A 144,179-nucleotide genomic window follows, 5' to 3' on the forward strand; every position below is an offset into this window, starting at 1 on the left:
GCCAGGCATCTGAAAACCCGGGGAAGGGCTCGGTGTGATTGGAGTCGGTTGGGTGGTTTCCAGTTTGGAGACAGTGGGTTTGAGAACGACCAGAGGCTTCTGGGGCGTTTGTGGGGCCTGACGGGACTTCTCTGTCACAACCACCTGGATTTCAGCACATATATTGTAGGTCTCCACCGCGTCGCTGACCTTCTCCCCCTGGATCTGCTTAGGGCCCGCACATATCATCGTGCTCTCTTTATTCCCTTTGAAATTTTTAAGCCAAGAAAAAAGGGGGCAAATGCTCCGACTGCATTCCCACATGTTCCCTGACAAGGTGATGGATATTAAAGAGATCCAAGCATTGACAGTCTCCTGAGAGATGTTGGTGAGCTTGTTGGAATCCAGGTTCAACTTCTGCAAGTTGGGCAGACATTTAAAAGTGCCTGGCTCGATCCCTTGGATATCATTGCCCGATAAATCCAAGTTATGGAGGGAGCTCCAAGTCCACGTCAAGCCTTGGTTGATGGAGCGGATCCGATTCCACTGCAAATAGATAGAGCGAAGGTTGAAGAGCCGGGGAAAATGGGCGAAGTTGATCTTGGAAAACTGGTTGTGCTCCAGATGGAGCTCCTTCAACTTCAGGAGGCCGGCAAAAGCATTCCGGGACAGGCTCCGGAGGCGGTTGTAGCCCAGGTCCAGAAAGTCCAGGTTCCGACAGTCTTGGAAGACCCGGATGGGTACTGTCTTCAGAGAGTTGGACCTCAGGTGCAGGATGATGAGCTTCCGGAGGCCCTTGAATTGCTCCGACTGCAGGGTCTGCAGTTTATTGTAGGACAGGTCCAGGTTCCGGAGGTTGGGAACCGGATGGAATGTCTTGTTGTGCAGGTGGGTGATCTTATTGGAGCTCAGGATCAACTCCTTGAGCCTGCGGATCCCCTGAAAGGCGTCCTCGTCCACGGAGCTGATGTAATTATGGTCCAGATAGAGCCACACGAGCTGATTCAGCCCGGCAAACTGATTGGCTTTCAGTTTCTGGATGCTGTTGAAGCGCAACGACAAGCCCTGAGACCCACCCGAGATGTTCCTGGGGATGTCCGCGAAGGCGTGAGACTCACAGTACACGATCTTCCCATCGCACCTGCAGTTTCTGGGGCAAGGTCTCTGAGCACCCGTGAGCATCACGAGCAGGACTGTGGGTAACAGCACCAGGACCACGCTCATGCCTCTCAGCTGCTTAATTAAATGGAAACCTACAAGAGGGGGAAACAAAATAAAAAACCACAAACAAAACAAGTGGGCTTTTGAGGCGAGGTAACTCCCTTCCGTGGGGGGGAGGGGGAGGGGCTTTACAAAGCTTGGGCAGGTGGGGAATATAAAGGCAGCTTACTGCTTTCCCTTCCCCCCCCCCTTTTTTTTTTTTTTTTTCCTAAGGCATGATTTTCCTTATCACCGCATAGGAGCTCTTAAGGAAGTGTCTCTTTCTTGATGCTCAATTACTTTGGGGATGATTTATGGGTCTCTGGAGCTGGCCACGGGCTCGTCGAGTTCCAGCCGTCCCTATGTTCATCAGCTTGCTACGTCGCAGGGATCTGCTTATCATCTGACACCACAGTTCTAACAAGTAACATATTTGTCAAGTCACTGTATTCAGTGCGGGCCGTGGAGAGAAGTGCGGGGATTTCAGGGGGTGGGGGCGGGGAGGGGTGCTACTTCCTTGGCCCTTTTGGCTTGGGGGAGGGGAAGGGGAGGAGGGATCGTTTAACGGAACTGCGGAGAGAAGAGTTGGTAGGCTGTAAAGTTTCCCCTGCCGTAGACTGCGTGCCCCTCGCCTGACGGGGAGATGACACGGGGACGGCTCCCGGCAGCCACCGGAGCGTGGCGTGAACACTAATAACCCGGAGCACCAATTCCGGCCTCCTAATAAATGCCGACGTAATAAACAGACGAGAGAGAGGGAGAGCTGCGTCTGTGGGTCCCTGGTCCAGGATCCTTGCGCCGAAGCGGAGGAGACTGCAAAGTTTCCTTCGCCAGGGGCTCGGGCCGGAAAGGGCCGCCAGAGTTAGGCTAAGGAAGCCACTCGGTGGCTCTTTCCTATTCAGGGACCGAGGAAGGGAAGGGATCCCCCTACTTTCTCTCCTTCAGGTCCGCGTCCTCCCCGCCCCCTCCCCCCCAGTCAGGTCAGGACGGCTGGGCTCCCCGCAAAGTTGTACTGCTTCTCGCAATCAGCTTTCATCTCCCTGGCGTTGGGATTTAAAAGCGCTTCTCTCCTCCCTCAATAATTTTATTATTTCTCAGGGGAGGGGGCAAAATCAAGACTCCGCTCGCCTGCAGTTTGCTCTTTCGCATATTCCCCATTTTAAAACCAGAGGCAATGGGCACGGAGCCTTCCTCTCAAAATCCTGTCGTCTTCCATCTAAAACTGCTTGCTTTTTTTTTTTTTTTTTTCTCTCTCTAATTTAGCCCCCGATCTTGCGCTGTGCTCTGTCTCTCCTCGCCAGCCCCAGTCTCACTGAAATACGTTCCAGTTATTCCAGACAGGAGAAGGGAGTGGGGGTGCTAGAGAGAAAAGGGGGGGGGAGGCAGTCACACTTGACAAAATAAGGCTGCCAAATGACTGCTTGAAATTTGGAAGCTGGGTTAGGGCTCGGGAACAATGCTAGGGAAATCACCTCTAAAGTAACGATGACCCCCCCCCCCAAACGCACACACACATAGAACAACACAAGCTGCAAAGTGTTAAGTAGCCTCCTGCCAACCAAGGGGACTCAAAGCATGGGTGATACTATCCTGGAATCGGGAGGCAGCCCTGTGATTGTGGAGCCCACAGATCCCAATCTGGCTATGCAGGAGCAGCTAGGGATCATCTGAGGAGGCATCCCTTTTTAAGAGTCTGGTCAACTCCTTTCTGGGCATTTACAGAATCGTTGTCTATTGGGGGGGGGGGAGGTTGCAGGGGGGAAAGGATGGATCTAAAAATATTCTAACAAGTCCAGTGAGTCACCTGGCCAAGTGATGCCCTCCTGCTGGCTGCCACCCCCCATCACCCCCCTACCCTTCTGTCAGCCTTAATGCCCTGCTGAGTCTATCCCCCCCCCCCCAGAGCTAGAGCTCTGATGAGAAGGAAATAACAAAAGTTCACTTACCCATCCTTTGTCATCCAAAAGCAGCTCCCCCTCTCTTTCTTCCTTTCCTTCCTTCCTTCCTCCCTCAGGTCTCTTCTTGCTGGCTTCCTGGTCTTTAATCCACCACAGCCTTCATGCCATGGGTACAGCTGTCACTCACAACCATCATGAGCGGGCATGTGTGCCAGGAACCCACACAAAGTTCCCCAGAGAGGACAAGGGGGAAAAAAAAAGAAATAAAGAAAGAAAAGAAAAAGAAAAAAAGAAGAAGAAGAAGAAATGGGGGTTGGGGAAAGGGGGGAGGGAGGAAGCAGGTGGGGGAGGGAGGGGAGGAGGGAGCAGGCTCTAGGCTCTAAGGGCCATTGTGTAATTGACCAGAGGGCCCCAGGCTGAAATTGACAATCCCTGGGAAAGGGCCCTAGCGCCTTGCAGGGAAGGCAACCAACTTCTCTGAAGAGCTTCCCCCCAGTACCTGGCATTCCTTATGGCGCTGCCTTTGGCCATGCCCGGCTCCTGCCAGGCATCCTCTGGGGCCCCCCCTCACTTCTGGGAGCAAGCAGGCCTCCCTCCCGGGGCTGGAGGGCACAGCACCCCAGCCCGGGGATTTCAGAAGCGAGGCTGGCTCGGTTTCTCCATTGAGCAGGGCAGGTCTAGAGCGCTTTGTAGCTAGGCTGAGAGGCAGCTCTTGTCTAATTCCGAAGGCTTTCCCTGAGACTGATGGTGCTCCGAGCTTGTTGGTGCTAATGCTTTCGTTTGTGATACACTGAGTGCCCTCCACTGGAGAAAACAGATCGCACATTAAAGGCATGAACAAGTGAGCCTGTCAAGGCTCTGCAGCCTTCCCTCTCTTGTTCAGACAGGAAAATTAAAGGCACAGAAACACAACTCTCTCCCCCCCCCTTAATAAATGTTTATGGAAAAGATCCCCTTCCACTGACTGCAAAACTAAGTAAAACACCTGTTCCCTCCATATTTAGCAAGCAGCAGTATTTATTTAAAGGAGGTCCTGACCAGAATCTGTATTCCCTCTGCAAATTACAAATATTTTATTATCCTGATGCAACAGGGGAACTGGTGCATCTTTTAAGCCTCCCTTCCCCCTCAGCCCTTCTCCTGCGTTTGCTTTGATTTTTAAAAGAAACCACTTAGAAATGGGGCTGAGCAAATTGGGCTGAGAATAATGCAAAGCAGCTACTTACAACTGGTAGTTAAAAACAAAGTGGTGAAGTTCATGGTAAACAAGGTATTAAGGAAAAGGAGAGAGAGAGAAAGGACAGGCCTTAGAATCAGCAAAAGGGAAGGCGCAGGTCCCACCTTTCCAGGTTTATTAGATACAAATCTTCCGGAACTCTGTAATCCAGTCAAACTTGGATAAGTGGCATTATGGTACATGATATGTCAATTTCCAACTCCAGGCTTTTGCCCAAGTCATCCTCCTTCCCCCATTAGGAGGCACTTCTCCATTATTTCTTCCACTTGGTATTCCTTATTTCCTTCAAAAAGCAACTCAGCTCTATATGAAACTTTCCCTGATCTTCCCACCTCTGGTTATCTTGAGTCCCAAAGTTACCTTGTATTTATTATAAATCTAAATTGATATTTATATATAAATGATGCATTTAATTATATTTATATGACATATATAATATAATAATATTTAATATATAAATATACTATATAATTATTTTTATATATCACATAAATATATAGCTATTTATTATAATTACATATAATATATACATATACACACATATATTTGCATGAATAATATGTGTATTGATGTATACAGATGTATATATATATATATATATATATATACATATATATATATATATATATATATATATATATATATATATATATGCATTTTATGCATCGAGGGCAGATAGTTGCCACAATAGATAGAGTGCCAAGCCTGGAAGCAGGAAGGCCTGGGTTCAAAACTAGTTTCTAATGCTTAGCAACTGTGTGATTCTGGGCAAGTCAATATACTCTCTTTGCCCCAGTTTTCTCATCTGAAGAATGATCTGGGGATGGAAATGACAAACTACTTCAGGATCTTTGCCAAAAACAAACAAACCACAAAAAAAAAGAACAAATCAGGTCACAAAAGCCAGCCAAATCTAAACAATGACAACAAATTATCAGGGGGAGATAGGATTTACACTAGAAAACTACTTGGTTTTTCTTAAAGTAATGGAACCTACTAAATATCATTTTCCAATCAGAATATATAACAAATATGGCAATCGATCAGGGGAGCCTAGCATACAGTAGGTGCTTAATATATGTCAATTCTGAGACATTCATCTAAGTGGGACAGGAAATCTGCACAAATTGTTTGATGGAAATGGTTCTGCTCTATGTGAAATCAGGAAATGAGAACTGAAATATCTAATATCTTAGTAGAAGTCTCCACTCAAATCCATAAGAAATTGTTTCTGGGGCATATAAGGACCTTTGTCTCAGGGTGCCACTTCTTTCCCCTACCCACCTGGTAAAATAGCTTTTAAATTTATTAAAAGACGAAAATTTGAATTTTTAATTAACATTCTTGGTGCACCAGGGATGCCAAAAATTGATCAAAATAGCTGTGTTCATTCTAGGACACATTGGATATTATACAGAAATGTTCACACTGGGATTCTCACACTTCTAGAGTTCTTATAGTTCTGATATTTAAGTTCACAAAAAGTTCAAACTTTCCATGAACTTGAATGAGGCAAATTATATCTTTATTTTTTGTTAGGCAAAATTTAGCATTTCCTTCAGTTATTTAAAAATATAATTCTGAGAAGGGTTTCATTCATAAGTTTCCTCAGTGAACTAGTGAAAGTCTCTCTCCTTCCCTTATCTCACTCTCCTTTTCTCCCTCTCTCTTCCTCTGTCTCCATCTCTCTCTCTCTATCTCACACACAAGGAGGGGGAAGAAGGGGAGAGAGAGAGAGAGAGAGAGAGAGAGAGAGAGAGAGAGAGAGAGAGAGAGAGAGAGAGAGAGAAAGAGAGAGAAAGAGAGAGAAAGAGAGAGAAGAGAGAGAAGAGAGAGAGAGAGAGAGAGAGAGAGAGAGAGAGAGAAGAGATGAGGAGAGAGAGAGAGAGAGAGAGAGAGAGAGAGAGAGACATAGAGACATAGAGACATAGAAACATAGAAAGGAGAGGGGGGGAGAAAGACAGACAGAGAGAGAGAGAAAGGAGAAGAGAGAGACAGAGGGAGAGAGGGAGAGGGAGGGGAGAGAGGGAGAGGGGAGAGATGGGAGAGACAGATAGAGAGACAGAGACAGAGAGAGAGACAGAGAGAAGGAAAAAGTAAAAGTAAAAGAAAAAGAAAAAGAAAGAGAGAGAGTTAAGAATCACTACTCTGCAAGAAGCCTACTCTTCTTCAAATGTTATGTGGGAACTAGCAAAAAAAAAAAAAAATGCAGGAACCATGATTTACCTTCTTTGCCATATGTGATTTCTAAGATTGAATCCACTTGTCCCTGGATGATTTATGTACTAGTAAAAAAATTTTAGGAGTAGAAATGTTTTGTAGCAACTAGACTATCACAGTTAAGTCTCATTATAAAAAAAAAAAAAAAACAAAAAAAAAACAAAAAAAAAACACAACATTTTTTAAGTCTGTCAGTAAGAGACAACAGCTGAAGATCAATAGGGGAAATGTTATGGTGAGGGATAATGAGAATTAAAAATGACTCTTTAAAATTCTCAGGGCCCCTAGAACTCCGAAGGGAAATGTTGCTATGTTTCAGGAATCCTGATAAATTTTAGGAAAACAATTCCAAGTGAGCAAGATGACCCATGAACTCAGAAGTTGCCTTGAAATAAAGAGTATATATAGTAAATATAGGGCAGTGGTGGCAGTGTTTTGGTGATGGTGATTTGATTACCATAGCTAGAATGGATTGGGAGGAAGGAGTCCTTTGCAGGTGCATGTAGTGAAGATGAAGAATAAGGTTCAAGCTAAATCTGCTGAATGCTCCCTAATGAGAACTTGGAGCACTAGGTCAAAGTTGGAGGCTGGAGTTCAGGTAAGAGGTAAGCACTTAATAAAAATCAAATCAAATAAAATCCTTTACTGAGCACATCTACTATGTCTATGTAATAAGCATTTTACAAATATGATCTCATTTGATCCTTACAATAAGCTTGGGAAGCAGATGATATTATTTTCATTTTATAGTTGAGGAAACTGAGGCAGAGAAAGCTTCAATGACTTGTCTAGGGACCAACAAGTGTTAGAGGCTAGTTTTCCATTTATCTTTCAGACAAAATGCCCATTCCTCTATCCGTTGTTCTACTGCTTAATAAATGATTGTTATTAACTTACTGAGATTATCTTGTGGATGCCCCCCCATCAGAATTGCTGTGTATATAATCTGTGTGTTTTGTACATGTTGATTAGTGCACACATTTTTCTTCTAAGAAAGAGATAGTTCCTTCAGTTTAAGGACAGCATCATTCCTATCTTTGCATCCCCTGTGTCAGGCATATAGTAGGTGCTTAATAAGTGTTTATTGATTGATTGCTTAATCAAATGAAATAATAAAGATGAAAAATAGCAAATCGCATTGTCTCTCAGTGTCTGGACTATCAGTTCCTATATATCCATCAGGGAAGGATTTTCACAATTAAAATCTTTTACATAAATGAAATTATAGATCTATAGATAGAAAAGAACAAGAAAAATAAAAAGATGATAATCACCTTTAAATATGTGAGGAACATTTTTTTAAATTGGTGCTAGGATCATCTCTTTTATAAGGAAAAAAAAAGAACTAAATAAATGGCAGAAGCCATCCTCATCTTTATCAGGGATGTTCACAGAGGCTGCAGACTAACTATTTTGCATGTAGAACTGTATTGACAATTCATGCTCTTACAAGAGGAAAAAATGGGTGAGATTAGTGATTAGCAAGAGAATTCACGTGTAAAGTTTGCAATTCAGTTTATATAACACCTCATTGGAGGTTCCTCATAGTCTCTTCAGGGAGATCCTGGGGTTCTTGTTTTCTCTAAGGACAAGAAAAATGTGTGTGGTTGTGTGATAGGTGGCAGCAAGCTGCAATCTAAAATGGGGGAAAAAATTCTGACGTGTGAGGAAAGGATATCATCAGGAAGGAAGAGAAGTGGTCACTGGGTAAGAGAGAAATATAACTGATGGACAGGTATAGAACTCCATTGGCATCTTCTCTCCACATAGAGGGTGGCAATTAGGTGATCCATCGAATTGAGCACTGCAGAATCAGGAAAGGCCTGAATTCAAATCCAACCTCAGATACTGACTGGCTGTGTGAAGTCGGGGAAGTCATATAAATTTCATTTGCCTCAGTTTCCTCATTTGTAAATAGGAATAATACCAGGAGGCTTTTTATGCTTCTTAGGCTTGCTGTGAGGATAGAATGAATGATTTGTTAAGAGCTCTACAAATCTAAAGCATTACAGAAATATAAGAGTGTGATGATGGTAAAAGGGAAAAAAAGGTTTCCAGCATGTCAATTAATGGCTGGTGATCTAAATCCCTGTAAGAAAGTCTCAAATCAATGAAATCATTGGCCTTGGGTTTGCATGTGTGGATATATCCCTTGGACTTAATCCAGTGCCTGACACATAATAGGTACACAATACATATTGTTTGACTTTTTAATCCCTTGGAATATCAATATTTTATGAAGCAAGAAACAGAGACTTAGAATGGTTAAATGGCTCACCTGTGGTCATAAAACTAGTGACATAGGTAGAATTAGAGTATGGTGTTCTCCTAACTCTAGGTCCAACACCCTATGGCCCTTTTAATTCAGATCAGTCCACTTTGATCCAACTCGACCCAATTACACAAACATTTATTAAACACCCACTGTGTAAGAAAGCAGGTAAGGTATGGACTGAATACAATACCAGGTAACACAGTACCTTAATCACAGCTGGAAATATTTCTAGGCTCTTTCCCTATCTTCCAAATTGAGTAAATAAATTGGTTCTAGGCTGATGAATTTCAACCTCAGTAAGGGTTTGAGCATTCTGTTGTGATTCCTGGGTATTTATACACTAGTAGCTTGGGAAATTCCCTGGAAGAAAAGAGGAAGATGAACTGTTTCAGAGAAGGTAAAAAGCTAGGGCGCATTTGGCAGCTGAACTTAGACTGAACTTCAGAAAACTTCAAATAACTTTCCCCCCCAAGAAAAACTTTTTTGGCCTCCCTTCATTTAATTCATTTCATATTCATCTGTCAAGCCATAGCTTTCCCATAACCCAGAAGCATGAACCAGTAAGATGCTGCAAATGAGAGATTGCTGGGTATGATTCCTAACCTAATTTTACAAATGCAAGAAGTTTAAATGAGATTTAGATAAGCATCTGCTCTTTGTGCAGATTATTGCAAATAAAACGTTTGAAAAAAAACAGTACTTGGTTACGAAGTGCCTATGTAAATATTAATAGCCAAGAAGGCTTTTGTTAAGAATAATAATTAACATACAAGTTGACCTTAAATATCCATACTGACTTGTTATCTACAGCAATGGGAATTTCCTTATCTTTCTCCCAAGATACCCACACACACACACACACACACACACACACACACACACACACACACAGAGACACCTCACACATATATTCACACACACTATCCCTCCTTTCCTCCTGATATCATACACACACTAGTTTCTTATCTGTACTTTTGATGAGGTCTACAATTTGGATACCTAAATGAAAATCGGGTTTAATTGAGGTCTAGTGGCAGGTTCTGGGTATAGGGTGTCAAATGGAGCTCCCCTGTAACCCCTTTGGATTCGGTGCAAGGATATGGAGTTAAATTAGGTCTAGTAGCGGGGCAAGAGTCCCCTGTAAAGGAATTTACAGACCCGAAAACCTAGATAGATAAAAGAGATTTATTATGGGGTTTGGAAGTAAAGTTAACATCCAGTTAATAAAGTTGAAGGTAGAGATAAGAGATCACTGGAAACAGTGTTCCAGTGGGCAGAGCTCCTTGTCATGGCAGCCATAAGGCTGCCATGTTTCGAATCTCTGCAAAGAGAGTTCTCCAGTCTGGCTCTTTTATAATTTGAGGTCTAATATTCTATCATGAAAACTTCTTTGAGCTATTAACAGCCAACAGTATTTTATATCTGAATTATTAACAATCAATAGTATCTTGTGATGAATGACAGTCTTCAAAAGTCTAATACTTTTTCTGTAAAAAGGTATGCAGGGGTTCAGGCACATAATTGCAAGTAGAGGTTGATTGTTTTGGCAGTTATTTTTGTTTACTGTTCTTAGGGGTGTGCTATTAAATGTTTAACAACCAGGCTTTCTAGAAAACAAACAAACAAATATATCCTCACACTTTATCATTTAATTAGCATTATTGTCACTTTCCTAAGTCCTGGCAATGAGCAAAAAATAAATTCCCTGATTTGCAGGGAATTTCTGAGGTGTAAATAGGCACCTTATATATTTAACAAGTCAATTTCCCATATCTGGTTAGAATAAATTAGCATCCACTACCCTGTTACTATACCCCAAAGAGAATTCATTAGGTGGGATTTTCCAAAATCTCAGTGTAATTTTAAGATGTTAAAGTTTAAAGCTGCACTCAGACTTTGGATACCCTGAATTTCCCACAAAAGCATGAATCCCCCTAACTTTCCAATTTTTATCACAAGTATTACTTCTACTCTGTTCTTTCCCCATCATCAGTCCCATAACAATCAGGGACAGAGTCATTTTATTCTTATGGCTAAAATATCTCTCACCTCTATTGCCTTCTCTTCCATCAGGCTCCAATTACCTGCCTTGGGGTCAGAAGATCCTAGATATAGAGATGGAAGCAATTTCTACAGTGAATTAGTCTAGCCAAAGATAATATGTTCTTCAGGAAATGGTATGAGATTTATTCAGAATCTCCTAAGTACCTCACATTGTCGGTCAATAAACATTTATTGAACAGCTACTGTGTACTCAGGCACTGGATTCAAATCCAGGACTTCTTTGTTTTAGATCCAGCAGTCTTTTTCAATACAATAATGCCAGGCTGAGTCATTTCTTTTCCTGAGCAATTGCAATGACTCCTAAATATTTTCCTTGTTTTCAATTTTATCTCTTCCCAACTTCCACACAACTATGAAAATAATCCTTCAAAATCAGAGATCTTCAGGCCATTCAACTGCTGGATGAAATACATTGGCTTCTGACTGTCTCTTGAATCAAATACAAATCCCTTTGTATGAATTGTAAAGTCTTTCACAAGTTAGTTCCTAAAAATCTTGGCTCTGGAGTCAGAGGTCTTCAATCAAATCTGACCATTGGTACTTTTTACCTTAACTTACTTTCAGCAAACCAATTAGCAACCTTGGGACCCACTTTCTGTCCTGTAAAATATCGGGGTTTGGGCTAAACAAATTCTGATTCTTGCTCATTTGACCTTCCCAGATAATTTTAAATTGCATTTCATTCTAGGAGAATAAGATTATTATTCTTCTGCACAGATGTTTGAGCATCTTTTCCCAAGCAATCCCTAAAATCTGAAATCATGTTCATCTTCCCCTCTCAGTAACCTAACTTTCCTTAAAGGCTTAGCTCAAGGATCAGTTCTCTCTCTCTCTCTCTCTCTCTCTCTCTCTCTCTCTCTCTCTCTCTCTCTCTCTCTCTCTCTCTCTCTCTCTCTCTCTCTCTCTCTCTCTCTCTCTCTCTCTCTCTCTCTCTCTCTCTTTCTCTCTCTCTTTCTCTCTCTCTCTCTCTCTCTTTATTAATTATAGTTTTTTTTTTAATTACCAGATATATGCATGGATAATTTTACAGCATTGACAATTGCCAAACCTTTAGTTCCAATTTTTCCCCTCCTCCCCCTATCCCCCCAGATGGCAGATTGACCAATACATGTTAAATATGTTAATCAAGGAGCATCTCTTTCACAGTTTTCCAAAACCTTCCCACCAAGCTTCCAATGAGAGCAGGAAAGCTCAGTAATTCAAAAACCTTATTTCTTTAACTGAATTTTCAGGTCTTTTAAAGTACCACAAATTAAGAGCTGGAAGAATTTTTTTTTGGCAAGAGAGCCCTACTCACTCATTTTACAACTGAGAAAACTGAGTTTGAGATGGTTAACTGTTAGGATTACAAGGTGAGAACTCAGGTTGTCTGGACAGTTCTCTGGCTCAGAACTCACACCTTTGGTTCAGACCTTTAAAGGGTGTTTACACCTTTGGAATTCTGAGGGAGCAAGTTCATTGGTTGAAGTGTTTCTCACAAGGCCCGTTGAGTTCTCACTACAATCTCTGTGAGGATAAAAAAGGGCAGCATTGGGTCTGAAGAGTACTCTAGTCTCGGTTTGACTTGAGACAGCAGTCCCCAAGGACAACTTAGAGATGACCGGACCTTTACAATAAAATGTCATCAATCAAAAAATATGTCTTCAGTGTTTCAATTTTACTAGTAGAGCATTGCAAAGTTTCCTGTAAATTCATAGAACCAATAAAGCAATTGAGATATAAAGGATTGATCATGTTCTAGACATATGATTCTGTGAAGCTTCTAGCAAGTATAAAGGATGTATTATCTCCTCACTTCTCCCTGCCAAACCAGATTCCTTCCCACCTTAAAACACTCCTCATTTTTTTTTCTTCTCCCGTATGTCTTGTATGAATAGTTCTACCTGATAGCAATAACCATTTCACTGTGTATCCCATCATGCATGGATAGAGATCCACAGACACAAGACTATATGTGTGTATATATGTGTATGTAGTATGTATATGGACATTTGTTGATACATGTGTGTTGTGTATATGCATATATATGTGTGTGTGTGTGTGTGTGTGTGTGTTTGTGTATACAAGTATAGTTAACAATTTGATCTGGGACACATACATATTTAGGGCCTGAATCAAGGTTGCATCTGATAAATTCCTGCCTTCAAGAACCTTGCATTTTAATTGTACTCCCTTATAGCTTTATAAATGGGCAGCTAGGTGGCACAGTGGATAGAATGCTGGGTCCAGAGTCAGGGAAGCTCATCTTCCTCAGTTCAAATCAGATTTCCACTACTTATTAGTTATGTGATCCTGAGAAAGTCACTTAATCCTATTTTCCTCAGTTTCCTCCTCTGTAAAATGATCTAGGGAACTAAATGGCAAACCACTTTGATATCTTTGCCAAGAAAACTCCAAATTTGAAGGGAGTGTTGGCATGGGAAATTACACATGCCTGGAAAACAACTACACAACATCTCTGTGTATGTTATAGTCTCCAAGGAAAATAGAAGGTCCCTGAGGATGAAGTCTGTTTAATTTTTGTCCTTGTAACCTTAGTACCTCCCACAGCGTCTGAAAAAATAGTCAACACTTAATTAATGCTTTTTGAATCTAATTAAATGGAACTGATAACATACTTGAGCCTCAGATAGGAGACTATTTCTCAAGGTCATACAAAAAGCATTTCAGGAAATTAGGATTCAAAATGCTTCTTCCAAGTTCTGGAGTTAGGGTTTTTTCTTAGGATTGTAGGATCATAGATATCAAGCTAGAAGACAACCTAAAGTTAATCACATTTATTCCCCCTCATTTAAAGAGATGGTTGCTTGATTGGTAGTTGTCCTTTTGCTGGAAGAGGACCAAAATGCCATCACTATGTTAGAGTCAAGTTATGGGGTATTTGACTGTGGTTGATCAAACCAATATGACCTCGGGATGCTCTGTCACAGCTCAGACACAAAAAGTCCATGTGAACATTTGGGGTAGCTTCTCTAATTTTGTATATCTCATGTTCCTTTGGAGCTAATTCAATTCTGTTTTGCCCATAGAGCACAGCACCTTCTCTGATGAGGGCATGTCATGTGGGCAATCTTGTATTAGTGTTTCCCAGCCATACAATCAATTTGAAGTTTTTTTTGTTGTTGTTTTTCCTGAGGCTGGGGTTAAGTGACTTGCCCAGGGTCACACGGCTGGGAAGTGTTAAGTATCTGAGACCAGATTTGAACTTTGGTCCTCCTGAATTCAAGGCTGGTTGGTGCTCTATCCACTGCGCCACCTAGCTACCCCTAATTTGAAGGTTCTTAAGAGAGATCTTATGAGTGTCCTTGCATCACTTTTTTGATCACCTTGAGAGTGCATTCCCTGTGTAAGTTCTCCATAAATATATGTGTATATATATATATATATATATATATATATATATATATATATATATATATATATATATATATATATATATATATATAGACTTACACACACACACATATATATATAATATATATACATATGCATATATATATATATATATATATATATATATATATATATATATATATTTATTTATTTATTTATTTATATTTATATGTAATTTTTTTTGGCAAAGCATACATTTGGCATTTAAACAATGTGGTCAAAAAAAGGTTAAAGAGAAGAGAAAACAGACTGAGAATGGTTAAGTGCCTTAACTAGAATCACACAGCTATTAAATTTCTGAGGAAGGATTTTTACTCATTTCTCCCTGAACTAAAATTGTAGCATTCTTTCCATTATGTTTTGTATATAAAATAGAATGGAGGATAGAAAATAGGAATACCATATCCTATTCCAGTACATACAGAGATAGGATGGACACAAGGAAATGATGGAACACTTATAACATGGGGAGACTTGTACACTTTTAATTTTGTCTCATCCTAGCGCTCAATTTTCATAGTATAAAAAAGAATTCTATTTTAATAGATGTGGGAAATATATACATTTGCATGTATGTCCATATGTTGTACATGTATGCGTGCATGTTTGTATCATTTATAAATTGAGACTAAAGGTATACTTGACAATTACCTGGTTGCCAACCTATTGATGGCCCCTGTGACTTACCGGATTTCAGATTCAAGGTTTAGAGACTATTGGACACCACTTGAGATCTTGGCCTTTCTTTGCTGACAACCTTTGGTTTCCTTATCCTCTTAAGAATCACTTTGCTTTGCGTTCTATAGTCTGCTATGAACCTCCCCAGCTCAGCACCATTCAACCATCCCTTTCCAATTTTCCACATTTAGTATCATCATCATAACTCTGGAACTTCTGAAACTCTGTGTCTAAGCTTTCTGAAACCCTGCATCTGAAAATCTCCTCAAATCCCATCCTTCCACCATCTGTAAAGTTTTTAAATAAATAAAAAAGTCACTCAATAGACCTGTGCCATTTGTGGATCTGTCATGCTTGCAACAGAGAGCTCCTTCAGTCAGATAATCCTAATTATCCCTTAACATGTATATAATGTCCAAGTCATCTATCTAAAAATTCTATCCCTTCTTTCTATTTTTATACAGCTTCTCACAGGAGACACTTCTTCCAACCAATAGGAGCTTATTTATATTATGTACATGTGGGTGACATTTCATTTTTTTCCTCTCCCCATGCTATAGCTCAGTTATTATAGTCATAGAAAATAATGGGCGAATAACAGAAGTAATGAGGTCTTAATGGCCTAACAAAATACAGAGGTGGATCTTTTCTCTATTATCCTGATGTAGTGTGAAACTATATCTCGGATTGAATTAGAAGGAAGCTTGGCTATTGGCTGGAAAATAATTGATCATGACCCTTAGGGACTTTAGAAAGGTGAATTTGTCTTTACTCAGAGAAGACACAACAGTTGAAGCATTTCACTAGCAGGAGTGTGAGCTCTCACCTTCCAAAAGAAAGGATTAAGGCAGGGAATTTTATCACTCTGCTTTACACTTGATCAATCTCAAGGTTTTGCATTGACATTCCTTGCCCAGTAAGGAGATGATGAACCCAGCAAGAAGCAAATAAAGATACTTTTTAGAGAGACACAGAGGCCTTGAATGTTCATGACAGGAAGCCATTTCAGTAAGTATGAGAGCATGATCCTGGCAACAAAGAAGAAAGCCCCAAAAGGGGATCATTCAAAGAAAGGAACAACAACAACAACAACAACAACAACAAAACGGAAAGGACACTGAATCCCTGTATCACCAGAAGGGCAATTAAGTAGCACATTGGAGAGAGCACCCAGCCTGAAGTCAGGATAACCCCTCTTTCTGAGTTCAAATCTGGCCATAGACACTTACTGTGTGACCCTGAGCAATTCACTTAACTCTGTCTCAGTTTCCTCATTTGTAAAGCGAGCTGGAGAGGGAAATGGCAAATGACTTTAGCAGCTTTGCCAAGAAGAGTACAAATAGAGTCAGTCATAAAGAGTTGGACATGATGAAAATACCTACTATGTGCTAAGCTCTTTCTAAATGTTATGTCTTCATAATTATCCTGGCAGGAAGTACTAATCTCTCCCCTTTGACAGTTGAGGAAAGTGAGACAGAGAGAACTTAAGTGCCTTGTGCAGGGTCACAAAGCTAGATAGTATCTGAGATCAGATTTGAACTCAAGATTTGCTCCCTCTAAGCTTACCATTCTATCTACTTGCTGCCTCTAGACAGTGGCTTGGATTGCCTTTGCCGTGGATGTTCTCAACACATGGTCCTCCTTTTTGTTATATTCTGTGGACATCTTCACTTTATTGACAGGCTCTCTGTTCATTTTTGGGAGATCAGGTGCTAAATTTATTAGTTGGATGCTTTGTTGCTGCTGTAATTTTGCTGTTTTACTAAATAGGTTTTCTTGGAGTCACCAGTTTCTCCTGGCTATTTAACATACACTCATAAGTGAAAACTTCAGAAGTTTAGGGTAAGAGCCTTCAGGATGATCCTATAAACTTAGGGAGCCACTAACCTCTGTGGAAACTAGTTAGCAAGAGCAGTGACTCTATCCTCAAATATCTTTTAAGAAAAACTTTCTCTCTGTGTGTGTTCTCTCTCTCTCTCTCTCTCTCTCTCTCTCTCTCTCTCTCTCTCTCTCTCTCTCTCTCTCTCTCTCTCTCTCTCCACACACACATGCGCACACACACACACACTTTAATTCCTATCTATCTTTGGAACTTTATTTGGCATTAAAATGGCCCTCACTAGACCTGTTTCCTCATTAAATGAACTCACTGCTAAGGAAACTCCCTTTACCAGTGTGACTTGGCATTCTCTGCAATTTATAAGCTTAGAACGAGGCCTGAGGCACGTAGAGGTTAAGTAAAGTGTATAGGGTCACTTAACCTGCATGTCTCAGAAGCAGGTCTTAGACATGGCTCATCCTGCTTCTAAAATCAGTCTTTTGTCCACTCTGCTGATACCTGAATTCCATATTCTGCCAAACTGGATCTCAGCTGCTGCTTCTCAGATATGACAGTCCATCTCTGCCTTCCATGCCTTTGCACAGCACATCCCCCCATGCCTGTGATGCTGTCCTTCCATACCATTACCTATTAGAATTCCTAGAGACTCAGTTTATATGTCACCTCAATTTCCTCCCTCTGTCCATCTAGGGAATCATACTCTTATCTTCAGATGCTCTTAAAAGCATTTTTTTTTCTCTTTTGCACCTCTGAACCCCCCAATATATCTCAAGGCTGACTGGCTAGATTTCTTTCTTAACCAAAACTAATCTGATTCTGATTGGTCACCAATAATTCCTAGGCCAAACCCCATTGGGTCATTGTTTAAGTCCTGGTTAACCCAGATTGAATGCAAATCACAGTCACTTCTGCTTTGGTTAGAAATCCTGAGGGTCCTCCCCTCTCAGACTTATTTATTGATTTAGGTTTTATTTTTGGACTAAGTGAAAGGGGAGATTGTTTTGCCTTCATTGCTACCTAGCCTTAGTCATTGAATGGGTATGGCCTCAGTCAAAACTTGTGGAAGACTTTAGCTTAAAAAGGTCAAGGTCTCCCATTTCATCCAGGCCTATCTTCATATCTGTCCACTGGACCCAGATGGTTCTGGAGAGCAAAGTAAGGCAGGTGACTTTGCCCAGCGCTCCATCACTCAAATCCAATCCCCTCCCTGATGCTATGGTCTTCTTGGAGAACGAAGGACACACAAGAACAATAGCACTTTAATCAATCAATAAACATGAATGAAGTGCACTGGGGACATACAGAGTGCACAGAGGTGACTCCTGCCCTCAAGAAGCTCACTATAATAATGTTGATCCTCCCAGTTCTCATTTTGATTTTTGTCTTTTTTTTTTGTAATATGGATGAGTATTTTCTCTCATAAAATTAATTTTGATTTATGAAAACTAGGAATATTCAAGAATGCCCTTGGTTCCTGAGGACCCTTTGGAGAGGCCTAATATAGAGGCTTTAGTGTCCCCTCCCGCCATGTTAGCAATGTAGCATCATTTGATTGGCTTCTTCATGTTTTGAAGGATAAAAAGACCTTTGGGTTGGGTTGGGCCCCTGCCTTCCATGCTCATGTTAGTCTGATTAGCCACAGCCAGACACACTTTGACTTGATTGGAACAAACTGATGTCATTTTGGTCCTCTCCAAGAACAAAGGACAACAGCTATCTGGTCCTGTTCAGTCATTTCAATTGTGTCTGATTCTTTGTCACCCTTGCTGGGGTTTTCTTGGTAGAAGTGTTGGAGGGTTTTGCTATTCCCTCTCCCACTCATTTTACAGATGTGGAAACTGAGGCAAACATGGTTAAGTGATTTTCTCAAGGTCACTCAACTAGTAAATATCTAAGGCCAGATTTAAACTCGGGAAGATCACTCTAGGGCTGACATTCTATGTACCACACCCTGTTGCTGTCTTTGCTTAGCTACCTGTATACTTAAATACTGTCTGTATTTACTGTGTGACCCTGAGCAATTCACTTAACTCTGTCTCAGTTTCTTGGCAAACCATAGCTAGTAGTTCTCTTTTCCCATCATTCTCAGCTTCCATATCCTGAGGGTAAAGATCCCAGTTCACTTCCAAAGAAGACACAAGAACTGAATCTGAAAGCAGGGAAAGACTCCTTCCTCTGCTCTCTTGCTTTTATTCTGCTCTGAGCAGTGATCTGGGGATGTTTACCTCTGTTCTCTGTTATTTGTGCTTCTCAGTTTTAGGTATTAGAGGAGATCCCATGGGATCAGAAGTTAGAATAGGGGATTTGAGCCTTGGCAATGACCTTGGAGCCAAGCTAGAAGGTAGAATGATGTAGCCAGCTTGCCTGGTATAGAAGTTCTAAGAATTCAAGGTACCTGGTACTTGAATCCTTAGGGATTGGGGATTTGGAATTGAGATTATGCTCCAAGAAAACCAAGTCAAGCTATGAATCCAGACCTCATCTTCCCCAGAAACTGAGGTAAGAGGAAGAGGATTCTGCCTCCCACTGTGTCAAAAGAATAATATTTGTGATTATATCTTCTGAAGTGACTATTTTTGTGTGAAAACACATCGCAGATCTAGATCTCCTGAGGAGCCTCTAGAATACATTTGATTACTTTGACACAGTTATACCAATAGATAATAGAATCTTAGAACCATATATTTAGAACTGGAAAGGATTTCAAAGGAAATTTGATCCAACCCCTCATTTTATACACTAGGAAACTAAAGGCACTAAGCTTAAGTGCTTTACCCAAGACCATACAATTGGTGAACAATCAGAACTGAAATTGGAACCCATTTTTTTAATCTTAAAGAAAGGGTTTTTCCAGGACATACCCCAGGGTGTATTCTCTCTGAATAACTTGATTCTGGAAGGAAAGGACTGTGGTTTCTGTCTTTAAATTCTCCGTACTTTTATAGCCATGTATTAGACATTTAATAAATATTTAAAGTGAATTTATACATTTTTTGGTTATAGACAAACTGGTCTTCAACTTGACATCTTGTATCCTACCTGCTTTGTTGTTAGGCAGAGGCTATTCCCAATTCTGAAATGTGTCTGCTTCTCATTTCTACTCATTGATATCTTTCAGATTCTTCAACACTCAACTCTTCAACCAACTCTACTATGACGTTTTTCATGATCTCTAAAATTAAAATGTTTTCTCTCCCCCAATCTTCTTCCTAAAAAATTTGAAATCAATTTTTAAATTAAGCTAAATATAATTCTAACAGCAAATTTTAAAATTCCCTTTAACGATACCAGAAATAATCCTTAGATTTGTTTTGTAATCTTGTCCCTCTGAATTAATTCAAAGACAGAATTGCCAAGGAAGGCAGAAAAATGAAAATTTACTGAAATTTTGGTAAATTCATTCAATCCCTCTCTACATGGGATTAACACTACTTTAGACAGACAACTAAATAGTGTTTTTAAGCAAGCTAACTTTTGTCTTTGTCCCTGACTACTTTCAGGCTGTGATCTATGTGAAATATTTTCTATTTCTATCAAGATGCTACCAGCCTTCCCGTCACTGAGAAAGTGCTACAATGAATTTTTCCCACCAAGGTTTCTTTGATTGTGACATAATCACTGCATGAGTTGCTCCCTCACTGCAAGGATACAGCTTGCATTGGATCCCCTAAATCCCTTATGGGGCCTGTTCTGACCTCTCACCTGGCTTTTCTTCCAGTCCACTCTGATGTGGCTTCTGTCCTTTTAAGTTCTTTTGACTCTCTTTATCAAAGAAAAGGAAACATACAAAGTCATTCCATAAAAACATGGGTTTTCTTAGCAGGCCAGGAGTTCATTAGAATCTTGGTGTATGAGGAAGAAATTGGGCCAATTCTCTAACTATGGGGCCTATAGTTCTGATACTCAATCTCTAGTAGTCTTGATGTGTATCTTGACACTGGACCCAGAAGGCCCTGAAGGGAAAAATAAGGCAGGTACCCTTGCCCAGCCAACCCTCACTTAAACCCAAATCACTTGTATGTCCTGATATCACCTCCCTGATGTCATGGTCCTCTTCAAAAACAAAGGACAAACAGGGACATAAGGACTAGAGGTTGACCACTTTCTTAGGCAAGTTAAGGTCTGGCTCATCGGCCAATCAAAAAGCTGATTCTCCAACAGAAAGAAATGTAATAGCCTTAAACTATTCGAGCATTCTCTAATGTGAAGAATACTGATTTAAGAATTATGGGAAGTGGGGCAGCTAGGTGGTGCAGTGGATAGAGCACCAGCCCTGAATTCAGGAGGACCCGAGTTCAAATCTGGTCTCAGACACTTAATACTTCCTAGCTGTGTGACCTTGGGCAAGTCACTTAATCCCAGCCTCAGGGGAAAAAAAAATGGGAAGTAACCTTAGCACATGGGGATTACCTTAGATGGAGCACACTTGACATGTTCCTTAAAAAAATTAAGCTTTCATTGGCCAGTCCCATTTATGATATGATCAATCTATCTATTTTTTTATCTGCTGTTTTCTTTGTCATGCAAATATGTATATGTATATATACACACATACATATATTCCTCTTATAATCATCTATAATCCTTGTTTGTAAGATGTTGCCCATGAGTTAATAATCTAAGATTGCCCACAGTAGCCTTCTCTCCCTGTTTGGCAAGTAACTCAGATATTTTATAACTAAATCATTTCTGTTCTCTTTCCATCTTCTTGTTGTGGCAATTAATTTACAGTTGTTTAACTTCCAGATGGAATTATTATAGTGTAAATGTCATTTCTGTCATTTCTGTTGTCCCTTTCTCATTTTTTTTCAATAACTTATTTAAATAATTTAGGGTTAAATGTTCCTAATTGTACATCATTTTTCCTATTTCTATTCTTTCTCATGTATCGTAAATTCTGATCAGAACTCAGATGAATTGATGGTCTGATTGTACAGAGTAACTTCTCAACAAAATGAGAGAATCAGTAGGGGAAAAAAAAAAGCAATCTAAAGAAAATTTGATAAAATCTCTAACTGAACAGTCATTCAAAAGGGTATTCAAGATAAAGAAGTAAAGAGGAAACAAAATGCCAGTAGAAAAAAGGAAATAATTGGCTTTATATAAATAAAGTCACAACATACTCTTCTTTCTCAATGATAGTGGAACCATTGTTTTTAAGACTCAGAGACCTCCATCCCTGAGGTATTTATATCCAAAAATAAATGGGAGTAAAAATAACAGACATACCCAAATACATATGCACACATACATATGTACATATGCTAGGATTACAAGGTGAGAACTCAGGTTGTCTGGACAATTACAAGGTGAGAACTCAGGTTGTCTGGACAATTACAAGGGGAGAACTCAGGTTGACTTGACAGTTCTCTGGCTCAGACCTTTGGTTCAGGCCTTTAAAGCGAGTTTACACCTTAGGAATTCTAACAGGAGCAAGTTCATTGGTGGAAGTATTTCCCCACGCCCCAATGAGTTCTCACATGCCTATTCTTTGGGAGGATAAAAGAAGGGCAGCATTGGGTCTGAGAGAATCCACTCTGGGATAGAGTTGTGACACCAGGCAGGCTGAAAGGAGACCAGTCTGATTTGGGGAAGGACAAGAGCTGGAGGAAATTCAGAGCTCCCAAGAAACCTGTGCACAGAGGAAAAGATTTTACAGATCTCCTCCCAGAGAAGGATTATAATTGAGCAGAGGACCGGACCCTCACAATTCAAGAACATTGCATATGTATGCAAAAACATTTGTACCAACATGTACAAATATATTTGTTCCATATATTTGTATATATATATATATATATATATATATATATATATATATATATATATATATATATATATATATATATATATATATATATATATATATATATGTGCCTATGTATATACATTTAATTTTTACATTAAGATGTTTACCATCCTGTTAGGTTCTTACTAAGTGCTAATGAGATAATGAAATATTAGATTCTTACTAAGTGCTAAGTTGGTACTTAACAATTTTCTAGTTCTGGTCTTTACTAGGAGTTTAACCCCTTCAAACTCTTGGGAAGGAGCCTGCATGCTTAGGAGGAGCAAGTTCATTGGTTGAAGTATTTCTTCCCAGAAGCCCTTGCGTTATCCCTTGCCCATTCTCTGGGAGGATAAAAGAGGGCGGCACTTGAGAGATGGAGAGTCTTCTCTGGACCAGAGTTGGCAGCAACTGTCTGGAGACAACGGCTCTCTACAGGAAGAAGAATCTGTCCGAGATTTGAGTTGACACAGCAGATCTCCTCCCAGAGAGCGATCAGCAGCTTCTAGAGACAACACCACATTACACCATCCATATGTCAAAAACATTTTAAGATTTTTTTTTGGAAGATATAACAACATATATATATATATATATATATATATATATATATATATATATATATATATATATATATATATATATGTTGTTATATCTTATATATATATATATATGTTGTTATATCTTTTATACATACATACATACATACATATATATATATATATATATATATGTTCAATGAGTCTTTAATAACAAATTTGGCATAGGACATAAAATCAGAAAGGTGAATGCTTACTAAAAGTCTTAGCTACTGTGACATTAGGGCAGGTAGATGGCACAATGGATAAAGAGCAACTTCTGAAGTCAGAAAGACCTGAATATAAATCTAGCCTTACAAAGTAACTATGCAATCCTTGGCAACTTCCTTACCCAGGGTAACTCAGCTAGTAATTGTCTCAGGACAAATTTGAACTTGTCTTGGTCCCTCCACTGAGTCACCTCGCTGTCTACATAACAAGCTGCATTGTGATTTTTCTAGTAATGAATCAAAAAACCTAATATTTGGTATTTTTTTAAACTGTGAGGCACAATGTCCACTGTTGTCAACATCTCCCTTCAAATATAAAAGAATGTCTTTGAGGGCAAAGGTTTTTCCATCTTCATCCTTGGAAAGCTTGACACACTGTAGAAAATTTGATTTTGTTTGTACAAAAGCTTTCTTACTACCATTGTGTGGCACTTAGAACAGGAATTACTGTGTTCATGTTAATGATGAAGGAAACACAATTCAGAGATTTATAATGAAGCTAAAGTCCCATAGTGGGTAAGTAGTAGGTCTCAGAATAGAAACTTTGTCTTTTGACTCCATGTTCAGGGGTGTTATTATTCTAATCTATAGAATAGAATAAATACAAAGATCTTTACAGAAACCACTCTGCACAGATTGAGGTGTATTCACTAAAGGAAGATATTTGAATTTAAAGATCATCACAGACCCAACTTTTCAAGTTGAAGGAAATAGTAGGAAATAGGAGTAAATAAATGTCTTTGAGCTGGAAGAGTGAGATGTTCTACTGAGAGAAGTCTGATGAAAACAATGAGCACTGGATAAATGAGGCAGATGTTGGATTATCTTGGATAAACATTTTGCTCCTGTGCCTCCCATCTACACACCTTTTAATCATCATTTAAGTACTTAATGGATTATTTACTAGTATTTATTTATGAGTTTTCCAGTATTTACTAGTATTCTTTTGTTTCTTGAACAGATTTTTGTATTTAAGGTATAAACCTGGGCTTCCTCAGACAAAGGGAGAAAATATCAGAAGTGAGATTGGGGGCTTCTAGTTAGGGTATATATAATCTTGCATTTTGCAGTTTGCACTCCATTACTGAAAATACCTTGTCTGTTGGGAGTTGTCTTTTCTCTTGAGATTGTGATAAAACCCATTTTTGCTTTTTTATCTTAAGTCTCTAATTTTGAGTTAAAGTTATGGTTGTCCCACACAATTTTGGGGGCCTCCAAAATATTCAAGTTAGATTTTAGTGAAATGACACCAGTGAGAAAACTAAGACCTAGTGGACCATTTGGTAGGATGGGTGGAAGCTTCTTCCTGAGCTCTCTGCTGCTTTAAGAGGGGTTGGTGGAATACAATGGAAGAAATTATATCTAAGAGTGGATTGGTAGAAACTATTGATTCTAATAAAGGAACATATTTTACTTTTGGGTTTTATAAAAAATAATGGAGAGGGATTGTAAATTAAATGGCAATTCTGTGCACCTTGGCATCAGCTTTCAACAGGAAAAGCTTGAAAGAATGAATCATAATTCTTAAGAAATGTATTACTAGGGGGCAGCTAGGTGGCACAGTGGATATAGCACCAGCCCTGAATTCAGGAGGACCGTGTTCAAATCTGGTCTCAGACACTTAACACTTCCTAGTTGTGTGACTCTGGGCAAGTCACTTAACCCCAGCCTCAGAAAAAGGAAAAAAAAAAAAAAAGAAGAAGAAATGTATTACTAAATTGCCATTAGTGACTAAATTGCCTTGGACCAAATGGTTTACCTATAGCTTTGTTAAAGAATTGGAACTGTCCACAGAAGTGATCTGGGACTTTCCCCAAATGAGATTGGTTCATTTTATTTGGGAGGAGAAAAGGAAAGATCTTCTTTTGAAACAAAAGATAAGATTTTAAGGAATTATATACTGGCAGTGTCCTTCTCCCTTTTAGCCCATAAGAAGCAAGAATTGCTGGCTCAGACAACACTTTTGGATTTTGCAGTTCTCGGAGAGTGGGTGTTTACTAAATCCTAGAAGAATCAGAGTGGAAAGGACCTTGCCAGATATTACAGATGATCAAGATTGCAGTCTATAGGCTGAGGTTAAAGGACCTGTGGAAAAAACTTCAAGAACGGATTGTTAAGGTCAATTTATAAACTCTAGCATTGACTTTGCAACAGGGCAATTAGGAATGCTTTGGTGAGAGGGAAGATTAACTGAATTCAGAGTAACTTTAACAATATTAGTATTGTACCTGTTATTTATATTTCCAGAAAAGTTTTTAGGGACCCCTCCATTGGAGGAAGTTGAATTAACATTTTTTAGGATGAATAAATTATTAATTCTGATAGGGTTCTTTAATGTGAAATTAGGACAGTGTATTCTATATTCTATGTGAGTTGGTAGCTCCCATTGTTTAAGGAGATTCTGAGAATAGTCCCTTTGCACAGTTTTAATACTTGGACAAGTTTTGCTATAGATTGGATTTTGAGCATCGTAAGAAAAAAGATTTTGTAATGTTGAATTTAAAATCATCTACTTAGATATGAAGATAAGCTGTGAACTTTTGGGGTTGAATCACTTTCTGTTATCAATGGAAGATTATAATCAATACTTATTTAGAATATGGATCCTTAAGAGCTAAATATATCTGAAGGTTTGATTAATGTGACTTGCTATTTGACATCAAATCTCTTGGGACTGTAGCTGATGTTATTTGGAGTTTTGAATTCAGGTATGATTGTCTGATTTCATCAAGCCAGTGATCTACCATCTGAAAGGAACTCCTCAGGGGAATGTGATCCTGAATTGTCACATTTGAAGGTTAGTATCTGGGTAAGAGTTGGGAAGACAACGTTGGTCTCCACTACTGAAGGTGGACCCTTCTGATTCATTTTCCCAGTGGTGTTCCTTTGAATAAGAACCCATCTGATTATTCCTAAGTCTGGTTATAAGATGGAATTATTGTTGCATATAATTATCCTGTCATGTATATACTCTCAGGCTAGGGCCTGAAGGATCAGTTTTTGATTATAATCACATCCCTGCTTTTTCCTCTTATAGCAAATTTCTATAATCAGGGCAACCTAGGAGCACAATTCAAATATGTAAGAACGTGTAGTTTCCTATTTGAAAATGTGGTCCTTATAGACTAAATAAGTAGGTGAGTATTTGTTCTAGTCATCTATCTGTTGCTAGATGTATATGTCTGTCTGTTTCTTTTAACATTTCTGTTGTTGCTTTCTTGATCAGCATCTTTATTTGTGAATATTATTTTATTTGATAAATACCTACTCTAATTACTGGGGACACAAATGGTTGAGGTATAAATGGCCCCAGTTGGGAGTTGATGGCACAAAACCCCAATTTTTATCCTGAATAGGCTCATTAAACTCCAGGCCATGGTCAAAATAATCATTAACCAGATGACAAAAATACTGCATTTCTTAGGAGACCAGGTTACTCAAACTAGAGAAGCAGTACTCCAGCATATTTTGGAATTAGACTATTTGTTGACAGAAGAAGGTAGAGTTTGTGGGAAATTAAATTTTTGCTCTGTGAATATTAATGATAATGGGTACATAGTGAAGGAAATTGCCAAAGACATCAGAAAATTGGTCCATATCCCATTCCAGATCTGCCCTTACTGATGTGATCTGTGATATAGGATCTGCCCGCAAATAATGGCAGGCAACAAAAGTTGGGGCTTGGTGAAGAATTCACAATGGCCATTTTCTTTGGCAACAGGTAGATTTATTTGTAAGAAGAGGTTGCAGACAAAATGAAGAGATACAATAGACACTGGGAATGGTACATATGAAATAGATTTGGGAGAGCATATGAATGACAAGTTCCTCAGTGGAATTACCCAGTAGAAAGTGAGCACCCCATGAATTTGGGGCATGACCTTAGCTGGCAGGCTAAATCCTGAAAAGCACTTAGCACCTTTAAAAAGTTTGTCAAGGGGCAGCTAGGTGGTGTAGTGTTTAGAGCACTAGCACCAGTCAGGAGGACTTGAATCAAATCAAATCTGGTTTCAAACACTTAATATTTCCTAGCTGTGTGAACCTGGGCAAGCCACTTAACTCTAATTGCATCAGCAAAAAAAGAAAAAAGAAAAAAGAAAAAAGAAAAAAAGAAAAAAGAAAAAAAAGTTAGTCAACTGCAAGTAGGAGAAGTGGGGTTGGGAAACCTAATGGAGTTAGGGGAAATACCATGTAGCATGAGGGACAAGAAAAGACACCACAAAACAGATTGCTATGGTGGGATGAATAGCAGTCAAGGGATGTCCCACAAGTAGTCTTATGGGGAAATTTTACACTCAGGGAAATGGCTTGGATTTCCCCATAGCTTGATATAACTTGGGTTTCTGACTGGTGTATCATTAGAAGTTAGATCTAAAGAACCAAACTGATCTCCATTACCAGAGCCTTCTTTCTGCTTGCCTAAGAGATTAATTTTCAGTCAATTCCTCTGTTAACCACACCTAACATTGAAGACCTCATCACTCACCATTTAATATCTCTTGGTGATCTTGGTCTCAGTGCAGCTGGTGGAAATAGGTTCTTTGGTTCCTGCTGATAAGTAGGACTCTAAGTAGAGTCATCCTCTGTTATAATGTCTGAGAAACTGAGGCAAGATAGAGATTTGAGAGTATTTGATATTTTATTTGAAAGGGAGAGATTTACTGAGAACAAATGGATCCATGGTTTGGTCCCAGGGCCCAATGAGACTATTGTCTCCAAATATCCAGCAGTGAATGTCAGATACAAAATTCTTTCATAGGGTAACAAGAATGATGACATAATGGGGGAGGTACCTGAGATGGGAATGACCTAATGGGGGGAGGCACCTAGGATGACATAATGGAGGGAAGTACTGGAGAGGCTCTTGATATTCTAATGATGTCTAACCTTTAACCTATTAAGAGGGAATGATTATTAATAGCCTAAGGTCTAAGATATAAGACCTTCATCTTATCAAACATTAAGAGGGAATGATTAGAGTCTGAGGTCTTGGGGCAGAGTAACTGAGGTAGGACAATTAGGGAAACTGGGTCAGGACATTAAAAGGAAACTATGGCATAACACTGTCTCCTTTCCCTGGGATGATCCAGCTTATTACAAGCGTAGTACAGACATTACTGGTCAGGGTACTGGACCGGGAGGTCCAGGTAGAGTTGGAGTACTAAAAGGACAAAGATAGATCCCAGTAAAGAAAAAAAGCCAAATCAGGTCCAGAGGGATTGAAGAGGGAGACCAAGGTGGTTGAGGAAATGTGATGTGTCAAGAATGGTGTGTGAGAGATCTTCAAAGATTAATAATTAAAGAGGGATAAACTGAGTGAAGCCCTCTCATAAGAATGTAGCCTATTGTGCCCTATTTGTGACTTGAGACTTTGCAATAAAAAGCTGAGCTCTAGCTAAAAGCTGCAGGTTTTTAATTATTTTACATCAACATTGCCCTCTTGTACCTCCGGGCTCTTAATTAGCATTTCTGTACTTAATGGGAAAACAGTTTGTTATTTACTAGTATTCTTTTACTCTAGGATAGATTTCTGCATTTAGGGTTTATACCTCCAGGGAATGAATCAGAAGGTGGGGTGAGGGCTTCTGGTTAGGGTCTAAATAAATAATCTTGTGTTTTGCACTATGTACTTTGCACTCCTTCACTTGTCTGTTGGGATTTGCCTTTTCTCAAAAGAGCATAATGAATTTTTTTTTTTTTTTTTTGGCTTTTTGCCTGGAAACTCTCTGATTTTCATTTGGGTTGGGGTCACAGCTTCCTCACACAATCTTATTTTGTAGATAAGGATAACCTCAGAGAAATTAATGTCTTTCCTAAGTTCCTATGGCTAGTCAGAGTCTACAATGAAAACCATATTTTCTTATTTTCAAATCTACCATTCTGCCCATTACACTTTTTATTGTTATTCAATTATTATTATTATTATTATTATTATTATTATTATTATTGTCATTCAATTGTTCAGTGGTGTCTAACTCTTGCATATCTTGTATGAGATTTTCTCAGTAAAGAGACTGGAGTCTTTGTTTTTTGATTCCATTACACTGAATAATTCTGCCTCATCTAAATCCAATTCACATGCAAGTCAAGATATCCCTCATCCCTAGTGTGATGTCATCAGTCTTTAAAAAATGAAGGATGAACAACAACAACAAGAAATTTATGCTGCTAAGATTCTCTCTGGATAACTCACAGAGATACTCATAGTGAGATTTGTACCAAGAAGTAATGTAGCAAAGAGAGTATTTGGATTTTAATCTCTGTTTTGTATTTGAGACATTAAGAAAATCTACTGATGCTTTGGGTCCTCGATTTATCCCAAGAGAGGGGGCATCAAATCCACATTTACCTACTGGGGCTGTGGGGAGGATTAAGTATATGATGACTAGAATACACACAATGGCCCATAAAAATGCTAACTACTCTTCTCTTATTCTCAGGCAGTTTCTTGCTTACATTGCCAGTCAAAAAGCTATTTTAATAAGTTCTGGCTGTATCTTATTACATCATTCATACCACTCTGGCATATTGTGCTTTTCATTATTGAGAAATTTTAAGTAATCAGAAAAAAAATGAATTAAGTCATAATCCCTATGCTCATATCTCTACTGAAAAGTACGAAACCAGATAAAAATAATGCGAAAATGTGATTGTGTATCATTTTAAATGCACTCATCTTTTGTAATTTTGGAAACAAGGATAAAGGCTATACACTTTAGTTTCAAATCAGGCAGGCAAGGAGATTTTATTAAACACTTACTAAGGCAAGCTATTGTGCTAAATGGTAGGTCTACAAGGAAAGAAAATAAACAATTAACACCTTCTTTCAGAGTTTAAATTCTAATAGGGGAGATGAGATGCGAACAGCTGTATCTAAATCCTGACATGATAAACTGGAGACAATGAATAGAGGGAAGATGCTAAAATAAAAAAATAAATAAATAAATAAAATAAAAAAAAAAAAGATGGAGAATGGTGGCTTTGGGGCTTAGATATGAAGAAAAGAAGTGAGGGAAAGAGACTAACATCAGGAAGAAGACCTTCCATGCATGAAGGACAGTGAAGGACAATGGGTAAGAAGAGGGCCTGGCTTGTTTGAGGCCTAGCAAGGAGGGAGGTCAGGGCTAATAAATCACAGAGTACTCTGCTTAGGTGCCATAGATAGTGGAATCTATCTATCATTCTCTTATTTACTTTTGTAATCTTATTCCCTCTTTCCCACATCACCTTATTCCTCTTGAGGCAAGAATTATGGCTTTTAGTTCTTTTGTTGTTGCCTTAGACAAATATTTAAGCATGTATTAGCTGCTCAATAAATAATTGATGTCTAAATGGAAAGGAAAAACTTTTTCTTGGGCTGATAATACCAATGGGACCACTAGGTGGTGTTGATAGCCACTCACTAAGGATCCCATGCTTCCCTTGGCCATTTAGGCAGGTAAACTGGGGGGAAGTCCTTACTATGTAAATAAAAGCTGCTAATTCTTCTTAGAGAGTTTTGAAAGTGATATTTTATCCCTTATCTTAGAATCTTTTTTCTGTACAGAGTCAAAAAGTTGTTAAAGGTGAAAGGGAATTTGTGGATTTATCCAGTTTAAACTTTGCTCAGAGAACCTTCTTTTTACCACTCCACCTATCATATTACCCCCCTTATTGAAATCCTGCTTCCTTCTTAAGATGTATATTTCAAAGGATTTTAGTCACATGATAGGACCATAATTGACATGCTTTTAGATAAACACTGGCAAACATACCTAATGTATCATATGGTTATTATTATTATTATTATTATTATTATTATTATTATTATTATTATTATTATTATTATGACTGCTTTTACCATAGTTTTTAGAAGAAAATGAACAGAACATAAGCAGCAGATGATCAATAATTTAACTTTTATAAGTAGCTCCAAGCCTTCCATTCTCTTATATCATGGCATGGGTTTGGGGTTTCATGAGTTCTAGAAAGTACACATGGTGAGCATCCTCAGTTCTTTATGGTCCTAAACCCTGAAAGTAGACAAAGCACGATAATAGCATCATTTTCCTAGGAACGTTTGACCTTTTATCAGATACTAATGAATTGATTCAGTCTTCTATAACTGTTATACTTAGGATACAATATAGGAAATGGACTCAGGATAGAATAGATTACTTCCTCCTCTCCCTCTAGTGCTTGGAATCTCAACTTGTTGAGGACTTCCTACCTCTTTCAGCTATAACTATCCTTTAGGAACTAATGTGAGTGGATTTGCTGGTCAATGCAAGTAAAGAAAAGGCTGCCATCATGATTGCAATTATTCCCTTCTATGACCTTGGACTATTTTTGTATCTGGATTCTTTTCCTCAGTTCTAGTTATAATCCCAGTCCAATTCTTGAGGATAGGAGAGATACAGACAATAAAATGGATAATGAATGGCATTTAAAATCTCGGCATTAGTTCACAAACAAAAATAAACCTTTATACAATGAATTAATCATAACATATGAATATTAATTATATACTCATTGTGAAAATTGGGTTGTCCTACTGTACAATGTAAAGAGAAGTATAATGATAAATTGGGTAGCTAGCTGGCATAGTGGGCATAATACTGTGCTTGTAGTCAGAAAACCCAAGTTCAAGTTTGGCATCTGATTATTAGTTTTGTGATAGTGGGCAAGTCAGTCTTTGTCTCTGTTTTCTTATCTATAAAATGAGCCAGAGAAGGAAATGGCAAACCCCTCCAATATCTTTGCCAAGAAAAAGCCAAATGGGGTCATGAGGAGTCAGACACAACTAAAAACAGCTAAACAACAAAGTGATAAATAAGATGCACTCCCAGTATCCAGGTAACTCACACACTAGTATGTAGGAAGTATATGGGCATAAATAGCCATAGAAACAAATTCATTAAGTTTAGAAGAATTTAATTTGAAGGAGGGAAACTGTGGTGGATGGAGTTAGTGGGCAAAGTAATTTATTTAAATGTAAATGGTTCAGTGAGCAAAAAACAAAACAAAACAAAATAAAAAAACAAACAAACAAACAAACAAAAAAAGCAGAAGGTTTGAAGTTATAGGATCTAGTTTCCAATTCCAAAACCATTTAATGACATGACTTTGGAAAAATAAATCACATAATCTTTAGACTTGGTAAAATGAATAAATTAGTTTATCTGCAGTTAAATCTATGCTCAGGTGATCTTTGAAGTCCTTGCAGCTGTATATTCAATAATGATAGTATTTCAAAGTATTTTGTTTTGTTTTGTTTAGTTAAGGGGAGTCCTGATTCTTTCTGCTTATGTAGTTCTGTAGAAGACATTGTTCTCATTGTTATATATACCCATTCAATAAACACTCCTTCAGTGCTTGTGGCATTTAGCCCTTGTGTTTGGATTCATAGAAAATTTTTTTTTCAGAGACAAGAAGATATAATTTTTAATCCTCCTTCTGATATATACTGATAGTGATTCAAGAAAAACAGAATGGGAGATATATACCCGTTCAATAAACACTCCTTCAGTGCTTGTGGCATTTAGTCCTTGTATTTGGATTCATAGAAAACTTTTTTTTTTTCAGAGACAAAAAGATATAATTACTAGTCCTCCTTCTGATATATACCGATAGTGATTCAAGAAAAACATAATGGGAGATTGAACTTTAGATGGCCATTATGAGGAAAAGGGGATACCAAAAGCACAAGTGAGGAAGAACATGACAGACAAATGGGCCAGTTTGCCTGAAACTTTGTGTAAGAGACAACCTTAAGTTAAGTTCAATTCAATTCCTCAGAAACGTTGACTGGATAATGAGAAATAATGAAAAGATCCAGATTTCCACAGAATGTTGTAAGCCTCAAGGTAATTTGAAAGAATATATAACTGACCAATGAGCTTTCAAAAGAAGCTCATTTGATTCTATACTTTTGATAAAGATGTCTAAGCTAGAAACTGGTTGGAAATGGCCAGGTTCAAGGACCTTGTAAAGGCTTCTATTGATTGGGCTTGTTTAATAAGCCTAATACATTCAAGCTTACACTCCTCAAATAGAATTAGAACTTCGTTAATAGAACATAGGATGTATGATGAGGGAGGGGGAACATGTTTGGAGTAGCATGTTTAAGAGATAATATGACTCTAAGGGGAGCTTATCAATCCATTCCTTGGGGAAGGAACTATGATGAACTGCAGCATAAAACTTGTCTAATTCTGTACCTAGTGCTCTCTCTTCCCATCAGAGGGACAGAGCCCGCTTCTGGCTAGAAATGTCCAATTCTTCTGTATATTCTCAATAAAATTTCTTTCTTACACTCTTTGAGGCAATAGGGAGCCATTGAAAGTAATTGAGGAGTGCCATGACCAGATTTGAAGTGGATCTAAATGAGAAATATTGCCATCTAGTTTCCATGAATTTGAAATATCAAAATAGCCATTTAAATTCATTCCCCCCCCCCCCCAGTGCCTTTTACAGTGGGAAGATAGTTGTCACAGACACTGGGCCAGGACTGGAGTCAGGAAGATTCATTTTCCTGAATTTAAATCAGGTTAAATATTAGCTGTGTGACAGTGGACATGTCACTTAATTCTGTTTTCCTCAGCTGTAAATCTGCATAAGGCAATGGCAAATCACTCCATTTATCTTTGCTGAGAAAACTCCAAACAGGGATCCACAAAGGGTCACTTCCAACTGAAAAATGACTGAAACTGTCCTTTAAAATTTTCTGTCTTGACTCAAATAGCACAGTGACCAACAGAGAGTCCCTTGTCAATGAATTAGAGAGGATGGAACTAAATTCTTCCCCCATCAGAACAGAGCCCTCTCTGACTCAATGCTTTGGTTTGAGGCCGCCCACTGTTGCTAAAAATGTTACCGTGCTTAAAACAATTACAGTTAAATATACTGAGAGATAAAGACATTATGTTTAACTCCTTTGCCTGAAACCACCATGAATTACACTGTTAAACATCCTAGTTGATAAAAATGTTGGCCTGCCAATCATATTTCTGGCTTTTGTCACGGCTCCAGCGCTATTCGGAAATCGAAGCCCATTTACTCCAACAAGTCAGGTGTATTCCATGAACTGGGAGGTCTCCCGGTGACCCTGGATCACTCCCATCCAAGCCAACCAGGGAGAAGCCCATTGCAAGGGCACAAAACGAGGGCAATTCAGCAGACTGGCTTCCATTCCGCACAAGAATAAATAACTCAGCACAAGCTGCCTGAACTGCTCATCATTGGAATTCCCTAACCCTCCATGTTTTAATGATTAACTAAGAATTAGGATGTAAATAAGACCATCTCCATATTATCTAGAGACATATTTCATGCTATTATGTTGCCATCATGAAGCAACTCCCATAGTTCTGAATAGGCAGCTCATTTTCTTTACATAGAAATGCATGCTTTTATTTGCAATAAATCTATTGCCCATCTGATTGGGACTCCATCTGAAAGTTTTAATTCCAAGCAGTTAGTGTTTATACCCACTTGGTGCCACAATAGAGAAACATCAGTGAAATTTCCCTGTGTTGATTTTAGTAATAAATTGCACTTTAATCTTGGGCCAGCTCCTTGTGTTGTTTGAATATAAATTACATTATGGCTTCCAGTGACAAAGAGTGATATTCAAATATATGAACAAGAAAATGCTTTAGTGAAACTGTGTTCTTATTGATTAATAGCTGATGTTTCTGTGAGATCAGCCCAGGAATAGGATTTGGGATTTTATTGGCAATAATCCTCTTTCTAGGTGAGAAAACTTCATTTACCCTGGAAATTAGTACCTTTTCTGCAAATTTCAACTTCAAGGAGTTTCCTAAAGAAGAAGAGATCAAATGACCTGTCCAGCAGCATAAATTTGAATGGACTTTGGGTTTTCTTTGATTTGAAATCAGTAATTTATATTCTTGACAAAGGAGGGAGACAGAGATGGGAGACAATGAGCAGGTAGCTGGCACAGCAGACACTGGGCCAGGACTGGAGTCAGGAAGATTCATTTTCCTGAATTGAAATCAGGTTCAACACTAGCTGTGTGACAGTGGACAAGTCACTAGCACTGGACTTGGGGGTTTATTGGCAATAATAATCTTTCTAGGTGAGAAAACTTCATATACCATAGAAGTTGGCATGTTTTCTGCAAATTTCAACTTCAAGGAGTTTCCTAAAGAGATCAAATGACCTGTCCAGCAGCATAAATTTGAATGGACTTTTGGTTTTCTTTGATTTGAAATCAGTAATTTATATTCTTGACAAAGGAGGGAGACAGAGATGGGAGACAATGAGCAGGTAGTTGGCACAGCAGACACTGGGCCAGGACTGGAGTCAGGAAGATTTATTTTCCTGAATTGAAATCAGGTTCAACACTATCTGTGTGACAGTGGACAAGTCACTGGCACTGTACTTGGGGGTTTATTGTCAATAATACTCTTTCTAGGTGAGAAAACTTCATCTACCCTGGAAGTTAGTATCTTTTCTGCAAATTTCAACTTCAAGGAGTTTCCTAAAGAAGAAGAGATCAAATGACCTGTCCAGCAGCATAAATTTGAATGGACTTTGGGTTTTCTTTGATTTGAAATCAGTAATTTATATCCTTGACAAAGGAGGGAGACAGAGATGGGAGACAATGAGCAGGTAGCTGGCACAGCAGACACTGGGCCAGGACTGGAGTCAGGAAGATTTATTTTCCTGAATTGAAATCAGGTTCAACACTAGCTATGTGACAGTGGACAAGTCACTGGCACTGGAATTGGGATTTTATTGGCAATAATAAACTTTCTAGGTGAGAAAACTTCATCTACCCTGGAAGTTAGTATCTTTTCTGCAAATGTCAACTTCAAGCAGTTTCCTAAAGAGTAATAGATCAAATGACCTGTCCAGCAGCATAAATTTGAATGGACTTTTGGTTATCTTTGATTTGAAATCAATAATTTATATTCTTGACAAAGGAGGGAGACAGAGATGGGAGACAATGAGCAGGTAGCTGGCACAGCAGACACTGGGCCAGGACTGGAGTCAGGAAGATTTATTTTCCTGAATTGAAATCAGGTTCAACACTATCTGTGTGACAGTGGACAAGTCACTGGCACTGTACTTGGGGGTTTATTGTCAATAATACTCTTTCTAGGTGAGAAAACTTCATCTACCCTGGAAGTTAGTATCTTTTCTGCAAATTTCAACTTCAAGGAGTTTCCTAAAGAAGAAGAGATCAAATGACCTGTCCAGCAGCATAAATTTGAATGGACTTTGGGTTTTCTTTGATTTGAAATCAGTAATTTATATCCTTGACAAAGGAGGGAGACAGAGATGGGAGACAATGAGCAGGTAGCTGGCACAGCAGACACTGGGCCAGGACTGGAGTCAGGAAGATTTATTTTCCTGAATTGAAATCAGGTTCAACACTAGCTATGTGACAGTGGACAAGTCACTGGCACTGGAATTGGGATTTTATTGGCAATAATAAACTTTCTAGGTGAGAAAACTTCATCTACCCTGGAAGTTAGTATCTTTTCTGCAAATGTCAACTTCAAGCAGTTTCCTAAAGAGTAATAGATCAAATGACCTGTCCAGCAGCATAAATTTGAATGGACTTTTGGTTATCTTTGATTTGAAATCAATAATTTATATTCTTGACAAAGGAGGGAGACAGAGATGGGAGACAATGAGCAGGTAGCTGGCACAGCAGACACTGGGCCAGGACTGGAGTCAGGAAGATTTATTTTCCTGAATTGAAATCAGGTTCAACACTAGCTATGTGACAGTGGACAAGTCACTGGCACTGGACTTGGGGTTTTATTGGCAATAATAATCTTTCTAGGTGAGAAAACTTCATATACCATAGAAGTTGGCATGTTTTCTGCAAATTTCAACTTCAAGGAGTTTCCTAAAGAAGAAGAGATCAAATGACCTGTCCAGCAGCATAAATTTGAATGGACTTTGGGTTTTCTTTGATTTGAAATCAGTAATTTATATTCTTGACAAAGGAGGGAGACAGAGATGGGAGACAATGAGCAGGTAGCTGGCACAGAAGACACTGGGCCAGGACTGGAGTCAGGAAGATTCATTTTCCTGAATTGAAATCAGGTTCAACACTAGCTATGTGACAGTGGACAAGTCACTGGCACTGGACTTGGGGTTTTATTGGCAATAATAATCTTTCTAGGTGAGAAAACTTCATATACCATAGAAGTTGGCATGTTTTCTGCAAATTTCAACTTCAAGGAGTTTCCTAAAGAAGAAGAGATCAAATGACCTGTCCAGCAGCATAAATTTGAATGGACTTTGGGTTTTCTTTGATTTGAAATCAGTAATTTATATTCTTGACAAAGGAGGGAGACAGAGATGGGAGACAATGAGCAGGTAGCTGGCACAGAAGACACTGGGCCAGGACTGGAGTCAGGAAGATTCATTTTCCTGAATTGAAATCAGGTTCAACACTAGCTATGTGACAGTGGACAAGTCACTTCCACTGGACTTGGGGTTTTATTGGCAATAATAAACTTTCTAGGTGAGAAAACTTCATGTACCATAGAAGTTAGTATCTTTTCTGCAAATTTCAACTTCAAGGAGTTTCCTAAAGAATAAAGATCAAATGACCTGTCCAGCAGCATAAATTTGAATGGACTTTGGGTTTTCTTTGATCTGAGATCAGTCATCTATATCCTTGACAAAGGAGGGAGACAGAGATCAGAAGGAGAGAAGGAGGGAGCAACATGGAAAGGGACAGAGACAGAGAAAGAGAGAGATACATAGATATAATTATGTAAATATGGATGTATGACACATACATGCATGTATATACACATATATAAGCATGTATTTATGCACATATATATATATATATATATATCAATGTGTGCATATGCACATATGTATTTATATTAATGTATCTAGCTAGTTATCTCTATCCAGAGTGCTAGTCAGGAAGACATGATTTCAAAGCCAGCTTTGACATTTATTAGCTGTGTGATCCTGGACAAGTTAAGTCATCTGCCTGCCTCAGTTTCCCCAGCTATTAAATAGAAATAATAATTGCATTTACTTCCCAGGATTATGAGGATCCAATGAGATAATTAAAAAAAAATATACTTAGCATAGTTCCTGGAATACAGGAATATAGCAGGTACTTGATAAATGCTTATGTCCTTCCATTCCTTTATGTGTATAAATACACACACACATATATTTATGTATGTATTGTGAGAAAGACAGAGACAGAAAGAAGAAAAGAGGGAGGGAAGGAAGGAGGGAAATGAGGGCCTGAATGGTGGATGTCATTGGCAGAGAAAAAATAAAGAACTGATAAAAATTATTCCCTGGGATAGGCAAGAAGGCTCTGATAATCTTTTCCAAGTTTATTGAACTCCTGTAGTATAAATATTCCCTATAAAACAACTTACAGCCCATGGCTTCAGTTCTGCCTTCCTTTGGGTCACGCTACTACTGGCACTCTGCCTTAAGGTGCTTTCCATTTACTCCTCACCTATGTCACATGGTAGCTCTCCTAATCCCATCATGCTCTTGTGCTCTTGACCCCCGCTTCTCCCCCTTTACCTAACTTTTTTTTTTTTTTTTTTTTTTAGTGTGTTAAGTCCCTTTCCAGATTTAGCCTGCCAGCTAAGGCCATGTTCCAACCTTATGGGGTGTTTCCTTTTTCCTGGTAAATGACGTTCACTTGAACTTGAACTTACCCTTTCCATCATTAATTATTAAAACCCATTTCTATGCTCTCCCAACTCTATCATAATTATCATTTCTGGTGTCTACTGTATTTTTTAATTCATCTGTAACCTTAATAACCCTTAAATAAACCTCCCTCTTGCCAAAGAGAATGACCATTGTGAATTCTTCACTTGACCTGACCCCAGCATATGGAGTGATACCATCATTCGGTATCTATACCAGCCACATTATGTATAGGTGTGTATCTATCTATACCTATACACATGTATACACATTTAGGCCAGGAGTCAGAAAGATTTGAGTTCAAATCCAGTTGCCTATACTTAATAGCTGCGTTATCTTAGACAAGCCATTTAAAACTGTTTGCCTCCATTTCTTCATCTGTAAAATGACCTGGAGAAGGAATTCAATACCTTTGCCAAGAAAATAAGAAAGGGGGTCACAGAGAGTCAGACATGACTCACACAATTAAACAACAACAATGTGTGTGTCTATGTGTACATATACCTATATATACACACATAGGGTAGCACAGTGTATAAAATAGGCCTGGAGTCAAGAAAACCTGATTTTAAATATGGCCTCAGGGACTTACTATTTACCTCAGTTTCCTATATATACCTATATATACACACATAGGGTAGCACAGTGTATAAAATAGGCCTGGAGTCAAGAAAACCTGATTTTAAATATGGCCTCAGGGACTTACTACTTACCTCAGTTTCCTCATCTGTAACTGCATTGGAGAAGGAAATGGCAAATCACTTCAGTATTTGCCAGATAAAAACCCACTGCCTGTGATCTATGTGATCTATGATTGCATCCGTGATTTTAGTGCCATTTTAGTGCCAAGCACTAAAAGTTGGATTTAAGTCATGTGAAGAAAACACAATGGCCATTCTCTTTGGCAAAAGGTAGATTTATTTCCGAAGAGGTTACAGACAAAATGAATGGATACAATAACCACTGGGAAGGGTAAATATAAAAGGAAATGAAAGAATATATGAAAGACAAGTTCCTCCTGTGAGTGCAACTAACAGTTCCCCATTAGAAAGGGAGCACCCCATGAGTTTGGGCCACACCCTTAGCTGGAAGGCTAAAATCTGAAAAGGACTGAGCACCTTAAAAGAGTTAGTAAGGAGCAATGGGGCTGGGAAGCATAGTGGAATTAGTGGGGAAATGGGGAAAGAGTGCTATGTTGGGCTGACCCAAAGGAAGGGAGCAGCAAACCATAGGCCTTAAGTTGTTTTACAGAGAAATTTTAGCCTCAGGGTCTTGACATAACTTGAATTTCTGCCTGGTTTACCTTCATAGGGTGAGACTAAGGAACCACACTGATCTCTATTATCAAAGCCTTCCTCCCACTTGCCTAAGGGATTAATTTTTAATCAATTCCTTTGCTAACCACATTTAACATTAAAGACCTCATCAGTCTCCATTCTTTTAATTTATTAAGGAAATCTTTTGAAAAGTGGATTGTAAGTCCCTAAATAGACTGGAGTCTATCAGACCAACACTCAAATTTTAGGGGCCAAATCCTGGGACACTTGTTAAGTATTGTTCAGAAACTGGGAGTGAAATATTGTGGTCTATGTGGTGGGAGTATTACAGAGGTGAATTGAAGTCAAAGTTTGGTGATATCATAGAGGTACAAAGTTAGTTACCAAGGCACAATAGCAGAGATTAATGTAAAAGTCAGTTTATACCTAGCTGGGAGCTAACTCAGACACTCAATTGTATTTTGTTGTGGTCCTTTCACCCCACAATCAATTTCCTTACAAACAAATGGAGCCCAAAGTCCTTTGGGATATGGGGCAATGATCTCATCTTCTAAAACTACTTCCTGCTGGGAGTGGGGTTAGTAGTGTGCAAACAACATGAGTTCCACTCCCTTGCTAGGCTCAAAAGTAGATGGGAAACCCCTCTTATAGAAAGGGACAAAATTTGGGGGATCAAGTTAGAAGGATCTGACCTCTAGCAGAGCTCAAAAAGTTATCTTTCAAACTCCTTTTTACCCAGAAGAACGAACCTCCATCTTTTGAAGTTCTGTGGCACTTCTCTGGGATGGCGGGTTTTCTGATTTATTGCCTTCATCCATACCTGGATTCAAACTCCAGATATAATAGCAGTTATATTCCTCCTCCCCCCAAAAAAACTTTCTCTCAAATAGCCAAATCCCATATCAGAGACTTCAGCTCTAAAAGAAGACCTAAACTAGGAGTTCACAGGACTTACTTTGTTTTTACATGCAGATGAACCTGAAGACAGATTTCATTTTCCTAGCACTGTGCAGAGGGCACAGACAAAAAATAAAATTCAGCTTTAGGTATTTTAAGAAAGCTATAGATCATATTGGTTGGTTAAATAACAGGCCTTCACATATTAGATAAATGCTAAATAATTTGCTGAATAGGTTTTGACATAACTATTTTCAGAGAATTTGCAGTTAATCAGAAAGCTAACAAACTTCTCTGAGAAGTCCCTTGCATTACTAAGCAGGAGAGCATTGATACAGCATCTTATCTAAGTGATCTGTAGCATTACAGAAATGATTTTGCTTTTAAAAGAACCACCACAGAATTAAAAAAAAAAAAGTAATATTAGGTTATTAATACCACGCAAATTTAGATTATTTCTCCCATCAGGGGAGGGAGGATCCAATAAATGGATGAGCAGAATGGGATTCTTTCTGTCTCCCCCAATAATCAGTGAAGTAGGGGAGGGGCTAAGGCCAGGTTAGGAGCAGCCATATTGAGTGAAAGAAGAGTGGACTGTGCCCTCGTTTATAATTATGTCAACAGATCTGCAATAAAACTTCAATAATTTTCATTCCTAAATTTTAGAATACACCTCTATTTTCTTTCATATTTGGGAATTTCCTATTCTATACCAAGCTCATTTTCCTAAGACTTATGACCTAGCTAACTGCTAGAAAAAACGGGTTAATAGATCCAAGAATAACGTCCCATCTAGATAAAATTTTCACTATTATCAAATAATAGAGAATAATTTATCCCAGCATTACAACCTTAGAAAGAACTCATGATCTGAATTAATATCTACTGAGAAGAATCAGCCAATAGTTTACTAAAGAAGCAAGACAATTCAAAAATTCAGAATATAAGTGATAACTAAGATAAATTGGAGTGAAAACTTCACAAAAGAAATTAGGCACGTGTCCTGATGGAATTTAAAAACATAGTTCAGGATGGAATATAGCTTCTAGGGAAGACCCTCTTGATTTTGGGTTTTTTTTACAAGACATTGATTTTAGGACTTGGGAAGTTAAACACACAGAAGGTCCCCATCTAGATAAAAAATGAGGGGAACATACTATACATTGGAAAGCCTGGATATAAGCATAAGCTACAGAGATCTTTAATCAAGGCAGAGATCTAATCAGGACAGTCTTGCACCTTGAGTCTCTCCTCCAAGGAGTAAAGTTTAGTTTAGGAAAAGTTCAAGTTAGTTAGAAAAGACAAGGCAAACTGTCCCAGATAGACAGAAAGGAAACAAACAGAGACAAACAAAACAGAAAGAAACACGCTTTTAAATCTTAAATGGGCAGATATTACACTAAATCCCTTTACAATATTGAGGATGCAAACAACCCTAAAACTCCCCCCCCAAAAAAATAGCAAGCTCTTCCACTTCTATCCTATCCTCTTAGCCAATGCCCACAGATTCAATGTCTCAGAAAAGTGGAATCCTTCCCAGGAATGAAATCATTTGTTTCTGGACATCCCCTGAATAAGTTCAACCAAAAGTCCCCATTTTTTTTGCTCAGTGATCGATGAATTTTGTAAGAGAAAAACAAACTGGATCTTCCCAAAAACTTCACCAAGTGGAGAAATGGGCTGTAAAATTGGGGGACCCCTTACATCTAGGCAAAGGAGAAAGTCAATGAGTTTTGATGCACTAAGTGTTTGCTGGGATACTGGTCAGTCCCCCCTTAGCTGATAAGAAGGAAAAAATATTGGGCTACACAGTGCTTATCTTTTGTCAAGAGGGCCAAGGGTTTCCAGCACTAATTGATGTGATCTGTGATGTGGGATTTCTCAGGAATGATGGCAGGCCCAGTGAAGAATTGAGAATAGCCAATCTCTTTGGCAAAATGTAGGTTTATTTAAGGAAATAGAATAGAGACAAAATGAAAGGATACAATAGATATCGGGAATATGAATTAGATTTGAGAACATATGAAAAACAAGTTCCTCAGGGGAACTCACAATTATCTAGTAGAAAGGGAACATTCCATGCTTCCAGCTGGCAAATCAAATCCTGACAGGAACTCAGAATCCTAAAAGAGTTAGTAAGTTGTGAGGAGAGTTGAGGTAGTAGAGTTAGGGGAAATACCATGTGACATGGGGGAAAAGATACCACAAAGCAAAGTGCCATGATAGTCTGTCCCAAAGGAAAAGTAGCAGCCATGGGATGGCCCACAAGTAGGGGTATATAGGTATATGAATCTTATGGAATATTATTGCTCTGTAAGAAATGACCAGCAGGAGGAATACAGAGAGGCCTGGAGAGACTTAAATCAACTGATGCTGAGTGAAATGAGCAGAACCAGAAGATCGCTGTACACTTCAATGCTGTATGAAGATGTATTCTGATGGAAGTAGATATCTTCAACATAAAGAAGATCCAACTCACTTCCAGTTGATCAATGATGGACAGAAACAACTACACCCAGAGAAGGAACACTGGGAAGTGAATGTAAACTGTTAGCACTAATATCTGTCTGCCCAGGTTACATATACCTTCTGAATCTAATACTTAACGTGCAACAAGAAAAAGGTATTTACACACATATATTGTATCTAGGTTATACTGTAACACATTTAATATGTATGGGATTGCCTGTCATCTAGGGGAGGGAGTAGAGGGAGGGAGGAGAAAATCTGGAAAAATAAATACAAGGGATAATATTAAAAAAAAATACTCATGCACATGTACTGTCAAAATTTTTTTTTAATAATTACAAAATTAATAAAAAAAACCCAAGTAGGGCCATATATAGGGAAATTTATATATAGGGAAATTATATACATACATTATTAAACTGTGTCAGTCTTGTGCCTGCTTGCCTTAGAAATTAATTTTTTTATCAATTTCTCTGCTAATTACTCTAAATATTGAAAACCTTATCATGTTTGCCTGTCTATCTATTCCATTTATCTATTTATTCATTTATCTATCTATATGTCTATTTATTTAGCCGTCTATGCAACAATCTGTCTGTCTGTCCATGTGTTTATCTATCTTCAGAAACCTAAGTTTTCATCCAGCTTTCCAGAATGACTTCACAGTATTCTCCCCTGTTTCTCTGCTTTTCAGACAAACTTTCCTCACTTTTCCTCTTTCAGGTCTTTTTTTTTTTTTTTTTTTTTTTTTCTTATACTACCCATCAGTCTAATTGCATTAGACAGTAAACTTCTTGAGGACAAGGATTATCTTTTTTTTTTTTTTTTTTTAAATTTGTTTCCTCTAGGGTTTATCTCAGGACCCAGCTGGAAGCATTTGTTTGCTAAATGTTTATTTTGCAAATCTTCTGCGGCTCTGCTTTTTCACTTTCCATTTGGAATCCTTAACTCCCTGAAGGCTCAGTTCAAAAGACAACACCTCCAGGCATCCTCTGGTTTTCCCAGTAATTTGCCCTCCTGGTACACTTAGATATAAAAGTTATTTTGCATTTTCTTTGTATATATTTAGTATATAATACTTTGTATCTTGGTACTCTGCTTCTATCAGAATGTAAACTCCTTAAGGCCGGGACTGACCATTTTTTGCCTTTTTATTTTTTCTTCAGAACCCTTGGATTGTATAGCTATTTATAAATGCTTCCTAGGGTGAAGTGAATGCAGATTAACCCAAATTTTTCTCTAGTTTTCTCTCTGAACAACTTCAAAAAACAAACACAATTGTATAGAATTGCCTCAAGTGCTAGGGAACTTCTGGTACTTTTCTTAATTTTACTTGGGGATCTTGCATCTGATCATCCTAATGCTGAGATTGGGAAGGGGGATCCTTAAAGTTTGGGGTCCCAGACTGGTGTGTGCCATGAGGTGTCTCAAAATAATTTGGAAGCTTTCACCCATCTCTTAGTCAAGGGGTAAGTTTTAGTTTATTTTTTTCTGTAATTTTTTTTATTAATTTTTATAATTATAACATTTTCTTTGACAGTACATATGCATAGGTATTTTTTTTTTTTTACAACATTATCCCTTGTACTCCCTTCTGTTCCGAATTTTTCCCCTTCTTCCCTCCACCCCCTCCCCTAGATGGCAGGCATTCCCATACATATTAAATATCTTCTAGTATATCCTAGGTACAATATATATGTGCAGAACTGAATTTTGTTGTTCTTGTTGTTGCAAAGGAAGAATTGTATTCGGAACGTAAAAATAATCTGGGAAGAGAAACAAAACAAAACAAAACAAAAAACAATGCTCACAATTTACACTCATTTCCCAGTGTTCCTTTTCTGGGTGAAGCTGATTCTGTCCATCATTGATCAATTGGAATTGGATCAGCTCTTCTCTATGTTGAAGATATCCACTTTTATCAGAATACATCCTCATACAGTATCATTGTTGAAGTGTATAATGATCTTCTGGTTCTGCTCGTTTCACTCAGCATCAGTTGATGTAAGTCTCCCCAAGCCTCTCTGTATTTCTCCTGCTGGTCATTTCTTACAGAGCAATAATATTCCATAATCTTCATATACCATAATTTACCCAACCATTCTCCAATTGATGGACATCCATTCATTTTTCAGTTTCTAGCCACTATGAAAAGGGCTGAAGGGGCAAGTTTTATTGAAAGTAATAGTCCCCCATTACAAAGCAGACTGAATTATGAGGCAATTCAGTAAAGAAACAGAAGCAAAAGAGATCTTTTTATCCAGGTTCTACCATAGATATGCTAATTCTATGGCTCAAGAGTAGGGTGAGGAAATAATCTACAGATGAATTGAGGGAAGTCTCCAATATTTGTTTATCAATGAGCAGACCATCAATCAACAATGAACTGAGAAGTAGTCTATTCAGAATCAGACAGACTGGGCAGAAGAATTTCCTGAGACAGACTCCAAAACCCAAAAGGTTTTTGGGTTTCACATTACATCATTAGTAAATGCATCAAAGTAGATAATAAAAAAAGACAACCTCACTCCTGAAATCCTCAAAGATGCATCCAAGAGACTGTTAATGATCAGATATATATCTGTGACTTTTGCTATTTATCAATCATTAGTCTCACTCCAAAATAGGTATACAGTGGTATATAGTGAAACTATCCATTAGAAGCCACATTATCCTTATTCACTTGCATTTTGGAGGCAAAATCTGTCACAACATGATGCCATTATTTATGAAATTGCATTTGGAAGAATTTTCCTGACTTCTTTAAAAGTTCATGTCTGAATTTGATTTTTAAGTGACAACAGGAAAGTCTTCATTTAATGTCCCCATGGCACCACAAATTCAGCATGTAAAAGACAATTTATTATGTTTTCTTCAATATTCCCTCACTGACTATTATTTTCTCTATGTTATCACCATTCACACCACTTCCTTGTCTGAAACATTGTTTTATTACTTTTTTCTGTTTCCTTCATCCTTCAAATCCAATCAATTGTCACGTAGTATTCATCCAACTTCTTAAGTGTTTCTTTTATCTGTCCCTCCTCTCTATTCTAAGGACTAATATGTGAGAAATGGATTTATTTAGTTTCCACAGTATAAAAATTAAATTGGAGAAATGAAATTTAAGGAATTGAAATCCACAGAGAGGAGCAGACACTGGGTTTTGTAATCTGGGATAGTGGTTAGAGATTTGAAAAGAATTGTTTGTTCTTTGCCCCTAGCTTTCCATTGTTATATGCCCCTTCTAGAATGGAAGCTCCTTGGGGGGCAGGGGCTGGATTGGATGGGAAACCCCTCTCTCTCTCTCTCTCTCTCTCTCTCTCTCTCTCTCTCTCTCTCTCTCTCTCTCTCTCTCTCTCTCTCTCTCTCTCTCTCTCTCTCTCTCTCTCTCTCTCTCTTTAATGGGGAATCTCTTGCTCTCTCTCTCTTTTTTAATAGGAAATCTTTTATTTTATTTTATTTTAATTATAGTTTTTATTTACCAGATATATGCATGGTTAATTTTACAGCATTTGATGGGAGTTGAGGTCCCTTTAAGATTCCTTTCTGATTCCCCAATCCCCATGGCTAACCTTTGATTCACAAATCCTGGTCAAAAAGCACCCTTTTGAATATCCAGGCTCAGCCCCCACCGGATCTGAGCTGACTTGGGTTTTCTCAGCCCCCACTATCTGCTCAGGTTTCCCCAATGTGTGGTATGGAAATGGTGAGGGGTCACCATTTAATTAAAAAAAAAAAAAAAAAAAAAAGCTGGAGAGAGCTCTAGAGAAAAGCAAAGTTTATTTTACATTCTGGCTAGAAGGGAGTCCCACTCCTCAAGCAGACAATAGAAGAGAGGAAACACCTCCTGTGAGCAGGACAGCCCCTTTAATCCCTAATGCAAAACACCAGCTCCCACCACTGACTCTCAACCTCATTGGCTGAGAGTCTTATGTACTAAATGTGAGATCTACCCACGAAATTGAACTTGACCAATAAGTACATAGTTGCTCATATTTGGCTGAAATAGGGAGGAGATATCATGAGAGGGGAACGCAATTATACCCTTGACTCGATGTTCAGAATCCTTCAGGCCTACTCAAACTCTGAAGTACATGAAGCCTTACTCGATTTTCACAACTGTCTTGAAAGATCTCACCTCATCTCATTCATCAACCCCCCACAAACAGTTTCTTCCTTATCTGAAAAGCCCGCCAAGAACTTGGGGCACCGCCCATAATCCCCTTCTAGTTATAAAAGAGCCAAGCTGGAACTCTCTCTTTGCAGGAGCCCTTCCCCCTAAATGTGGTATCCTTCTGGTCATATAAGGGTTTCTGCCCGCCCAGCGACAACCTTTGGCCCTGGTGTCTTTCTACCTTTAACTTTACTTCCAAATTTCTACAATAAACCTTTTATCAATCTAGGTTTTCGGGCCTGTAAATTCATTTACAGGGGACACTGCACCTCATTGGACTATCTTACTATCTTTGTGCTGACCAACCCTTTCCTATCTCTCATCACATTGACAATTGCCAAACCTTTTGTTCCAATTTCCTCCCCTATCCCCCATGGCAGGTTGACCAATACATGTTAAATATGAAACACTCTATTCTCTTAAACATTTGATAGCCTCAGATTTTCTTACCTATTTTTAAAGAAATTGCATCTTAGAAACCACAGCCAGTGGTGGGAAAAAAAAAAAAAAAAAGAAGTTGGGGAAGGAATAAAAAAGAGAAAGACCTATGTGTCAGACACCCTTTGTGTCAGAGATTGTGTACTATTTCTCAGGAGAAAGAAAAATTTTGCTACATTCATATTCTAACTTTTGATTATTTTAGTGGTGGCTACTGTCCCATGTGTAATAAAATCAATAAACACCTATAAGGGTTTCTATGTGCTAGCTTCTATGCAGCTTTTCAGTTTCATCTATCCAGAACCATGTAGCAGCCCCCTAAATGCTCCTAGCCTTTCCAATATCTACTCCACACGATGTAGCAGCCCCCTAAATGTTCCTAACCTTTCCAATACCTATTTCTCACTATACTCCCCTTCTCTATCCACAATCTCTGATTCTAGAACCATGAATTAATAAACTCTGACATTTGTTGAAAGGTATTGTCAGTAAATCCCTGATCTCTCCAATAATCCTTCCTGTAACTTTTTTAACCAAAATATTCCTCCATGGTAACCACTCCCTGATACCTATTTTCATCCTCTTTTAATGAATAAGCTCTTGAGTGCAGACATTTCCTTTAGTGGATATTTCTAACATTTATTACATTCTGTGGTACATAGTAAGTACTTAAAGCATCGCCATTCATTCCTTCAATCTTTATTTTGTTACTAAAGTAATTATCCTCATGAATAGACCTTTTGCTATTCCACTTTGCTCAAAATGTATCAGGGTAGTGATATCTTGGTAAGTGCTTGATACCTAGTTCAGAAAAGGGGGGGGGGAAAGAAATATGTGCATAAATCACATTTTAGATTAAATATGCATTATTAACATTTTTTCTATTGCTTTCTTAAGTCTACACAATTAACAAAACAATATATCAAGCCCTAATTTTTAGCATATAATGATTTCTGGGGTATAAATGCTGACATTGAGAATTTCTCAATTGGTTCTCATTAGCTGGTAGGACATGGCTATAATGTACCCCTGCTTTAGAGACTCCCAATTACCTGCTTGAAAAAAAAAATCAAGCCCTTTGTCTCATGGCCAAAGGCTTCTAAGATAAGTTACTACCTTGCTAGCCTTCATTATTTTTTTTACATTTTATGCATTTTGAAAAAGATGATTAACTCCTCCATTCCCCTAGACCTCAGATGTTTCTTGTAATATTCTTCCCACCCCTTATTTTTGCTCACTGTTTTCTATGCACTTCCCCCTTTGTTTGTCTTTTGAATATGTACCCCATCTTTTCTGGGCTTTCTTTTGCCCCTACCTGGTACCTTTTGGAAGAAATCTTTTCCATTGTCAATAATAACCTCCTTCTTTCTTATCTCTCTCATGTCTTGCTTAAAGAGATCTATGATTTCATCAATGTGGATTTCTATTGGTGCAGATTGAAATCCATTATGTAATTGCAGTCTGAAGGATTCTTATCAGTTTTCTCCAATAATTTTTTACCTATATAATAGGAGCTTTTCGTTCCATTTCATTACTCTGAGGGAAGTACTTCATTTTCTAGTTGTACATAATTACCATCACAATCTTTATAGAATTTCTCTTTTCTGATTTGTCACTGCTCATATTTGCTTTATGAATTACTTTATGAATCTTGTTGGGACAGAAAAAAAACAGAACAAAAGGGGAAACCATAGGAAAGAGAAAAATAGAAAAAAGAAGTGAACATAGCATGCATTGATTTATAGCCAGTCTTCTTAGATCTTTTTCCAGATTCAGATGAAATTTTCTGTCTAAAGACACTTGAGATTTCTTTGGATCGCTCAATTGCAGAGAACTGAGCCTTTCATAATTGATCATAACACATTCTTGGTTATTGTGTACAGCGTATTTCTGGTTCTGCTTATTTTGCTCAATGTCAGCTCATATAAATCTTTCCAGGCCTTTCTCTAATTAGCTTGTTTATCATTTTTTATAGAACAATAATATTCCATTACTTTCATGTACCACAGATTTTTCAGCCATTCCTTAATTGATGGGTATTTACTACTTTTCCAATTCTTTGTTATCTGGTTATATTTTTTCAACCTGTATATATGCAACAAGTGTACTAGGTGACACAGTGGATAGAGTGTTGGGTCAGAAATCAGAAAGACTCATCTTCCTGAGTTCAAATTTGGCTATAGATACTTATTAGCTGCATGAACCTGGCCAAGTCATAAACCCATTTGTCTCAGTTTCCTCTTCTGTAAAATGTCCTGGGGGAGCAAATTATAAACTACTGGAAGATCTATGTCAAAAACCCATTTGGAATTTGGAACAAGATAATCACTATCATGAGATTGGATGTCTGTTATTTTTTATCAAAGGGGGCAAAAATAATCTTTAGCTATTTAAGGAAGAAGGCATCTTAAATGTTGTTTTAAGGACTTTGGACTAAGACAGAGAATAAATTTGTGGAAGAATTATGAGATGCAATGGATATATGGTGAGAATAAAGATAAATTTAAATGAAGAAAAATAGGAATTATCTGAAAAGAGTGATGTGTATTCCTAAAGAACTCACACTCACCAATGAACAGATTTTTTTTAAGTCATGTTAATAAATTAATTATGAATGATAGCCAAAAATAAAAAGAGGACGAGAATATGAAATATTTTTTCTGGCTCTACTCTTTTGCTGTAATTCCTGTTATATTTTAATTTCCATAGTTTTTTCCTTCCAGTACCTAAATGATCTGGGAGAACTCTTTCTTCCATAATTAATAGGGAAAAGCAGCTACATGTTGTATAGCTACTCTTTTGGAAAGTGAGAGTTGCCTATCAGGCTGAACAAGCTGTGATATAATTGTGCAAGAAGAAATGATCAGCACATAGGTTTCAGGAAAACCTGGAATGATTCATATTAACTGATGCAAAATGAAGTAAGCAGAACCAGGAAAATCATGTATAAAGTATCAGCCATATTGTGAGGTGATCAACTATGAAGGACTCAACTCTTCTCAGCCCTCAATGCTTCAAGAGAATTTTAAAGGACGCATGATAACAAAATGCTATATACACTCAGACAAAGAATGGATGTACTCTGAATGCAGGTCACTTATTTTACTTTTGTCATGTTTTATTTTTTCTCTTTTGATCTGTTTCTTTGTTTCACAACTGTGATTAATATGGGAATGTTTTACATTATAGCACATGTAAAATTGCCAACCATTTTAAGAATGGGGAGGGAAGGGAGGAGGGAGGAAAAAAAAAAAACAACTGGTACTCAAAACCTTGTACAAATGAATGCTAACAAAAAGTTCTTAATACGTAGTTGGTGTAAGATACTATTTAAAAATAGAAAATGAACTCATAACAATTAAAAAAATGTAAAAGGCAACTGGGCTATTTGGGAGGGAAACAGCTTCCTCTTGGCCATGGATTATAAATAAAGACTGGATGATAACTTATCAGAAATACTATAAAAGGATTCTTGTTTCAGGATAGGATGGTCTAAGAAGTAATTTTCATCTCTGAGGTTCTTTAATTTCAGGCTGAATAAACATAGGAGCACAGGACACTTTTCAGGAAAATCAGGATTTGATAAATGAAGAGGGTAATTGTGGTGTTAAGGGAAAAAAAATCATAAATTCCAGAGTAAATGTAACTTTGAGGAATAAAGAAATAAAGAAGCAATATTTAGGAAACTTCACTCCATTATTTAAGCAAATTGCCCATTATCCAGCATCTTGTCTTTGCCTCTGATGTGCATGCACACTCACAGTGTTCTTACTACCTGCATGACTTAGCAAGTTGTTCCTTAGAGAAGCCTGGGAACCAATGAAGCTTGTTTTATTATGGATTTGTGTCTTGCGCCTGATTGACTTGTTAACTTAATAAGTGACTTGGCTTAGAGCAACATGCTATTCATTTGCTCTTGGGATAGTTTTTCTCTATAATGTCAAATGTCTCTGGAATTTTTTCAGCCATTCTATGGTTGTTATTGGTTAAGTTTCTCTAGTCTTAATAGGTCCTAGATAGTGGACTCTGATATAGTCCCAATCAAAGCAAATATGGAAGTTGTGATTTTATTCACACATGCAACAACATTTTATCAAGGGCTCACAAATGTTGGGCACTATTTGTGGCACTAGGGATATAAAGAAAGAAAAAAATAAAAGTCAGTATTACCTGCCTTCATAGAACTTGCTTAATTGGTTTTCTGATATTGCTGTATGGAAAAAGTCAGGTGGGAATTTTTGCAGACTGGACCCATTTATTTGGAAGAAGGTGGGTTCCAGAATTATCATCTCCCTAAAAGAGGAAGAGAAATCCTGGTACATTTGCTGAGCTCTATGTAGAGATTCAAGTAATTTTTCATTCCAATACATACAATGCGACTCCTTCCTGGAGACAAAGTAAACATATAAGTGACAGAAGGAGAGAAGATTCCACACTAGTAGGTCTCTGGGAATAACTATCTAGGATTAGAGAAGACCAGAAGCAATAACAGTGCAAGACTAACTCAGGTCCTTTAGGCAAAGAGAGAGAGCATATCTGAAAAGCATCAACAACCTCAGGAAATGACCAGTGATCATCTGCAAGTAATTGCTCTGTTATTTAACACCTGCCTAATATTATGGTAGTGTTGAGGTTGGGAAGGGAGCACCCCAAAAGTTTGGGGTCCCAAACCAGTGTTTTGAGGTGTCTCAAAAGGATTTACAATCTTGAACCCATCTCCTCTTCCAGGGCCAAAGTTTTATGACAATAGTAATTATAATGCCATTACAAAATTGGATTGAATTCTAAGAGAATTTCAGTGGGGAAACAGAAGCAAGGAGATACATTTTTACAGTTTTTAATCATAGATAAGATAATTCTGTGGCTTATAGATGGGAAGGAGTGATCTCCAGAAAGAGTGGTTCTCAGGTCACCAGATTATTATTAATGACAAGGGATTACCAGTTAGCAATGACAAGGGATTTCCAGTTAGCAATGACTTCTGGAGTGGTCTCCAGAATTAGGCAGATTGGGTGTGGAAGTTGCCTGAGGTCAGAAGCCATATGACTATGGAGTGGTTAGAATCAGATAGATTGGTTGTGGGAATTTCCAAAGCCAAAAAATTTAGAACTTCTTATTTATTGTTAGAACAGAAGCCCCTAAGGTCAAGGGACCCCAAAACCAGTGCTATATTTCCCTAGACACTATCATATCAATAGCACATGAATATCTCTATGACTCTGAGATTATACAGATATAGGACAAAGTCATAGTCTTGGAGATTGTGGATGGGAAGGATTTTGAAACAAAATATAATGTGTGGAGTATTCAGAAAGACCAGCACCGGGGATTTGAGGACTTATTGAGTTCTTTTCAGTGCTTCTCATCCACTTTTGGGGTTCACCTGATTTACACAATTTTTTTCCCACCTGTGACTCCAAAATCTATAACATGTAACTGTAGCAGACACACTCCCAGTAAATCTTTTTGGAAAATAAGTTAAACCAGATTGTGGGTAACTGACAGATCTCAGACCTGTCACTGAGTTAGGGAGATGTCAAGCTAAAGAATGTGAAGACTTCCTCTGATGGAATGGGAGGATAAGAACAATTTGTTCCAGCAACCATGAAGGCAGCTGAAGCAGATATCATGAACTTGCTCAGGCATTGCAGACAACCAAGGTCAGCCACGGTATTCTGGGTCATCACCAGTTGTTGACTTTTATCCTGTCATTGCACTCTGATGACTCAAAAAGAGAGAATGAAGCTGACAACTTTGGTCTACTCTTCCTCACTTAAATTCAATTCATGTGCAAGTCAAGCAATCACCCTCTATTGTCATCGGTCCTCTTCAAAAACAAAGACAAAACAACTAAATTAAATTAATAAATCCATGTTCCAAAAAACATTCAATAATTTCATGTACAAATCATGTGGATTGTAGGATGGTAAAGGAATTAACTAAAGAATTTATGGATTCCTGACAATTGATTGGAAATGACATTTTTGTTTCCCAGGTAGTTATTGGTTGTTGAATTCAACCTTGAATTCGTCAAAATAGGGTCTTTGAATTTTATAGAGTGTGTGCATTAAAGGAAGTTATTTATCATATATATATATATGTATATACATATATATATATATGTATATATATATATAGTATTAGGAGTTTTGCTCTATGAGTCAGAAATAAGTTGGGTTTAAATTCTACCTAAGGCTAGCTATATATCCATAGGAAAATTGAATAACCTGTTAGAACCTCTATTTCCTTATCTAGAAAATGGGAAAGTATATGATTTAGAAAAGTAAAAAGCTTAAGATAATCTAGTTGAAATCATTCATTTAAAAAAGGAGAAAAAATGAGTTCCAGAGAAATTTAGTCACAAAAATCAACAAGAATTTAAGTCTTTACTATATGTTTATCACGGTGGAAGCAGTGGGAATATAGATATAATAATAATAATAATAATAATAATAATAATAATAATAATGATGATGATGATGATGATGATGATGGTACCTTCCTTCAAGGAAGCTGATGACACAAAATAAATGAGAAGGAGGAAAGAATGTGGAAAGAGGACAAAGATAGATACTTCTAAGGTAGGGAAATAAATTTCTCTGTGTACTCTGGAAAGGAATGATATATAGGTGACCTATCCTACTTAAGTAGTTGTATTTTACTTAAATGGAGGTTCAATTTCCATTGTGTGAATTGATGGTCTACAGAGACTAAGGTCTCATGTCCAGGACCACACAGGGAATATATGGCAACATCCATATTAGAACTTGGATCCACTGACTTCAACTTCATGGAAGTAAGTTGGATGTAACAATATTATATGTTACAATGGCTGTTATAGTCCAGAGTTGTTGTGATCTTCCATTTAGATACTATATATAAACTAGTTAGCAAAATTTAAAGCACTAGATAAAGTCACCTATCTCCTCTTCTATTTGTGTTTTGTCTTGAAACATAAAAAGAAAAAAAATAATGATTAATCATTTCATAGTACAGTGAAAAGAGTACTGTATTTAAAGACAAAAGACCTTCATTCAAATTCTGCCTCCTGAACTTCTACCTGTAAGATGTGGGGGAAGTAATTTTATATTTCTGTGCCTTGGTTTCCTCACTTATTAAATTAATGAGAAGAATTAGATGAGCTGAGATTTCTTCCAGATCTAGACATATGATGCTGTGACCTTGCAATTAAATATTAACCTTGTTTTAGGAAATTGGCATTTTACTTGCTTCAGGACCAGGGACAGCTCTTAGATCATTTGAACCCTTGGTGAAAAATCCTTAAGATGCTCTTTTTTTTTTTTTTTGAATGTAAGTTTTTTTTTTTTTTTTTTTAAAGATCTTTATATATAAAAGACAGAGAGTTTTTAGGGAATTTACAAGAATCATTCGAATGGCTTTCTGAATAGAAATGGATTACAAATGTCCACTAGCATCATTTTGGAAAACATGAACCATTCTACCAAAATATTAAGAAAAACAATTTCTGCTGATTAAATGTTTTTCTTTCTTCCTTTAAATTAAATCTTTGCCTCTGCATTCAAATTGATGTTGAAAATATAATGTGCCACTTACCAGCCTCTCTTCCTCTCTCACACAGTAATTGTTTTTGAGGTTATCATTCACATGGCAGATCATTTTTGAGTTAGATAATTGGGACTAGAGTAACATAAAAGTGATTCAAACTTGGCCATTTTTAATAAATGCAAAATGCCATTTGTGTCATTCTTAGAATAATATTTGAGCTGAGAAATCACTTCCTTCTTATTAGTATCTCTTTCTTTCTCAATACTCCCCCCCAAAAAAACAAACAAAAAACCAAAAACTTACTTTTTTTTTTAATCTATTGTTCATTCTTCTACTCGCTGAGTATACAAAGACTTGAAGAAAGATGTCATTTCTCTCAAGGATTTTATAATTTGTCATGGAAAACCTAATGTACATATTTAGGTTAAAAAAGTCTTTATATATACATATATATATGTATAAACATATACATATATATATATATTTCCCCCCCCCCCAAGGCTGGGGTTAAGTGACTTGCCCAGGGTCACACAGCTAGGAAGTGTTAAGTGTCTGAGATCAGATTTGAACTTGGGTCTTCCAGAATTCAGGTCTGATGCTCTATCCACTACGCAAAAGTCTTTATATTAATTCACACCTTCATTCATATATTTTCTATATACATGATCAATAACATGACAGCATGTAAGCTCCTTGAAGGCAGGGACTATTTTATCACTCTCTTTATATCCCTGTTCTTTAACACCTCCAAGGTGAGGGCTTGCTGAGTCCTTTTCAGTATTTCTGAGCCACCTTTTTGGTTCACCTGATTTTCATAACTATTTCTTGCATGTTACCTCAAGAAGCTAGAGCATGTATATCAGACACCCCCCCCCCAGTAAGCTATTTTGGCAGATGGGTTAAACCAGATTGAGGGTAACTGATAGACCTCAGACTTCCATAACATATAACGTATATGCTTGCCAAATAACATATATGTTAGATTCAGGATTGGGCATTTTTAACCTTATTATACCACAGTGCTTTTTGAACTACTGATCATCTAAAACCATCTGACACGCAATATGTTCAATTGTATTCATTCATGTGTATTAAAGGGTAAGGAATTATTGCCCTGATCTCCATCCTCAATTAAAAGTTGGGTTTCCATAAAGTTGCTAGAACTTAAACCCTCAGAATTCTAGAGGAATCTGAGGTGTTAGGAGGTAGGGATTTTGATAGGATTTTTCCTAGCCTCCACCAATCTGCTTTCATCTTTGAATATCAGTTATTTTCTCAAGTAGTCAGCAAAAACTGCTTAGCTTTCAGAAAGTAATATTCATTAAGGTGATATGGTAAGAATTGGTATTAAATAATGCTCTCCTTTTAAAAGAGTTAGAACATATTTCCATGAATATGTATAGTGTCTCAGGGAAAGTAGATTGAGATTCAGAAAGCTAATATGACAAAAGGGAACTCACAACTATGGGTCTGAAGCTTTTTCTTTCTATTCATGAGGCAGTCATGGAATTTTCCCTAGTGTAGTATAACTTTCTGTTGAGCTTTTGACAAGGTCTTGAAATTACCTTTCCTCAGGACACTGAGTTTGTCTTTAGATGTCAATGTAAATATTTTTTTCCAGCTTTTCTGGGGACAGAGTTATGAAATATATGACTTCCAACCTTTGGAAGTTCATAATATCATCTTCCATGTCAAGGGTAAGGTGCTGGAGGACACAAGTTTCTTTCTTTTCTCCCTTCCAAGATTTGGATGCATTTTCCCTCTCCTTAACAATCCCTTTTACCTGGAATCTGAAAAGCTTATTATTTTATTAACCCTTCTCCAAACGTGGCTCTTCTCCAACAATTTTAATACATTTCAAGTAGAGGAGCATTTAATTTCAACCAATGGACTTCTCACACTGATTAAATTGTTTGCAGCTGGTTTATACTTCTGGACCCATAGATAATTTTCAACTTTCCATCTTCTTCTGGAATAGGGTGAATTCCCATCATCATCCATAGATTTGACACTTTGTCATCAAGTAGGAAACCACTGCTTTTTCTCTGAGCCTCTTGGCATCGATGTTAAATCGACAAGATTTGCGGAACATGTCTGGAAGGTGTAGCATGGGCCACTTTTCACAACTTACAGTTTATTTGTTGAGCTGTCAAAGCCTTCTATATATAGATCACCTTATCTCTTGGAAAAACAAATAAGACAGTGCAGCTATACCATGCTATTTACTGCAGTGCTCAGACCAGACAATCCAGAGATGGCAATTTTTTTTCTTCCCCCTTGTCTGTAGAATGCCAGCAGTCATATTTCACAGTGAAAGCTTAACATTGTAACTATCTGTAATTTTTTCCCCAAAATGAAAACTTCCAGATCATATGTAGATTAACATCTTATTTGTAATTATGTGTAATTTGTATATTTGCTTGAGAAGGGAGGTAATATCCATACTATAATCCCAATGTATAGTATAGTATAGTATATACTATATGGTTTCTAGTATAGATCAGAAGCAAGACTAGAATCCAGATGTTTATGGCTCCTTACAAAGGACTGGTACATGTTTAGGCACCTGTTTAAAGGGCCAAAAAAAGGAAAGCAAAATAAAATTGTACTGAGAACTAATAATACAGGGTCCTGGTTATCCTGCATTTTGGCATCATGGCTAATGGAAGAAGTAAAAATTAACTCTAAAAACCCATGATAACAACAATAGGATGTAGGACCATAATCTTTCAAGAAATTGTCAGAAGATGCTGAGAATTTTAAACCTACTGGGTCAAGAAATGAGGAAACCTGTTAAACTTGTGATTCTTAAGATTACTATTTCAGGACTCATTTGGTCTTTGAGTTAAATATGGAGATGAGATTATAATTGCTCTCTGCAGGCTGATAGACTGTTTCCCAGCAGATTCTTTGAGTTGGAAGGGTATTTAAAGTCAATCTCTGACCAGAAGGCCAACATGTAACTGAAAAAGCAGCTGACCTGCTCTCAAGAAACAAGAAGATTGTTTCTTGAAATAAGAAAAATGACATAGTTCTAAAGGATTGGAAAGACTTTTACATCTATTATCTCATTTGGTCCAACCTCTGTCTGAAAACTTTTGTAGAGGAGAGAGCAAATGGCATATAATTTATTTTTTGATAACTCTACTTAGTAGGAAGTTGCCCCCTTTCCTCCTCAAAGATCTAAACTAAATTTGTCCTCATAGAATTTTAGTTCTTCACTCAAGGTTAAATCAGACCAAATTTAATCCATATTTATTCTTTTATACTTGTCCTCTACTCCACTTTCCAAGAATAAGAATTAAGGCCAGTACTTTTAATAGAGTTGTTTTAAATAGAAATACACTACAGCTAAAGTCAAGAACCAGTTCCATTAAGGTTGACCCCTGTGAGCTAGAGTCTAGACTCAACTTTCATTGACTGGAATAAATCAAGTAATATTCATAAATATAAGTAGATAGAAGACACTTATGAAAGTTCCTTGTTATTAAGATTCAGGCCATATTTCAAGAGTCCTATTATGCTAATATTGCTTAGTTATGGTGTGAAAGACTTATTATAAAATCTCTAGTTGAAAATCTGAATGTTTGGAATGGAGAAAAAGGAAGGAAAGAAGGAAAGAATGAAGGAAGGAAGGAAGGATGAAAGGAAAGATGGAAGGAAGAATGGAAGAAGGGAAAGGATGGAAGGAGGGAAGGAAGTATGGAAGATATTTATTAAGTTCTTATTCTGTTCCAGATTCTAATAGCAAAGAAAAATGGAATAATAGAAATGATATCTCTTCATAAAATCATCAAGATTTAGAATAGCTACATTTTCTTATTCATCTTTTGTCCACAGTATTGCCAAAACATATTCTAAAAAAAACCTTCCAAAACTTATTGTTATTCTACAATTCAAGGGCCATCAGTGATCCCAGAGATTCCTCCAGGAAATCTTACAAATCCCTCAGTCAGCCTGGTAAGCTCATTATTATCTGTCAGGTCAAAGTCACAGTGGATAGAGCACTCAATTTCAAGATATAAAGATCTGACTTTGAATCCTGCCTTAGACACTAGTTTCATGACAATGAGTAACTGATTTAGTTTGATTTGCCTTGTTTTTCTCATCTTTAAAATGGGATTTAGTAAGAGTACTATCAGAGTTGTTGTGAAGATAAAATTAGATATTTTACAGCTCTTTATAAACTGAAAAGTGTTTCTTTAAAGTGATAAACCTTAAAGAAAAGAGTTGTATTCCTAATCTTTTATAAAGCATACTCCCTCTCATGAACTCCATTATCAAGTTGACATATTTTCGGTATCTTCTAAAAGACAATCCATCTTCTAATATTGTTTTTTGAATCCCTAAAAAATGAAAAAGGGGACTATAAAAGGCTGAAACTCTCAAGTTAATGCACTGAGGTTGTACAATCCAGAACTGAAGGCTAATTACACATTGGAAAATACTCTATTAGAATTTGCTTGGAAAATGGCTCTTCCCACTATCCTGTGCTGGCCCAATAGTTTGGTTCATACAGAGAATTGTAGGAGGGAATAGGGGGTGGAGTAAAACTAGCCAGGGTCACTTCTGGGAGGGAGATGAAGAGGTGAGGTTACAGAGATCCTACTTATCCATTCCCTTCACTTCTACTGCTAAAAACCAAGAATAAAGACTTTTGCTTATCCTAACTCCAACTGATTCTAAGGTATCCAGGGTGCTAATGTGGTCATCACAGGGGAAAAGGAAAGGGAATTAAGGGGGGAAGGGAAAAATATACAACTTAGTGGAGCTGTGAATAAAGCACAGAGCCTGCAATCAGGAGGATCTGAGTTCAAATTGAGCTTCAGCCATGAACTTGATTTGTTACCTTGGACAAATAACTTAATGTTTCTTTGCCCTAATTTTCTTACCAGGAAAATGGGTACAATAACAGCACCTAGCTCCCATGGTGATTGTAAGGATTAAATGAGAGAATATCAATCAAGTGCTTAGTACAATGCCTGATGCAATAAGCACTAAACAAATGGTAGCTATCAATAAGCTAGTTATAATGAAGAAAATAGGTTTCAGGAATAGGGACTGACTTGTTTGTTTCTTGTCTTTGCTATCTCAGACATCTAGGAAAGAGCCTGGTAGTCTGTGGGTATTTAAGAAATATTTATTGAAATGACTTTAGAAATCCTTTGGTCTTGCCACCAACTTTTAACAATTCTGTTCCTTCTGGTTGTTTCATTGCTGTCACTGTTGTGAGCATTGCTATTCAATCACTCAGTTGTGTCAGACTCTTCAATGGACCATAACACACCAGGTCCTTTTGTCCTTCACTGTCTTCCAAAGTAGGTCAAAGCTCATGTTTGTTGCTTTCTATTTTTAGCTATCTTCTGCCTTTCCTTTCTCCTTTTGCTTCCAGTTTTTCCCATTGAGTCCTACCATTTCCCAAACAGGTGATCTCTTGTGAAACACCTTTAGTCATAGTGGAAAAGGGAATATTCACACAGAAAAGTTCTGTCCTGGGTCATTGTAGAGGGGTGTACAGGGCACAAGTTTATTAATATCTTTGAAACTCCCCAGTGTGGATAAAGAACAAGATTCAGAAATATAATGAATTAGATAGACTACGGTAACAATAACAAACCAAATATAACTTCTAAGGGATAAAGGCTAAAGGTGGTCTCCATTCAGGGAAGGAGAGGTACATTCACCTGTTTTATTTCTGTCAAAGATTTTATTCTCAAAAGCACTGACTTATGGAAAGATCACTTCCTTTATTAAAATGGGGAGTAAAAGAAAGTGGTTCAGATTTCAGAAGTGTGTTTCAGCTTCATAAATCTTGTATTTCACATCTGAGAAACAGGTTTAGGAAATGTGTTAAAAGTCCAGATCATGGTAGAAATACTTATTAAAAAGATCGTTGGCCTGGAAAGTAACAATTTTTGGGGGAAGGGCTGTAGTTGGGCTGGTTTGGACATGAGATTCTATCAGTATAGGAATTCCCTAAGTGGAAACTCTACATGGATGAGTAGAGAGAATGCAGGGCTTTTATTCAAGGACAACTGAGTTTGCCTCCCTGCCTCAAACATTTCCGAGCTGTGGGAATTTTTTCAGGTCTTTTCATCTCTCTCTAATTTTTTTTAATTTGTTTAATTTGTAAAAAAAAAATAAAATAAAAAGTAAAAAAAGATGTTTTCCAAATAGAATTGCTATAAGACATAAATGAGATAAAATTTGTTTGTGTGTGTGAGTGTTTATATACATGTGAATACACATATTATCTCATGTATTTGGATGTGTGTGTGTGTGTGTGTGTGTGTGTGTGTGTGTTTAAAATCCAGGATTTCAGTTTTGATCTTTCTGACTACAAGTTCAACATATCATAAAGTATATCCTATAGCATACGATTGTGTCATCATTATCATCATTTTCACGTTTCAAGTCATATTGCTTACTGCATAGTTAGGACTGGTCAGATCTTAATGTTTAACTATAAATTGTTACTCTTCCATACTTGATGTTCATTGGACATTTTTTTCTTAATTGTGTAAATTGTTATTTTGATGCTTCTGATTTTAATTGATTCTGAATGGTATAAAATTTCTGCAGATTTTCAAGTCCTTGGATTAGCTCATCTTTGACACTTTATGTCATTTATAAGATTCTAGATAGTCAATAAACATTTATTAAATATTTATTGTGGGACAGGCATTGTGGGATATAAATTAAAACAAAGCTCATGCATCGATCCCCCAAAATTAAATTCTTTAGTGGAAAAACTGCAAGCACATAAAAGCTAAAAATGGCAGGGGAAAGAGAGGTATTTAGCATGGAGTATTATGGAAACATCTAAGAACATTGTAGTTGGTGGGGAATGGGGAGACATCAGTGTTGATCTCTCTTCTTAAAGAGAGACACCAAGGCCCATGGTCCTGTCTTCTAGTAAAAGGGAACAATTGGAGAGGCAGAAAGTACTGATTAGATGTGAGTACTGAAATCAAAGACATAATCCTAGATTTACAATCTTAAGGAATTTGTAACTCTCTATTTTTTTTATTTGAGAAAAGCAGTTAAATAATGCAAGGTAAACCTAAATCAAAAATCAAAACAAGACAAAAAACAGATCCCAGATTGTCTGAGCCCCTATCCAAGTTTCCTGTGCATCACACATTCTGAGATCTAACTTGTTTAACATCTGACTCTTGTATCAGTTCTGTGCGTGTAATATTGGCTACTGCTGTTTATAGTTTTAGACTTCTACTTGCTGATTCAATGTGGAATTCATGGATCAGAAAGTTTATGGATGGGGGTCACTACTCTCTCTAGCCAATCTGTCTAAGCTTTACATCATTCACAAAAAGCCTGATATAATAAATGGTGAGCATTAGCATCCTCCTAGGCTTGTTCTTGAACTACAACTAAGCATCTGGCACATCAACCACCTTTCCTTCTTAGGATTTATGGTTAATTTATATCTTACTGAAGATCCAACTCACTTCCAGTTGAACAATGATGGACAGAAATAACTATACCCAGAGAAGGAACACTGGGAAGTGAATGTAAATTGGTAGCATACTGTCTAGCTACTCAGGTTACTTATACCTTCGGAAGCTAATACTTAATGTGCAACAAGAAAATGGTATTTACACACATATATTGTATCTAGGTTATATTGTAACACATGTAAAATGTATGGGATTACCTGTCATCAGGGGGAGGGAGTGGAGGGAGGGAGGGGATAATTTGGAAAAATGAATACAAGGGATAATATTATAAAAAAATAAATATAAAAATTATTTCTTACTATTGCATATCAGAGTACATTGAAAGTTATTTTGAAAATTAATTAATACAAATTGTTAAGCAACTACTTTGTGCCAAGCACTGGACTAAACATTGGGGATTCAGAAAGAGGCAAAATCAGTTTCTGCCCTCAAGGAACTTACAATTTAATGGCGAGTCAATGTGCAAACATATATATATATATATATATATATAGAGAGAGAGAGAGACATTATATATATATATATATATATATATATATATATATATATATATATATATACATATACATATGGATATATCTGTTGACTGTTTTGCATGTTGATATATCTATATCTATATATAATATATAATATAGATATAGATATATCTATTGCTTATATATATAGATGGATATATATATCTGCACATTGACTGTTTTGCATGTTTATATATCTATATCTATATATATAGATACATTATATATAATATAGATATATAGATAGATAGATAGATAGATATATCTACTGCATATATATATATATATATACATATATACATATATACATATACATATATATACATATATACATATACATATATATATATATACATATATACATATATATATGTGTATATATATATATATATACATATACATATATATATATATACATATATACATATATATATGTGTATATATATATATATATATATATATATATATATGGATATATCTATCTGCACGTTGACTGTTTTGCATGTTGATATATCTATATCTATCTATATATATAGAGAGAGAGAGAGCTAGAGAGAGAGAGAGATGGATATATCTATCTGCACATTGACTGTTTTGCATTTTGATATATCTATATCTATATTTATATATATATATATATATCTATACATATATTGATCAATCAATAGAGATAGAGATATAAATCGATTTAGATACATAGCAAGGTATATAGAGGACAAAAAAGGAAAAAGAAGGAAAAAAGAGGGAAGATGCTAGATTTAAGTGGTGATGGGAAAAGCTTTCTATATAATGTACAATTTTGGACGGGAGTTATAGATAGTCTGAACAGAGGAGGAAGAATATTCTAGGCATAAAGGACAGTACAAAGAATGCCTGGAGTAGAGAGATGGAATGTCTCACTAATAGAACAGCTAGGTAACTTATGTCACTGAATCAAAAACTATGTGTTGAGGAATAAAGTGTAAAAAGACTAGAAAGATAGAAAACGAAGTTACAAAGGGCTTTGAATGCCAAATAGAGCATTTAGTATTTGTTCCTAGAAGCAATAGGGAGTCACTGGAATTTACTAAGTGGGGGAAAGGTGACGTGCATTAGAAAAACTTTAGTGGATGGATGAAAAATGTATTGCATCAGGGAGAGTCTTGAGGCAGGCAGAACCATGCCAACTACTGCAGTAATTAAGAAATGAGATAATGAGGGATTGTTCTAGAGGAGGAGCAGTGTTAGAGAGAAGGGAGTGAGATTTGAAAGATATTGCAAAGGTGAAATCAACAGGTTTTCACAATAGATTGAAAGTGAGAGCTGTGTGAGAGTGAGGAATTCAGGATGACTCTTAGGTTATGAACTTAAGGAACTGGGAGGATGGTGCTGCCCTCTACATTAATAGAGAAGATAGGTAGGATGGGTTTAGGGAAAACACATGTTTTGGACATATTGAGTTTATGATGTCAAGTGATCATCTTGATTCAGATGTCTAAAGATGTGAGAGTAGAGATCTGCAGAGATTGGGGCATGATAAATAGATTGAGAATCATCACTATGGTTAAGATAAATCAATCCAAGAGAGATGATGAAACCACAAAGTAGGACAGAGGGATGAAAGAAGGAAGCCCAGATCAGAGGGTGTGATCTGGAGAAAGATCCAGCAAAGGAGACAAAGACAGAGAAAGATCAATCAGGTAGGAAAGAGAAAAATCAAGAAAGAATGTGTTATTTCCAGAAAACTGCAGAAGAGAGTATCAAGGCGGAGAGATTGATAGATAGTGGCAAAGGCTGAGAGAAGTCAAGGAGAATTGATTGGAGAAAAGGGATCCATCCAATCTCAACTATCTCTCATTTCTTATCTGATAATAGAGTTAATCTCATCATTCTGTAAATTTAGTTTCATAAAATATAGCTTGGATAGAATGGGTCACTTGTCTAGGGATTAAAAAAAATCTATTCTTTATATTATTGCATTAGAATGTGACAAATATAAGCATTCCTTATGTTAATTGGAAGATAGTGTTAGAAATTCATTTAGCTATCAATAAAAATTAAACCTGAAAAAGCTGGGATAGACCCCAGAGAATAGATGACCCTTAGACTTGAAATATAGTTTCTAGAATTGTATTTCTGATCTAATTTAACAAAACAAACTCACTTGTGATTTTTAAGGGACAAGGGTGAATTCCACCTAGCATCTATCACTGCAGCTCTTGATCCATAGCTGATCCTTAGATCTCCTGGGTCCATTGGACATGAAAAGCTGTCACAGTTGTAGCTGTGATAGACGATCCCAAATGTGATAGAATATCTTGAAACAAACAACTGCAAGTATCTATCTATCTAGCAATCTATCTATTTATTTATCTATCTATCTATACACATAGTTTAATCCTAGATTTTTTATCCCCCACCTCTATCCCTGGCAGAAAATCCATTCCGATTTGCACAACAATATCATCAGAGTATTGCATTTTGTTGTTATTCAATACCTGGAAGTTCCCCAGTGACTTCAGACCTCTTTTTCTGTCCATACTAACCATTGTGGGGGAGGAGGGAAACACCTGGCTCATTGTGATTTCTTGTTAAAGTTTTATTAATCTATCAATGTTTGGTTTTCTAAACTTTATGGATATTTATAAAAGAGGTATGGTGGGTATCCTGATCTATACTGCATATTATTCTGTCATCTTGACTTTGTCTCTTTTCTTCTTGGTATATTGAGTTATTTGTGTTCATAAATGAATAATTACATAATCAAAAGTTTTTTTTTTTTCAAAAAAGAAAAGTGTCTGAACAGATTTTCTTATTTTGAAACTCTTTGGTTGAATACTTTACTGAAAAACCTGACATATATTTTGTTTTGTTTCAATATATTTGAAAAACAAAGGGAAATTACTGAAGGTTCTGAGTAGAGAGATATATTATACATCAAAAGTATGTTTTATATAAAGATTACCTGCGTGTTATTTGTGGAGAATGGATTCAAGAGAACATAACCTGGATGGGAGAAATCCTGTTATAATGGTATTACAGTGATACAAAAATCGGACGTAAAAAATTGAAAGAGGAAGTTTGAAGTGGGGATACAAAGGAAGACTCAAGTGAAATATAGTTTCCAGATTTACTCTAGAGCACTTGGAAAATGTATTGGAAACAAAATCTTAAGGACCCTTGCTATATAGCTTAATTTCATTTTTTGTTCCTTAAAATGAAACTACACAGCCTTTGAATTTTGATTGACTAAAAGGATTAAGTAAGACCTTTGAAGTAGTTTCCTGAGCTCATGGACACAAACAGGCTCCAGTTTCTTCCTCAGGGTTTGGACTTTACACAAGTAGTGTGACCAAGATTAGCCCAGAAAGACTGCATTCAGCTGAATCCAAACTATTTCCACAGGGAATTAGCCCTTTCCCTCTCTGGCTGACTTTTCCCTGCTATTGCTAACAGAATCTCTTTTATATTATAGTTATATGGACTTTGAGTATCTCATTGTGCCCCTTTCTCAAAGATGACATATCTGACTGGCTTAATTATACACATTGGCACATTATTTGTGGACACTGTAGCTGAAAATGTTAACCTGTTTTCTGGGGAATAGCTGATAATAAAGATAATGATTTCAGATATAACTCCATAAAACTGATCACTGTGATGTGGGTTGAGATCCCTTTAAGATTCCTTTCTGATTCCCAAGCCCCCCATGGCTGAAGAAGCGAGGATCTTTGATTCGCAAATCCTGGTCCAAAAGCACCCTTTTAAATTCCAATGATATCCGGGCTTTCCCAGACCTCATGGGATCTGAGCTAACTTGGGCTTTCCCAGTCCCCCACTATCTGCTCAGGTTTCCCCAACCCCCACAAACAGCTTCTTCTTATCTAAAAACCCATTGAATTCTATTCAATGCTAACCCTGGCCGAAACCAGCCAGGAGCCTGGCTTCAAGATCACCAAGAGCCCCCATTATAAAAAGGGAAAACCACTCATTGCAGGAGGCCTAAAACATGTTATCCTTCCGGCCATGTAAGGGTTCCTGTCCGCCCGGCAACCAGCTCTGGTCCTGGCATCTTTCTACCTTTACCTTTACTTCCAAACCCCTACAATAAACCTTTTTTTTTTAATCAGTCTAAGTTTTCAGGCCTGTAAATTCCTTTACAGGGGACTCTGTGCCATCACTAGACTGCATTTAACTATGTATCCTTGCGCCGAACCAAAAGGGGTTCCTCCTTACCTAACTCTCATCAACTGGAGCCCTGAAATCAATATAATCATAGAATCATGGACTCTCAGAATATGGGATGTCAGAGTTAGAAGAGACCTCTGATGACAGTTAGTTGCGCTTATCCCCCCTCAACAAATGAACTCTATTCTGTATTCAACATGAGATAATTCAATATTTAGAATCTTTAGGAAAAAGAACCAGTGACTTCCCACGGGGAACCTCTTCTACTTTGGGATATCTGATATTGTTGGGAAACTTTTTTTTTTTCTTTTTATGAAATCTAAATATTTATCTAATGAATTTTCAACCATTATAATTAACTCTGGGCTTAGCACAATGTCTGGTGCATAGTAGGCACTATATAAATGCTCTCTATTATCACAATCTTTCAGCTATTGAAAAATATTTACCATGTAAGCTTATCTTTCTTGTCTATAATATAAACATGATAAATACCTTTTCTGATCAACTAATATAATCTCCCTTCATTGTGATAAACTGAGGCAACTAGGAGTTGTAGTGTGTAGAGCAGTAGGCCCAAATCAGTAGGACTTGAATACAATAGAGTCTTAGATTCTTCCTAGTTGTGAGACTTTGGATAAGTTGTTTCATTTCTATTTGCCTAAGCTTCCTTATCAGTAAATTGGGGATAAAACACACTTTACAGCATTTACTTCAGAGACTTATTGTGAAGATTGAATGAGATGCCCAGGAGAGTGTCTGCTGCATACTAGAGACTATGTAAATGCAAGCTATTATCATAATCTTTCAAATATTAAAAAAAAATTACTGTTTCCTTGATTTCTTTGTCTATAGGATAAGTATGCTAAATACCTTCACTGAGGACTCATATTCCATGAATATAAAATAAAATAAAATAAAAAAATTAAATTAAATTAAATTTAAAAAGCTTGAAGTACAAATTTTGCCTAATGGGAGAGATATTTTCAGGATGTTTTTCAGTCAATAACAATATATTAGGTGCAGCTAAGTGGCACATGGATAGAGCACCAGCTCTGAAGTCAGAAGAATCTGAGTTCAAATCTGAGCTCAGACCTTTAATGGTTCCTAGCTGTATGATTCTGGGCAAGTCACTTGACCCCAATTGCCTCAGCAAACAACAATAATAATAAATACATGTATTAAACACCTTTTGCTCTTGTTTAGTTATTACAGTCTTGTCTGACTCTTCATGCCATGATTAGGGTTTTCTTGGCAAAGATACAATGCTTTGCCATTCCCTTCTCCAGTTCCTTGTACAGATGTGGAACTGAGTCAAACAGGATTAAACAACTTGCTCAAGATCATAAAACTAGATAGTAGCTGAGGCTTCCTGACTGTAGGCAAAATGCTTTATCTGCTGTACCATTTACCTACATTCAGCACCCATTATTTTCTAGGAACTGTAATAAATAACAAAAGACAGTTCCTGCTCTTAAGGTGTTCATAGTCTAATGGAAAAAAAACAATTTGAAACAACTATGTACAAAGAAGAAACACACATAGTATAAATTAAAGATAATCAACAGAGGAATCAGCAAAGTGGTGGTGGGCTCTTATTTTTTTAAAAACTTTAAGCAGAGGTTAGACAATTCCATATTAGGCATATTATAATAGGTCAATATAATATTGCATATTATAATATGACATATTGTATTCAGTATGTATGAATTGAACTTAATTCTTAGGTCCCTCTAACTCACAAATCCTATGTTTCTATGACCTCAATGGCCTTCAACATCCTGAAAGATTTTTTTTTTCTTAAGCTCCAGTTTATTAATATCTTTTGGAAAATGTGCAACTCAGGACAAAATACAAGACTCTGAGATTTAGTCTGACCAGGGCAAAGTATATCAGGAAAATCACCTGTCTAGTTGTGGCGACAGTTTGTCTCTTAATGGAGCCTTAGATTACATTAGTTTCTTAAGTCCCTCTGCAACACTGTTGATTATTTTGCAGCTTACATTCCACTACAACCCCAGATTGTTTTGCTGACTAAATACTTTCTGAAATGTTTTCCTCCATTTTATATTTTTGAAGGTGAGTGTGGAAATAAAAGTGGGCTACTAGATATCACTAAAATTTCTGATCATTGATTGAAATCTGAATAGAGAAATAAAATGAAAATAGAATTAAAACACTGAGAAATAAATAGGAATTGGATGACTAAAGATCATAAAAAGATTGAAGAATATGTAGGAAAGAAGTAAGGTAATAGGAGAGGGAGAGCAAGAAATTGTGTGCAGAATGAGGAATTTTAAAGTTCAGGGATTATCACCATTTTTAGTGAATGTGAATTAGAAAGGATGATTTCTCCAATAGGGGGATGGATTGGAAATGCAAGTTGTTAAATGCAGAAATTCAAAAGATGCAGTATTAAAATGGTTGTTATCTTAATTGGGAAAGTCACTAAGAATCATGATCGTTTACAGAGTAGAAAACTGATTCAGGAATCAATGTCTTAGAAAAAGAAGAGGAAATATCCTAGAACAAAGTCAATAATAGTGACAAGAGGAATAAGACATTATAACTTGATGATTTAATAAATAAAAAGATATTTATCAAATGAATACAGCTAATTTCAGGAAATAGCAGTAAAAGCAAAGACAATGACTAATTATATTCTTATTTCTATGAGAAGAAGGGCTAAGATTAGAGAAGAATGTTTTCAACATCAGCTTTTTTTGAATAGAAGTGGAAATTGCAAGGAAAACATATCCCATTATTCTATTGATTTCTCTCCTGATTGTGCCATTAGATTTATCTATGATCTTATGTTTCTCTGTACATTTATATATATATATATATATATATATATATATATATATGTATATATATATATATATATACATATATATATATATGTATGTATATACACACACATATATCACAGTTCATCCTGACCCTCCATACTAGTATTACTGTTTCACAGCTACTTCCTATATATCCTTCAACAGAAGACTCCATCTGGTCCTTCAGTCTGTTCTCTAGATCCCCTGCCATTGCATTGATCTAATGCAAATGAATCATTCTAACATGGTTCAAAGTTTTATGGCATTGAGAATGAATGAATAGAGTCAAGAGGCACACCACTCAAAAAACATCACATAGATCATTGAGGAGAATAGCAAACGAATGGTTGTTCCATCTTTTGTAATCTCTAATCAAGAGATATGATCTCTAATCAAAGAGATTAATTTAGTAAGCTCATACAAAACTTTTCCCTCCATCTTTATCAAATTAGATAACTTACTTAGAGATAGAGACAGATATAGAAGGAGAGAGAGAGACAAAAAGTTTCTTAAAGAATTGATTTTCAATGCACTTTTAATAATCATTTTTCGAAAGATAGCACTAAATTAGATTTTTTCTTCTCCTTTACTAAAAGGAGGCAAACCATCACATATGAATATATATATATATATATATACATATATATATATATATATATATATATATATATATATATATATATATATATATATATATAGGTGATGTATCTTCTGTGCATATATGTTACATATGTATATACACATGCTAGATTTGTGTGTATATTTATACACATACATGTATACATACAATTACTTGTATATATGCACACATATTTTTTTTCCTGATAAGTCTGAATCTTCCTCTTTTTAACTTCTATTTATTGTTAAAAATGCTACTCAATGGAACCAAATAAAATAAGTTTAACCCCTCTTCAAATCCAAAAGATGTTAACAAACTTGAATAAAAAACTTCCACTTCTCCCCTCATCTTGTCATTTTCAGGCTAAACATCCTTAAGTTGTTCTTTTGATCTTTGTATGGGAAAGGGAAGAAAACAAACATTTATTTTGCCTCTACTGTTGCCAGAGCTCTGTTAAGTGCTTTTACAAATATCATCTTGATTCTCACAACCCAGAAAGGTAGGTGTTATATTATGCTCACTTCATATTTCAATAACTAAGAGAAACAGAGGTTAAGTGATTTAACCGGGTTTACACAGCAGGTAAATTTTGAGTCTAAATTTGAAATCAAATCTTGACTCTGGGATTTCATCCAGCTTACCTCCTAGTTACTTAGCTCACTGCATAGTATAATCTCAACTATTTTCACAATCCTATTTTCTCTTTGGAGACTCACTAGTTTATCAGTATTCTTTTTCTTTTTTCTTTTCTTTTCTTTTTCTTTTTTTTTTTCTTTTTCTTTTCTTAAAAACATGGCACAAAAAACCTGAACGTAACATAAGTTTGTCTGGACAGAATAGGAAGGGACTCTCACTGCCTTTATTTTATGTTCTGTGAATTTCTTAATATTATCTAAGAAAATATGTAAACATGTACCTTTTTAGCTATTCCAAATCAATCAGTATTTATTAAGTGCTTACTATATTCTAGTCACTGTGTTAAGAGTTTGGGATACAAAGTAAAAGTCAAATATTGTACTCTAGGTCCTCCTAGTATGATAAAGTTAAAATGAAAATAAATATTTACAAACAAAAATATGTATGCATATATTTATATATAACATATATATATACATATATATGTATATATATATATATATATATATATATATATATATTTTACATGTATCAGTTAATTTGAAGAAAATCAGCAGAGGGGAGAGCTTAGCATAATTTTGGATATATAACAAAAACTTCATATTTTTTTCATACATTCATCCATGCATTTATTCATTCACTTGTTCATATATATATATATATATATATATATATATATATATATATATATATATATTCATTCATCCCTCAAGGTATATCTTGAACATTGTTTGTTTTCAAAAAGTCTTCCTTGAGACTTATTGGAAATATTTTCTCCCTTTCTCCAGTCACCATTATAGAACATTTTTATATTTTAGTTAGACATTGGTCTTCCAGCCTAATTTTCTGTGGATGTTTTTTTAGCTTCCCTATTAGATTTTCTAAGTCAGTTGCTATCTGATTGCTGATTTCTGACTCCACACTAGGAAGGATTAATTTCACCAAAATCTAATCTCACTGTTTGCCCTCTGGTTGAGTCCCTGTCTTCCATAAAGGGCATCAGATACAAATCCCATTTTATAGGGTTTCTTGCTAAAATCCTTAAATAATAATAATGCCTTACTTTTACATAGCACTCTGTAGTTTACTAATCCTTTTCACATTCATTATCGTACTTGATCCTCAGGAAAGACCTATGAAGGAGGTAGCACAGTGGATATTATCATCTATATTCTAGAGATAAAGGCACTATCTCAGTTCCCTGTCACTTGTCCAGTTTTAAAGAGCTACTAGGAGTAGAGCTCAAACTTGTCTTCTTTTGGGAATCCAATCTTCTGTCCATTTTTTGATTGCTCATTCTTGGCTTCATTTTGGGGTCTAGTCTTGGTTCTATTCTTTTGTCTGTATCTTCAAGGTGCAATTAAACATATCCTCACTGATTATTATATTTTAAAGTAAAAATTACATATTTTCATTGAAGACTCATCATCATGGTTTGAAAGTGACCTTGGGATCTCAATGAGTATTCTAGAAGAGCATAAATTATGATAAATCCTACCATAAGGGAAAGGCATCAAAAATAGGCCTAAAGATGTCTTGTAAGTTTATTGTGTAATATGTAGATTTTTGTTGTTATTGTTACTGTTCAGTCATTTTTGCTCAGCAATGCCTGATTCTTCATGATCCTATTTGGTGCTTTCTTGGCAAAGACATTGGAATGGATTGCCTTTTCCTTCTTTAGTTAATATTATAGATAAGAAAGTGAATTCTCCAGGGTCACATAATAAGCATCTGAGAAATATCTTATGCTCTAATCACTGCAAGATCTAGATGCTAAGAACCTGCCTAGCTTAATGCAGAGAGGCTCATTGCTAGAGTTCACAAGTGATGACCTGCATTGTTTTTACATAGTTCTTCATGACCATCAATATAGATGATTAAGATGAAAATTGGGCTGGTTTAAAGCCTAAAGACCTCGGTTCAAATTTTGACTCTTCCACTGATCACTGTGAACACATGATGGACATTATTTGGGTATAGTTCTATCAAATATAAAATGGAATACCTATGAGATCTTGTAGATCTGCCTCTGATTCTCCAAACTTTTCCATCTCACTTCTTTTTTGTTTGTATCTTCCACCATTACAATGGAAGTTCCTTCACGGTATGACTGTACTTCTTTTTCATGCTAGTGAATAAATATTCATTCCCTAATGCAATGACTGCTACATAGTAGGTCTTTAATTTTTTTTTTTTACTCCAAAGTGATAACTTTAATAACTCATCATACAGTAATCAGTATCTATGTTGGTTGAGGAATTATTCATTTCTTGTTGAATAAAACATACACGTACATATATTTAATTAAAGATTACCATGTGCCCAACTCTGGAGATGCAAATATAGAGCTCACATTATCATATGGTTAAACAACAAAAATTATAGGAAGTAGGTTAGTAAATTTTTAATAACTGGGTATTTACAATTTCATGTAGGACACATTTTTGAGTTCAATCTGTTTTATGAACATTTTCTTGCATCATTTCATTAAATCTAGACAATCAATAGTACAATAAATCAAACCTTGATGTATGCTTTGTTGATTTCTGAGTTCTAGATTTTCATACTGAAAATGTAATAAAAGCTTTTCTTATCCAATCAATTGCCTTCAGTATACACCATACAGGAGAGTGGAAGCTATGGAACGATATGAGATTACAGAGCCTTCATACATATTCTTACCAAAAACTAATCAACACCATTAGCCACGAGTTATTTCATTCTAGAAATTAATTTTATTTCATCTATCTCGACTTTCAATAGAGTTAGTAAACAAATTGTCACAAATTTTCACTTGGGTAACGTTTCCTATCATAACATTTTAAAGGACCTAAGCAATTCTAGAGATAATTAGCCCATCTTCTTTTCCTCTTTTTTTCTTTTTTTTTTCTTATTTGGAAAACCAAAGAATCAGATTGGCAAAATAAATTTCTGAGATCCTAAAGCTAGTTAAATACAGAATTTATAAAAGAACCAACTCCCAGGATAGTATGATTTATTTTCTTCATTTTATTACATTGACTTGATTCTCAAAGTCATTGTACATATTTCCCTTTGACTTTGGAAATATAATTATAAATAATAATGTATTTCTATTACGTATGAATTTTCCTGTTTGCTATCTAAGACCCTCTAAAATCTGTGTCTAATAAAAGTGCCAAAATAATATTGCATCTCTAATTTCCAACTTAAAGCTTTGTCCATGAACCAATCCTTCATTTATTCCTTCATATACAATCTTTCTAATCCCATCAACTACTAGCTTCCTATTAACTTGCATATATCTTGCATATTATTGTATTTTTTCACATTTTTCACAATTGTATTTTTATATGTATATACATACATATATATATACATGTATATATATATGTGTGTATTTATATATATGCATGTATATATGTATATATATACATATACACACATACATACATATATATATATACATATATACATATACACACATACATATATATATATATATATATATATATATATATATATATATATATATAGACACATATGTGTATATGGGTCAACAGAGATGATTAATAGATGAATGGTTTCTCTCTCTCTTTCTCTCTCTCTCTCTCTCTCTCTCTCTCTCTCTCTCTCTCTCTCGCTTAAAAAATAAAACAAACAAACAAAAACACACCCCCCTGAAGAGAAAGAGAGAGACAGAAACACAGAAAGACAGACACACATACACACACAGACAAACAGTGATACACACAGAGAAAGGTACTTGGCCAATAAAATGTAAGCTTTGTGTGAGTATGGTTTGTTTCATTCCTTGTAATTATACTTGTAAGTAGCACAGCGCTGGAAATACTGTAGGCAGTAAATCAAATATGTTTTATTGTTTTATTCTAGTTCTCTCACTGCCTATGAATAACAAGTATGGTTCCTTATTTTGCTACCTTCTCTCATCCATTGATAATAGCAACATTTTTTTCCTATCCACCTAAAAGCAGGTGGGTGGTTCAGTAAAAAGAGTGTTGGATCTGGATCCAGGGAGACCTCATTTCAAACATAGATTCAGTTGCATAATAGCAAGTCACTTATCCTCTGTTTATATCAGTTTCCTATTCTGTAAAATGGAAATAATAAGAGCACCTACATTGGTCAAATGAAATAATTGTAAGTACTTAGCATAGTTCCTGGCACATAGAAAGTTCCATCATAATCACCAATAAAATGTAAGCTTTTTATGATTATAGTTTGCTTCACACAGCTGACATTTAAAAACTTTCTCCCCTTTTTTTCATATTCTACTTCTTCTACTGCCTAACTGTGAATAATAAACATGGTCGACTTTTCTTCTTTTTTAATTATAGTAACATCTTTCTACCCTCATAGAGGTAACACAGTAGATATAGACCTATGCATGGAGTCAGGAGGTCCTGGATTCAAATCTGACCTCAAATACTCCCTATGTGAACCTGATCAAGGTACTTAAATACTCTCTGACTCAGTTTTATGAATTGCAAAATAAGGATAATAATAGCAACTACCTCAGGGTTGTTGTGAGAATCAAATGATGTAATAGTAACCAACATGTATACAGAGCTTACTGTATCTCAGGCAATGATTTCTAATTATTATCTAATTTGATTCTTAACACAATTTTTATAGAGAGGTGCTATTTATCCACAATTTACAGATAAAGTAACTGAGGTAAATATAAGTGAAAGATTAAATATTTACAAAACACTAAATGCAATTCATGACACATAGTAGGAGTTTAATAAATGCTTCTTTCTTCTTTTTCTAGCTACCTAGGTTCATCACCTCAAAGTCATTCTCAAATCTTCACATTCACACATATCTCAGTGTTTTCTTGTCTTGTCTTTTCTTTTCTTTTCTTTTCTTTTTTTTTTGGGGGGGGCAGGTGGAGTGGGGAGGAGGCAATTGGGGTTGAGTGACTTGCCCAGGTTCACACAGCTAGGAACTATTAAGTGTCTGAAGGCAAATTTGAACTCATGTCCTACTGATTTCAGGGCCTGTGCTCTATTCACCGTGCCATCTGGCTATTCCATTTGATTGGTTTCTAAAGCATTATCAGACTTACATCTATATGGGACAAAGAACATTGACTCAAATAAATTAAGGAGATTTCTCAAGATAAAAGCAGAAAGGAGTGTCTCTCTCCCAACAAGCAGTTAGGCAAGGAGAAAAGCAACCCAGTTAATAGACAAGAATAATATAGGGGTTTGGGTGATACTTCCTATAGGCTAGATTTGTACCCTGATTAGCCAGGACAAATGATTTCACATTCTAAGTCATAAATGAGGAAAAACTTTCAACCCAACCACATTTTTAGGATTGTTAAATTGCCTGATATGGGAGTCTCAATGGCAAGGTGACCCCAACTTCATCTCACAAAGAAAAGGTCGATATGGTCCCTGGAGAAAGAAACCTGCCCTAGAGCACAGATGACCTTCCCTCAATTTTTAGAACACCATCTCCATCTTGTGAGATAGCTTTCAAAGTTCACTTCATTCACATCTAATTCCTCACATGTATTTTCCTCCCCTCTCTATTCAGGTAGCCACTTCTTTATGTCCCAATGTGAATCTCGACTAATTGAAATAACCTCCTCCTGATTCCATGCTTCTTCTTGCTTTTTGAAGTCATGTCTGACTCTTAGTGCCCTCATTTAAGATTTTCCTGCCAAAAACACTGGAGTGGTTCACCATTTGCTTCTTTAGCTCATTTTACAGACGTGAAACTGAGAAAAATCAGATTAAATAACTTGTGCATTTTGCACTGCTAGTAAATGTCTGAAACTAGATATGAACTCAGGAAGATGAGTCTTTTTTGATTTCAGAGCTGGCATTCCATCTATATATTATCTAACTGCCATTTTTGCTCCTTTTCCAGAAAGCTGCAAAAATAATACCTCTAAAAATACATTTGAATATGTCACATGTGACATTTTTGTATCTCCCCATAGATTCAGCCTAGATTTGTTCCAATGAGGCTAATAATCTAGATTATGGCACTTTAAAATTACATTAATAAAAGTTTTTCTTTAGCATATGATAACATCACTTTTTGTAAAGATTTTTGCAAATGATAGTGTTCAATTAAATACAATTTCTAATTCTTTCAGAATTTGAAGCTTACTTCTTTTCTGATCTTTTGACTAGAAGTTCTCAAGGGCAAATTTATTGATCCTTTACTGTCCATGTACTTGGTATCCACTGCTATTTAGATATTTTTTCTCTGTAATTTCTAGGGCAAGTATCATTTATCTTGATGGAGAATAGAAATAAGAAACAATGGAATAGCTCTGCCTTTTCTCTGTTCTTAGCTTTCATTGCCCTATTCACCCCTAGAAGTAAAGGCTTTTTTGATGTCTCTCTTTCATAGAATATATCTTAAACCAAGAAATAAACTGTATTTACTATACTCAGTTTTGATTCTCTCATTGTAATTTCAGCCCTCCTAAATCAATTTTTCACTAGACTTACTTGTGTTCATATTCATCTTCTATTCCCTGACCTTCCTTTCATTTTCTGTTCATCTTTATTCTATATCTAAGGCTTTTTTTAAACATTCTTCTGCATTCATATCAACCTATTGTAACATTTTTCCTTCTCTTTCAAATTTATTCCTTTTTGAGTAAAATGAGCAGGACCAGGAGATTGTTGTATACTTCAACAACAATACTATATGATGATCAATTCTGATGGATGTGGCCATCTTCAACAATAAGATGCACCGAATCAATTCCAATAGAGCAGTAATGAACTGAGTTAGCTACACCCAGCGAAAGAACTCTGGGAGATGACTATGAACCACACATAGAATTCCCAATCCCTTTATTTTTGTCCACCGGCATTCCTTCACAGGCTAAATGTACACTATTTCAAAGTCCGATTCTTCTTGTACAGCAAAACAACTGTTTGGACATGTATACATATATTGTATTTAATTTATACTTTAACATATTTAACATGTATTGGTCAATCTGCAATCTGGGGGAGGGAGGGAAAAAATTAGAACAAAAGGTTTGGCAATTATCAATGTTGTAAAATTACCCAAGCTTATATCTGGTAAATTAAAAAAAAAAAAAAAAAACTATTATTAAAAAAAAATCATTTTTTTCTTTCTGAGAATTTGAGTCTTAAGTGTCATCCCTGAGGAAATGATTTTCCTATGGAGTAAATTTTTGGGATCCTAGCTATATCATTTTGGTCTTTTAAAAATCATCTCTCTTAACATTTTGATTGCATATCCAGCATTCTCCTATTTATTATGCCTAAGTCAGAGCCATCACTTCTTTTCAATTTTTTTCATCCTAGCAAATTTTAGGGAGAATCAGTTCTAGAATGTAATTCCCTTTTCTTTTTTCATGCAGGTTTTGAAGGATAAAATTGTAATGAAAACAATTCAGAAATTTTTAAAATATTTACTTTTGGAAGAAAGAGAAAGAGGTCCAACAAGTGTCTGAATTATCAAAATCCCTAATCTTTACTATGTGTGTCAAAATAGTGATGTTTCTCAAACTGCTTATGTATTGATTATTTGTGCCAGTGTGGACTATTGTTTGCATCAAACGTGAAATCATAATTGTTTCTCTCTCAATCAGTGCTCTCTTTGTCTTGTTTTCCTCTTCTGATTCCTTGATTATTGGATATGAGTATATATTTTCACTTTATGATCCTACTATCTTCCTATCGAAGTATACAAAAACATAGAGAGCTGATTTTACTCCCATATTTCACCCAACCAATGTCAGTGATAGTTGTATAAGCAAGTTTAATTCTGTGATTTAGGCAATTTCCTCTTAATTATTGCTAAAACTTTTGGTGTCAATGAAGATACATTTAAAGACTTTAAAATATTAGTGGTCTTTCTTTTTGATTTTTGTCTCCTGAGAACTTTAGAGAATATATTATGGTTTTTATTTAGTAGTTACTCACTGTGGCATCTTATGGGGATGAGATATAGTCTTTCCCCCTTTAGTCCTTTGGGTTTTATGTCTGTTTGATTAGATTTACAAGAGACTAGGAAAAATCTTCTTACCTTTGCTACGCAGATACCACCTCAGGGAAGGTGTCTGCCATCCAATATGTTAGAAATGTCAATCTCCTTCTCAAGAGGAGATACACAACTACACATATACACCTATCACATATATCTATTCATCTATTCCAAATTCATCTGTTTATTTTTTTCTACTTCATGGATCTTAACAAATTGTAATTAATAAGCATTACCAATTTCTCCTGGAGATGGTCATATTTTTACTTTTCCCTCTTGTTCTATCACTTCAGAACAAATTTCTTCGATTATTTCTTGCATTATTGTGTCAAGAATCTTTTTATGCTTTTGGTCATAGCTTTCAAGTAGTCCGATTATTATTATTATTTTTTTTCCTGAGTCAATTGGGGTTGAGTGACTTGCCCAGAGTCACACAGCTATGAAGTGTTAAGTGTCTGAGGCCAAATTTGAATTCAGGTCCTCCTGACTTCAAGGCTGGAGCTCTAATCACCATGCCACCTAGCTGCCCTTAGTCTAATTATTCTTATATTTTCTTGATCTGTTCTTCAGAGCTGTTTTTCTTATTAGATGTTCACTTTTTGTTCTTTTTTTTTATTATTCATCATATTTTATTTTGTAATTTCTTGGTCTCATATAACTTTACTGGCTTCTTCTTGCCCAATTCTAATTTTCAAAGAATTATTTGTGTGTGTGTGTGTCTGTGTGTGTGTGTGTGTGTCTGTGTGTGTGTGTCTATCTCCTTTTCCAGTTAAACTTTGATTGTTATCTTTTTGTTTTTCTTGGATATTTCATTTATTTATTTTAGTTGTTTATGAATCTCTCTCACTTGATTTTTGAATTTTTTTTTTGAGTTATTCTATAATTTTTTTCTGGGCAGGTAGCCATTTAAGGTTTGTCTTTTTTTTTTTTTTTTTTTATTAACTTCACTACCCTCCTCTGAAGATGAATCCTGGTTTTCCCTATCCTTATGATTAGATTCTTTCTTCTTTGCCAGTTCATTTTTTTTTTTTTTTAAAGAATGAAAACTTTTAGTGTAAGTACCTTAAACTGGGGTGGTAGTGGTGGAATGGTACTTGACTTCACATCATCTCTCCACTTTGATATGGAACCTCACACCAAAGGCTCCACTCTCTGAAAAGTATCTGTAGTCATCAGCATCCCTGCCTCATTAGCTCAGTACTCCCCAGTGTACTGTTGTTTTCTTGCCCATATTCAGCTCTGCAGCATGTCTGGGTTTGGCATTCCTGATTAGCCAAAGTTCCCTTAGTTTTCCTGAACTCAGACCCCTGATTCCCCTCGGTGTCCAGAAGTTGAAAGTTTATGTGATTTGGGCTAGGCTCTAGCCTTATCCAGCTAGCCCCAAGGATCCCACTGGCTATTTCTACAAACCTTGCCTGGATGTGTTTACACTTCCCAGTCAAAGTACAATAATGGAGTCTTTCTTCAGGTCTTCTAAATTTGTCCCAGGAGGATCTCTTCTCCTGCAACTCTTAATTGTTTTTCATTGGTCTGTGTTTGCCCTGAGGTTTGTTTTGTTTCTTTGGGAATAATCTGGAGAATTTGGGATTTTCTGACATATGTCATCATCCTCCCAGAATCCTCTCTGATTATACAAAATTTGAAGGTTTTGCACCATTAAATACCAACTCATATAACCGTTATGTTATTGATCTCTCCAATCAAAAGCATCTTCCCCTATCTGACTTATATTTTAACATTGTTGTCCATATTTTGTATATAGTCTACTTCATTACATGTATTCTTATTCTATGTCCATAAATATAAACAATTACAATTACATATCTATGTATATATTGTTATTTTTCAATCACTCATATCCAACTTTTTGTGATACCGTGGATTGTAGAATATCAATACTGTCTTGGGGTGGGGTTCTCTTGACAAAGAGGCTGCAGTAGTTTGCCATTTTTTTCTCCAGTAGATTAAAAACAACAACAACAAAAAATAAGGGATTGGTTTGTAACCAGACAGCTAGTAAGCATCTATGACTGAATTTGAACTTACTCCAAGTCAAGTACTTTATCCACTGAAATATCTTCCTGCTTCTATAAACATATACATGTTGCAGCTAGATGAGGAAATAAATAGAATGTCAAGCTTGGGGTCAAGAAGACATTTTTTTTTGAGTTCAAACATGACCTTAGCTGCCTATTAGCTATGAGACCTTCAGCAAATTATTTAATAATATTTATACATATGTATTAGGTAGGTGATTTCCTCCACTATTATTAGAATGGACCCTTACAAATTAAGATAGTTTCATTCTTGCTGCTTATTTCTTGTCCTAAGGCATTATCTGACAAATAGTGTAATCAATGATTACTGCTTGATTAATCATAATCATCTTTATCTTTTTTGAATTCCATCATCATAATATTAACACTTGACTTCTGTTGTATAAAGTCACATGTCACTTTTCCTTCATTAACTTTTGAAAATAACAAAAGAATTCCATTAATAGATATTTATATTTAAATATGCCAAATATACATGATGGAAAGTCCATGTGCATATGTGCATATATATACACATGTATAAATATATGTAAATATGTATTCATAACTGCATATATGTAAGGGCCCTTTAAATGGATGGACACAGTGCATTGGGAGATTTGAGTCCCCCAGGAAGTAATTTCTGTGGATATTAGGACTGCCTTGTAGGTGGGATCTTGGCCACATTGAGATAGCTTTGTAATGGGTGACTCTCTCGCTGATTGGCTGTGTGTGTGACCTCACAGGCCCTTTATAAGCCCACTGCAGGCAGTAGTCACTCTCTTTAACCTGGTGCTCTTCACCCTGGTTCCCTAGCCTGGGTGGCCAAGCCAAGATAGGTAACCAAAAGAGGTAAAGATTTTTGTAGTGAACACGTGGGTCTTCTGACCAGGTGTTCACTCAGGAACTAGCAAGTCAGGGCATCAAGTCAATGCATTATGTGAGTAGATATAATAAAGGCTTTTAAGATTACACGTGGCTGCTTTTGAGCGTGCTACTGGTTATTAAACTATAGATTCAAGAGATTGTGGCCAGAGACCTTTGAAGGCCTCAGAGGAGGCAAGCCGGGTAGAGTTCCCACTGCAAAGATCAGTGATCAAAGGTACTCTGTTGGGCCTAGGACAAACTAGTAATTGTAACTGCCAGGTGGGCATGTTACACATATACATGTAATTCCCTCTTTCATCTGTATATATGTATTTATATATCTATATATCTATATCTAGATCTAGATATAGATATATAATATCAAGGTCAGTCATATAGAACTTTATTTATTAGCATTCTTACAGAAACCTAGGTCAATATTAACTAAAAATGTACGTTATTCATTATGATATATAGATTTTTTTAAAATTAATTTTATAATTATAATTTTTTTTTGATAGTACATATGAATGGATATTTTTTTTTACAACATTATCCCTGGTATTCATTTTTCCAAATTTTCCCCTCCCTCCCTCTACTCCCTCCCCTAGATGACAGGCAATCCCATACCTATTAAATGTGTTACAGTATGATATGTAGATTCTTATAGTTTTCTTGGTCTAAGAATAATAATATCATATTGTGTTGTATACTTTTTCTTAAATCATTACTTCACTCCCTATTTCCTACTGACAAAGTTCTAAGAGTAGTATTTATTCCTGATTTTCTTCTTCCTCCCTATCATGGCTACTCTAAAATATATTCTGCCCACTACTAATGTGCATATGCCATTGGGGGCCCTAAAGCTGTCTTAATGATCACAGGGCCCTATTTCTGATTAAGCTGTTTACCTTGATACTATCTCTTCTCTCTACATTGCCAAAATACTGTTTTCTCTTGGTTTTCTTCCTACCAATTGGCAATCCTCAGTATCCTTTGCTGATTTTTATCCAGGTCTAGACACTAAAGGTGGGTATCCTTCAAAACTCTCTCCTGTTCTCTCTTCACTTTTCCAATCTGTCTCTTCAAATTTGTGTTTTCAGTAGCTCCCATGATTTTACCCATCATGTTTTCCATTTATCAAGCCCTAAATTTTCTCTTAATATCCATTCTCAGACTTCTACTTGGTTTCAGACATCTCTGCAAGATTCTGCAAACATCTTATACTTAACATGTCCAAAACAAAACTCATTATCTCCCTCCCACAAAAAACAAACAAATAAATAAATAGACAAACAAACAAACAAATAAATAAAACTACTGAAATTCCCAATTACTGTAGAGTATTACACCATTCCAGCAGTTAGTGAATCATATTCTTACTGTTATATTCAACTCCACATTTTCTCTATATGTCCCTCCTCAAATATTATTTGTTGACATATGCTATTGATTTTACCGTACTAACATATTGTGAATAACGTTCTCTCTCATTTCTAGGTTTCCTTCAAATGTCAGCTAAAATTCCACATTCTGTGACAAGGTTTTTCTGATCCCTCTTAATACTAGTGCCTTTCTTCTCAATTATCTCCAATTGAGTTTCCTTTCAGAATGAAATGATTGGCCAAAGTGCTTTGCTGCTATTTCTTTGAACTGTAAAACACCTTATCTTATGATTATTCCCTTAATGGATGTCAGTGAGTTGGGGTAGTTAAAGCTTTTCCTGCTTTGAAATGCACCATAACAAAATATACAGGAGGTGGCAGAAGGAAACTTTAAGACTTGAGCATTAGAAGAGGGATGATCTAAGTTCAATTTTTTTTTTTTTTTCTGGGATTTCCTGGCTTTGTGAAAATGACAAAATGATTTTTCCCCCCTAACTCAGTTTATGTTTCCTGGTCTGTAAAGTGGGCATAAAAAGAGCAGTAAAAACTTATTCCATAGGATTTCAATAAATGAGGAAATATATTTAAAATACTTTGTGAATCTTAACTATATACAATGTGATTATTTTATATCAAAACTGTTTATCATATTTATATGTGGGCATGATATTTACACATGTTAGATTATAAGACTTCTAGGATCAGAAATCATGACTTATTTGTCTCCAACAGTGTTGTGCTGGTAAATATTTAAAACTGTCAAAAAAGAACATATATGTATGCATACATACATATATATGCACATCCAAATAAACATGTTTATATAGACATATATATGTACAAGTGAACAGATTTATTTGTACATGAATATATGCATATGTACATACTATAACACACATGCACAAGTGACACATTTATGTTTAAACTTAGTATTATACTTTTCTATATTTTTTGAAGGGTAACTAGGTGGCATGATGATTAGACCATCAGGACTAGAGAGGAGAACTAGATTTAAATCTGGTTTTGATGAGGAAACCCCAAAACTCTGAAAAATCCTTAAAGGAGAAAACCTCCTTGGACTAGGCCTCAGGGAGGGGACTCCACCCTAAGCACAAACAGTTTCATCTTTGTTATCTGGCTCAGTCCTGAAACCCATTGAATTCAATTAAAATTCTAACCCTGGCTGAAACCCAGCCAGGAACCAACCTGGGACTCCAACCATAGTCTCCTTTAGCTAAATCTCTCATTATAAAACAGCCAAGCTGGAGCCCTCTCTTTGCAGAGGTCTCAAACATGGCAGCCTTACTTCTGGCATGCCCAGGATCTCTGCCCACTGGAACCCTAGGTCCTGTGCCCTTTTATCTCTACCTTCAACTTTACTAACTAGACTTTACTTCCAAAACCCATTATAAACCCCTTTTATTAATCTAGGTTTTCGGGTCTGTAAATTCCTTTACAAGGGACTCTTGCACTACTGCTGAACCTCATTAACTCCATATCCTTGCCCTGAATCTAAAGAGGTTGCAGGGGAGCTCTATTTGACTCCCTGTACCACAAACCTGCCACGAGATCTCAATTAAACCTAATTTCATTTAGGTACCCCAATTCTAAACCTCATCAAGTTCAGTCATTTGTTAGCTGTATGACTCTAAATAAATCTCTTGACCCTGTTTTCTGTAGTCTCTTTTATAAAGTGAGTTGCAGAATGAAATAGCAAATCACTTCTTTGCTGAGGATCTTTGCTAAAGAATCCCCAAATAGGGTCACAAAGAATGCACCTGAAAATTACTGAAAATATCACTTTTGTAAGTTTGGAAAATCAACAGAACCATAAATATATCCTGATTTGTGGCTTTTGTTCCTGAAGTAAATCATCTTAAACAACCCGAAAATTTAACACTAGTTCTCTGATATGATCTACCTTCAGCACACTACTGCTTGTAAATCTTGCAGAGTATCTAGATTATATGTGTTTTGTGAGGATAATCTGTTATAACAAACACTTATTGAACAAATGAATGAATGAATCAATGTGACATTGGTCAAGTATCTTAAGTATCCCTTAGTGACTTCAGCTATAAAATTATGACTGAAGTAGGCAGTCACTGGTGTTCCTTCTGGTTCTAGATTGGACAATCCTTTATATTCTATATGAATTGGATTTCATAGTGGATAGAGGATGAGCCTTGAGCCTTGGAAACAAACAAAAGTAGATGTATTGCTTGCTTTTGATTAAAGCTGTCTGCAATTGTTCTAGGCAGGATTTGCAAAAACCAAAGTACTTTAGAGAATTCTTTAGGAATCTAAATTATATCAGAAAAGAAATGTTTTTTTTTTCTTTTTTTTGTTTTTGTTTTTTTTCTCTCAGGAACTAAATAATTTTAAACACCCTATAGAAATGAAAGTAAAGATATAATCCATATCCCTATGATCTGGTCAATGGTCATTTGCTTATCAAGCTAAATTCTTTTATTTTCTCCTATCCAGATCCCCTTAGTGGCTCAATGCCTTTGCATTTCCTTTTAGATTAATTTATTTATATTATTTGTCTTTCAGATGTGGTGCATCTCTCCATTAGAATGAAAAAAAAAATATATATATATATATATATATATATATATATATATATATATTTTTTTTTTTTTTTTTTTTTTTTTGGTATTCCTAGCATTGACCACTGTTTGACACATAACAATGCTTGTTCATTGAATGAATAAGTCAGATATATTCACCTGTTAATATGTGACTGTTAAGGACCATTCCTAAGTGAAGGGAAAGGTCAATTCTTCAAGAACCTACACATCTGTGGATCATAACATCTGAAGGAGTTGCAAAGCAGCCTTTATTGACACAGGTGTTGTGGACTGGGAATGAAATAAATTGGAGGCAGAGGGAAGAGGAGAGAGGGCAGACAATGCAACTGTCTCTCAGTAGGGAAGTCAGAGGACAGCAGGACAGAGAATATTGCCCACAATAATAACAATTTTGTTCAAAGAACAACTGTGAATAACCGTTATTTTTATTATTGTAAAAACTCAAATCAACTACAAAGAAAGATGTTTCTACCTTCAGAAAAAAAAATTGATAAATAGAAGTTTGCATTGTGTGTGTATGTTAAGTGGTGGTATTCTCTAGTAGAAGTAGGAAGAGAGAGAAAGGGAGTTCAGAACTTAAATATAACAAAGATACGTTGAATTTTTAAAAAGTGCTTATTATATGCCAAGTACTGTGCTAAGTATTGGTGATATAAACAAAAGTCAATACAATCTTTGACCTCAAGGAATTAATAATCTAATATGGAAATGCCATACAAAAGCATATGCACAAATTAGATCCTCAGAAAGTTAGAGAGAAGCAGAAAATAGAATGTCCTTAGCTAGTGAATGCAAAGGATTATAAGAGATTTTTCCTTTAATATTTAATTTAATTCCAATTAATTAATTTAATTCCAATGACATATATAAACCCTATGTAAAGCTGGGGGAAGTGAGAGACAGAGGTTTATGAAATCAATAGCAGGATTTATCAAAAGAAAGATGCTGGCAAGGGTCAATGCTGAAAAATTACCCAGGCATATATCTTTTTTTTTTTAGCATAAGAAATATTTTATTTTATTTTTTTGGCATTTTTTTGTTATAGCTTTTCATTTACAAGATATATGCCTGGGTAATTTTTCAGCATTGACAATTGCAAAACTTTCTGTTCCAACTTTTCCCCTCCTTCTCCCAACCCTTTCCCCCAGATGGCAGGTTGACCAATACATGTTAAATATGTTAAAGTATAAATTAAATAAAATATATGTATTTATGTCCAAACAGTTATTTTGCTGCACAAAAAGAATTGAACTTTGAAATAGTGCACAATTAGTCTGTGAAGGAAATCCAAAATGCAGGCGGACAAAATTAGAGGGATTGGGAATTCTATGTAGTGGTTCATAGTCATCTCCCAGAGTTCTTTCGCTGGGTGTAGCTGCTTCAGTTCATTACTGCTCTATTGGTGGCCATGTGCATAGACATATATTAACTGATGCTGAGCGAAATGAGCAGAACCAGGAGATCACTATATACTTCAAGAACAATATTATATGATGATCAATTCTGATGCACATGGCCACCAATAGGACAAAACATGTCCTGCTACTCTTAGATGGCTCATCACAACCTGCCTTATGTTACCATTATTCATGCATGTGTCTCATCTCCCACAGCAGCTCCTTGAAGCCAAGGACCATGTCTTACATAGCTTGGTATTCCTCAGTGCTCTGTGGTAATCAACAAAAATCTGTTGACTGAATGTAGAATGATATTCAAAAGGTGTCAATAGACCCATACTAAGATTTGTTTTTAGAAATACAAAAACATTCCTCTAAGAAAAAAGTGTTTTGGGGCAGCTAGGTGGCGCAGTGGATAGAGCACCAGACTTGAATTCAGGAGGACCCAAGTTCAAATCTGTCTCAGACATTTAACACTTGCTAGCTGTGTGACCCTGGGCAAGTCACTTAACCCCAGCCTCAGGGAAAAGAAAAAAGAAAAAAAGTAAAAGTGTTTCAGTAAATCTCTAGTACACTAGAGACAGAATTTGAACAAGTTTCCAAGTGGTTGGGGGGAGGGGGAACAATGGGACTTGTAAAAGAACTTCAGACCTTTAGATAAGAAGCTCTTAGGATCCTAGATTGTAAACTAGTAGGGACCATAGGACTCTCTGAGTCTTGTCTCTTAATTTAAAAGAGCCTGGAATTTGTCTGTATCAGCTAGGTGGCACAGTGGATAGTGCACTGCACTTGGGGTCAGTAATTTTCATGCTCATGATTTCAAATATGGCCTTAGACCCTAAGTGTGTGCATTGGGCACATCACTTAATTTTGTTTGCCTTAGTTACTCATCTGTAAAATAAGCTGGAGAAGGGAATGGCACATTACTTCAATATCTCTGCCAAGAAAATCTCAAATGAAGTCACAAAGAGTTTGACACAGTAACTCAACAACAATGAAACATATCTAAAATATATCACTCATCCAGCACTGTTGGTCCCGTGTCTGTTCTTCTTAACTCGAATTAATTATCAAATCACTCATTAGTTCATGTAGTCCTTGCCAAACTATAATAATCTTTTCTTAATAAATGAGCTGCTTAGAGGGGAGATGAAAGGCAACTAGAGAGGCATCTACCCCCTCCTTATATGTGACCTGTCTATTTCTGTAGATGATAAAAAATTTTCAGCAGAGAAATGCTTTTTTTATAACTTTTTGTATTTATTAGATAAGGACCCTGCTTTGCTTCTTCCCTCACCCTTACTGTATATCTTGTTTGTGCACAATCAATAAAAACAAGTTTCAAAGAAGAGAGAGGATAGTTTTTTTTCCGGTATATAGAGAGATTTTATGCAGAAGATTAGGATTGTTCTCTTTAGTCCCAGAAGTTGTAGTTAGATTTGGTAGATTGAAGAGACAACAAAGAAAGAAATGTTTAGTCTTGATATAAGGAAGGATGTTTTTAAAATCGCTTTATTTCAAAGTTGAATGGAGTTCTTCAGAAGATCATTATATTCCCCTCTTTGGATGACTTCAAGAATAAAGAAAAGAAAAGAAAAAAAACTATAATATATTTAACATATATAAGACTGCTTGCCATCTGGGGGAGGGGGTTGGGGGAGGAAGGGAAAAAATCTGAATAGAAGTAAGTGCAAGGGATAATGTTGTAAAAAATTACCCATGCATATGTACTGTCAAAAAATGTTATAATTATAAAATAAAAAAAAAATAAAAAATAAAAAAAAAAATAAAAAAAGAAAAGAAAAAAAAATTGTGCTTTGCCCTTGATATGGAACATTCATTTATTTATTTTTGAAAGTGCATGTTGAGTTGAGTTAGATGCTTTGCAAAATGATTTTGGATTTTTGGAGATCCAATGACTCAGAAAATAACTCATAGACAATAGTAAGAGAAAATTTATGGTCTAGGTCTAGTGGCTAGACCATCATGTTTAGAGTTGAAAAAACCTGAGTTCAGATAGCATTTTTCACAATTAATGGCAATATGAATTTAGGTAAGTCATTTATTTATTTATTTTCCTTTGTAAAATGTTATTGGGATAGATTACTTTGAGCTCATACCCTGTTCTAGATTTAAGATCACATGATCTCAGTATTCTTCAACAGTCTTCTAGAAAATAAGTCTATGCACAGTTTTCTGTTCACGAAGGATTGGGCAAGTGATTTAAATTTACTGGGTCTTAAGCTTTTTAATTTAAAAACCCTTTTGGCGATGGATTACAGAAGAACCTATTAATTGAAATGATAATCAGAATCTTCTTCCTGAAATCTAAACAAGTGCACAAATTTTAAATATTCTTATTGTGATTTTTCAGTGATTATACACTTTGAAAGCAAAAGCCAAAAGTAACATTAACCTCAGTGGTCAGTTGTTATAAGAGAGTAGAGGAAGAAAAATCTTAGAAAATAGCTTCCCTTATTTTTTCATCATAACCAGGGACTTATTTAGAAGGAGAGGAAGTAGATATGTTCCCGGGTAGAGGGGAGTGGGGGGTAATAAGGACATAAAATAAAACGTCCTTGTTGTCTCTAACCCTTTTCATTTTTTCATGACAGCAAGTCCATTTTTTCCCCTTAAATGCAAACAAGTCGCACTAAGCCTTGCTGCCAGGCAAAAATGATTATAGGATCATTTGTGTTTGCAGGACACAGAAGAATCAATCATGGATGTTTAGAGACCAACCACAGGAAATGTCTGAGGAGGGATATAGGTAGACTTGGGCAGAATAGGTTTTTGCAGCTGAGATAAGCTGAGAACTGACTGGCTGAATGCCCTTAGGTAGAATTTGTAATTTTCAAGTTCATACAACTGTTATGAACATTTTTTTCTCCAAGGGAGAATAGCAAGACAATCTCATCAATTTAAGAAAAGGAAAACAAACAAACAAAATCCCCAAACTTCTTTTAAAAAAATATTTCTTTTTCATTAAAATGGATTATTTGGAGAAAAGATGATCTAGTCTAGAGATTCTTAAATTTGCTTGCTTGTCTGTGTGAGTGTGTGTGTATGTGGGTACTGCACACCATTGATTCCTTGGTCACTTTGATCTGCATTAAGGACTGTTCAGAAAAAGGGAAAAAATTAAAAATGATAAAATTTATTTAGAGGTTTGTAAAAATAAATATATATATATATATTTTTTGCCTTTTTCTCTTAAGTTGATAGAGATTCTGAAATATTTCCAAATTTCCAAATTTTTCCTTTTAGGAAGTACATGGAACCCAGTTTTTTTAATCTTTGATCCAAAAAATCACTTCAGGATTTTTGAAAATAAAAACTGACTTTTTATCTTTTGTTTATTATGGGTAGTGCAATATTTATATTTTTTGTTCTTTGGTAAATAGTATTTTATTTTATTTTTTCTAATTACATGTAAAAATAGTTTTCAACATTCATTCTATAAGATTTGGAGTTCCAAATTGTTCCCCCTCTCTTTGATCCCTCTTTCCCAAGGCAGTAAGCAATCTGATATAGTTTATACATTTATAATCATGTAAACATATTGTCATATAAATCATGTTGTAAGAGAAGAAACAAAAGGGAAAACTAAATTTTAAAAAAGTGAATAAAATCTGCTTAGATCTGCCTTCAGGCTCCATATTTTTATCTCTGTATGTGGATAGATTTTGCATCATGAATCTTTTTGGAATTATTTTGAATCATTGCATTACTGTGAGTAACTCTATCATAGTTGACAATCAGATAATACTGCTGTACTCACTTCACTCAGCAACACTTCAAGAAAGTTATTCCAGGTTTTTCTGACATCAGCCTCTCATTTTTTATAGTGCAATAATATTCCATTAACTTGTTTAGCTGTGCTCCAATTGATGAGCATCCCCTCAATTTCCCAATTCTTTGTCATATAAAAAAACTGCTATAAAGATTTTTGGGGATGCAAGTCCTTTTCCTTTTTATGATCTTTTTGGAATATAGTCCATATAGTAGTATTGCTAAATCTAAGAGTATGTACAGTTTAATTGCTTTTTTTTTTTTTTTTTTTTTTAATTTTTTATTTTATTTTATAATTATAACATTTTTTGACAGTACATATGCATGGGTAATTTTTTACAACATTATCCCTTGCACTTACTTCTATTCAGATTTTTTCCCTTCCTCCCCCAACCCCCTCCCCCAGATGGCAAGCAGTCTTATATATGTTAAATATATTACAGTATAATTTAGATACAATATATGTGTGTAGAACCAAATATTTTGTTGCACAGGAAGAATTGGATTCAGAAGGTAAAAATAACAGTTTACATTCATTTCCCAGTGTTCCTTTTCTGGATATAGCTGGTTCTGTCCATCATTAATCAATTGGAATTGGATTAGTTCTTCTCTATGTTGAAGAAATCCACTTCCATCAGCATACATCCTCATACAGTATCATTGTTGAAGTGTATAATGATCTTCTGGTTCTGCTCGTTTCACTCAGCATCAGTTGATGTAAGTCTCTCCAAGCCTCTCTGTATTTCTCCTGTTGGTCATTTCTTATAGAATAATAATATTCCATAACATTCATATACCATAGTTTACCCAACCATTCTCCAATTGATGGACATCCATTCATCTTCCAGCTTCTAGCCACTATGAAAAGGGCTGCCACAAACATTTTGGCACATACAGGACCCTTTCCCTTCTCTAGTAGTTCCTTGGGGTATAAGCCCAGTAGTAGTATGGCTGGGTCAAAGGGTATGCACATTTTGATAACTTTTTGGGCATAATTCCAGATTGCTCTCCAGAATGGTTGGATTCTTTCACAACTCCACCAACAATGCATCAGTGTCCCAGTTTTCCCACAGCCCCTCCAACATTCATCGTTATTTGTTCCTGTCATCTTAGCCAATCTGACAGGTGTGTAATGATACCTCAGAGTTGTCTTAATTTGCATTTCTCTGATCAATAGTGATTTGGAACACTCTTTCATATGAGTGGAAATAGTTTTAATTTCATCATCTGAAAATTGTCTGTTCATATCCTTTGACCATTTATCAATTGGAGAATGGCTTGATTTCTTATAAATTAAAGTCAATTCTCTGTATATTTTGGAGATGAGGCCTTTATCAGAACCTTTAACTGTAAAAATTTTTTCCCAATTTGTTACTTCCCTTCTAATCTTGTTTGCATTAGTTTTGTTTGTGCAGAAACTTTTTAATTTGGTGTAATCAAAATGTTCTATTTTGTGATCAATAATGGTCTCTAGTTCTCCCTTGGACACAAACTCCTTCCTCCTCCACAAGTCTGAGAGGTAAACCATCCCATGTTCCTCCAATTTATTTATGATTTCGTTCTTTATGCCTAAATCTTGGACCCATTTTGATCTAATCTTAGTATGTGGTGTTAAATGTGGGTCCATGCCTAGTTTCTGCCATACTAATTTCCAGTTTTCCCAGCAGTTTTTGTCAAATAATGAATTCTTATCCCAAAATTTGGGATCTTTGGGTTTGTCAAAGATTAGATTGCTATTTTTATTCACTATCTTGTCCTGTGAACCTAACCTATGCCACTGATCAACTAGTCTATTTCTTAGCCAATACCAAATGGTTTTGGTGACTGTTGCTTTATAATATAGCTTTAAATCAGGTACACTTAGACCACCTTCCTCTGACTTTTTTTTCATTAGTTCCCTTGCAATTCTCGACCTTTTATTCTTCCATATGAATTTTGTTGTTATTTTTTCTAGGTCATTAAAATAGTTTCTTGGGAGTCTGATTGGTATAGCACTAAATAAATAGATTAGTTTGGGGAGTATTGTCATCTTTATTATATTGGCTCGGCCTATCCAAGAACATTGAATGTCTTTCCAATGATTTAAATCTGACTTTATTTTTGTGGCAAGTGTTTTGTAATTTTGCTCATATAATTCCTGACTCTCCTTTGGTAGATATATTCCCAAATATTTGATACTATCGACTGTTATTTTGAATGGAATTTCTCTTTGTATCTCTTGCTGTTGGATTGTGTTGGTAATGTATAAAAATGCTGAGGATTTATGTGGATTTATTTTGTATCCTGCAACTTTGCTAAAATTCTGAATTATTTCTAATAGCTTTTTAGCAGAGTCTTTGGGGTTCTCTAAGTATACCATCATGTCATCTGCGAAAAGTGACAATTTGATTTCTTCATTTCCTACTCTAATTCCTTGGATCTCTTTCTTGGCTCTTATTGCCAAGGCTAGAGTTTCTAGTACTATATTGAATAGTAATGGTGATAGTGGGCAACCTTGTTTCACTCCTGATCTTACAGGGAAAGGTTCTAGTTTATCACCATTACATATGATGTTTACTGAAGGTTTTAAATATATGCTCCTTATTATTTTAAGGAATAGTCCATTTATTCCTATACTCTCAAGCGTTTTTAGTAGGAATGGATGTTGGATTTTATCAAATGCCTTTTCTGCATCTATTGAGATGATCATATGGTTTTTATTAATTTGATTATTAATATGGTCAATTATACTAATAGTTTTCCTAATATTAAACCAGCCCTGCATTCCTGGTATAAATCCCACTTGGTCATAGTGTATTATCCTGGGGATGATTTTCTGAAGTCTATTTGCTAATATCTTATTTAAGATTTTAGCATCAATATTCATTAAGGAAATTGGTCTATAGTTTTCTTTCTCAGTTTTCGATCTACCTGGTTTAGGTATCAGTACCATGACTGTGTCATAGAAGGAATTTGGTAGGACTCCTTCAATCCCTATTTTTTCAAATAGTTTACATAGCATTGGAGTTAGTTGTTCTTTAAATGTTTGGTAGAATTCACCTGTAAATCCATCTGGTCCTGGGGACTTTTTCTTAGGAAGTTGGTTAATAGCTTGGTCTATTTCTTTTTCTGAGATGGGAATATTTAGACTACTTACTTCTTCCTCTGTTAATCTGGGCAAGCTATATTTTTGAAGGTATTCTTCCATTTCATTTAAGTTATCGAATTTATCGGCATAAAGTTGAGCAAAGTAGCTCCTAAGTATTGTTCTAATTTCCTCTTCATTAGTGGTGAGTTCACCCTTTTCATTTTCAAGACTATCAATTTGCTTTTTCTCTTTCCTTTTTTTAATCAGGTTTACTAAGGGTTTGTCTATTTTGTTGGTTTTTTCATAAAACCAACTCTTAGTTTTATTAATTAATTCAATAGTTTTTTTACTTTCAATTTTATTAATCTCACCTTTTATTTTTTGAATTTCGAGTTTTGTGTTTGTCTGGGGGTTTTTAATTTGTTCCTTTTCTAGCAATTTTAGTTGTAAACCCAATTCGTTGGCCCTCTCTTTCTCTATTTTATGCAGGTAGGCCTGTAGAGATATAAAACTTCCCCTAATTACTGCTTTGGCTGTATCCCACACATTTTGGTATGATGTCTCATTATTGTCATTTTCTTGGGTGAAGTTATTAATTATGTCTATGATTTGCTGTTTTACCCAATCATTCTTTAGTATAAGATTATTTAGTTTCCAATTATTTTTTGGTCTATTTTCCCCTGGCTTTTTATTAAATGTTATTTTGATTGCATTATGGTCTGAAAAGGATGCATTTACTATTTCTGCCTTACTGCATTTGATTTTGTGGTTTTTATGCCCTAGTATATGATCAATTTTTGTATAGGTTCCATGAACTGCTGAGAAGAAAGTATATTCCTTTCTGTCTCCATTTAGCTTTCGCCAAAGATCTATCATATCAAACTTTTCTAGTATTCTATTTACCTCTTTGACTTCTTTCTTATTTATTTTGTGGTTTGATTTATCTAATTCTGAGAGTGCAAGGTTGAGATCTCCCGCTATTATAGTTTTGCTATCTATTTCCTCTTGCAGCTCTCTTAATTTCTCTTTTAAGAATTTAGATGCTGCACCACTTGGTGCATACATGTTTAATATTGATACTGCTTCACTATTGATGCTTCCCTTTAGCAGGATATAATGCCCTTCCTTATCTCTTTTAATTAGATCAATTTTTGTTTTTGCTTGATCTGAGATGAGGATGGCTACTCCTGCTTTTTTGGTTTTGCCTAAAGCATAATAGATTCTGCTCCACCCTTTTACTTTTAGTTTGAATGTCTCATCCTGTTTCAGGTGTGTTTCCTGTAAACAACATATAGTAGGATTCTGACTTTTAATCCAGTCTGCTAACTGCTTCCTCTTTATGAGGCAGTTTGCCCCATTCACATTTATGGTTAGAAGGACTAATTCTATATTGCTTGCCATCCTATTAACCCCTGCTTATGCTTTTCCCCTTTCCTTCCCTTTTACCCTCCTATCCAGTATTAAACTGGTAAACACCACTTGCTTTTCACAGCCCTCCCTTTTTAGGATCCCTCCCCCACCTTAAAGATCCTCCCCTTATTTTACCCCTTTTCCTCGAAATTACTGTATTCCCTTCCCCTTAGCTTACTCCTTCCCTTCACTTTTCAATGAAGTGGAAGAAGTTTCACCATAAATCGAATATGTCTATTGATACATGCTATGTTCATCTCCCTCCTTTCTTTCTCTCAGATATAATAGGTTACCTTTGCCTCTTCATGAGATGTAGTACCACCACTTTATACTTTTTTATGATATAATCTCCTTTCCACCTCTAGTTTCTAAGACAAATTGTACATATGTTCTTTACATATTTTTTTGACAGAAGTATAGTTCTCAAGATTTCTTTTTACCTTTTTTAGAAGTCTCTTGAGTTCTGTATTTGAAGATCAAACCTCTTATGTAGGTCTGGTTTTTTCATCAAAAATAGATGGAATTCATTTATTTCGTTAAATGTCCATCTTCTTCCCTGGAAAACGATGCTCATTCTTGCTGGGTAAGTTATTCTTGGCTGCATACCAAGTTCCTTAGCCTTTCGGAATATCATGTTCCAGGTCCTGCGTTCTTTTAATGTGGATGCTGCTAGATCCTGTGTTATCCTTATTGTGGATCCTCCATATCTGAATTGTTTTTTTCTAGCAGCTTCCAATATCTTTTCCTTTGTCTGATGGTTCTTGAACTTGGCCACTATATTTCTTGGCGTTTTGATTTTAGGGTCCCTTTCAGTAGGTGATCGATGAATTTTCTCAATGTCTATTTTACCCTCTGTTTCCAAAAGGTCTGGGCAGTTCTCTTTGATAATTTCCTCGAAAATGGTGTCCAAGCTCTTTTTTTCCTCCCATTTTTCAGGGAGTCCGATTATTCTCAAATTGTCTCTCCTGGATCTGTTTTCCAGGTCTGTTGTCTTTCTGGTAAGGTACTTGACAGTCTTTTCAATTGTTTCATTTCTCTGGTTTTGCTTGACTCCCTCTTGGTTTCTCCTTGAGTCATTCATTTCTACTTGTTCCAGTCTAATTTTCAATGATGTATTTTCTTCACTCACTTTTTTTATATCTCTTTGTAATTGTCCAATTGAGTTTTTATCTTCTATGGAATTTTTTTCCATTTTATCCATTTTATTTTTTAGAGAGCTGATTTCTTTTTCCAGCTCTCTAATCCTGTTTTCCTTGGAGTTGTTTACCTTTTCCAGCTCACTAATCCTGTTTTCCTTGGAGTTGTTTACCTTTTCCAGCTCACTAATCTTGTTTCTCAATGATTTGATTTCTTTATCCATTCTGTCTTTAAATGCATGGGATGACTTCTCCAGGCTCTCTTGCCAAGCTTCCCTTTCCTTTTCCCATTTGTCTTCCAGCTCTCTTGTGAGAGCCTTTTTGATTTCCTCTATGAGGTTCTTTTGTATTGAGGAGCAGCTTATATCCCTCCCAGGGGATACATCTGGGGACAGTCTGTTCCTAGTCTCCTCAGCATTTGAAGTCTGCTCCCTCTCCACACAGAAGCTGTCAATGGTTAGAGCCCTTTTGAATTTTTTGTTCATTTTGTCAGAGTAGGAATCAAAGAAAACAAACTGACAAGAGAAACAATTGGTCTGTTTTGCGGGGGATGGGGCTGGATGGTATTAATGGGTTTCCTCTACAGACTGGGGGTAGGGCAGCAGAAAGCCACTAACAGAACAGCAATGACTGTACTGAGTCTGCGCTCTGAGGCTCTGAGAACGCACCGAGTCAGTCCAGGTGGGGGTTGGGGGTGGCCAGGCTCTGAGAGACGCTGGCTTTCTGGGGTTTTAATCTTCACCTCCGGTGTTTACACCCTCTCTGCTGCTCCTGGCTTGCTGCCAAGACGGAGCATCCACACTGGGGCAAAAGCCCTTTCGCAGAAACGGCAGAGATCACACCCCTCCCCCTCCGGTCTGAGCTGTGTGAGCTGCCTGTCTTGCTCTGGCTGTCTGCCCTCAGTCTGCGCCCAGTCTGATTGACCCTCCCCCGAACAAACACAGACCTTTTCTGGCGACTTTCAAGGATGTCTTCTCTTGGTGATAATTTGTGGATTTCTTTCTGGGTCAAGCATTAAGTCAGAGGCTTGTCATGAAGTAAGTTCTGAGAGAAAACGAGGAGCTCAAGCAGCTGTCTGCCTCCACGCCGCCATCTTGGCCGGAAGTCGAATTCAGTTTAATTGCTTTTTGAGAATAGTTGTATTGTTTTCCAGAATGGTTGGATCAGTTCACAATTCCACCAATTAAGCATTAGTTTCACAATGTTTCAACAGCTTCTTTAAAGCATTTATCATTTTCCTTTTCTTTTATATTAGCTGGTTAGGCATGAGGTATTCCCTTAGAGTTGTTTTAATTTGCATTTATCTAATCAATTGCAATTTAGAACATCTTTATGACTATAAAATGCTTTAATTTCTTCATATAAATGGGCTATTTACACATATATGTGTGTATATGTATGTATATATGTGTATATCTATATATACATATATATATAAACATATATATATATATATATATATATATATATATATATATATATATATATATATATATATATATATATATATTTACCATTTATCAAGTGAGGAATGAGGACAAACATGAAATTGAGATTAGCTAATTGATCAGTACTATACATCAATTTCATTACAGCATGCTTGCCAGAGTTGTACATAATGGATGTTGTTTTCCTACTTTCCCAGGCATCAAAGGAGTGAAACAAGATTGTGTGCTTGCTCCCATGCTTTTGATCATGATGTTTTCAGCCATGTTATCAAATGCCTTCAAAGAGAAAAACATGGCCCAAGGTCAGCTACTATCTTGATGACAAATTCTTTAACTTCAAAAGGCTACAAGCCAGCACTAAAGTGGAAGGAGTGTTGGTGCATGATTTTTGTTTGCAGATGATTGTGAACTAAATGCATCCTTTGAAGCTGAGATGCAAGAAAGTATGGCTCTATTTTTTGCTGCTTGTACTAATTTGGCCTAATGACTGACACCAAAAAAACAGAGCTACTTCATCAGCTAGCACCTCATCATCCACACGTGGAAGTCTTAGTTACAACAAATGAAGACATGTTGAATGTTGCGGGTAAGTTTACTTACCTTGGCAGTATACTTGTCAGGGATGTACACATTGGTAATGAAGTTGACAAATACATTGTCAAAGTTACCTCAGTATTTGGGAGGCTCAAAAAGAAAGTGTGGAAGAGAAATATTAGACTGATTATGAAACGGAAGGTATATAGAGCCATTTTGCTGAATTTATTTTGTATGTCAATAAAACTATGGACAACTTATCAGCATCATGCCTTGCAAACTGAATTGCTTGCCTTTGAATTGTCTTAGAGATTCTGACTATCACCTGGTGTGATAAGATACCAAACACTGAGGTCCTAACTTGAACTAAATTGCCAAGCCTTTAAACTCTATAGTACAGAGAATGCAACAACATTGGACTGGTCAAATTGTTTACAGTTATTTTATTTAATTTTTTCCCACTCAAAAACATTTTTTCAATTACATGTAGTGATACTTTAATAGTTATTGTAAATAGAATCACTCTTTTTACCACTTCTTACTGAGCTTTGTTGGTACATACAGAAATGCTGGTGATTTATGTGAATTTATTTGATTTCCTACAACTTTGTTAATGCTGTTAATTATTTCAAGTAGGTTTTCTGTTTATTTATTCTCTAGTATTCTTGAAGTAAACTATTATGTCGCCTGCAAAGAAGGATACTTTGTTTCCTCATGGCCTGATCTAGTTCATTTAATATCTTTTGCTTCCCTTATTGCCAAAGGTAATATTTCTCATACAATATTGAATAATAATAGTAAATATAAATACCCTTGTTTCACCAATGTTTTTATCGGGGAGGCTTCCAGTTTATCCCCATTACAGATGCTTGTTGATGGTTTTTATGTAGACACTATTTGTCATTTTATTAAAAGTTCCATTCATTCCTCTGCTCTCTAGTATTTTTTTTTTTATTTTTTTTTATTATATATATATATATTTTATAATATTATCCCTTGTATTCATTTTTCCAATTTACCCCCCCTCCCTCTATTCCCTCCCCCCGACGACAGGCAATACCATACATTTTACATGTGTTACAATATAGTCTAGGTACAATACATGTGTGTGAATATCATTTTCTTGTTGCACAATAAACATTAGAATCCGAAGGTACATGCAACCTGGGCAGACAGATATTAGTGCTAACAATTTTCATTCCCCTCCCAGTGTTTCTTCTCTGGGTGCAGCTACCTCTGTCTATCATTGATCAACTGGAAGTGAGTTGGATCTTCTTTATGTTGAAGATTTCCACTTCCATCAGAATACATCCTCATACAGTATTGTTGTTGAAGTATACAGTGATCTTCTGGTTCTGCTCATTTCACTCAGCATCAGTTGATTTAAGTCTCTCCAGGCCTCTCTATATTCCTCCTGCTGGTCATTTCTTACCGAGCAATAATATTCCATAACCTTCATATACCACAATTTACCCAACCATTCTCCAACTGATGGACATCCATTCATCCTCCAGTTTCTAGCTACAACAAAAAGAGCTGCCACAAACATTTTGGCACATATATGTCTCTTTCCGCTCTTTAGTATTTCTTTGTGATATAATCCCAGTAGTAGCGCTGCTGGGTCAAAGGGTATGCACAGTTTGATAACTTTTTGGGCATAATTCCAGATTGCTCTCCAGAATGGCTGGATTCTTTCACAACTCCACCAGCAATGTATTAGTGTCCCAGTTTCCCCACATCCCCTCCAACATTTGTCATTATTTGTTCCTGTCATCTTAGCCAATCTGACAGGTGTGTAGTGGTATCTCAGAGTGGTCTTAATTTGCATTTCTCTGATCAGTAGTGATTTGGAACACTCTTTCATGTGAGTGGTTATAGTTTCAATTTCTTCCTCTGAGAATTGTCTGTTGATATCCTTTGACCATTTATCAATTGGAGAATGGTTCGGTTTCTTATAAATTAGGGTCAGTTCTCTATATATTTTGGAAATGAGACCTTTGTCAGAACCTTTGTTTTTAAAAATATTTTCCCAATTTGTTACTTCCCTTCTAATCTTGTTTGCATTAGTATTATTTGTACAGAAACTTTTTAGTTTGATGTAATCAAAATCTTCTATTTTGTGATCAATAATGATCTCTAGTTCTCCTCTGGTCATAAATTCCTTCCTCCTCCACAAGTCTGAGAGGTAGATTATCCTCTGTTCCTCTAATCTATTTATTATCTCCCTCTTTATGCCTAAATCATGGACCCATTTTGATCTTATCTTGGTATATGGTGTTAAGTGTGGATCCATATCTAATTTCTGCCATACTAATTTCCAGTTTTCCCAACAATTTTTTCCGAATAATGAATTTTTATCCCTAATGTTGGAATCTTTGGGTTTGTCAAAGATTAGATTGCTATAGATGTACCCTTTTTTGTCCTTTGTATCTAATCTGTTCCACTGATCTACCGGTCTATTTCTTAGCCAATACCAAATGGTTTTGGTGACTGCTGCTATATAATATAGCTTTAGATCAGGTACACTTAGACCACCTTCCTCTGAGTTTTTTTTCATTAGTTCCCTTGCAATTCTTGACCTTTTATTCTTCCATATGAATTTTGTTGTTATTTTTTCTAGGTCATTAAAATAGTTTCTTGGGAGTCTGATTGGTATAGCACTAAATAAATAGATTAGTTTGGGGAGTATTGTCATCTTTATTATATTCGCTCGGCCTATCCAAGAGCACTGAATGTCTTTCCAATTATTTAAATCTGATTTTATTTTTGTGGCAAGTGTTTTGTAATTTTTCTCATATAATTCCTGACTTTTCTTTGGTAGATGGATTCCCAAATATTTTATACTCTCAACATTTGTTTGGAATGGAATTTCTCTTTGTATCTCTTGCTGTTGCATTTTGTTAGTGATATATAAAAATGCCGAGGATTTATGTGGATTTATTTTGTATCCTGCCACTTTGCTGAAATTTTGAATTATTTCTAGTAGCTTTTTAGCAGAGTCTTTGGGGTTCTCTAAGTATACCATCATGTCATCTGCAAAAAGTGATAGTTTGATTTCCTCATTTCCTACTCTAATTCCTTGAATCTCTTTCTCGGCTCTTATTGCCGAGGCTAGCGTTTCTAGTACTATATTGAATAGTAATAGTGATAGTGGGCAACCTTGTTTCACTCCTGATCTTACTGGGAAAGGTTGCAGTTTATTTCTATTGCATATTATGCTTACTGACAGTCTTAAATATATACTCCTGATTATTCTAAGGAATAATCCATTTATTCCTATACTCTCAAGAGTTTTTAGTAGGAATGGATGTTGGATTTTGTCAAATGCTTTTTCTGCATCTATTGAGATGATCATATGGTTCTTATTAATTTGATTATTAATATGGTCAATTATATTAATAGTTTTCCTAATATTAAACCAGCCCTGCATTCCTGGAATAAATCCTACTTGATCATAGTGTATTATCTTGGGGATGATTTTCTGAAGTCTTTTTGCTAATATCTTATTTAAGATTTTAGCATCAATATTCATTAAGGAGATTGGTCTATAATTTTCTTTCTCAGTTTTCGATCTACCAGGTTTAGGTATCAGTACCATGTCTGTGTCATAAAAGGAGTTTGGTAGGACTCCTTCATCCCCTATTTTTTCAAATAATTTATATAACATTGGGGCTAATTGTTCTTTAAATGTTTGGTAGAATTCACATGTGAATCCATCTGGCCCTGGGGATTTTTTCCTGGGGAGTTGATTAATAGCTTGTTCTATTTCTTTTTCTGAAATGGGACTATTTAAGCAATTTATCTCCTCCTCTGTTAATCTAGGGAGCCTATATTTTTGGAGAAAGTCATCCATTTCACTTAAGTTATCAAATTTATTGGCATAAAGTTGGGCAAAGTAACTCCTTATTATTTCTCTAATTTCCTCTTCATTGGTGGAAAGATCCCCCTTTTCATTTGTAAGACTATCAATTTGATTTTCCTCTTTCTTTTTTTTGATCAAATTTACCAAAGGTTTATCTATTTTATTGGCTTTTTCATAAAACCAACTCTTGGTTTTATTTATTAGTTCAATAGTTTTTTTACTTTCAATTTTATTGATTTCTCCTTTTAATTTTTGTATTTCGAGTTTAATTTTTGGTTGGGGGTTTATAATTTGGTCTTTTTCTAGCCTTTTAAGTTGTAAGCCCAATTCGTTAATCTTCTCTTTCTCAATTTTCTTCAAATAAGCCTCTAAAGATATAAAATTTCCCCTTATTACTGCTTTAGCTGCATCCCAAAGATTTTGATATGATGTCTCATCATTATCATTATCTTGGGTGAAATTGTTAATTGTTTCTATAATTTGCTCTTTCACCCAGTCATTCTTTAAGATGAGATTATTCAGTTTCCAATTACTTTTTGGTCTATTTACCCCTAACTTTTTACTGAATGTAGCTTTTATTGCATTGTGATCTGAGAAGAAGGCATTTATTATTTCTGCCTTCCTACATTTAATTTTGAGATCTTTATGTCCTAATATATGGTCAATTTTTGTATAGGATCCATGAACTGCTGAGAAGAAAGTATATTCCTTCCTATTGCCATTCAGTTTTCTCCAAAGGTCTATCATACCTAGTTTTTCTAATGTTCTATTTACTTTTTTAATTTCTTTCTTGTTTGTTTTGTGGTTTGATTTGTCTAAATCTGAGAGTGCAAGGTTGAGATCTCCCACTATTATAGTTTTACTGTCTATTTCTTCTTGCAGTTCTCTTAACTTTTCCTTTAGAAAGTTAGATGCTATACCACTTGGTGCATATATGTTTAGTATTGATATGGCTTCATTATTTATGCTACCTTTCAGCAGGATATAGTTTCCTTCCTTATCTTTTTTAAGGAGATCTACTTCTGCTTTTGCTTGATCTGAGATAAGGATAGCTACCCCTGCTTTTTTGGCTTTACCTGAAGCATAATAAGCTCTGTTCCAACCTTTTACCTTTACTCTGTATGTATCTCCCTGCTTTAAGTGTGTTTCCTGTAGACAACATATTGTAGGGTTCTGCATTTTGATCCAATCTGCTATCCGTCTCCGTTTGATGGGATCGTTCATCCCATTTACATTTACAGTTAAAATTACTAATTCTGTATTTCCTGCCATCGTATTATCCCCAGATTATACTTTTTTCCCTTGACCCCCCTGATCCCCCTCCCCGATATTTAATTTACAGACCCCCCTTGTGACGCGCAACCCTCCCTCTTTTTTTTTTTTTTTTTTTTTTTTTTAGGATCCCTCCCCCCTCCCTCCAAGTCCCTTCACTTATTCTCCTTTTCCTTTCCCCTTTTCCTCTCCCCCCTTTTAATGAGGTGAGAGAAAATTCTCTGAAAAACAAATATGTTAATTATTTACTCTTTGAGCCTCTTCTGATGAGAGTAAGATTCACACAATGATTCTCCCCCTCACTAAGTTCCCTCAGATATGGTGTATTTTCTATGTCTCTTCCTGGGATGTAGTTTCCCTCTTTTTATCACTCCTTCCCCTTTTTCTGAACCGACCTCCTTCCCTTTACCACACCCCCCTTTTTTTCTTTTATATCAGTAAAATCAAATTATCCTTGAGTATTTTTTATACACCCACAACAGAGTTACAGTTCTCAAGGGTTCTGTGTACCTTTTTCTGTTTCTCTTCAGTCTTGTGGATGTAGATCAAATTTTTTGTTTAAGTCTGGTTTTTTTCTTAGAAACATATAGAATTCCTCTGTTTCATTGAATGACCATCTTCTTCCATGGAAAAAGATGCTAAACTTAGCTGGGTAGTTCATTCTTGGTTGCAGTCCTTGATCTTTTGCCTTTCGGAATATCAGGTTCCAGGCCCTTCTATCTTTTAATGTGGAGGCAGCCAGATCTTGGGTGACCCTTATTGTGGCACCTTGGTATTTAAATTGTTTTTTTCTAGCTGCTTGCAGGATTTTCTCCTTTGTGTGGTAATTCTGCAGCTTAGCCACAATATTCCGTGGTGTTCTTTTTTTAGGGTCTATTTCAGAAGGAGTTCGATGAATTCTTTCCACATCTACTTTCCCTTCTGTTTCTATTATCTCTGGACAGTTCTCTTTGATAATTTCCTGTAAAATAGAATCTAGGCTCTTTTTTTGATCATAGTTTTCTGGAAGTCCAATAATCCGCAGATTATCTCTCCTAGATCTATTTTCCAGGTCTATAGATTTTCCCAGTAAGTATTTGACGTTGTTCTCCAGCTTCTCATTTTTTTTGTTTTGTTTGACTGATTCTTGGGTTCTCTGTGAATCATTTATTTCTATTTGTTCCATCCTGACTTTTAAGGAGTTATTTTCTTCTTTCACAGTTTTTAGTTCTTTTTGTAAATGCCCAATTTCGTTTTTAAATGAATTATTTTGCTCTATTGAGTTTTTTTCCATTTCCCTAATTTTTTTTTTTTGAGAATTATTTTCTTTTTCCAATTCAGAAATTCTATTTTCTTGAGACTTTTTTATCTTTTCCAATTCAGAAATCCTACTTTCTTGTGTTTTTTTAACCTTTTCTAATTCACTAATTTTGTTTCCCTGCATCTCCTGTGAATTCTTTATTTTTTCCAACTCCAATTTCAGGACATTGTTATTCTCTATCATAACTTCTCTTTCTTTTCCCCATTTTTCTTCGATCTCCCTCAATTTTTTAAGAGCTTCTTCTAGGAGAGAGTTATGTGATGGGGGGCAGGAATCGTTCCCCTTTAGGTTGTTATCTGATTCTCTGCTGTCAACTTCCTCGGGGTTGGACACCCGCTCTTTCTCTGTATAGAAGGAATCTATGGTTTTTCTAGCTTTTTTGCTCATACTTAAAAAAAAATCTTTTGGGGTCTGTCTCTGGGGTAGGAAATTATTTACTTCTTTACCAGCTTCCTCCCAGACCGGATGGATGCAGCGGCTCCTGAGCCTGAGCTAAGAGAGAGCTCTGGGAGAGAGTTCCCCACCGTCTCCCTGGGAGTGCCTCAGAGGTGATTAGCACTACTGTGCTTCGAGGGCGTAGAATAGTGAAGACAGCAAGAAGCCCAGCCTATGTGTCCGGATGGGGAGTGGGTGTCTGCAGTAGGTGACGTAAGAAGCCCCTGCGCTCAAACTGGAAGTGTCTGCCAGAAACCGCGGTCCCTAGTTCAAAGGTTCCGCTTCTCTGGGACTTCCTGGAGCTGAGTTCCACTCCCTCCAGCTAAGCTAGGCAGTGTGTGTTGCCTTGGGCCGTATCCACCCACTTGTCAGTCTCTTAACTATTCTCAGGAGGTAGCTGAGGCCACACCCCCTGGTGCCTGAGTCACCCCCAGGGTCCGGGGAAAATCTAATCTGAGTTTTAAAATATTTTGGCTTTCTCTTCTGAACTGCTAAATAATTAGCAGAGAAGAGCTAACAGCCTGTGCCAGATTCCTTTACCTCAGTGGCTTCTCTGATCCCAGAGCCCTTCCCAGCGCAATGGGCGCAGTTTGCCCCTACCCCACCGTCTGTGCTGGTCTTTCTTATTCCTCCCCTGAGAACTGACCTTTCCTGTTGAAACTCCAGATTCTCTTCAGCTGGTAAGTCGTACTTCCAGTCCTTGTGGTATCTATCAGTCCTGAGCTAATTTTGAGACTTAATTTATCTAATTGGTTGTGAGGGAGTGAGGACGTTCACTGAGTCGTGTGTTTCTTCTCCGCCATCTTTGCTCTCTAGTATTTTTAATAAGGATGGGTGCTGCATTTAGTCAAAATCTTTTTTCTACATCTATTGAGATAACTACATGATTTCTGTTGGTTTTGTTATTGATATGGCCAATTATGCTAATGATTTTCTCAATATTGAACTTCCTCTGCATTCCTATTATTTGATTGTCATGTGTTGTCCTCATGATAAATTGCTGTAAACTACTTGTGAATATTTTCTATAATTTTTTTTCATCAATATTCATTAGGGAAATTGGTGAAACATTTTCTTTCTCTATTTTGTCTCTTCCTGTTTTAGACTTCAATAGCACATTGATAGAACTCTACACAATTTTCCAAATAGTTTCTTTAGTTTTAGAATTAATTTTTCTTTAAACATTTTTGAATTCACTTAAAAGTCTATCTGGGCCTAAATATTTGTCTTTCATTGGTGGCTTGTTCTATTTCTTTTTCTAAAATGAGGTTATTTACATTTTCATTTCCTCTTCTCTTAATCTGGTCAATTTATGAGGATGATGATGATGATGATGATGATGATGATGATGATGATGAATTTTTATCCATTTCATTTGAATTGTCTGATTTATTGGCAAACAGTTGGTCAAATTAGGTTCTAATTGTTGCTGTAATTTCCTCTTTATTGGTGGTGAATTCACTCTTTTCATTTTTTTTTATATTAGTAATTTGGTCTTCTTTCTTTTTGAAATCAAATTAACCAAAAGTTTATCTATTTTATTTTGTTTAATAAAATTGTTTCTTAGTTTAGTTTAACTTTGCCTTAGAGATAAAGAAGCTGAGTCCCAGAAAGGTTAGGGAGTCTTATTAAATGTCATAAATATAGATAATTTCAGAGATAGATAAGCCTATATTTTCTAATTAAACAGGCAATATTTTTTTCCATTCTTCTACTATGCCTCTAAGCACCTAATACTAACACTAAACAAGGAAATATAGGGGAAAGGTGATGAATGTACTTCCCTTTAATCCATTAAGTACAATTTACAAATTTGTATTCTAATCATATAATCATGATCTCCCTCACCTAAGCATTTCTATACCCAATGGCCAGTGACATAATTTTCAGCTTCGCAAAATTAATATTCAACATCTTTCAAAATATAATCTCAGCTTAGATTTCTAACAAGATGGACTAAGGGGGGGGGTTAAACCTTTATTTGAAGACTTGAACTGAATCCTAACTGACAATTATTTATAATATTGTCCTGTATCTAAATTCTTTGTGGTTCACTTTCTTCTGAATAAATGCTCATATCTTCCTCACATGATTGTGAAGATGTAAGGGGATTAGAAGCCATTTTTCTGTAATGCTGGAGAAATTGAGGAAAAAACAGAGATTAATTTTTAATATTTTAATAGTGGAGAATTTGGACTAGCTGAAACTAATTGGCTGAAGGAAACTTGTCTCAAAACATCTAGTTATAAGAAAAATAAAGCCAAGGGGAAAGAACACTGGGTAAGTCATAATTTCAGGAAGGATCATAACTTTAGTTCTGACAGGTTTGGAGTCAAAAAGATCAAGAGTAGGAAAGAGCAGTCTTAGGGGCAAATCCTAGCAGGCATTCGAGATAAGTCATCTGGAGTTTTAAAACTCACTGGAATATGAGAGTGGCCAGAGTTAATGGAGTAAGGAAAAGGAGGGTGGCCTTGATAATTTTATTCAGAGCATAACATAATAATTCAGGGAAACCAAGGCACAACAATTAGGGAAGCTGAGGCATTATATTCCACACTCTCTCTAGTGGGTATTCAAATCATTGAATCATGTTGGAGTGTGTCAGCACCATGATTTTGATCAATCCTAGTGGGATCAGATAAACCAAAATAAAATTATGGCGAGGTCAAGTCTCTCCCTGATAAAGCCAGAGTTGTTAACAGTATTTCTTGTTTAGGGTGTCACAGAGGCCTTCCTGTTGCAAACATGTTAAGTCCTTTGCAGTTCTGGAGCACCATCTCAGCCTGGTAATCCAGTTTGAGATGGACAGTTCAATGTGAGTTAGGTCTGCAGTCATTTCTTCACTTAGTATCTCCTTGTAGAGGAAGCAGCAATGCTCAAGGCAATTGTGTTAGCCCTTCCAAGAGGGGTACTTCATGGCTATCCGAGGAATTGCAAGGGGGAAGGGTGGAAACTGAAATGGCTCCATCTGTCCCCACTGAAAAGAACAGGCAAGCAAAGGAATCACTTCTATTAGGATAAAGAAAGGATTCAGATTATTGAGCAGAGAGTAGAAGTATGCACACTTAGGCCATCAAGACAGGCACACCATGAACTTTCAAAGGCCTGATACCAAACTGCAATGTCCTTGAAATATTAATTAAGAAACTAGGGTTACAGGATTGCAGAAGTGGATGAAAAAGATTATCAGTCACAAGATAGATGACTGTACCTTGGAGATTTCCAAAGATAATTTCTGGTTGTTCCCAAGAACAAGTAATCAGAAAATGGTCGAAACTGAGTCTGCCAGGGCAATCCCAACAGAATAAGGGGGTTCAAAGTTAAAGCAGAGCCAGCAACTGTAGCCCAGCTGGATTTACAAATAATAAACCAAGCAAGGAATAAAGATGAAAAAACTTCCAATTTGAACTGGTGGTTTAGGAGGGGCAAAGTAAATAGGAATTAATGGAACTAGTGGGTGGAACAGAATAAACAGGGTTAGGCAGGATCAAGGTTGGAGGAAGGATTACTTTGGTGACTAGAGAGATACCTGTAACCTGCTGCCTGAAGTTTAACTTTTGTTAAATCCACTTTCCACCTCTCCATAGGCTACTTTCAATCTAATGCCCAGGTAAATTGTTTGATGAAGGCATTTTCCCCATTCTTTCAAGTGCTTCTGGGAAAATCCATCACGTTTCTTAGTCCTTTATCTCTTATTCTCCCCTTTTGTTTTATCAAAGGAATCATCCAAGGGGGAAGAAATAGTGTTCTATTTGTCAAGTATACACCTTACATACAAGTCCTGAAAGTGATTTAAAGTTCCTCTATATAACACATTAGTATAGTAGGGATTTTCCATCCTGGAATTTATCTAAAGATCACTCCAATAATTACATATTCTGAAGGAACATTGTGATCAATGAGATAATGCAGATACATACTATAAACATCCTTCACAGCAACAGTTATCCACATTTTAACCCAATATTTTTCGTTGCAAATCCTAAATACATTGCAATGGGGGACCAAGTCAGAACCAGTTTCAATTCCTCCCAAATCAATGGGGCTCAAAGTCCTTTAGGGGCAGGGACAGTGGTCTCATTTTCTGAATTTGCTTCCTGCTGAAAATCGTTGTAGAGTTGAATCATCCCATAGGATCCCATCTTTGGGAAGTGTGCTAGAACTGACCAAAGCATCCTATGAGCTGATCTAGATCCCAGGAGCAGGTCAGTATAGCTATAATTTGACCAAAATTTAGAACAAAAAATAAATCTAACAAATAAAGGTTGGAATAGTCTGAGATAAAAAGACTAATTCACAAGGACTGCTACAAAATGTGAAAAGGCCAATAAAGATTGGCCCATAGCTTCCCATATAAGAAAACATATTTATCTCATAGGACAGACAAATAGTAAAGATGTGTCAACTGTTTTCCCAATAAACAAAATAGCAGTTGGTTGCTATGATTCAGTTTTATTTCAGGTAATAGTCTCAGTAACTTTCAGATTTTGGAGCTTTAAAACTCCAAATAATATTAACTACAGGCACAAGAAATTTTACCTCCAATAACAAATCCCATTAACCAAAGCTCCAGATGAGTCCTAAATAGGTATTTAGCATACCCTTATATTGATAACAGTAAGATATTTGTCCCGGAAAGTTCACAGCTTATCTTTCACATCTAAGTAGATTTTTTTTTTAAGTTTAACATTACACAAATCATTTTGCTTTTAAAATGCCCAATGCATAGAAAAATTCTAAATTGCATATTGTCCATAACAAAAACATGTTCAAGGGATAAAGGTAGAAATTCTCAGAGTCCCTTTAAATAATAATTTTAAGATAACGGAATACAATCAATGAAAACTCATACAGAATATTGTAATTTCACATAAAAGAACCTTATCAGAATTAATACTAATAATTTGTACAAATAGGCTGTTCCTTTAAACAATAACATGCTCTCTGCAGTAGAGAGATAGCTTAATTTGTCTTCAATTCAAAAAAACAAAACAAAACAAAACATAACAAAACAAAAAACAAAACAAAACCAAAACAACAAAACAAAACAAAACAAACAAACAAACAAACAAAAAAAAAAACCAGCCACAATTGGGGGTGGGTTGAGGAGGGGGAAGAAGATGAGTTAAATTTTGACCTTTGAAGCCAAAGATCCCTTCCGTTTCTTTCTCCCCTACCCTACTTCTCTTTATAATTAACTTTTAGGGTGCCAAATCCTTCTCAGGATTTAGCCAGACAGTGTTTTGTTTTATTTTGTTTTGTTTCTTTTTCTGCAATTAACAAGTTCCTTCCATTAAAAGATTTGCTTCTTTTTATCCAATGTAACACTTCTCTTTTTTGACATGCTTTTTCCCTCTCTCCCAATCTTTCAATTTCCCTGTAACACATCCCATCTTTCTCTCTGCCTGATTCCAACATGCTTTATCCTTCTCTGTCTAACAAACTATCAAAATGATTAATTATTTTAGGTTACAATATCATGATAACCTCTACTTAATTATCAGTTTCACAATTTTCAACAAATGATAGCCAGATAAATATCTCATCACAAAATAGATAGGAATCTCATGTAATTTACACTCATTTCAAATTTTAACACACACACCAACTAACATTACTTAAACAAAATCGATACTTTTTCATATGATATTCTAACCAGATATTTCATTTAAGCTGTCAATTATTTCTGCAATTCAATTTTTGTCCCATTTATGTAAAATCACTTCTTTTCTCCTTTCCTCAGTTTTCTTTTTTCTTCAAAACTTTAAAGGTTCACAATATAGTTAACAGCTAAATATTGATTATTATTTATTATTATTTATATTATATTAATTATATATTACATTAATTATTGTTATTATTATACACATGTCCAGCAGAGCTAACAAAATTTTAAAGCATAACTTATAATGTTTACAAATTGCCCCCTATACATTTTAGAAGGTAGCACACTTCATCTAATTAGGGAGAATGTGAGCTCTTCAGATAGTTATCAGGATTTTATTTTAACAAGCTATTTTGAAATCAGATCAAATCAAATACAGCTTTAAAGAATTTTGTCTTTCAGTAGTAATGGTTTGATATTCAAATTCCTAAGATCTTATATCCAAAATAAACAGATTTAGCATGCACAAGGCAATAGTAATTATCTCCCACAATTTCAGAATCACAATACCAATTTAAATAAAAACTAAGCTCCCCAAACTCAATAGACCAATAAGCCATATCCTTTTTCCTACTTAAGTTTTTCCTAAATTCTAATTAAATGTTGCAGACAAACTGAATTACCATTTGGTTCATATATATATATATATATATATATATATATATATATATATATATATATATATATATATATATATATACATATACACATTCATACATATACACACACACACCTATTTAAACTGGCTTTCAGAAGTTTGATTAGATAAGGAGGCTATTTTTTTTCACCAGAGTTTTTTTTCTCTTCAAATCAATTGAAATTAGCTTTTGTTGGTCCCTTTCTTACCTCCCTCCCATGCAGAGCTGCAACTTGATTCAGATAAAGTTTTATTTTCCTTCTTTTTTTTTCTAACAGATTTTCAAAAAGACTGCTTTTCTGTCAGATTTTAAAAGCAGCCAAGCTTTCTCTTTTCCTTTTTTTCAAATTACTGCAAACAGGTTACAATTAAGTCCAAAAAGAAGTTTATTTTTTTTTCACAAAACATTTTTTATGCTAAACACTTTGCCATTTCAAAATGAACAATTGTTAAATTCTTCAATCAAGTTCTTAAAACTTAACAGAACTCCTTAAATCAACACAACAGACAGACAAGTCACAAACACAGACCACACAGACACAACATTTAACAATTACAAACTAGGGGCAAATTCCTGATATCTCAAGAGAGTGCTGTGAGGGGATTTAACAGGTTGACAATCTCTTCCTCCCAGAAACTCAAATTGAGCCTTTTAAATAGGTTTCCAAACTCCTGTCTGGTGCATTCTCTGCCTTCACAGAGAGTTCCCAGATGTAAAAAAAAATACTCAGAACCAAATTGTGCCTAATGGCACCCAGATTTGTGCCCAAAGACTCCCAGACTAGATAGTGCCAAATGGCATCCAATTGGCACTCTCCATATTTGCATGGCTTGTCAGCCCTACATTTTCTGGGGACTCAGATTTGCTAGCAATCAGACCAGACAGAAAACTTTCCCTGGAAGGGTTTCAAACTAGGTTCTCCACTCTAGCTGAAATAGAGGTGTCATCATTGAATTCTTGCCTGCAGTTAGAACTGCTCTTTCCATGGAATTCTGGAAGAAACCAGATGCTGGCTTTCCTAAAAGAGTCCACCACCAGCCAGCTCAAGGACCCCTGCAAAGGCCTGCTATTCTCTAATCTCTGATCTTGCTCTCAAATGTTTTCTCCTTGGGGCTTCCAATAATATAATGCCAGAGAAAGTGAGGCAAGGCAGAGATTAGTTTTTAATATTTTAATAGTGGAGAATTTGGGCTAGATGAAACTAATTTTCTGAATGAGACTCTTGTCTCAAAGTATCCAGCTATAAGAGAAACAAAGGCAAGGGGAAAGACCATTGGGTAAGTCATAATTTCAGGAAGGATTATGACTTTAGTCCTGACAGGTTGAGGGTTAAAAGGGTTAGGTGTAGAAAACAGGAGTCTTAGGGGTAAATCCCAGCAGGCATTTGTGATAAGCCATCTGGAGTTTTATGACTGACTGGAATGTGAGAGTGGCCAGAGTTTAATGGGGTAATGAAAGGGATGACAATAATAATTTTATTCATGGCATAACATAATAGTTCAGGGAAACTGAGGCACAACAATTCAGGCAAACTGAAGTAGGGAAACTGAAGCATTATATATCAATAGAGATTTCATCAATCTAGGCAATAATGATGTTGGACATTATTCTTTGACTTAGTGAACAAAGCCCAGGGACATGTTTTGGGGCAACAGAGGCAGATTTACTTGCCAAGCCCACAGATAGTTATTTTTTTGTTGTTCCTCATAATTGAAGATCAAAATTAGAATACTATGTAGGAATAAATATATAGTATGTTCAACTTTGGTTGTTAGATTATTTCAAGCTCATAAAGCTCTATCACAGGTTAGGAACAAATAGTCCTTATAAATATTATGAATAAGATATTTCTATTCTATTCCTAAATGTTCCATTGCTAGTAAATAACTAAATTAGTATTAGAATGTACTTATCCTAATTCCCAAAATGCCCTCTATCCACTAAGCTATAATTTTTCTATTATATGTGATGTCCTGTTTCTCTAAGTTGTGATCATTCTCTGGGAGCAGGGTTCTTGGGAAGCTTCTGGAGTCAGCCTTAGTTTTGGTTCGGTTCGAATAATTCTAAAATGCATCCAGGAGTTAAAGTCCTTTACTGTCTCTTTCCAAATCTTATCTCCAGATTATTTATTTTCTCCTTCCAGTCTTTTCTCCTTCACTTGGGGCTCAGCTAGCTTTCTGGAGGCTTTCCTCTCTCCTTGATTCCCCCAGAGCTCTTGTCCAATGTCTCCAGCCAGCACAAAAGTAGCCATTGGAATGAAATCTTACTCTGCCTCCAAGAGTGTGGAATTGTGGGTTTCCCAGAAGTCAATCCTAGTTGTGAATCTCCCAAAGTCCTCTCCTCTGAAGTCCCCTGAATTTCTCCCAGGAAATCTTCTTGACTCAATCCTGACTCTCCTTCTCCCCACTAAATCCTTGTTCCTTATATCCTCCCAGAGAATGGGCTTGTGGGTATTCCCTGGGCTTGTGGGAGCTCCTTAAAAATATGCTCTCTTAAAGGTGTGAATTTCATGTGTGGACCAATGAGTGAACTCCTTTAAAGGTATAAACTCTTTTAAAGGTTTGAACTCCTTTAAAGATGTGAACCAAGTACATTACCTTGTCTCAGTTTCTGGCCCATAGCATCTCCTTGTAGGATCAGATCAACCATGCTAAATTAGCTAATTATTGTCTCTTATCCATTCCAATGACTTAGCACCTTGTAAGAATCCTAACAATTATAAAAGATAGATTTAACTTAGAACCTAGAAGCACCATTTGAATGAGGCCTCAAAGCATGATGACTGTACCATAATCTCTTCTTTACCTGGTTATTGTGGTTTCTTTGAATTTATCTCTGTAAAACTTGATTTCTCTATAGACAAATGAGATTTCCATTTTTATATTCATTAGATCATTAAATCCTCAGTCAGGTAACTCTGAGCCTATCTAACCACCTCCACCACACCCCCTCTCTTTACTTAATATTTGTCTCCATTTACATGTAAAAACTAATTTTATAATATTTTTCTTAAAATTTTGACTTTAAAATTATCACTCTCTTTTCCTCTTCAGCTCCCTGATTGAGAACACCATTTGCTATAGCTTAAATATGTGCAGTCATTAAAAAATTTTTCATATTAGTCATGTTGTGGAAATAAACTCAGATTCAAGAAAAAAAGAAAGATAATAAAATTATACTTTGATCAGCATTCAGACTTTCATCAGTTCTTTCTCTGGAGGTGGATAGCATTTTTCACCCTAGGTCCTTTGCAATTGTCTTATAGAATATTGTATTGCTAAGAATATCAAAGTCATTTCTGATGAGAATAAGATTTAAGAATTTTCTGCCTCCCTTCCCATGTTCCCCTTAATGTAAAAGCTCCTTCATACTCCTTTTATGTGAGATAATTTACCATGTTCTATTTTTCCCTTCTATCTTTAACTAATTCATTTTGTATTCATTAATTTTTTCTTTTAAATATTATCTCATTGGAGTCAACTCACTTCTGCAACTTTTCTTTATGAACACTCCTTTGAATAGTCCTAATAATGATAAAGTCCATAGAAGTTACACATATTTTCTTAAATAAGAATGTAAGCTGTTTAACATTATAGAAGATCTTAAGATTTCTTTTTCATATCATACCTTTTTATACTTCTCTTGTATCTATTTAAAAATCAAATTTTCTATTCAGCCTTTATCTTTCTTAGGAATGCTTGTAAGTCTTATATTTATATTTATTAAGTATCCATTTTCCCCAGAAAAAATATACTCAGTTTTAATGGATTCATGATTCTTGATTATAATCCTGGCTTTGCCTTTCTGAATAACTGGTTCCAAGACTTTTGATCCTTTAATGAAGAAATACTACATCTTGTGTTCTGTTTTCCTGACTATGACTCCACAATATTTGAATTGTTTCACTGTGGTTGCTTGGATGGTTTTCCCCCTAACCTTGGAGCAATGGACTTTGGCTATAATATTCCTGGGAGTTTTTATTTTGGAAGCTTATTTAGCAGATGATTAGCATATGCTTTCAACTTTTGTTTTATGCACTGATTCAAGTATATCAGGGCAGTTTTTTGGTAATTTCTTGAACTATGGTGTCTAAGCTTTTTTTGATTATGGCTTTCAGTTGCTTTAATAATAATAACTAAATTATCTATTCTTGGTATATTTTTTTCAGGTTAGTTAGTTTTCCAATGAGATATTTCAAATGTTCTTCTATTATTTTCACTGTTTTGGTTTTGTTTTATTGTTTCTTCATATATCATAAAGTTATTAGCTTCCACTTGACTAATTCTAATTGCTAAAAAAATTTCTTTGTGAATTTTTTTCTATTCAGCTAATTCTAAGTTTTTTTTTTTTCCTTCAATGAATTTTTGTACATTTTTTCCCATGTGTCCCATTCTACTTATGAAAGAGTTTTTATATTTAGTGGATTTTTATGGCTCTTTTATGATTTGAATTATCCTGTATTTTTTTTAAGTTTTTTTTTTTTTTTTCTTCAGTAAGTTTTATTCCTCATTTGCCAAGCAGTTGATTCCTTTTTTCATGCTTTTTTTTTTTTTTTTTTTTTTTTTTTTGTACCAGTGTCATTTCTTTTCCCATGTTTTTCCCCTACCTCTTTTATTAGATTTTTTTTTAAAAATAAAAGTTTTTGAGATTTTTGGGAATTTTTTCTTTTGGCCTTAAAGCAATTCATTTTTTTTTTTTTTGAGATTTTTGTATGTAGCTATTTTCACATTGTTGTCTTCTTCTAAATTTGTGTTTTCATCTTCCCTGTTGTCATAGTAACTTTTTTCTTTTCAGGTTTGTTTTTGTTTTTGTGCAGGGTTTTTGCTCATTTGTCCAGGTTTTTTTTTTTTTTTTTTGTTTTTTGTTTTGTTTTTGTTTTTGTTTTTGTTTTTTTGTTTTTTTGTTTTGTTTTGTTTTGTTTTGTTTTGTTTTTTACTTTTGGCTTTATGTCTAAATTGTACACTGCTCAGGAGATTGAGGAGGTATCATTTCAAGCGTCAGGCCTATATTGTTATTATTAAAATTAGTTGTTGAATTCTTTAGGTTTTCAGTTCTTCCAGTGTGGTATGATTTAAGGAAAGCTGTGGTCACTGCTCTTCTGGCCTGTCTTCTGATCTTTAAGAACTCTTTTCTGTTAGAACAGTGATTATAAATCCTGTTTCTTTTTATGTTATTCCTTGTCCTGACACTGTGATCTGAGACTGTGGATAAGCAATACAACAGTCTGATACCAGCAGACTACCCTGCCATTTCCTCATTAGCTAACCGACCTTTTTATTCCCTGTTGCCTAAGGACTCTGGAAGATGTCATTATAAATGTTGGTCATTCTCAAAACCTGCTTCTGGCTTGTTGGAGTAGAGTCCAAGTTGCCATGCCCTTTGCACATAGGGACTGTGATGGACTGTGCTTCATTCTCACTCCAATAAAATAAACCTTTTATAGTTGCCCTGAGCAGAAAATTTGTTTCAGCCTATCTTTTTGTTGGTTCTGCCACTCCAGAATTTATTTTTATGTGTTTTTAAACATTGTTTGATGGGGAATTTAGTAGAACTCAATTGAGTCCCTGCTTTTATGATTTTGACCTTAGAATTTTCTTAAAGAGATAATAGGGTTAAAAAGTTACCCAATGCCAGTATAAATCAAGCATAAGACAAGTCACTCATCATTACTAAAAAAAAAAAAAAAAAAAAGAAATATGTATAAGAAAATAAACAGAATTGCATATCTTAATATATGACTACTACACATATTATTATTATTATTATTTGTATCATATATTCTATTGAATTCTATATTATTTGGGAGGCCAGTATTCAACCAGTTTTTACCATCATGTTAATTAATAAGTTTATATTACACACCTACATTGGGCATGCCCACATTTTATTATTATAGCTTTTTATTGACAGAGCATATGCATGGGTAATTTTTCAACATTGTCTCTTGCACTCACTTCTTTTCCAACTTTTCCCTTCTTTCCCTCCACTCTATCCCCTAGATGGCAGACAGCCTCATACATGTCAAACATGTTAAAGTGTATCTTAAATACAATATATGTGTACATATTTATATGGTTCTCTTGTTGCACAAGAAAAATCAGATTTAGAAAGGTAAAAATAACCTGGGAAGAAAAAGAAAAAAATGTGAGCAGTCCATATTCATTTCACAGTGTTCTTTTGCTGGGTGCAGCTGGTTCTGTTCATCACTGATCAATTGGACCTAAATCGAATTCTCTTATTGCCAAAGATAGCTACTTCCATCAGAATTGATCCTCATGTAGTATTGTTGTTGAAGTGTACAATGATCTCCTGGTTCTGCTCACCTCACTTAGCCTCAGTTCATGTAAGTTTCTCCAAGCCTCTCTGTATTCATCCTCCTGGTCATTTCTTACAGAACAGTAATATTCCATAACATTCATATATCATAATTTATTCAGGCATTCTCCTGCATTTTTCAATGAACCAGCCAAAGCATGATATTCCATAGACACTGTCAAATGGGAGTTGTTGCTTTCTTGCCAAGCTTTTTCTGTCTCTACTTGTGGTATTCTCTCCCTTAGTTTTGGGGGATGGGAAAAACACCAGGTACCAATATTGCAACTTGTTTAGGCATTTCATGATTCACAATTTCAATATTAAAAAGATGCAAAGAGAATGAAGTGATTAGACAATGGAGAGAAGAAACAGGGTAGAAGAGCTTCTGTTAATTCCATGTATGACTTTAAGAATGATAAATCTCCTTGGTAACATATAAAGATGCTGATCATTTATATAGATTTATTTTGTGTCCTGAAAATTTGCTAAAGTTGTGGATTATCTCTGATAGCTTTTTAGTTGATTCTGTAAGATTCTCTAAGTATACCATCATGCTACCTTCAAAGAGTAATAATTTGGTTTCTCCATTAATACTCTTTCTTTTCATTTGTTTTTCTTCTCATATTGCTAAAACTAACATTTCTCAGACAATATTGAATAGCAATGGCAATAGTGAGTAACCTTGTTTCATCCCTGATCTTATTGGGAAAGGTTCCAATTTATCCCCATTACATATGATGCTTGCTGATGGTTTTAAATAGATGCTATTGATCCTTTTAAGTTAAAGGCCATTTATTCCTATACTGTCTAGTATTGTTTTGTTTTTCTGTTTTTTTTTTTTTTATACAAATAGACATTGGATTTTGTTAATTTTTTTCTGCATATATTGATATAATCATATGATTTCTGTTACTTTGGTTATTTATATATTCAATTATGCTAGTTTTTTAATATTGAACCAGCCCTGCATTTCTGGTATAAATTCCACTTTATCATGGTATATTATCCTTGTGATAACTTGCTGTTATCTCTCGAGTAATATTTTATTTCATATTTTTGCATTAATATTCATTAGGGAAATTGGTCTATAATTATTTTCTCTATTTTGACCCTACCTGGTTTAGCTATCAGCACGATATCTGTGTCATAAAAGGATTTTGGTTGGACTCTTTTTTTCCCTGTTTTTCCTAATAGTTTGTATAGTATTGGAATTAGTTGTTCTTTACATTTTTGTTAGATGTTACATGTAAATCCATCTGGTCCTTGTAAAGGTCCTGTCATCTCTAAGTTATAATCCTTCTCTGGGAGGAGATCTCTTTTCTGTAAAATCTTTTCCTCTGCCATCCCAACTCTGTCCCAGACTAGACTACTCTCCTGACCCAATGCTGCCCTCTTTTATCCTCAATGGGGCTTGTGAGAAACACTTCAACCAATGAACTTGCTCTTTCTAATTCCTTTAAACATGTAAACTCTCCCTCAGAATTCCAAAGGTGTAAACTCACTTTAAAGGCCCAAACCAAAGGTATGAATTCTGAGCTAGAGAATTGTTTAGACAACCTAAGTTCTCACCTTATAATCTTAACAGATCCTGGAGATTTTTTTTTAGGGAGTTGGTTAATAATTTGTTCAGTTTCTTTTCATAAAATAAGACAATTTAAGTAACGTATTTCTTCCTCGTTTAATCTGGGAAATCTATATATTTTAAGTATTCATCCATTTCACTTAGATTAACAGATTTATGACCATATAGTTGGACAATACAGTACAGCTTCTAATCATTACTCTAATTTCCTCTTAATTGATAGAAAGTTCACTCTTTTTCATTATTGATACTAACAATTTGATTTTCTGCTTACCTTTTATAATAAAATTAACTGAAAGCTTATCTTTTTTTTCATAAAACCAACTCTTAGTTTTGTTTAGTAGTTCAGTATTTTTTTTTTTGTTTTTTTTTTTTTTTTTTTACTTTCAATTTTATTAATCTCCCTTTTTATTTTCAGAATTTCGAATTTGGTATTTTTATTTGTTTTTTTCAAAGTTTTTTTTTAGCTGAATGCCCGATTCATTCTTCTGTTTATCTATTCTGTGCAAGTAAGCATTTAGAGATATAAACTTCCTCTATGAACTACTTTGGCTACATCCTATAAATTTTGGTATGTTATCTCATTTATTGTCATTTTCTTAAATGAAATTATCTATTGTGTCTATGATTTGTTGTTTCACCCACTCACTTGTTAGGATTAGATTATTTATTTTCCAATTATTTTTTATCTATTTTTTTCCTGGACCTTTATTATATGTAATTTTTATTGCATCAGAATCTGAAAAAAAAAAAGATACATTTACTATTTCTGCCTTTCTGCACTCAATTTTGAGGTTTTATGCTCTAATATATGTTAGGATTCTTGCAGATGTTATGGGCCAGAACTTGAGACAAGGTAATGTGCTTAGTTCACACCTTTAAAAGGAGTTTACACTTTTAAAGGAGTTAACATCTTTAAAAGAGATCACTCATTGGTTATGTAAGGAGTTCCCACAAGCCCATGGAGTACCCACCATCCCATTCTCTGGGAGGATATAAGGAGCCAACATTGAGTCTGGAAGGAGTCAGTCTGGAGTGAGTCAAGGGGAGAACTTTGGGGAAGCTCAAGGAGATTCAGAGCTAGGATTCAGTGGATTCACAAGCCCATAAGTTTCACAAGTCTAAAGGAAAAGCCTGCTCATGGACTTCCTGGAGATTCACATCTAGGATTGAATTCTGAGAAACCCACAATCCCACACTCTAGGAGGCAGAGTCTGATTCATTCCCACATCTACCTTCCTGCTGGTTGGAGGCTTTGGATTCAGAGGGAGCTGGAGAGAAGATTTGGAAAGAGAAAGTAAAATATTTTAACTCCTAGCTGCATTTCGGGGATTACTGGTACTGGAACTAAAACTAAGGCTGCCTCCCCAGAAGCTCCCAAAGTAACCTGTCTCACAGAGAATGATCTACAATCTAGTGTCAACAGAACTTTACAAATACATGTTCAATTTTTGTTTAGATTCTATGTGCCACTGAGAAAAAAAAATGTTCCTTTCTGTCCCCATTCAATTTTCTCCAAAGATCTATCATACCTGACTTTTCTAAAATTCTATTTACCTCCTTAACTTCTTTATTATTTATTTTGTGATTAAATTTACCTAGTTCTGATAGAAAAACACTGAGATTACCCATTAGTATAGTTTCATTTTATATTTCTTCTTGCAGCTCTCAACTTCTCCTTTAGGAATTTGGATGTCACACCACTTGGTGCATATGTGTTTAATATTTATATTACTTCATTATCTATGATACTCTTTAGAAAAATGTCGTATAGAAAAACACTGAGATTACCCATTAGTATAGTTTCATTTTATATTTCTTCTTGTAGCTCTCAACTTCTCCTTTAGGAATTTGGATGTCACACCACTTGGTGCATATGTGTTTAATATTTATATTACTTCATTATCTATGATACTCTTTAGAAAAATGTCGTTTCCTTTCTTATCTTTTCTAATTAGAACTATTTTTGCTCTCCTTGATGTGAGATCAGGATTGCTGGCCCCATATTTTTTTTTGTTTATTTGTTTTTGTTTTTAACTTAATCTGAAGCATAATAGATTATGCTCTAGCCTTTTACTTTTGCTCTCTATATAAAACTGTGCTTTAAATATGTTTCTTGTAAGCAACATATTATAGCATTATGTCTTTTAATTCACCTGCTATCTGTTCCATTTTATGGAAGAATTTATCCTGTTCACATTCACAATTAAAATTACTAACTCTATATTTCCCACTCTTATTTCTTTGTGTCTGTGTCTTTGTCTCTATTCTTATCACTATCTCTCTATTGTCTTTATCTTTCTCTATTTCTGTACTCTTCTTATTGTCTCACTGTTTTTCTATCTCTACCTTTCTCTCTCTCTCTCTCTCTCTCTCTCTCTCTCTCTCTCTCTCTCTCTCTCTCTCTCTCTCTCTCTCTCTCTCTCTCTCTCTCTCTCTGTCTTTGACTGTCTGTGTTTCTTCTGTCCATCTCTCCCTCTACTCTGATTCTGTCAGTCCATGTCGTCCTTTCTTCCTCTTTCCTATTGCCCTCTCTTTCCATAAAGATGTGTGATTATATTTCATTCACACAAATTAAATTGACAATTTTAAGACAAGAGTGGCATGGAGACAAGAGAAAGCAGTTTCTTTAATAAATAAATAAATCTGGGCTTTAATTGTCTTAGTAATTCAATATAATTCAATAGAGTGACACAATTAGCATAAAAATAGATTTATTTTGCCTCATCCCTAAGGCTCTAATTGAGAGAACTATGTAGATGTTGCCAAACTAAGATTTAGAATTAAATTAATAAATTTAGAGTAGAAAGGAACCTTGGAGATCATTAAGCCTACTCTTTCATTTTATGATGAGAAAATTGAGGCAACAAGATATTAATTGGCTTATCCATGATAGCCCAGGTACCAAAGTGCAGTTAGGACTCAAATGAAGGCCTTTCATCTTCAAAGCCATTGTACTACCCACTGCACAAAGCTGTCTTGAGGGGCAGCTAGTTGACACAGTGGATAGAGCTCCAGACCTGGAGTCAGGAGGATCTGAGTTCAAAACTTGCCTTAGACACATAATAATTACTAGCTGTGTGAAGCTGGAGAAGTCATTTAAACTTAATTGCATAAAAATGCTATGTCTTGGTATAAAGAAATACATTTAATGCCATTTTTAAACAGGATAGGATGCATTAGGGCTTGATAGATCTCTCTCCAAGCATAATGGCAGATTGGTAGTGAATTGTGGAGTCAGATGTTTGTTTTTTTTGTTGTTGTTGTTTTTGTTTTTTTGTTTTGTTGTTGTTGTTGTTGTTTTTTTTTTTTTTTTTTTTTTTTTTTTTGCTTGTTTTTTGTTTGTTTTTGGTGTGGAGTGAATTCTTAAACAGATAATGCTTATACTCCATGTGAACTCCCTCACAAATTTGAGATTCTGTGAGTAGGTGAGATTCTGTGATTATCAGTTTTCAAATACAATAAAAAATAGAACTAAGACTTTGCTGAACTTAATTGAACCACCTTTGATGATTTATTGAAGACATTTCATGAGCTCCTAGTGCTTGAGGGCTGTCATTATCAACATCAGTTATCATTACCATGGAGAGATGGGGAACTGTTAGGTTTGCAGAAATTTGGATGAATAGGATTTGGGTATCAGGGCATATATGGAATCAACCTCTCTGAGCATTAAAATAGTATGCTAGAGACACATCCTGCAATTATGTCGTCCTTCATGAATATTTTTGCAGAGAAAAATAATGTGCTCCTAACTCACAAATGTCCTTTAAAAAACAGACGGTATTTTTATACTCAAGAGTCCAATTAACTGCTTCTTAGTGAAATTTCCTCCTAGTTACTGTTTGAGGAACAGGAGATATTATCCCTTAAAGAAACATATTTGTAAAATATTAGTGATGCAAATGTCTCTCAACTTCAAGTGGAAATAATAAAAATGATCATGTAACAATATTAATAAGTGCAGCTGCAAAATCCCTCTCTTAACATCCCCACTGCTGTATCCTGTGGACAAATGGTGAGACTTCTAATCTTTATATTTTCTTCTACTTCCCATTTTCTAACTAAATTGAAAAACTTTGTTTGAGGATGTATCATGTGCAAGGCCTTGTGGTAGATTCAAAGACATGAGGGGCTCACTCTTTTTTTTTCCCCTTGGAATTCTTCAAGTAGAGATGAGACAAATATTTTCCAGTCAGACATGTTCTAGAAGGAAGTCCTTTTGGTTGTTTAGTTGGACCAGATGTCATTGCTTCCAGATTTCATGTTCCATAAAACTTTATAACGGACCTTGCCCCTAGCTAGAAGGAGTCTCTATATCCTATTGGGAAGCTCAAATACATATACAATAAGGTTTGTTATAGGATCATGGATGGGAACTGAAAGGGACCTCATAGGCCATTTACCATTTCTTGCTAACTCTTCACTTTCTTTTAGCAGATTGCTGCTTTGGATTTCACCTGATGACTTAGTAAAGAACATTTGATCACCTCATATCTCACCATCAAGCTCCCCATATCTCCTTTTTTCCCCCTGGAACCATTCTGCAGACCCCACTCTTTCTTCTGTCTTATTCCACTTTCACCTACTCCTTTCCTCACTCATCCAAACCCAATACCATTTTCCATAAACTTTGGGAAGGTGGGGGTTGGATATTTAACACCTTCTTTACTTTCACAGCCTTCTCTCCCTTCTGATAGGAGGACCAGAGGATAAAATGCTAAATTCCTTCCAAAGTTTTTTTTTTTCTTTATAGAAGGTTGTGTTCTGAACTTTCCCACCAACTCCCCACTTTCCATTAACTGTGCTTAGTTTGGACTAAATAGAAGAAGTTATTCACATTCCAAGTATCCTCTGTAACTTATCTCTTTCTCTTTTGAACTTTCCTTTTTCTTCTTCCATTAGATTGTAAGCTCTTTGAGGGCAGATCTCTGCTTTTATTATTTGAATCCTTAGCACTTAGCATAATATCTAGTATATAGTATGCACTTAATACATGATTATTGAATTGAATTGAATGCAAATCCAAAGTCTCATTTCCAGATGAGGATGAGGAAACTGAAGTCCAGAGTGGGTTGGTATTTTTTCATGGTTAAACATCTAGAAAATATCAGAAGAAAAATTTGAGCCCAAATACTTCCACAACAGAGTCTGTACTCTTTAACCTGCCTCATTCTCATTACACATAAGGGATATGGAATCAATGATCATGGGATGGGTGGAAGATTTGGTGGATGTAAAAGTGAAATTCTGCACTGGAATTGACATATTATTATTCAACAACAAGACTCCTACAGTACACTGAATGGTCATTCCTTTAAGGATCTATATAGGTTCACAGACAAAAGTCACCTACACTAAGGAAGATCTACCAAAAACCAAATGCAGTGTCTATTATAATTAAGAAGAGCATTATTCTGATGTTTCATGTTTCTTTATTCAGGTAGGATCTGTAGTAAATACCATGGCCAATGCATAAAAATAAGCATATGAAAAATATTGAGGCTCCGTTAGCATATTACATCAAGATAATTTAACCATTAAACACCGATATATTTTCCTTTGAAAAAACACATAAGATTAAGTGATTGATTGATTCCACAGAAACATGGATATACACATTCATTCATATATTTTATACAAATATTTATGGAGGCAAATTTAAAAAATAGATGGAACTCAATAATTTGTTGAACATATTTTTATATCTATATAGATATTTCTATGTACACATATATAAATATTATATATAACATATATTAGTAAATATATATATATATGGATATATATATATATATATATATATATGGATACATACATATATATTTTAAGAGAAGAAAAGTAGAAAAATAAGACTAAATCTTATTGTTCCAGATACTTTCCCAATAAGTCACGATAATTTTCATGGATAATTATTTTAAATTATTATCTTTTAGTATCTTTTAAATTTAAAAAAAAATTATTTTTGTTATACATATTCATTTCAAAAGTTATTTAAATACAATGAATACCAAACTCTTTTCTTTTCTTCAGCCCCTCTCTCACATATTGAGAAGGTTAAAAAAAAAAATTGATACCCATTATGTAAAGGGCTGAAACTCTGACTTGATGCACTGAGGCTGGACAGCCAAGCACTTAAGGCTAATTGCTGATTGGCCAATACTCTATTAGCATACACTTGGAAAATGGCCCTTCACACTATTCTGTTCTGGTTCAATCGTTTGGTGTGTATACAGAGAATTGTAGGAGGGACTAGGAGGTGGAGTAAGACTAGTCAGAGTCACTTTTGGGCTATAGATGAAGAGGAGAGATCATGGAGATCCTGTGTCCATCCAATTCACTGCTAACCCCAAAGACCAAGAGTAAAGACCAAGGGCTTTTGCTTATCTTGACTCTGGCTGATTCTAAGGTATCCAGGGTGCCAAAATGGTCTTTACACCATTATACATGTGAGGTCATATGAAACATATTTCTAAACCATCTTTTGTCATATGGGAAAAAATATTCAAATTACCAATGATTAGATAATGAAAATTAAAACAGTCTAAGTTTCTACTTCTTACTTATCTGATTAGCTAACATGACAGAGAAGTAAAATAATGGATGCAATGTGGGAAAATAAGGACACTAATCCTTTTTCAATTCCATTTATAGATCTGATGAATTCTGAATGAAAATTAAAATGTAATTTTTTTCACTTTGTTTTTCTTGGTTGTTTGGCTTTTGTCTGTTTATTTGTAGCATGGCCGTTACTGGAATGCTGTGAATGATTTCATATGTGATAAGTGATGTGTAGCTTGCCTTCCAATCGATGGGAGAGAGTGTGGAGGTAGAAAATTTTGAACTCAAAAGCTTTTTAAAAGGAATGTAAAAAATAAATTGTTAAAAAAATAAAAACAAAATTTAAAAACTTTTATTTTTCCCCTTCCACTTTCCTAATCTTCAATCAGAAAGACAATAGCAACTGAGGGTACTAATGAGATATGAGTGCCAAAGCTGAAGCAATTCTCATCATAAGTTTCCTGGGGATGAGGTTTTCCCGAGGGGTTGGGGTGGGTGGGATGATGATGGGGGATTTAAAACATAGAGAAGAGCTAGGAGATGTATTCTGATGGAAATGGATATCTTCAACATAGAGAAGAGCTAATCCAATTCCAATTGATCAATGATGGACAGAATCAGCTACATCCAGAAAAGGAATTCTGGGAAATGAGTGTAAACTGTGAGAATTGTTTTTTTTTTTTTTTTTTTTTTTTTGTTTTGTTTTGTTTTTGTTTTTCTTCCCAAATTATTTTTAGCTTCCCAATACAATTCTTCCTTTGCAACAACAACAACAAAATTTGGTTCTGCACAATATATTGTACCTAGGATATACTACAAGATATTTAATACGTATGGGAATGCCTGCCATCTAGGGGAAGGGGTGGAGGGAAGGAGGGGAAAAATTCGGAACAGAAGGGAGTACAAGGGATAATGTTGTAAAAAAAATTACCAAAGCATATGTACTGTCAAAAAATATTATAATTATAAAATTGATTCTAAATAAATAAATAAATAATTAAAGCCCCCAAAAAACAAACTTTCAATTGTTTCAAAATGATAAATAATAGATTGAAATTTGAATGATATCTTAGCATGTATTTCATCTTTTCTTCTATAGATGAGGGAATCCAGGCACATACAGAAGTAACAACTTGCCCAAGATCCAAAGCTCTACATTAGGTATAACTTGATTCAAGCCTTAGTTCTTCAACCAATCAGAATATCAACTGAAGTGAGAAGTTGGAATCAGAATCAAAGAATATGAGCTTTGGAAGAGACTTGAGCCATCCTTTTGCCAAACTCCTTTCCTTACTTTCCAGTACTTCAGGTACTATCCAAATGCTACCGTTCCCCAGGAATCTAACAAGTTCTGCCAACAGGAAGCAGAATAATCATCAGCCCTTAGCCCAATATGTACTACTATAGTGTCTTCACACTTATAGTCACTATGTCTTAAACTTGTTTAAATTCCCCATTTCTCAGGAAGATTGTCTTGGAGTTTATTGTTTAGGTCCAAAGTAAGCTCCCTTCTAAATCTGGTTCTCAATAAGCCCATGATTCTATGATGTAGGATATCTCATGAACTCAGCTATAGAACCTTATTGTTCTTATTCAGAGTACTGCCCATTTGTTTATTCCAGGTGAATTCTGGGAACTTTTCAGAAGCTAGACTTTTGTTCCACATGATTCCTACATCATCTGACTGGATCAATGAGTCAATGAGAAATTAAAATTCAACTTACTATTTCTTAATGTTTCAAAGGCATCTATATTATCTTAAAATTAGTTTTAATAATAGGTCTAATCCCCAATGCATGGACAACTCAGAGACCTTTTGTAGAATCGTCATGTATGCAATGATTTCATGCCAGAAAGTCTGAACATGTCAAGAAGTAGTACAAGAGAACTAAGGACATGACAATAGAAATCTTGTTAGATATACAAAGCGCCAGCATTACTCTTTACCATTCACATAAATGGATGGGTATTTAAAAGGTTGCCTTAATTTGATATTTTTAATAAATCCTATTTTTAAAATGAACCTCCATGGTGTGGTGGATAGAATGCAGGATTGGGAGTCAATGAGACTCATCTTTCTAGGTTCAAATCCAACATTAGATACATATTAGTTGTGTTACTTTGGGGTTACTTAACTCACTTTGCCTTAATTTCCTCATCTGAAAAATTGATTGGAGAAAGAAACAGCAAAGCACTTCAGTATCTCTGCTAAGAAAATCCCAACTGGGATAATGATAATGAGACACTACTGAAAAACAATCGAACAATACATTTAAGGTAAGCCTTTTTCAAAAGGGAAAAAAAAAAATGTATTTTGTTTGTTTGCTTGTTTGTTGTTGTTATGATGTATACACCCCATGATTTATACATTTTGCAAAATCATGTGGCAGAAATAGTGCTAGCTTTGGAGTCAGCTAATACATATTCAAACTGCAGCTCTGCATTCCTTGTTATAAATCACTTCATCTGCCTAATCTTCAATTACCTTAAGTGAACAACAACAACAAAAGGTTGGCTTACAAGGCCATGAAAATAGCTTTCAAATTCAAAATCTATGAACCTATAAATTTGTTTTAGACTCTTTTTAATGTAGAAAACAGGACCAGAGGTATATAGCTGAAAGGGACTCCATAGTGCATTTGATCCAGTTCCTTCAGGAGGTACTTGAGGCTCAGAGACATTCATTTGATCAAATTTGAACTCACAACTTCAGAATCCAAATCAAGCCCTCTTGACTATGATCTGTTTGAAAGAAAGACTATATTGAAAACTTGTCTTTGATACCTACTATGTTACCAATGATAAGGTAACTCCTGAGTTACAGTTTCTGTTCATGTTAAGTTGTGAGTATGGATCTATGTTGCATTTATCTTACATATATTTTCTAAAGCATTTTACAAATTTGTAACGTGCTGTTGTCTCCAGACAGTTGCCATTAACTCTCGTCCAGAGAAGTGACTTCCCTTCCTGCAGAGAGCTGAGTCAAGCCTGCTCTAAAGCAGAGACTCACTATCTCTGGAGTGCTGCCCTCCTTATCCTCCCAGAGAATGGGCATGGGATAATGCAAGGGCTTCTGGGAAGAACAACTTCAACCAATGAACTTGCTCCTCCCAAGCATGCAAGCTCTTCCCCAGGAATTCACAAGTCAAACTCCCAGGAAAGGCCAGAACTAGAAAATTGTCAAGTACCGACTTAGCACTTAGTATCTCATTATCTCATTAGCACTTAGTAAGAACCTAACACAAATTCCTTCAATCCTACATACAGCTGTGCTTTTATTTGCTTGTAGAAAGATTTTTAATAAATGCTACATATTTGAATGTTACGAATTCTGTAACAATTAATTGTTACAGTTGATGTTCCTTTATCGCTTTCCTCAAAACCATTCCATAAGGGAGATGGTTTCAAGTATTGTTATAATAATTGAATAAGTGATGAAATTAAATAGTTTAAGGTTACACAACTGGAAGCTGTAAAATAATAGGACTATAATGTATCTTTCCCAATTCTAGGTGTAGAAAATAAATATTTTCCATTTAGCTTTATGAATATATCCCTAAAAGATTAAATTATTGGATGCAATCTTAATCATACCATCTTCCATTTGTTGGATTGGGATATACATATATATATATATAACTATATAACTGAGAAACAAGAGTGGGCTCACTGAGGTCCTTAAGGAAAAGCAGCTATTATCATTTTTGTCTTCTAAAACAGGTGTGGGAGGAGTCTGACTCATAATTGTATTAGGCCATGAAATCATTTGCATAGTCAACCACAGGTGATTATGAGCTGAAAGCTTGTGTTCTACAAGGTGATAATGTTGTATGATCTGGAATGATGTTATAAATAGCCAAATGCCCCTTGGTAGTGTTATATCACAGTCTCATTGAACTGTTCTGCCTCAGTTTCCCTGTATTAGTTTCTCTAATTGTCCTGATTGAGTTTCCCTGAATTTTTCTGCCTCAGTTTATTAACTGTACTGCCTCAAAACCCCCCTCCAGACTGAAGGCCACTGCTCTAAGGTTATAAATTGTTGATGTAAGACTCAAGATAAGGGGGAGATCAGACTTCCTGGCTCCTAACTCCTTCTGTCCTCAAGAATTTAAGGCACTACCTCCCTCTAAATATTCCAAAAGATAAGACTATATAATGCAGGGACCCTGTTAGCCCTCTGGGTATTTTAGAATCAGTCGGAGTCAGGATAAGCAAAAGTCTTTATTCTTGCTCTTTAGTGGTACAAGTGAAGAGAGTGGACCGGTGGGATCTCTGCAACCTCATCACCTTGTCTCTCTCACAGAAATGACCCTGGCTAGTCTCAATGCACCCCCCTAGTCCCTCCCACAATTCTCTGTATACACCAAACAACTGAGCCAGCAAGGATAGTGGGAATGGCCATTTTCCAAGCATATTCTCATAGAATATTTTCCAATCAGTAATTAGCCTCAAATGCTCAATTGTCCAATCCCGGTGAATAAACTCAAGAGTTTCAGCCTTTTACAATCTAGGATACCTCATTGACATCTTTACTTCTGTTTATTCAGATATTCTAACTCTGGCTCCCAAATTTATGGTCCAGAAACTTCCTGCTCTTTTCTTTCTTTGTTTCAAAGTCCTATAAAAAACCTGGGATTCTCACATTCGCCACTGTATAATTTGAGACAAGAGTCCTGTCTAGTCAATCATACTCTCCAATTAATAAAATATTAAAAACTCTCTAATCTCTATCTTTCCTCAGTTTCTCCAGCATTACAGTAGAAAAAAAATGGCTCCCCAGCTCAATTCTAAAACCTGGTGTGAATTATTGATAATGTACTTTCTCTCCCTTACCTGCCCTACAATAGTTTAAGTGGTTCCTCATACACCACAGGGAGTATATGGACTTTCTGAGATGCTCCTGTAACTGGATCTTAAATCTTTGGCTACATCTTTGTTTGTGTATTATGGATTGAATAACAATATTGAAAAATTGTGGGTTCCTTCTGAGGCACCAGACACATCCAGGTATAATCAGGGATCCCCACTTGGTGTTTGTGTGGAGCTAGCCTGGAGGTATTTTCACTTCACTCTGGTCAATCCCTGGCAGTATTCCTTCTGATCTTCTTGAGATGTATCTGGAGGACCTCTGTTTGCCAGAAGTCATCTTGTTTTTTCACAAGTCTATGTTCGCCCAGAGGTACAAATTTGTTATTTGTGGGGATTTGGAAAGCTTGAAATTTACTGACCTACACTGGATCTTCCCATAATCCTACCTCCAATTTGAGTACTTTTAAAACATGCATTCACTTGCTATCTAATCAGAATCACCAAATTTATTTTAAAAATATAATGTGCATAAAAAGTAAGAACTCACTTTATGATAACGACCAATACAATCATCATCCACATTTTTCATTAATTTGTCTTAATTAATTCTGTAGATTTAACTTTTAAAAGAGTTAGAAAGTATTCCTACTTTATGATATTGCTAGTGAATGGCCATAGGCCACTATCCCATTTTGGCTTTTAGTGATTATTACTAGTCTTTTCTATTACATATCATCTTTTTAATATTATGCTCTAGATGAAGAGGAAGTCAAGATTACTTCCTTACAACTTGAGGTATGTTTTATTTCTGTCTGTTTCTTTTTGTCTATCATTAATTCTATATGTCTCTTTATTTCTTTCTCTATTTCTATGTCACTATAACTCTGTTTCTGTCTGTCTATCCATCTTGCTATCTCCCTTTGCTTATTGAAGTCTTTTTTTTTTTTTTTTCTCTTTGTCTCTATCTCTGGGTACCTGTCTCTAGCTATTCTTGTCTGTCTATAAGTATTGGTCTGTCTGTTTTTTTTTTTTGTTTGTTTGTTTGTTTTTTTCATTTCCCTTTTTTGCTCTCTTCTCCTCCTATCTAACAATAGGATTTAAATACATATCTTCCAGAAGTCGAGATCAGCTTGTGACTCCAAATGTTCTAAGTTCTGTGAGAATCAAATTAAAATGTAATTGGGAAACATTAAAAAAAATTAAAAAAAAATAAAATAATAATAATAATAATAATAATAATAATAATAATAATAATAATAATAATAATAATAATACATAGATGTTGAGACCCTGGATATCTTAGAATCAGCCAGAATCATCAGAATAAGCAAAATTCTTTATTCTTGGTTTTTTGGGCTCCCTGTCAGGGGATCAGATATAGGAATCTCCACACCTCCTTCCTCTCTCTCCACCTCCAAAGAATGATCCTCCTTCTCCTACTCCACCCACTGATCTCTCCTCCCTTCTCTCACCACCCACAGATTGAGCCAGCTTTGAGTTGAGTAGGGTCATGCTCCAAACATGTTAATAGAGAATTGTCCAATTGGTAATTAGCCTTAAGTGCTAAGTTATCTTACCTTTAGTACATCTGCTCAGTTCTAGCCCTTTACACATAGATAATATTAATGTGTGGTTTCCTATGTCAATATGTGATCTACAGAGATCCTTATATAAGTTTGGTGGTCTTGTTTCTATCTGAGTTGGCTACCACTTTATTATACTCCCTCAAAATCTGTTCTTCCTTCATTCTTAAAGAGTACAATGAGATGAGTGATGTCTAGACTTATAAATAAATTGGATTTAAGACAAGTAGGGCTTTGAAAAGTCATCATCCCCCCATTCTCCTTTACTTAGCCTTAAATCATTGAATGGATGTGGACTTAGACTAATTGAGAACTGGTTAAGATCTTAACTTAAATAAATAAACAATTAAATTAATAAGTTAATGAATGAATGAGTGACTGAATAGCCCCAAATAGAATGTCTGGAGTTAGGAAAACCTGTATTAAAAGAAAATTCAGATACTTACTAGCTTAGTAATGTTAAGCAAGCCACTTAACCTCTATTTGCTTCAATCTCCTTATCTGTAAAATGGGGACAACCATAAAACTTACTTCCCAAGGCTGTTGTATCAAATTGTGTCATATTTTTGAAGTTTCTAATATGGTGTTTGTCATAAAAAAGGTGCTTAATAAATATTTGTTTCCTTCCTTCTGAAAAGCCACGTCTCTTTAGTAAAGCACCTGAACTTATATGTACCGATTTCTTTTGTATACATCGTAGCAGCTTTATTTAAGTTGTCTATGATGGGCCTCTTCCAAAGGAATATCTATGATCTTCTGTATAAAAGTCTTAACAACAAGCATACCTTCCTATTTCTGCCCTGAAACTTCCTTTAGTCGGCTGAATGGCTGGCCTACAATGTTCCTTTCCTTCCCCTGATTGATTGCCATTCTTCTCGTGGGTGGATATCTTTCAGAGCAGTGAATCATGACAGAGAACAGGACCATCTGATTGGACAAGAAGACTTCCCAGCTCCATTTAGCCATCCTGGGCAGCTGTAGCAGAATTAATATCACTCTCATTATGTTGGTTTAAAATGCACAGGGCATGGTCTTTGTATGACATATTGGTGTGATAATGTGGTGGGACATCGCTGCATATCATATCCCTTAATTAGGCCATCCAAACATGAGTCAGGAGCAGAAGATCAGTTTTGTTTGGAGTTTTCTTTGTTTTTAAAATACATTAAAGAAAGACACTGGTATTTATTTCCATGAAAGAGAACCCTGGAAATAGGCACTGAGATAGATTCAGGGTTAGGAACAATCCATTTGGTTTAAACATTTTCCTCCATCTATTCTATGTGTGTTAAATCTTCCCTTCCTCCATCTCTGAATATTAAATTCCTGCTCATCTTTTAAAACCTGATTCATATACGACATCTTCTCTGAAACCATTTTAATTCATCAAGTAAAAATAAGTATCCCCGGAGTGTACATTATGTGACATTTTATTTACCAAGTCTTTTGTGTGCTTACTTTGATCTCTTTCTAATTTATTTCTTTTTGTCCAGTTCTTCCTTCCTGTCCCCCCCCACACACACATACCATCTCCAACTTGTAACCCCTACACAGTCAGAGGCTGAGCTTACTCATATTTCTCTTTCTTCCCAGACTGAAAGTTCTTTGGAAAAGTTTTGAAATTGATGTTGAATTTTTTTATAAGTTTAGTTAGTTAAATGGAGAGGGCTCAAATCCTGGCAAATGTACTGTTGACTACAAAGACTCAATTAAGTAAGAAACACATATTAGGGGGATCAAAGGCAATTTCTTTGCCTCCTTGGTTTATCTTATGTTTCTATTAAGATTCTTTTGGCTGTCAAGACTCAAGAGATCTTTGTTTATTTGTTGTTAGTCATTTTTCAATCATGTCTTTATGACCCCATTTGGAGTTTCTTGGCAAAGATACTTGGAGTGATTTGCTATTTTCTCCTTTGGGTCATTTTATAGATGGTGAAACTGAGGCAAACAGGATTAAGTGACACAACTAATACATATCTGAGCCCAAAATTAAATTCAGAAAGACTTCTTGATTCCAGATGTGGCACTCTCCCCAATGTGAAATCTAGCTACCCAGTAAAGGATCTTGCGTACTTAAATAAATTGAATGTACCTCAGAACATAACATGAATTCATATAGAGCTCTATGATGATGATCATTAATCAATATACATTTAGCTCTAATATGTATCCTGAGTTCCAGTTTTATCTTATCAGCTATCTTTTTGTACATTTCAAATTAGATTTCTCATCCTGAAAAGGATCTATTAATTCCTCCCCTTCCTCGAATTCTACATCTTCATACTTTCCCATTATGTTTTATTGTTTTTTTTTTCATCTGGAATATTCCAGCATCCCTTGTGGCTTTCTCATTCTGGAATATCCCTTTACCAAGTATCCCATTTTCCTATTGGTACATTTCTGTCATTTTAAGAAAGGACCCTTTCCAGTCATTTTGTATTCTTATCACGGCTCTACTACTGGTTTTTACCACCATGCTCCACAGAAGCCTATATGTTAACTTGTCTTTTTTCTGTACTTTAGTGCCTTTGTGAACTTATTGTTTTTTACATTATTCAATTCTACAAAATGTATGAGTTCCAGGAGGAACAAAATCTTAGAATGGGAAGACTTCTTCCTCAGAAGACTTCCAGATCAACTTTTATTTAATTTATTTTTTTTTCTGGATGATTTCCAGGAATATGGAAACTGTTCCCTACTGAAGGAGCTCCTTTGACTTCTCTATGGATCCTATTAAAAACTAAAATGTTTTTTTTTCTCCCCCTTTCATAGAGCCTAACTTAAGCCATCCATTGCTGTAGATATGACTCAATGATAAATCAAAGACCTCTGCTACCCAAAAACTCTTCAAAGAATCTAAAACAAAACTCATGCCCTACCTCTTCCCCTAGCTTTTTCTTTTCCAAATTAATCTCCCTCAGTCCTTTTTTTGTGTTTATAAGGTATAAACTTAATAATTTTTACTATCTTTCTTGTCCTACACTGGACACTTTCCAGTTTATAATTTATTTCTTAGAATACATTACTCCTCACTGAACATCTGCCTCGAAATATGATTAGAGCAATACAGAATACAGTGGTACTCTCATCTACTGTAGCTATATTGATTGTTACTAAAGATGTTCACCTTACTCCTTCATAATAATTTTTATTTTTTTTTCTTATTTCTCCAACTTGCCAAATTCTCCTAAAATGTGGGATAAGAAATCTCTTCTTCCCTGGAAATAGCCATAACAGAATTCCTTCTCCCCTCAGAACAATTTTATCTTTCTTACTTCCCAAAGAGTATTTCCAATTATATAAAATTACTATGTATTAATATAAATTTTTATATAATATGAATAATACATATAATATAAAATTATATTTAAAATGTCTCTGGAACCTATATCATTGAAGGTCACTTTTCCTCTCTAAAGAATGATAGCCCCGTGTGAAACACAATTCTACCAGAACAGAAAATCCAGACTTTGAGCCACACAATGGAAAACCACTTTTGGTTAACTCTTTAATTAGCTCTTTTACTTATTCTTTCTCATGAGAAAAGTCACAGCCATTTGTTCCTCAAGGGGTAGTGGCCAGGGAGTACAAATTGTGGAAATTCACAGGCTTCTTTTTATCTTATCTCCTAACCTAGGCTCCCCCCATTACCACCACCATCCCTATCTGTCTCATTATTGCTTAACCAGATCTGCTCACAATCTCCCTTAAGAAGCTAGCTAATTGAAAAAAAAAATTATATATATATATATATATATATATATATATATGTATATATATATATATATATATATAGTTATATAGTTATATAGTTATATAGTTATATAGTTATATATATATAGTTATATATATATAGTTATATATATATAGTTATATATATATAGTTATATATATATATATAGTTATATAGTTATATAGTTATATATATATATCTATATAGTTATATGGGATGACCTTCTGTGAAGGACAGATATAAAAACAAAAGATCAATACATTTATTTAAAAAAAAAAAAAAAAAAAAGAAGCTAGCTAATTGGTGCAAAGTGATTCCAACCCTTCATTGTCACAATTATTCATAATGCCTATAGTCCAATCATGAGGTGCTGATTCTCAACCCTTCATTATACATACCTTTATATAATATTTACATACAATGAGAAGGAGACTATCATATGTAGATCTTCCTATAGAGACGTAATAGGAACATGGAGGCCTTTAACACAAAGCCCTCCCTTCTGGCAGAAGTGATACCTAGGTCTCAGGAAACTACACCATCACTCACAATTCTCTAGTATAAAGAAAGATTTATCAAGTATAAAATTCTGTGGTCTCTCAATTGTAATCCTTCCCTGGGAGGAGGTTTCTTTTCTATTAATCCTTTTTTCTGTGAGCAGGTTTCTTGGGAGGCTTCTGGAGCCTCCAGCCAGAATGAAGGTAGAATCTCAAATCCTCTTCTTCCTGAATCCTGGCTCTGAATCTCCTCCAGCTTCCCTGAAGTTCTCTCCAGAAGTCTTGTCCTTCCCCAATCCAGACTGACCTCTCAGACTCAATGTTCCTCTTTTTATCCTCCCAGAAGAATGGGCTTGTGGGTACTCCTAGGGGCTTGTGGGAATTACTTACAACCAATGAACATGCTGCTTTTAAAGATGTGAATTCTGAGCTAGAAAATTGTCAAGTACCAATTTACCACCTCATAAGAACCTAACAATCAAGTTTCCATTTGATTTAAAGTTTATTGGATAGGGAGAAAGTTAAATTTTTCAGTATTGTGACTTTAACATGATTGTGTGTTTGGAGTTTTGAACTACAAAATTTAAGGCATACATACATCTTTTGTAGAGTCCAGAACTCTGAAAGGGTGTACTTGAATTTAAAACAGTAGGACTCTTTGGTTAAGTACCTACTTGGTGGTTCGCTAAGCACATACTTTATGTAATGTAAGGTAATGATGCAGTCAATCTAATTGGCTTATACTTAGGGTAATGTGATGTGATGTTCTACAGCTGCATATTCCCAATGTGGTGTGGGGATGTAGTCATGCTGGAGTATTTAAGGGAGTCCCAGAGACAGAAGGATCTCTTACCCAAAGCTCTTAACAACAGCTCTCAGCTACAGAAAATTTCAGGCTCCAGTCTCCAGACTCCATCTTGGACCAGCCACATGAAGAGTTTCCTGTCTCCTTTACTTCTCCATCCAAAAACCAAGGATTTTGCCTGATCCCAAGGTCCTCTAGAGAGCTAGCCCGAACAGAAGGACTCTTTTTCTTTTCTTTGCTCCAGAAGAAATTGCCTTTTGTAAGGTAATGAGAGATTATATTAGTTTAAATTCTGTAACCATTATCTCATCTAAAAATAGAAAAACCCAAAGCAGTGATTTGACCTATTTTAACTTCCTTTATCTATGTTTGGCTATTTGGTTTCAAGACACATTTTTCACCCATCTACAGGAAGCAATCATTATTTACCCCTAGTGAAGCATTTTCACAGTAAGCTATAACGAATCTCGATAAAAGACCAGACAAAATAAAGAAAGAAGGATGGGAATTCAAACTGGATAAGGGAGATATGCAGACACTGAGCATAACCTCGAGGAGAATAGCAGTGATTATGATTTGAAAGCAAAATCCATATGAAGAAAACTAAAGGAATTAGATTTACTTCGCCCCATGAAGAGTCTCTGATAAGAGAGGGCTGTGTACTTGGAGGAATTACTATCTAATATAAAGAATTGCTATCATTCAGTCGGTTCAACAATGGGGGGAGAAGAGCAGAAGTTATACTCTGACACAGGGTTTTCATCTGTGTCACAAAATTCGAGATTTTGTTACCATGGCCAAATGATCATTTGATGTCTCTGGGTTAATTCTTATTTATAAAATAGTGGTGATAATTATAGCTAGGATCTAACTTGCTTGTCATGGACTTTCATAATAGAAGGAAAGCTCTTTTCAAAATTTCACACATTATCAAAAGCCACTTCTTACTATGACTGAAAAGGCTATGAAATGATAGATTTTGTTGATAATTTAATAAAAATGAACTTTGAATTCCAATGTTTTTACAATTAATAATGAAATCAATAATTGTACATACCCATGCAATAAACTCCCCAAACATGAAACCTAAAAGAATAATCATGGGATAGTATTAAAAACTACTAAGTGTGAAGGTGCAGGTCATTTCTCGAAAAGCCCAAACAGCTGTGAATCCTAACACAATTGAAGGAATTGCAAATCAGCCTTTACGGAGGCAGACTTTCCTTGTGAATTGGAAATGAAATAAATTGGAGGCAAGAGGGAAGAGGAGAGAAGTCAGAGAATGCAACTGCCTCTCAGTCTCCTTGTATTGTTATCATCCTCTCACATGAAGGGATCTCTACTGGTCAGAATTAGATCCCCAGCAGCCACTAGCAAGTGACACATAGGACACACAAAACACAAGAAATAAAGAAGCAGCAGCACTTGAGAGCTGTTCATGAGTAGGAGCCTCTGAGGAGAAGGAGAAGTAACATGGTAAGAATTTTTTTAGTCAGGGTAATTAAAATGGGGCAACATATCAAAGGGCCAAGCCAGGAGACTTATGAAAAATGCCTATTCTGACTACGATCCTACTTCTCTGTTTGTCAGAAAGTTTGTCTCCATGATGGACTATTATGATGTTAGGGCAAATTACTTCTCACAAGATTCAACAGCTGCTAGAGCATCTCACCCTGTAACCATCTAGAGGGATAGGACAGAAAAGACTTTGATAGTGCTGTTTGCCATTCCGTAGCATGCAGAGTCAGATAATAGCCAATGCACAAACTTACTGACTATGCCTTTGCGGGAAAATAATCATGTTCTTATAAAACAAAAAAAATGGGGAATTGTTTTTTTTTGGGTTTTTTAATTTTTATTTTATAATTATAACTTTTCTTTGACAGTACATATGCATGGGTAATTTTTTACAACATTATCCATTGCACTTATTTCTGTTCCAATTTTTCCCTTCCCTTCTTCTACCCCCTCCCCTAGATGGCAGACAGTCCCATACATGTTAAATATGTTATAGTATAGCCTAGATACAATATATGTATACAGAACTGAATTTCTTGTTGCACAGGAAGAATTGGATTCGGAAGGTAAAAATAACGTGGGAAGAAAAAAAATGTAAACAGTTTAGACTCATTTCCCAGTGTTCCTTCTCTGGTCATAGCTGATTCTGTCCATCATTGATCAGTTGGAACTGAATTAGATCTTCCTTTTGTCGAAGATATCCACTTCCATCAGAATACATCCTCATACAGTATCATTGTTGAAGTGTATAATGATCTTCTGGTTCTGCTCATTTCACTCAGCATCAGTTGATGTAAGTCTCTCCAAGCCTCTCTGTATTTCTCCTGTTGGTCATTTCTTACAGAACAATAATATTCCATAATATTCATATACCACAATTTATTCAGCCATTCTCCAATTGATGGGCATCCATTCATTTTCCAGTTTCTAGCCACTATGAAAAGGGCTGCCACAAACATTTTGGCACATACAGGTCCCTTTCCCTTCTTTAGTATTTCTTTGGGATATAAGCCCAGTAGTAGCACTGCTGGATCAAAGGGTATGTACAGTTTGATAACTTTTGGGGCATAATTCCAGACTGCTCTCCAGAATGGTTGGTTTCACTCATAACTCCACCAACAGTGCATCGGTGTCCCAATTTTCCTACATTCCCTCCAACAAAATGGGGACTTGTTAAGGATCACACCTAAGTGTGAAGGGGAAAGGGAAGGTCAGTTCTCCAAAAGCCCCCAAAGCTATGAATCATAACATTTTCAGGAACTGCAAATCAGACTTTACCGACACAGATGTTGCTTGTGAATTTGAAATGAAATAAATTGAAGGCAAGAGGGAAGAGGAGAGAGGTCAGAGAATGCAACTGCCTCTCATTCTCTTTGTATCATTATCATTGTTTCATATGTAGGGGTCTATTCTGCTGGTCAGAATTAGATCCTCAGCAGCCACTAGCAGGTGGCTCTCATAACAGGATAGACCCTCCTCCAAACGCCTGGTGAGCATAACCAATGTCTAGGTTCTCCACCAGGAGAAGTTAGGTTGCACTTCCTACCATCTACCACCAACCCTTTCATACTTCACGAACCATCCCATGAGAATAATCAGGCACATTAAATCAGATGCCAGCTTCTGTCCTCTGCACAGCAAGAACCTTGATGACTTGTATTATGTTTTTTATCTATTACCTTTCCCTATCGATATGACTATACTTCCTTGCCTTCTTTTTCTCTATATCTATTTCACATGTTTTGGCCACAAAATGTATATTAAACTAAGATCAATATCCAACTCAGTTTCTCTCATGCCCATCCTACTGAATGCTACTGTATTTGTGTCCTACTGTAGTGACCCTCAATCTTTTCTTTATGCCTATTGAAATTCCTCTTTTTTATTGAAGAAATTTACCTTTGTCTTTAACCTACTTTTCTTATATCCCTTCCTTGAATTATGACTTCCCCAAGATGATCCTATATCCCTAACCATCTTTTTAGCAGAGATTGCACTTTCATTCAAGACTCTTTGCAATATTGGATCTCAAGAAGGAAATGGAACACTCCTAATTCCAGAGTTTCCTTTTGTTATCATTTTTTATGTTTTTCTCAGTAGCATATTTTCCCACCTTACTCAAACCATGATGGTTAATGGCATTTCTCCTCCTTTTTCAAGGAGTTAGCACCTGCCTAAACTTCTCCCCAGTTCTGGAATTTATATTAATGTCCACATTATTATTCTTTTCAACTCATTGATCTTCCAATTTTTAAATAAAACACTTTATATACACTATATATTATTTTTACACAAAAAAAGTTGTACTTCGAAGTTCACCATTACACACATTTGTTACATTTTCTAATTTGAAAAAAAAATCTTCTATTTCCTTTTGGAACATAAATTCTTATCATTCCATCTATCCTCCACTCCTTCAAGCCTAATGGTGTTTTCTCTTAATCTTTAATATCTTTTATCTCTTAATATTTTCTCAAAAATCTCTTTTCTCATTTTTTTGGGGGATGCCATTCTTTCCTAGTTCTCTTCTTACCTCTCATAATTCCTTCTCAGTTTCTTTTGCTAGATCTTCATAGAGAACAAGGCAGCTAAATGGGAAAGTCCTTAGGGCTCTGTTCTGGGATTCCTTTACTTGTTTTGTTTCTTTATGCTTCCTTTGGTGATTTTATCAACTTCTCTGAGTTTCATTATCTTCTCTTCCCTGACGATTCTAAATTCTATTCTTTCATACTTCCTATATCATTTGTAGGCACATTAAAAATGTTGAAATTGGCATCTTGTTTTTATAAAAATATTGTGAGACTTGATCTTCCAAGGAATATTAAATGGATCTGTTGTCTTACTGATACAAGAGTTCACTTAAATTATATAAAGTGCAACACATCTTTATCTACCTATCCTACATGGTTCTTCTACATATTTTTCCTAAAAGTTCACCCCTAAGCATCCACATGATGTATTGGAGCCTTTTTGCTTTTCTCTAGGCATTTTGAAATTAATAGTGAAGTACTCTGACAGTCCATCTGTCACCTTTTTTTATGGACAAATGACTAGTCTACCTCTTCTCCTCACACAATTCTTGGATAATGTTGCTAACTTTTATTTTTCTTTAGAGTTCCTCATTTGTTATTTACACTATCCCCCTCTCATCTATTATGCATACTCCATTTACTATCAGTGATTATGTGCCTTAGGGTTTTTTTTTTAATTTTTTTATTTTATATATATATATATATATATATATTATAATATTATCCCTTGTATTCATTTTTCCAAATTACCCCCCCTCCCTCTATTCCCTCCCCCCGATGACAGGCAATCCCATACATTTTACATGTGTTACAATATAGTGTAGGTACAATACATGTGTGCGAATATCATTTTCTTGTTGCACAATAAACATTAGAATCCGAAGGTACATGCAACCTGGGCAGACAGATATTAGTGCTAACAATTTACATTCACTTCCCAGTGTTTCTTCTCTGGGTGTAGCTACCTCTGTCCATCATTGATCAACTGGAAGTGAGTTGGATCTTCTTTATGTTGAAGATTTCCACTTCCATCAGAATACATCCTCATACAGTATTGTTGTTGAAGTGTACAGTGATCTTCTGGTTCTGCTCATTTCACTCAGCATCAGTTGATTTAAGTCTCTCCAGGCCTCTCTGTATTCCTCCTGCTGGTCATTTCTTACAGAGCAATAATATTCCATAAACTTCATATACCATAATTTACCCAACCATTCTCCAACTGATGGACATCCATTCATCTTCCAGTTTCTAGCTACAACAAAAAGAGCTGCCACAAACATTTTGGCACATATATGTCTCTTTCCGCTCTTTAGTATTTCTTTGGGATATAATCCCAGT

At 35.7% G+C, this 144,179-nt stretch overlaps 1 protein-coding gene across 2 annotated transcripts in view; it reads right to left on the reverse strand.

The window, feature by feature from the left end:
* Nucleotides 1–3,928, reverse strand: part of LRRTM4 (leucine rich repeat transmembrane neuronal 4) — a 942,554-nt gene extending 938,626 nt beyond the window's left edge. Inside the window, exons 1-2 of one of the 2 annotated variants that reach the window (XM_074285448.1) lie at nt 3,126–3,928; nt 1–1,232 (exon numbers count right to left, since the gene is read on the reverse strand). The exon at nt 1–1,232 is cut by the window's left edge and continues 315 nt beyond it. In XM_074285448.1, the coding sequence (XP_074141549.1) occupies nt 1–1,232; nt 3,126–3,129 (1,236 nt within the window). In that variant the 5' untranslated portion in view covers nt 3,130–3,928. The remainder of the gene's footprint in view (nt 1,233–3,125) is intronic. The other variant, XM_074285449.1, reaches the window with a different exon arrangement.
* Nucleotides 3,929–144,179: the final 140,251 nt, after the last annotated feature.

The sequence above is a fragment of the Sminthopsis crassicaudata genome, chromosome 2 (assembly GCF_048593235.1).
Source record: "Sminthopsis crassicaudata isolate SCR6 chromosome 2, ASM4859323v1, whole genome shotgun sequence".
Classification (NCBI taxonomy): domain Eukaryota; kingdom Metazoa; phylum Chordata; class Mammalia; order Dasyuromorphia; family Dasyuridae; genus Sminthopsis; species Sminthopsis crassicaudata.